The sequence below is a fragment of the Trachemys scripta genome, chromosome 14 (genome assembly GCF_013100865.1).
Source record: "Trachemys scripta elegans isolate TJP31775 chromosome 14, CAS_Tse_1.0, whole genome shotgun sequence".
Taxonomy (NCBI): domain Eukaryota; kingdom Metazoa; phylum Chordata; order Testudines; family Emydidae; genus Trachemys; species Trachemys scripta.
The window spans coordinates 18,671,789-18,789,142 of record NC_048311.1 but is presented as its reverse complement, the minus strand read 5'-3'; the positions used below and the strand labels follow the sequence as shown (position 1 = coordinate 18,789,142).

General features: G+C 49.1%; 2 protein-coding genes, 1 long non-coding RNA gene and 2 other non-coding genes across 7 annotated transcripts; 3 read left to right on the top strand and 2 right to left on the bottom strand.

Moving 5' to 3' along the window:
* Nucleotides 1-24,913: 24,913 nt before the first annotated feature.
* LOC117887783 lies at nt 24,914-34,443 on the top strand. 2 transcript variants are annotated; one of them, XR_004648203.1, is made up of 6 exons: nt 24,914-24,979; nt 25,340-25,397; nt 27,663-27,802; nt 29,433-29,518; nt 33,294-33,407; nt 34,376-34,443. It is a non-coding gene; the product is annotated as an uncharacterized LOC117887783 (long non-coding RNA). The 2 variants fall into 2 exon arrangements; XR_004648202.1 differs by having other exon boundaries at nt 24,928-25,021.
* Nucleotides 27,490-27,567, top strand: LOC117887828. The gene has a single exon (XR_004648211.1). It is a non-coding gene; the product is annotated as a small nucleolar RNA R38 (small nucleolar RNA).
* LOC117887827 lies at nt 29,255-29,334 on the top strand. The gene has a single exon (XR_004648210.1). It is a non-coding gene; the product is annotated as a small nucleolar RNA R38 (small nucleolar RNA).
* On the bottom strand, nt 33,567-59,770 carry ST6GALNAC2 (ST6 N-acetylgalactosaminide alpha-2,6-sialyltransferase 2). The gene is made up of 10 exons (XM_034790503.1): nt 59,526-59,770; nt 46,753-46,845; nt 44,462-44,519; nt 42,593-42,767; nt 40,356-40,521; nt 39,279-39,417; nt 38,745-38,848; nt 37,807-37,890; nt 37,284-37,383; nt 33,567-36,879 (listed from the first exon to the last, which is right to left on the bottom strand). The coding sequence occupies exons 1-10, from the start codon at nt 59,633-59,635 to the stop codon at nt 36,712-36,714; spliced, it is 1,197 nt and encodes a 398-aa protein (XP_034646394.1). The 5' UTR covers nt 59,636-59,770; the 3' UTR covers nt 33,567-36,711.
* A 15,225-nt stretch (nt 59,771-74,995) lies between these two features.
* ST6GALNAC1 (ST6 N-acetylgalactosaminide alpha-2,6-sialyltransferase 1) lies at nt 74,996-103,227 on the bottom strand. 2 transcript variants are annotated; one of them, XM_034790502.1, is made up of 9 exons: nt 103,062-103,227; nt 96,488-97,031; nt 87,469-87,637; nt 86,542-86,713; nt 85,210-85,345; nt 82,669-82,772; nt 81,336-81,425; nt 78,685-78,784; nt 74,996-77,665 (listed from the first exon to the last, which is right to left on the bottom strand). In XM_034790502.1, exons 1-9 carry the CDS (start codon nt 103,187-103,189, stop codon nt 77,495-77,497), a joined length of 1,614 nt encoding a protein of 537 aa, XP_034646393.1. In that variant the 5' UTR covers nt 103,190-103,227; the 3' UTR covers nt 74,996-77,494. The 2 variants fall into 2 exon arrangements, with proteins under 2 accessions (XP_034646393.1, XP_034646392.1); XM_034790501.1 differs by lacking the exons at nt 74,996-77,665; nt 78,685-78,784 and having other exon boundaries at nt 80,933-81,425.
* Between the last annotated feature and the right edge of the window lie 14,127 nt (nt 103,228-117,354).

Genomic DNA, 117,354 nt, shown 5'->3' with positions numbered 1-117,354 from the left:
CCAATCCTCTGGGAGCCTTCCAGGCCTGACACAGCCTCGCTGGCATTCTGCCATGTCTTGCCCTTTAACAACGACCAAGCCTCTTTGGAAATGAGATGCTGCATGGAATGGCCCAGCTGGGCACGGCCCCAGTCATAGTGCATTCCAGCCCGCAGCTCAGAGGTGGCCTGAGGTGGATGGACGAAGTCCTGAGCTGTACCGCAGCCTTGTCAGGGCATCCATGTTACACGGCCGTCGCCTTTAGAGAAGAAGCAAGTTTCTTTCCCGGCCCTAGCGCTGTCCTCCATCCTGGCCCCTCCCCTTGCTGGCTGCTCCTGGCTGACCCTTGTGAGTGCTGGGAGGAAGGAAGGGTTGTGACACACTTTCTCTTCTTCTTTCCTCTCACCACCTCTTTAAAATAGAGGTGCCCGGGGCCAAAGGGAAATGAAACGGGTGTGCAGCAAAGACGACTCCGTCTTGTTCTGAGTGGATCCAGGAGGAGGCAATGGGGTAGGCTGGGACAAACTTGCTTGTGCAGCTGGCAATGATGGTGGGAAGGCAGATCTTGGCACTTGCTCCCAGGAAGGAATTTTTGGCTTACTTCAGAACTAGTAGATGTGCCGCTGCTTTATCATCTCTCCCCATGTGCCTGTGAAGAGACAAAGGGACCATACATCAACACAAAGTCCAGGAAATCAGCAGGGAAGGCACCTATCTCCATGCAGGACTGGTCCACCTCTCCCCTGAATGCCCTCCAAGTCTCATCTCCTCCTCAGTCCTTAGGCTTCTCCCCCAATGTGCACCTGACCTCAGCCCCTTGCCATGCCCGTCATTGCTCCACCAGTTGACAGAGACCAAGTGTGTGTGGGACAGGGGTTTTGCTACAGAAACTTCTTACCCTTCAGAACCTCTGCTTAGAGGCTAAACGGTCCCTGTCTCTTTGGAGCCAGCTGGGATTTTCCCTTTATAATTCCTTCCCTCTCTTCACCACGTGGGGAGAAGAGCTGTGCAGAAGTGTTCCTCTGGGAAAGAGTAGCAGAGCCATCTCCAATATGCAGCAGATCTCATTAAAGAGATCTGTGATACTTTGGCCTGGAGGCCTCTGCCCTAGGCATTAAAGGAAGGGCAGAAATAGCAGAGCAGGAAAGAAGTGTTCATGATGAGATCTGGAACTGCACAAAACTTGCCTGCTCTGGGGTTTGAAACGCCAACCAGTTTCCCACGGCTTCAGGCTGAATTGCCTCCCTCTTTGGATCTGAACTGCCTCAGATCCCCGGGGCATGTGGATCCAGAGTTCAGCCCAGTCTAGACATGGGAATCCAGATTCCAAGGGGTTTTGGATAAGGCTCATTAGCAAGAACGGCTGGTGGCAAAGCTTGGGTTGGAGCCCAGAGTTCTAGGATGTTTAAGGTTGGATAGGCAGCGAGTTATATGGGCCTGTGGTGCCCGTGCTCCACCAATATTCAGGAACATGGGCCAGGCTCCACCAATGTTTAGGCTTATATTTAATCAGAGCCGTCCAGTCCATAGGACGGACCAGGGCAACTACCCTGGGCCCCATGCTTCAGGGAGACGCAGGGTCCAGGGCAGCCTGGGGGGATAGCGTGGGGCCTGGCACCCGCAGCAGTGAGCGGCCCAGCCCCAGCCCGCCCCGCCCCTTCCCGTCCTTGCTCCGCCCCCATTCCACCCTTTCCCCCAAGCCCCCGCCCCACCTCTTTCCGGCTTCTGCACCTCTCCCCCGAGCGACGCTGGGAGCCAGCATAGCCACCCTAGACCCTGTGTCCCCCTGAAGTGTGGAGCCCCCCCAAATCATGGGGCATGGGCGGTTGCCCCTGTCCGTCCTATGGACAGTGTTGACAGCTCTGCATGGATCCATTCGGGGCACCACCAAAAATTATACAAACCTGGTGCCCATGTTGGAGGGCTAGTTTGGACCCATCTCCACTCTAGGGTCGCTGGGCCCAGTGTGCCTGTGGGGGGGACCGTCACCTTAAAGCTGTTGCCGTCTCAGTGAGCTTCACAAAAGCAGGTGAAACTCTATGGTTGGAGTTCTCAGAGTTCTTTCAGCCCCCAAAGAGGGAATGAAAGTGGTGAGGTGCAAACCCCACACAAACTGAGCCTAAAGAAACACTCCCTGTGCGCGGTCCTGGGAAGAGCTGAGCTTCATGCAGCCCTGAGAGCTGCTATTACAAGGTCCTTTCTTAGCTTGCCAGCTAATTACGACACTATTAAGGCTGAATGCTGCTCTGCTACCTCATGACATCCCCCCTCCATCCTGCAGGTCAATGTAGGTTAAACAGATGCAAGTGAGAGTCGAATTTGGCCCTTAGTCTCCCTGGTTTCTTCCCCGGATCTTCTGATGCAGACTTTGGAGGGAGAGGGGGGTTGATCTTAGCAAGGAGGCTCCCTCACTTTAAGTCCTGCTTAGAGACACCTTTTCCTGCCCTAGCCAAGAGGGAAGTGCCAGTCCAGCCCACACACACTGAATGGCTCCTACTATAGTGTCGCATGTGGCTTGCTCTCTATGGCAAATCTGGTCCTGATCAGAGAACCTCCATCCAGACTACTATACAGGCTGCGTCCCCCTGCTCCAGTCAGAAGACTGCAGCCTGTGTTCTAGGCCCAGTGTTCTGGGGATACTGAAGGTAACGTGCCTCCTGTATGTTGCCTTAGGGCAGAAAAGCGGGTGGTGGGAGAGGGGTTGACTGCAAGTTTCCCAGTATTTCATGGAACAAAACATGCCCTTTCAGGCTGCTTTGGGGAGAGAGGGGGTTGCACATCACTAATTAATGCTGATTTATTAAGAGGGCCAGGCAGTAGGATCGGGAGATGTTCCAGCTGCCTGTCTCAGTAAATCTGGAGCCTGGATTTTGATTCACGCACATAGGATTCATGCACATTTGATTCCCTCCTGTCTGTTTGCAGTTGAGATGCCATAGACTGTAGCCAGAAGGGGCAGTTTTGCACAGGAATCAGAAAGTCTAAAAAGTAGGGCTGTATCATGACTATAATGAAGCAGGTTAGATCCAAAATTTGACCTACGTTACTATTGTAATAATTGGGGTGGTGGGGAAGATCTTCTGGATTTGTTTAACCAAAGCAAATAACTAGGGTATCACAATTTGGGTAGGACCGACTCAAAAAGAGCTCAATTCTCCCTGACGTGTATCCCGTGGACAGAATTTGGCTCAAGCTGTCTCACAGTCTTTCATTTCCTCTGCTGGCTTATAGCAGCAGTTACTTTAAAAACTTGGTGCCTGATTCTCAGTTATGCTAAGGCCCCTTTATGCCACTCTGGTACTATAAAGGAGCTGTAAAATGCACCCTGAAAACCCCCCTGTCCAGGCACCTCCTTGCCCAGCGCAGAGATGGCAGAAGGGTTCTACACCAGCCCGGCTCGCAGACTGGTCTGGGTTTGAACCACGTTGGAGGCACTGTCAGAGCACTCTGCATCGCAGCTCTTTTCTGCTTCCTGGGCCATAAGAAGCAGACTGTAAATCAGAGCAACCCTGAGGCTGTGAAAACTTTACTGGGAGCTGCATAGGCCCCTGCACAGCCTAGAATATGCTCTAGTGCAACCCCAAACATTTAAAGTCAAAACCGTGAGATTGGCTTAAAAAATCACAAAGGTTTTTTTTTTAATAATACATTTGGGGGTCTTTTTATTTGCCTTCTGGTTTCTGGGCCTTTTGGGGAGCACTTAGGCCAGGTAACCCAGGTTTTCCTCTACAACTATGAGTGCTAGAAACTTATGTTTCTTAAAATCAATAAATAAATGAAACTCTCTTCTGCTTGGCAGCCACTCACTGGAAAAAGAAAAATAGCCCAACCGTAGAGGAATGATTAAAAAAAAACCATAGGAAGTTGTGGTTATAGAAAAATTAATGTACCAATTACGCACCCAACGAAACAGATAAAGGACAGATAGATACTTAGATATTTGTTTATCTTTTATTCAGTACTCAGACACAGCCCATTCTCTGGCAAAAAAAACCCAGCATCCCTGTCCAATTTTTTTGAATATTAACATTTGACAGACACACCTGGTCTATTCAGTGATTTCACTCCATTTAATAAAATCATTAGAAACGACAGAGGTGTTGTAATGACACTCACTCTATAATTCAGTAACACCCTGTTAAATAGAAAGATCCGATGACTATATTGCTGTACAATGTCTCTTTAAACAAAAGCTAACTGTTGTGGTGATTGTTTTGTTTCTGATATTTACTTGGCAAGGATTTGTAAATTTGTTAAAACGTCCTAACGAAATAGTTTTTTAACAAAAAGGAAATCTGAGATTCTCCCATAATCACCTGCCTCCAAGGGCTGTGGCTTTGATAAACACAAAGTATTGCCCGACTCATGAGAGCATTGCAAGAGGTAGCAACGGGGACTATGGGGAGTGCAGCGATGACTTAAAGCCATCCCTGCTCCAAATGCAGGAAAGAAACACCTGAAAATCAGGCTCTTTGCACCTATTCTGGTCCATTGTATTCATCAGTGCCCCACACCTTGTTGGTAACATCTATGCAGCTTGGGTTTCCCCATGCTAGCTGTAATCTAGCTAGCCCAGTTAAAAATAGCAGTGAAGCCGCAGTCAGGGCCGGCTCCAGGCACCAGCTTAACAAGCAGGTGCTTGGGGCGGCCAAGGGAGAGGGGCGGCATGTGCAGCAATTTGGGGGCGGCAGGTCGCTCACTCCCTCTAGGAGCGAAGGACCTGCCACCGAACTGCCGCCGCCGATCGCAGCTTTTTTTTTTGGTTGGGGTAGCAGAAATGCTGGAGCCGGGCCAGGCCGCAGTAGAGCAGACTATACAAGCCTACCTGGCACCCTGGGTATGTCCTCGCGTTGCTAGCTTGCACAGGGGTCCATGCTGCCATGTCTTCCCTACTATTTGGAGTGGGGCCAGCTAAACTAAAGCGAACATGAGTATGCCTACCTGCGCTGCAGTCACAGCTCTGAAGGCAGTGTAGACATACTCGGTGTCATCATTTACACAGTACGTTGGTGGGGGGCATGGATCAGTGTTCACATTGCACTCCCTGTCAGTACCTGGCCCAAGCCAGGGAAGCTAATGATCCAACCAGCGGACCAAATTTGGTGATGAATCCCGCCTGGGCATGTGCTACCTGCGGTACGTTGCGCATACTCTGAGAACAACAACTTTGGTTGCATTTTGCACTCTCTGTGCACTGGTATAAATGACAACACAAGGGCCCATTGCGTCGAAGGTGTTTAGGCACCAACTGGAGCTAGCTGCCTTGAGCATCTGTGCCAAGGAGCATAGCAACGAGGAACCAGGCCCTTCATTTAGAGCTCTGTGCTCTTGCTTGCGCCAGCCACAGTGATGGTCCATAGACAAGGATGTTTACAAAAGGACGCTGCATTTAGTGTAAGCCCATTAGAAACAGGTCAGTGGCCAAGTTCTACTCTCAGTTAAATGCTCGCAGCCCCGTGAGATGCTGCTGAGACCAGAATTCTGTGAAGGCTCCTCAAGGCAGGCAGGAGGGGCATTCGCTAGCCTGTTTTGAAAAAAATACATTCTGATCTTCACCTTCTGCTGTAAACTGGTGCTGAGTTGACCTTTTCTGCCTCACTTTCACTCACGTGCTTTCAAATATCACCAGTCTCCACTGGCAAAATCTCTCCTTAAGTGCGGAGGGCAAAACGGATGGGGGGAGAAATGGTCTTTTCTTCATGATGACACTGCACACGGCAGTATTTCTAAGCGTGAAGGAGAGAAAAGCAAGGGGAAAAAATCCCAAAGATAATATTGGAATATATGAATGCTTCAGATCTGCACTGTATAACAGTGATAATTGGGGTCAATATCAGCCAAGTGACATGGAAATCAATAATATCTCTGAGCTCCGTAACAGCAAAGTGCTTTGCAAACGACAGTGTATATATAGGATCAATGCAGCCACCTCTGGGGTGGAAGGTAAGAGTGGTCTGACAGTGCACAGGAACCCTATGCAGGAATGTAGGCTAGGAAATGAAGAATAATATTTCACCAGGTCTTGAGCTGGTGTAAATCAGGATAGCTCATATGTGAGTTACACTGAATTACACCAGCTGAGGTTCTGGTCCATTGTATCCAATTAAAATGGCAGGAACTTATAGAGACGGAACGTAATGTACCCGCACTGGAATCCTAGTTTAGGAAGGGAGGTAGAGCTCAACGGATCAAATTCATCCCTGGCGTAACTCTACTGGAGTTACCCCCGGGCTATATTTGGCCTGAAACATTTAAACTATCTCATTTACTGTTATTCATGCTCTACTGGAGATGAAAATGTTTATACTAAATGAGAGTCTCTAATACTCCATGGAAATAATAGAGTGTGAGGTTTATATGGGCTCTCATTTGCGAGGGCAGCTAGGGAGGCCAACTTGTCACAGATGATGTGGCAGCCACAGATTCCATGGTTCTTTAAGCATGGTCCCTGCGCGGGGAGGCAGCTGCCCTTTCTCCTCCTTCCTCCTCCAGTGTTTCCACTTCTAGCAAGTGGCTCCTAGCCCAGCTCTGGCCCAGCAGGCTTGGATTCAGATCCACACCGGTACTTTGTTCCCCGGGGCTGGATGTGGAAGATCTGGGCCAAAGATATGGTTGGGAGCTGGTATTTTGAAATTGCTGGGAGTTAGTTTAGCAGCTCTTGCGGTGACTGATGGGCATGTGTGCAAAACCCAGGGTGGAGGAAGGGAGGGACACTAGAAGCTGGTAGCTAGGAAGCAGAAGTAGGTGATATAGGAGCCCGGGGAAGAGGAATGGAAACTGCTGAAGGGCAGCGTGGCCTCATGATGACTGTGGCTTTTTTCCATAAAGCCCCCATAAATCACCAGGGATCATAAGGCAAAAATCCCCCCCCCTTTTTTTTGCCATCCTAGTTATACCAAAAGAGGAAGAGGGAATTTGCCCCTGTGCTTATCCCTACGGAGGAGCTGCCTAGCTTGTCTCCATCGGCGTGACGAGCAGGAACAGCACATAAGAGAATTCCGAAGTGTGGGATCAGTGCCTAAGGAGTGAGCGCTCCATTTAACTTGGCACACGTGCACACTCCAGACAGTGCCAAGATGCAGCCCGGGTGTCCTCCTCGCTCAGTACTCCCAGCCATTAGCCGGAGGCTGTTTCACTTGGTTACAGACTCCATCTCAAGGTCATTCCAACTTGCCACCCAGGCGAGATTCGCATAATGGCTCCAGCTCGATCATGAGCAGAGAGCACCACACCCCTCCACAGACAGCTGGGTAGAGTTTGGACAGCCAGACTTCGGGGACCCATCTCCATTCCTCCCGGTTCAGTTGGGCCACCTTTGCCAGGTCTGGAAAAATGTGTATTCTGCAGGTCTCAAAAGCAAAACCAATGGGCTAAATGCTTCCCTAATGCATCGCCACTGCAGCCAATGGCATGATGCCAGCGATGAATTCAGCTCTGTGTTTTCTTTGTAAGTCCAACAGCCTCAAAATCCACTCCTAGAATTAACAGGTATTTCTTCTCTATGCAGGCATGCGGCCACATTGCTGCAGACCTTGCCATGCCCTTCGCTGGATTCTTGGAGGGCTGGTGCTACAGTTCCGTTCATTCTGTGTGCATTTCCATTCCAGAGGGGAATTTCCAAGCAGCTTTGTGGTCTGTCCCTTGACTCCCTTCCCACTGGGAGCCCCAGACTGTGCAGTCTTGTTTGTTCAAATGCAATTTCTAATGTCTCATGGCTTAATGGGAAATGAGATGTTCTCATCAATTCTGACTGTCACTCGCTCCTCGGGGGATTTCAGATCCTCCCCGGCCCTCTCGTGATACTTCCCCACTCGCTGTAGCTGTTTCTCTCATTTTCATTTCCAGACTTTTCCAAATGCTATTTAACAGAATCGGTCTTTGAAGCTACTTGCTTCAAACTTTCTCCTGCTACGTTTTCCCCAAGCATGAATAAGCTACAGCGTTGCCAGACGCCTAAACCTGGAGAAAGCGTGTCAGGTACCGGTTGGAACAGGGATTCCTGGGCTCTAGTTCCTGGCTTCACCACAAATTCCTGTGTAAAATGGGCCTGGTACTTAGCTCACAGCTGTGAAGCCATTGACAGCAGTAAGGCTGTGTCAGTGTAGAGCAGGTTGGACTTGGTCCTATTGTTGTGTGCCAGCCTTGTTCTGTACAGGTGCCCCGATAAGAGAGTAGTTCATTCTCTACATCCACTTGATCGTTGGCCTTTCTGCTGCGATCGCCAATGAAGGTGGCATTCTTTTTTGCAGTATTTCCACTGGGAACCAAACAGCGAGCGCTGGCTTATTTCACAGAGGCACCAGATGGTAAGGACGGTCGCTCATTACCAACCTGTGCTGGATCCCAGCCGGTGGCCTTGAAGAGAAAGGCTCTGTATTCCTCTGCCCATCCGCTGGGCTAGGCTACCCAGCCCCTAGCCAACAGAAGCAGTGTCAGGGGATACTCTACTTTGATCCAGGGCTGCCCTTGGCGTTTGTGTGTGTGTGTCACAGGATAAACAGAGACGCAGGAGTCTGGGGAGCAAGAACCATTTTGTATAATTTGCTGAACTCCTGCTAAACCTCGGCTGCCTCTCCTGACCCCAGCTGCCCTGCTATTCCCATATGCAAGCCATTGGGTTGCTATACACAGATTAAAACATATCCCCATTTCTGCTAGCAGAGACCCAGGCTGGACCCCAGTTTGCAGTAACTCCTGTTCCTCTCTGTCAGCCATTAATCTTCCCAGGAACACCCCAAATCCCCCATCCCACCCTCCTCTCCATGTCTCCTGCTGCCTCCCCCGACCCCTGGGTCCCCACCTGAGCATGGAATCCTTTCACTTCCACTTAACATTCTCGTATTTCGTATGCACAAAGATTGAGGAGTGTCTCTGGGCATCAGCATATAAATCAAACAGCTGCCGCTTCTGATCTGTGGAGGGGAGGGCGTGAAATACAGTGGGAAAGGGGAAAGGCAAGGAAGTGCAGAGGTGGTGCTAGCCCATTGGGGGCCCAATGCAGGAATATCCCCCCACCCCACCCAAAAAACCCCACAACACATACTAAAACAGCAAATAAAGAGGCCTTGAGCTGTTCAGGGCCCTAAGCAATTGCTCAATCTGCTTATGCCCAGCTCTGGCTCTGCGAGGAAGAGATCTTACAAGGGAGAGAAAGTAAAATAAAAGGAGGGAGGGAGGAAGAGAGAAAGTGTTCAGAAAAGGTTCAGTTCTAAAGGAATGAACTGAGACGAGGGGAGAATTTCCCACCTGGCAGCAGGGGCTGGGAGCGTAGCAGAGGACCTCAGGGCCCAATGCTCCTCTGCTGCTGGTCTCAATCAGGAGTGAGCTTAATGGAGTGAGACTGATGTAAATTTGAGAGCCAAATCAGGGGCACATTCCTGTGAGGGGACTAGAGTCACCCATGTGACTCTGCAGAGCATAGTTGGCCAGTTTCTCTCTTGCTCTCTCCCACTGCCCTCTTGCCTGTCCTTCCCTTGCTCCCACCAGGGATCTTTTATGTGGGGCAGGCTGTTAAGGACCCCCATCAGGGAGGGCAGGAAATGCTGAAGGAAGTCATCTTGGGGGCTTTGTGTCTGCCGACACAGAGCGCTGAGACCTGCCCCACTGTATCACCTGTGGATCTTGGGACCACTTCCACTTTTATTGTCCCTAACTAAACAGATGCCATTGCACATCATCAGCATTTGCATATGGCTCAGGAAGGAGCTGCAGGACTGAGTGGTGGGGAATGCACAGAGCTAAGCCCTAGAAAGGTGACAGTCAAATTTACCCTCCCCTCATATACACAGTGTCCTCTCCCGTTGGCTGGGACATTTAGCGACCCTGACACCCAGTCCCAGAAATAAACGGCCACAATCTAGCCACTGACCCAATGCTTACCAAGCCAGCCCTATTGAAGAGGAATACGATAGCGGGGAGGGAAGGGTCTGTGCCCAGAGTCGACTGGGGGAATGGAGAGAAGACTGCGGGGGAAACCAGAATGCTAAGCCGTCAACGAGAAATGTCAGCACACGGAGAGCACAACCAATTTTCTTTCAATAGAGTTCATGCCATTCCCGCAGTGCCTAGAATAACAAACTCTTTCCAGCACCATCCAAGCCTGAACGCTGGAGGAAGCTGCTGAGGAACTTAATTGATTAGCCGGATGCATGCGAGAATAGATTGCCCAGCATCAATGAAGTTACTGTCCTGAGAGCTAATGTGCGGGTCAGGATGATGCTGGAGGAACCAGCTGTATCTTCGTGTTGCACAGCCCCTTCTTTCAGTTCAGAAACAACGCAAGGTTTGTTTTTATTACATGGCCGTTTTGCAGCCTCCCTGATACTATTGCTGGAATGCAGAGGGATTTGAATCCAGGAGCAATAGCTCGATCCTGGCATCGCACCAGCATTTAAACAGGAAGGTGACAGCCGGTCAGTTGGACCCCAGAGCATGGGAGGGCACGCAGGTGACCAGACCAGTCAGTCATAGAGCCACTGCAAAGCAGTGTGGGAATAGCGGGAGCACTGCCAAACCAGTCTGAATGAGCAATGTGTGCACGCGAGCATCGGTGAGTACCCATGGCTCTTGCTACGCTGTCAACGCGTACTAGAGACTACGCTTTAACGGTGGAGCTAGTACACTTTTAAGGGTTTACAGCTTGGGTATGTAGGTCATTTCAGTGAGCACAATTCCAAATCGGTGCATAATAAACCTGCCTGTAAACAAGCCGTTAGGCAATATGGTGGTAAAAACGCCTGGTCCCTATCTGCGCTACAGACTTCACCATTGCTACCAGAGGCGGACCTGCACCCAGGTGAATTGTGTCTCTCATTGCTAATGTAGCCAAGGCCTGGTTCTGTTCTGTCTCCTCCCCCAGGGCCCATTCCTGGCTCACCCCAACCCCCAATGGAAGCCAGTGAGCATTTTAGATGCATCGGGAACGCAGGATTTGGGTCCCTGTGTCTCTGCCCCACTTGCCCACACTGTTCGGGCCCCACTGGCCCTTCCCGTGCATGCCACAGCTGAGGGAAAGCGCTCACTGTGCAGCAGAGGGCCTGAGCTAGGTAGCAGTCAGCGCTTAGCTGATGAGACACTCACGCAACAAGTGCCATCGCACGCATGATCTCGGGCTAGGGTGGAAGCTGTGCCACATTCTCCACCGCCCAGCACGAGAGTGGGCCTGGGGGGCAGAGTGTGAGTGCCCAACATGAGACACATCCCAAGGCCCTGGTTTTCAGAGCCCAGGTGCATGGCTCTTTGGAACATCAGGCCCCTTTTAGGTGTCTCAGGTTGAGCATCCAAAAATGGAGGCCCCGAAAATGATGAGCCACTTTTGAAAATGTTAGGCCCCTGCCTCCATCCACGCACCCCCACCCACTGAGTGGGTTTCTGAACGGGACCACTGCATTATTCACTCCGTGTCTCTAGCTCGGTCATCAGAGATGACTTCCGTCCTAGATCAGCCGAAGAAAACAAGAAGCCAAAAGTCTGGTAGGGCTGTGAACCTGCCTGTCATGTTTCCTGACAGCCGCAGCATGTTCCTTCGGTTTTGTTTTTACCAAACTGTCACCGTATGTCACAGCCCCGGCTCAGGCCATTGGTCTAAAAACTTCTCAAGCCAAAAGAAGAAAGTGTGTTGTTGTTTTTCTTGCTTGCTGACAGTGAGCGCAGTGCCAGTGAGAGGGGCCAGCCCCAGAGAATGAGCCCTCTGCCCACAGAACAGGAACAGGCAGGACAACCGTAACCCACTGGTCAGGGTGTGCTTCAGTATTGCCAACCCCAAATGTTCAGAAATCATGAGTTGGGCTCACCCTGGTTGGATCCTCAGGGTTGACTGGGATGGTGACTGTCACACAAGCTTCCCCGATGTTTTCCTCATCGATATTCGACCTGGAGGATGAGAAGGGAGTTTAGTCCCAGAGTCTTCCTGGGACAGGGTCTGTTTTCTGGAGGAAATGGGAACAGAGTCTCAACAGGGTCAGCTGGCAAAGTATAAATCCTTACCCAAGGCCTGGGGCATCCTGAGGTTCTTGTGGGCAGAGCCAGGGCTAGGCAGCGCTAGGCTAAGCAGACTAAGCAATTCCTTCAGGCCCCAAGCAGCTCAAAGGGGCCCCCTATGAATAACTAGTATGTGTCGTGTATGGTGGGGGGGCAAATATTCCTACTTAAGGCCCCCAATAGACTAACACCAGCACTGCTTGTGGGGTAACTGGGCCCTCATGAAACCCACTGGAAATGCAAGGGCTGGAGTCCAACATTTGGGACCCATCCCACTTCCCTGCAGGGAGGTCTGGGAACAGCAGGGGGATTGCTGCAGGCCAAGGAGATATGACAGTGGCTAATGACAGTGGTGACAGTGTCCAGGCAGTGCAGGTGAGAGCCGCCTAGAAATACTAATAAAAGGAGAAACTACAGAAAACAAAACAAAACTGTGAGGAGAAACCGAGACCCCCTGCTCTCTCCAGTGGGGATCAGAGGAAGAGGCAAAGCATTGTGGGATAGAGGGGGCACTCTGGCTGGATCCTGAGCCTGTCCAAATATCTTCCCATCGAGCTGTGCCTGGCCTCCAGCTACTTTTCGAGGGTCTGTTCCGCCAGTCGTGCTGAGATGACTGGCTGGGCTCCTTGCTGTCTGTAGTGTAACGGGATCTTGGGATGGTAAAGAGGCTAAATGGCACTCATCCCCCTGGTCTGGGGCAATGCCAAACTCCATTAACTCCCGAGGCCTTAACTCACTGCCACCGCTCGCACACCATTCCCACTGAAGATAGAGGGCGCTGTGTGTGCAGGGCTGATCACTTGGCTTTCAAAGGCTGCAGAGGGAACAGACAATGTACGTACGTGCCTGGGTGCAGACTGGTGGTCGGACCGGGGAGTTTGCGTGTGTGAGCCTGTTTTAGCTCTGCCGATTCAATACACAGTTTCACTTTCCCGTCCCCTTTATCCTGACAATTATCCATCATCTCAGGAGATTATCTGACTGCAAGACAGATCTTCAGTCGAGTTGGCATAGGCTTCTATACCAGGCCAATCCTTATGGCAGTGTATGTCTTCCCATAGCTCCTTGGGGCCGAATGAGCGGAGGTACAGAACGGGGATGGGCCAGTGCTAGTGAATCTTCTGGCTCATAGTGTCTGCGGGGAGGAGAGGAGCACATTGGACCAGCACTTAATTTTCCTGCCTCAGGAGTTTCTTTCCTCTCCCTCCCCATATTGACCACAGAGCTGTTTCTGTGAAGTGGATAAATTCCATAAAGGCTACCCTGAGAAAACTGAGACCCACAGACTCGCTTCACTTGTGACCTAAACCAGATTGGATGAAACCGAGTCTGAGTCTTTCAGAATTGCCAGCATGGAGGAGCCGGGTGGGGAGTCGACTAGCTCATCCTCAATTAATCCTGAGCCATCCCCACGGGGCAGTCGGATTCCTAGCGGAAATGCTTGTACCCAGCAGGGATTGTGCAGGCTGATCTACTGAAACCGGGAACTGCTGAAGCTTGGAGAACTAAGAGCTTAATTAAAGTGAAGGATTGAAGCCCCAAGAGGAAGGTGGGCAGGCAGGCACTGGGCAGTTCCTCCGCAGATGGGATCCATCTCCCACCTGTCAGTCCATACTAGGCCCGTGCTCGGCATCGCCTATTCTGACCTGCATGCTCCCCTCATTGTTCCAGCCATGGGGCTCCTCCTGAGGAAATAATGGTGACCAGATTTGCTGCGTAGCTGTGATCTTTCCAGCACAGGCTAGGCATTGAGACTGCTAAACACAGTTCATCCTGGGGCTTAATCAAGATTTGAACCCAGGTCCTTGAAAGTAAAAAGCCAAGTGTATTAAATTATGGTGCCTCCACCACCTCACATCCTGTGGTTTACTTATATTATTATTATGTGTATAATCACAGCACCTAGGAGCCTAGTCCTGGGCCAGGACCCCATTGTGCTAGGCACTGTACAAACACACAACAAAAGACAGTCCATGCCCCAAATTGTATCTGCTAGTAGCTCAGGTGTCCACAAATGTGCATTGGCAGTTCTGAGCCACTACCTGATGGCGCGTGCAGGCTGGAAACCAAAACCTGGTTTGGTGACATTGCAATGTTAATGTTGTTTTCCTTTCAAAGTGTTCAAAATGGCCTCTCTTTTGTTATATTTTGTGATTTTTTTTCTCTATTTTTAAAAAAAATAGCAAAAATGATCAAAATTGTTTAATATTTGAAAAATATTTTAAAACTGCACATTTCCCCCTCAAAATGAAAATAATTCAAAATTTTCATCAAAAATTTCAATTAAAAGAAGCCCACCTTTTTCCCTCACCAAAAAATCCTTGTTGTTGGGCTGGTGTTTCTTTGCAAGGGGCTCAGGCAGAGCTGTGATGATCACGGATGCAGAGATTATAACTAGAGGGAGTATGAAGTTCTGGGAGGTAAATTCCCATGCAGATCAGGTACACATAGCCACAAACGCTTGTCCCAGCTGAACCTTTTAGCTGGAGTCTCCCCCAGCGTATGGATTTTCTACATGCAATCTGGGCATTTACAAGCTTGTAATCCCTTCTTTATATTACTGTGGGGCACTCAAATCAATCTGCAGCTTCTCCACATTTTAATCACACCTTAACTCAGCAGCACTGTGGGCTTGTGGAAGTGCAAGGCAGCACAGTCAATGGCTAGGACACTGGACTAGCATGCAGGCTAGCTGTGGCCTATTCCTGACTCTGCTACTGAGTTATTGTGAGCCTTGGGCAAGTCCCTTAACTTCTCCCCAGCTCATTTTCCCTTATTGTAAAGTGGAGCCAGCAATTCTGACTTCCCTTAACAAAATGCTGTGAGATCTGCAGATGAAAAGTACTTAAGTGCTACTAATAAGAAATACTTTGTTCTTCTTTAGCTCCTTTCACCTGAGGATCTCAACATACTTTAAAACCATTAGCTAATGGTTCACAGCTCCCCAACCTACAAGGTACATAAAGTAGCATAATCCTCATTTTACTGATGGGGAAGCAGAAGTGAAGTGACTCCCATAAAGCCATGCAGCAAGTCAGCGGCAGCATCTGAAAGAGAGCAAGGGCTGAGAAACCCAGCATGAAGTGCACTGTCTACATCAAGAACACATGCTGAGCGATGATTGTTAGGGACATTATCTCCCTGAGTGAGGAGAGGAGGATGCCACTTCTGAGTTATCCCCTCTCTCCTCACAAGTAAACACGACTGCCATAAAAGATCAACCATCTCGCATTATATATGTGTTCCTCTCCTTCAGCAGCAAGACTGTTTTAGATGCCAGCTGGGCGGGGGCGGGGGGGGGGAAGTGCTTGCAATGTGCAAATACAAAGGCATCTGAAGACTGTTCAGCCTTTAGCAATGTCAGAGTTATTAGATCAACAAGAAAACAACAATAAATGTGTTTGTAGTTCAGTTGGAAAGAGAAGCACCTGAACTGTCCTGGGCAAACCTCCGTGGATTTGCAGCCCGGGTTTGGTTCGTACATTTTCAGCTGAAATCTGGAAAGAGACGGAGAGCTGTGAGGCATGGAGTCTGAGGAGGCCGTTTCAGATTGCAAAAGCTGCAGAGGAGAAGGCTCTTGCACAATTGCTAAGCCTGAGTGAAAGGACAGAGAGGAGACGGGTGAGGAGTGAGTGGTGGAAGCAGGAAGAGAGATAGAGACTCCATCTATGAGACAAGCTGTAGGTGAGTGCAGGGAAGTCTTTAAAGGCAAGGAGGGCGGTTTTGAATGGAGCCTTCCCAATGAATAGGAAACCAGCGGTGTATAAGGATGAGAATGGAGCACTTGGTTTGGTCTGCACATGACAGAGTCTGGAGAACTGGGACTTGGGGAGGCCAAAGAGGAGCAGTTTGAAGTAATGACCTGGAAAATCCGCCTCCGTGTTCCTTAGCAGGATAAAATAAACCACTCCAAATGCCCCCTGCCCGCTTTGGCAGAGGCTCTAGGGCAGCTGGGACAAGGGGTGGGTGGTTCAAGCTTGTGCAGCCATCCAGTCCAAGTGTATGTTTGCACTAAACCTGCCGACTCTTGACATCAGCACTGAATTTTAGTCTCTCTATTAATTCCAGGCTCCACCATCCCTGGGGCAAAATGGGTCATGGGTTCATTCTCACTGCCAGCCACTCTCACTGCAAACTAGGCCCAGTTACGGAGCCATGTGGCACCGGCTCATTGGGCAGAGCCCGTCACAGCCACAGCATGCTGGGGAGCAGAGAGGTGCTTTCCTGCAGTGCCGTCGCTGAGCGATTATGTAGGGGTGCGGGGGGAGGGCTCTCTGCCTCCCTTGATCACTGCTAGACCCAGCGTGTGGGAGAAGGTTTGTGAAAAGATGTCCCACATTCAGACCTGGTGTAACCAAGTGCAATATCTATGGAGTTTCCCTCATTTACACCTGGCCTGAGTTTGGGCCATTCAGACCGGGTTTAGGAGGCGGTGACAAACCCCATTCGTACACCTCAGAGATTAAACTGGAGCATGCCCCGGGGATAATATCGCTTTAGTGGCCATTTTGATTTATATAGGCCTGGGAAGGGGTGATATATAAGAAATACTCCGCAGGAAACATGCTTCGGAAACACCTCTGTCAATTACAATTCCTCCTTGCCCAAGGGGGAGGTGTGTGTGTGTGTGTGGGAGGTAGTATAATTATCACCTGCCCTATACCAGCAATAATGCCCCCTACCACAGTTGCACTGGCCATAAAGTTTGTGCATGGGGTGGGGGGAGGAGGGAGGGAGACAAGGGTCCATCCATTCCCTTCCCACCCGCCCCCAGAAAGGGGTAAACTGGCACGTCATCCCAGGTACTCCCAGGGGCCCATGGCCTGCATAGGTGTGTCAGGGTGTTTTTTACACCCTGACTCAGGCTCATAGTCCCACTCCCAGTGTAGCCCAGAATACGGGCCACATGAGCTGACTCTGGGCATCAGGCAGGCAAATGGACCTGAGCACCGAGCGCACCCCCTGGGAGGCTGCAGGAAGACAAAATAGAATTCAAACCGTTTAGGTTGGAAGGGGGATGGGGTGGAGAGAGCAGGCCGGCCTCCCCCACTGGCAGTCTCCTTTCTTGTTTTCCTCTTTTTAAATGTCTGCTTCGAGTACAAAGGGAATTAGAACTTGGCCAATTCACTTTAATTATCTGACTGGCTGCAAATCTCTGTTTGTTTGTTTGAAATCCCTTCCAGGCCCTGACAGGAAAGAATTCCTGCACATTTGAGATAAAGGATGCTGAGATGTAGAGGAGGCGTTTCAGGGTCAACAGAGGAAAAGCCAGCCAGTAAACTGAACTGCTGCTGCTTCTCTTTATTATCATTACGGCTATTATTCAGTGCCATTTACGTTGCTGTGGCCTGACACGAAACATGACATGGATGCTAATGACGGATAGCGTGAAATGGACAGAAAGCAGCCTGGGTTTCAAGGGCCGGCCCAGCCCTGAGCAGCACCTTCAGTTTGTGTGGCAAGATATATTATGCTCCCTACTTTTTTGTTACCCCCTTTCATTGCATCATGGCTAAAAGGAGATTGTAAGCACCTCTGGGCAGGTATTGAGCCATCTTGTTTGTTCTGCACAACACCTAGCACACTATGGGCTCCGTATTTGCGAACAAACTTAGGGTTAGGGTTTTGTAAGTATTTAGGTCCCTAATTCCCATTGAAATCAGTGGGAGTTAGGCACCTAAAGACCTTTAAAAATCTAGCCTTTAGCTTTTAGATAACACTTTCCATCTGTAGAGCTCAAAGCAATTGACAAAGAGAAGGGAAGTACACAGATGGGGAAACTGAGTCACGGAGCGGCACCATGACGTGGCCAAAGCTACACAGTGAGTCAATGGCAGAGATGGGGATAGAATGTGGGTCTCCTAACTCCCTTGTCCAGTGCCTTCTCCCGGCTGCTTCCCTCCTTGATGCTGTACAATACGCACACTTGAATGCCCTGGTCTAACAGACAGACGCTGAGGGTACATCTACACAGCAAGCCGCAGGCCAGGGCAGTGAGTCTCAGCGCCTGGGTCTAGAGCAGCAGGCTGCTGCTTGCCATGTAGATGTACCCTGAGATGACAGGGTGTACGGGGAAATCAGAGGAGAGAAGAACTTAGTGGTTTGGCGGGGGTTGTAGCATCCTTCTTGTGGAGAGCCTATCAACCGTGACTCTGCAGGAGGGATGGGGTGGGGAAGGTGTCAGATGCATTAGGCAGATGTGGGAGAAGGCGGTGCCTGGGCCACAGACGCTGGCCTGGATGTGATGGGATGTTATAAGCCACAAGGCCTGAAATGTCATCTGGCAAGGAGTCGTGTGACGGGTGGAAAGGCAAGAACATTTCCCTGATGGGCTATGTGTGTGTGCACCTTCATGTGTGTGCTGGTATATTGTGTGTCCAAGCGTGTATGTACTGCGCACACACATCTGCAGTGGGTCAGAGACGGCCTCAAGCAACTCCCTGATGTGATCACTCCCAAACACTAGGGAGGGTCAGGTCTGGATCTAAACTTCCAGGTCCTGGCCCATCTCGCCATGGCAGCCATTTAAAGTGATAGCCCTGAGTGTGTGGTATGTGTGCACCCATGCTGCGTGTCTGTATACTCTGTGTGCACATGGCTGTGTATCAGGTGAGGAATTTTCTTTGCGTCCCTTACCCGTGGAAAATCCAGATCCCTAGTGTTATTGTCCAACAAGTACACATGGGCATCCCCACTATGTGTATTTATTTTTTGTAATCGGAATGATTTATTTGGGGTACATGTGTCATAATTTACTCCTTCAAAGACAAGCTGCTGATACAATCTGACCGATATTGAAACCCTGGCTGCCTTGACTGACTGGAACATCTGACATGAAGCTGAAAATTCAAGTGGTTTCTGGCTTCAGGTTGTATCTCGATGCCTCTGTGTGAGCTAGATACACCCAACAGTGCATTCAGAGGAGACTGCATTCAGGGTGGGTGCACAAATGGCTGAGTGGAGGCGCAGCGGGAAGAAGTCAGCAAAATAATAGGCTGGCTGGGTGAATCATTCATTTCTTCTGCTATCTGGTGGCATTTACATGTGATGTGAGGCGGGAGGTCAGTTTCCAGTCTCAGGCCAGGTCTACACTACAGACCTATATTAATATAACGAATTGTGAAAAAAATCCACCCCCTTGAGCAACATAATCATACTGACCTAGCTCCCTGTGTAGACAGGGCTATGTTGGTGGGAGAGCTTCTCCCACCGGCATAGCTACTGCGTCTTGGGGAAGTGGACTAGCTATGCTGACAGGAGAAGCTCTCCTGTTGGTGTAGAAGCAGCTTTGCTACAGTGGTGCAGCTGCAATGGCGTAGCTGTAGCGCTGTACAAACCCTCAGTAGTGAAGGACCTAAATCGAACTCCTGAACCCACGCTGCTTTTTGAATCTGTATCTGAAGTTTGCAGCCCAGGCCCTTACTAATATTCCACCCTGAGACAAAGGGGTCCATCAGTCAGTGCACCCAGTTCTCAGCTGAATTCTACCCTCAGTTAGGCCCCAATTCACATACACACATGTTTAAAGTTTAACGTATGCTTACGTGACTTGATCAAAAGGGATGGATTTAAGTGTGCGCTTAAAGTTATTTGTATTTAAGGGCTTTGCTGAATTGGGGCCTGTCTGATTCCAGGGTGCAATCCAGACCAGTGAGAAGTTGAGTCACCACCTGCCCCGTAACCCTGGGTGCCTCAGAATGCTTTGCTGTTGTATCTCCCAACCTGGGCCACTCACAAACAACTTAAGAGCATGCAGGTCATACCCTGAGTATGTGTATATAGCCACAGCCCTGGCCCAACAGCTCTGATCCCAGCAGCCTGTCAGCAGCACTCCAGTCACACTCTGGCTTCCACCAGCCTGGCAGGGTGGCCCCAACATACTCCCAGTCCTGAATTTCCCCCAAAATGTGTGTTCTGCACTGACCCTCTCCTGGGCACTTCAGATATTAGCGGTCCGTTGCCCCTGTAAAGGGTCAATATGCAACAGTTTGCTACTTTAACTGGAGTTACCTAAACAGTTCTGTTGAAACACAACACTGAATTAGTTTAATTAAAAAAATAAAACAAGTTCATTTAACTGCAAAGAGAGAGATTTTAAGTGAGTACAAGTATAAGACATTAAAGTCAGAAATGGCTACAAGAGAAATAAAGATAAAACACTTTCTAGTAGCTAAAACTTAACAAGCTAGCAACGTTGCTGACCAAAATCTCAGATCAGGATCCCCCCCAAAGTGAAAGGGCTGATTCTTTTGATTTTGTGGGGGCAGGGGGTAGAGAGAGAAAGAGAGAGATGGGAAGAGAGAGATAGGGACAGAAATCAGGAGAGATCCCTGGAGGTGTTTTTTGTCTTTCACTTTTATAGTCCAGTCACCCTTTGAAGTGGATTCTTCTGAGGATTACCCCTCAAAGCAAAGTTTATACAAACAGTAACAAAGGCAACTTTATGGAGTCTGGTGGTGAAGGTGGCTCCTTACTCTTTCTTCTCCCCTGTGTATGCTGAAATGCAGATTTGCCTTGTCTCCTACCGGTTCCCCCCTTGATTTCTCAAGAACCCTGTTTACTACTTATATGTAAACTGAGGTAAACACACAGGCCTGTGTTTAGGACCGATCTGTTTAACAATCTTTGCTTAGTCGGGGTTGTGTGGGTTTGAACATGTGCTAACAACATCATACCAGAGAAATTCATAACTTTACATAGACTGTTGCTGCACACATTTCACCATGATATTATTGACCAGCAAGTTATTAGTTTTCAAATGAGACCTTACGAGGTATATTTTGCACAAAGGTTATTACAATGATGTGTAGGGTGTGAATATGGGAGTGCTTTCGGTCACAGGGCCTTACTTTGCAGTATGCCTTGTCCTGTGCAGGTGGGGTATAATTTCTGTCCATTGTGCTCTGTTTTTTTCTGGGGGGGGCACTTCTTTGTATCACCTTATTTGAACCTCTAGTGACTCCAGAGAATTAAATTTGAGTGACTCATCTTGCGCTTTCTTTAGTACAACTCGGTAACATAAAGGTCTTTCCTCCTCATGGTCTAATAATACCTGAATTACTGGGATCTGGCTCCCAGCCATATACCTAAGGCCAACTTGATATGCCCAGCAATAGGCTGAAATCTGAGAACACAAAGAGCAGAGGTAACAAACTAGACTTCCAGTCTGTTCAGCTACTCTGCTTCCCACTTTCTTTCATAGACTCCATTTGTAGATTGCTGCCCACAGGAAACATTGAGCAATGGGGGGCTTTTTTAAAATAAATTCCAATATCCTTTTTTCCTAGCCATATATTTAAGCAGGTAACCACAGTGGCCGGTCTCAAATCCAAAGCACGCTCTGCTTTTCCTAGCCTCACGTACCCATGGCGTTTGCTGCTAGGCAAGATTGTGATGGGCAGGGCTCCGAGATGGAAAGTGAGTGGCATCATTCAATTGATACATTTAGTAAGTAAGAAAATTTCCCCAGGTGGAAATGCTTGTTATGCTAGAAGAGTGAGATCAGGTAACAATATTGGAAAGACGACCTTCCCCTGCAATTCTGGGGGAATCCTGGACCCATTGAAATCAACAAAGGTTTTCCCCTTGATTTCAGTGGAGACAGGATTTTATTTTACCCCTGGGATCGATCGATCATCCCTCATACACCTTGCTCATCACCCTGGCATCTGAGCTGGGGATCAGCAGTAGCACAGAAATATTGTATCCCAAACTAGAGCTCAAACTGCTTTGTAAACAGCGATGACTGCCATTAATTTGTATGACTGATCCAGGAGAACCCATTACTTATCTGTTGAAATTGATTAATTTTTGTTTTTTCACAGCACCTAATTAACCTGAAGAACGCATTTGCACAAAATCTTCCAGTGGCCAAGAGCTTATTAGCATTCAGAATAGAGTTAGATATTTACAGTGATGATAACATCCACCGTTGCATGAGGCAGGATAGAAATATGTAACAGATATAAATCCCAATGCTCCAGGGCATAAACCGACTCCTGACTAACAGAGGTTAGGGAAAATCTTCCCCGATGCGCAGATTATTCCATAATTGTCCTTTATGAGGTGTCTTGCCCTTCCTATGCAACATCTGGTACTGGCTACTATAGAGTTTTTTAAGCAGGGATAGAATTCTCTATTCAGTTCTATAGAATGGTTCATAAAGCCTACAGACAGGCTATCATTTTCTATTGAATTCTTTGGGGCTTTTCCATACACTACAATTGTAAGGCAAAGTTCTGCCACTGGAGATTTGTTTGACATGAGCGCCCCCTAGAGTTGAAGGAAGCGTCAAGATTCTTAAGCAGAATTGCAGGTAAGCAATGAAACATGTAAGGTACCTAATGCATGATGTGCTTAGTGGAACCTCGTTAATTCTCACTTTGTTAAGCCACAAACTCCACCGCTCACACAAACAAAAAGCTTTCTCCGTCACCCAGCAAAGATTTAAGAGTGGAAGCATGGTTGTAACCAGAGACTTTCTCATTTCTACAAAATAGCCCCTGGAACATTTTTTGCTTCAATGTGAATGTAGAAGCTTAAATAATTACCGTGAATGACACTCATCTCAGATAAAGGGCCTAAGTACATATTGTGGCACTTATTTATTGTGTTGGTTTGCTTACTTGCTATTTAGCAAAATTAATTCATGTAGGCTTCTAGTTTTTTAGGCTTTGACAATTTTTTATTAATGCACCTTTATTGTTTTTTATGGTTGATTTATTAAGGGTTTTTGTTTGGTTGGCCGGTTTAGGGGTTTTGGGGTGTTTTAATAACTAGGATGACAAATGTACCCTCATTGTGCGAAAGTGGATAAAAGTTTACAGAATGTTTCAATCACCTATAATGATAAATGGTGATGGGAAAAGGGGAGACAGAGAGATTGAGTTGATGGGTTTCAGTCCAGCACCTAATAGGCTGGTGCCCACTTCGCACAGAAGCACCATTCAACTGGCACTAGCTGGCACCCTCTGCAGAGAGGCTGAGCACTGAATAGACATGGAGACTGAACTCCAGTCTCATCCCTGGAAATGGTTTCTCCGGGTCAGGTAATTGGTGGGGGCGGGGGGCATTGGTGGGTAAGGGTGAATGGCTGGTGCCCATGCTCTGTAAGGCCTCTGGTTAGACAGAGGGTGACATCCAGAGGCAGTACAGTCATGTGGTTAGTGAAATGGTCTGTGAGACCTGGGTTCTGTTCCCACATCTACCACTCACCGGCTGTGGGACCTCAGCTGACTTCACCTCCATTTCCCCTCCCACGCTTTATTTCTCTCAATCTCTTTGGAGCAGGGACTCTCCCTCAGGGTGTTTATACAGTCCCCAGCAAACTATTGTAACATTAGTAATAATTAGGAGGTCATTCGTTAGGGCTTCCACCAGCACTGTGCTTCCTGGGAGGATGGAGGAGAGGGAGGATTCCTAAGAAAGGGCGGGGGGCTCTGATTTCTAATGTAGGGAAGATGCTCAGGGTTTTTCCTGTGTTAAAGATTATACACCTGCAGGTTAAAGATAGCATCTATGCATGAGCAGATAAACCCCAGAGGTGTAGAAATGGATACTTTGTATACTTGCTACTTTTGCTTTTGTTCCATTTGATTCTTTTATAGCAGTATACATTTTGGCTATTTAAATTTTGTTACAATTCATGGGTTGAGTGGTGCCCTACTGATTTTACAGCATCTTTTAATAATAAATGATAATCAGACCACTTATAGCATGCATTACATATTCAAAGTATTATACACACACTTACTAATTAATCTCTAATTAATCCAAAACCTCTAGCTAATTAGCCATTTAAAATTAAGGCTGGTACTGCCTGTTGGAGATGCAGAGCTCTGTATCAATGCTAAGTATGATCATATTTTTATTATTAACTGTGAAGATTCAACAAACGCCATTAATAACCGGTAATGCTAATACTGTGTTCACAGAGGCACTAGTGCTTGATTCTGAACTCACATCGGTGTAAATCAGGAGAAACTCACTGACATCTAATCAGATCTGTCCATCTATCTATAGTGTACTATTGCTGTGGTTTCTGTGCAGCTGGCGTGGAGTTACACCAATGTGACAGCAGCATATGTGAGATCAGGACCAAGCCCGGGGTTTGAATTTGTTTCATTCTTTATTATTATTGTATTTCTTCTTTGTTAAGTGCCAACAGGAAGCATGGCTCTGTTCTAAATCCAAAATTAGACAATCCTTGTCACAGAAACTTACAGTGTAGAGAAGACAAGATGTAACAGGGAATTTAGAGACGGGCATCACAGAGAATTCTTTATTTGTTATTAGCTCCTTCACAAAGGGGGTGAGGCTTTGGGTCTTTCGTCATTTAGTCTCACCTTAGCTATCATCTTGTATATGGTATAGTGCTCCACCACTGATGCCAGCCTTTAATGCCCATTAGTCAAATTTCCAACAAGCACTGTTGTACTTTCTGCCACAGACTTTTATTCTGTGTGTGTACGATGCCTAATCCAGTGGCGCCTGTTCCCTCTGGCGCTGTGGCTGTACAAAGAGGAATAATAATACTTTTAGGAAGGGCCCAAATGGAGATATGGAGGCAGCTTTGTGAACTCTGCTAGGTAGAGCATTAGCATGGAAGAAAGCACCAAGACAGGAGTGGGAGAAAGAAATTAATCAAATTCTGATCTGATTTGCAGCCCCATTGCTTCTGACTGCCCAGGCAGGTGTAATCCTGGGCAGAATCTGGCTTTCCCATCAGGGAAGCTCATTGTTAACAAAGTTAGCAGCTTGCCCCATGGAGCAGCAGCGTGTAAAACACCCGGGAGACCAAGCGGGCTGTACGATGAAAATACCGCCACTCCCTCCAAAGACTCAGCCTCCCTCCAAAGAAGCCTCAGAGGCACTAGCGGGCCAGACGAGAAAACTACATTTCCCACAATCCCCTCTCAGCCTCGCGAGAGGTGAAACGAGACTTGCAGTGGATAGGGCGGGACACTTCCGGCTGTTGCGGTCTCTTCCGCTCGCAGCCGGCGGGTTGGTGGGTGAACTGGTGGTGACTAGATTCGGACTGTGGCAGGATCCGATGCCATCCTTGGTAACGGCGACTTGTAGGCAGACGCGGTCTCGTGATATGTGAGCGGGTGGCAATTGTGCATCGCCCCGCGGTGTATCAGTTGGGTTGGTGCCCGGTCAGCGTGTCGCTTTGGTGGTGTAAGTGCTGCCCCCTTCCCCGTCAGCCTGTGCGGAAGATCTTTGGCCGCAAGTCCCATGGCTGCCTCTAGCTTGTTCTCTCCTCCCCGATGGGGGAGTGACTAGGGCCCCTATTCCTCTGAAGCTATTGGCCCAGCTGGGTATGGGAAAGCGGCTGGTGATAAGATGCCCCAATTAATCCCTCTGGTTTCCCCTGTTGCAGGTCCCTGCCTAAAGCATGCGGGAGGAAGGAAAGCCCAGCAGCACCCTGCTGAGTCCTGGTAAGTGGGCAGCTTAAATGACAGTGCAGCACAGGGGAAAACTGCTCTACAGTCATCTGGCAGCTCCCCCTTCCCTGCCTCTGGAAAGCTTCATTCAAGAGCCTGGGCTGAGGCACCCGAAGTCTTGGTGTAATTCAAGTTTAAAACCCACCCCTACTAGGTCATGTGACTTGCTGGGCCATTGAGCTGTCCCTTAAACCAGGGGTTCGCAACCTTCTTTTGGAGGCACCCCAACATGCTATAAAAACTCCATGGCCCACCTGTGCCACAGCAACTGTTTTCCTGCATATAAAAGCCAGGGCTGGCCTGCAAGCAGGGCAACTGCCTGGGCCCCATGCCAGGGGGAGCATTGTGAAGATAAGTTGCTCAGGCTTTGACTTCAACTCTGGGCTGCAAACTTGTATGATGGGGCTTTGGCTTTCTGCACTGGGCCCTAGGGAGTCTAACACCAGCCATAAGCATGGTGGCTCTGAAACCTGCCTGGGGGCCCTCACTCCCTAGTTGAGGGACACTGCCTTAAACTACTCTAGGGTTCTCTGCGTAACTGTATATGCACTCCTAGTGGTTCCTGATTCTACCCAGTGGGCATTGCTAATGGCATCTGTGCTAAATGCGTCTGGGGGGGTGTATATGTCACAGGAATGTTAAGGTTTGTGGCTCAAAGGGACACCTCCTATTCAGATACTCTGTTCCAATGACTCCTGTATATTATTGCCTACTTTGAAGGGACAGCTTGAATCCTGCTATTGTTGCTGAAGTCATTTCCTTTTGGCTGTAAACTGAAAAGCACTTCTGGTCTTGGTAGCTCATGGGAAATGTCTGAGAATTTTTACTTCTAAAGGGAATGGTTTCCCCCAAGGAACAGAGACTGAGAGTCTGTTCCCTTCCTTGCTCAAACTTTAGCATTTTATGCACTTCCTTGACACCTTAACAGGAAGTCAAGGTAGGGGAAGTAATATCCTTTCGCTGGACCAACTACTGTTGGTGGAAGGGACAGGCTTTTGGGTTGCATGGTGTTCTTAAAGTCTCTTTTGGTTTCTCTTAACATGAAACAGTCAGTGTGAAATCCAGTCAATATAACAAAGCTAAGTTACGTCAGGTTCTGCTGATTGCCCTTGCTAAATATTGCTGTTCTGCAAAACATGAACATGTAATTGTATATGGTGTGTTTCTCTCCTGCTATGTGGGAGAACTGCACAAACAGGGAAAACCAAGAGATTTTGGAAGTGTTCTTTAAAGTCTATAGGGATCTTTTCATTCACTTCAGTAAGGTTTTAACCATTGCCTTAACTGATTATTTGGGTAAACAGTACAGCTAACAGTATAATATGCTGCATGTGTCTATGATGGACAGAGTAAGCTTTTTAAAAGGTACAGTCGAATCTGAGTTACGAACACCAGAGTGACTATTCAGTTCGTAAATCATACACCTCATTTGAAATGGGAAGGACACAGTCTGGCAGTAGCAAAGATATTGGCCGGGGGGTGGGTGGAAGCAAATGTAGTACAGTACTGTGTTAAACAAAGTTTCAAAGCTGTGTTAAATCAATGTTCAGTTGTAAACTTTTAAAAGAACGACCATAATGTTTTGTTCAGAGCTACGAACAGCCTCTATTCCCGAGGTGTTCGTAACGCTGAGTGTCTACTGTAAATAAATTTCTCCGTTACTCTTTTCATTCCGACTAATCTTAAGGGGTTCTGGTAGCGGTGACCGAACAAAGTGATTGATTTATTTTTAAGCTGACTTTCCCGTCAGTGTGAAGTGCTTCTCTGAGCAGTTCTGGTGTGAATTCTACTACAAAAGCAATACTCTGATACTAGAAAGATTTGTTTGTTTTTTGGAGTGGGTGATGAGTTTGGCTAACAAACAGCCTTCATGCTGAACATGCAATGCCTTTGCACAACACAACCTCTAACTGAAATGTCCAATAAAGAAAATGAATGCTATTGAAGGTGCATTCTGCTGATGCCACCAGGTGTCATCACATGGGGTGGAGAGCATGGCGATCAAAGGAACAGATACAGTTAGAGTAGAACCTTTGGCTTTGCACACACCGACTTTGCCTGGTACGGGTCTTAACTGTTTTGAAAGCTGAGCAGGTGATGATACAAAGTTATCCCTGTCTGAAAAAGATCTTTTCACTTGTGGAGTTGTGATTCTGAAGCTCAGCACTGCAAAGTTGATTTAAGGAAACCCAGAAATGAAAGCTTGTCTGATTGTATGTTGACTAACCCTAACCCTGTGACCTGTTCTTAAATTCCCAGGGTGCAGCACCTCTTTCTGTTTGGAAATCCAGAATGAGGCTTTTGGATGAGAGTATCCCTCCCACTAACCACCCATGAGTCTCTAACGAAGGTGAAAATTCCTTTGATCAGCCTGTGTTTGTCTGCTCATCTGCACAATGGTGAGGCATGTTAGCATCTGTCTTGTGCTGTCAAAAAAGTCCCTTTCATTGTTGTTGGGAAATGGAGGCAAGGCTGCTCTATTCAGTGGTTTTGGATGACACTGTTGTGATCCCTAGAGCTAATGAGTGCAATGCTTGATTATTGTAATTATTCTGTCTCTCCCTCCCACCTGTCCTGGCTGCTGGTTTGTTGCAGTAGACATTTGAGTGCAAACCCCTTTGCTATCAAAGACCACAAGTTGAAAGGTAGCGTTCCATGAATGGGCATTTAAGTCTGTCATTGTGCTAGGCTGGACAGCTGGGTGCTGTGACAGTCAAAGGTGAGTGGGAGAATGGAGTACGGAGGGATTAGGTGACGCTCTGCTATGGAGATGCAGCTCATCCCACAAATATATTTGTTAAAGGAATAGAGCTAGTGAAAGAATAAATAATTAGTCTGTGCATTGATCTGGACTTACGCTGAAGCCTTTTTAAGCTTTCTTTGGCTGGAGGGGAGGCATAGATCAGAATCACCAAGTGATGACTCAACAGGGAATATAAAAGCTAAAGGCACCTCCAAAGGATGTATTAATAGTTTATTTTCCATATGTCCAAATGTATTTCATGTAATAAGCCCTCAAATGTCTTACAGAAAGTGCTGGTGGATTCTTCCTGTATATGAGTTGGGGGGGGGAGGGGTGTTACAATATTTCCACATAACGTTTGTCAGAAGCTGGAAATGAGCGATGGGATGGATCACTTGATGATTACCTGCTCTGTTCATTCCCTCTGGGACACTGGCCACTGTTGGAAGACAGGATACTGGACTAGATGGACCTTTGGTCTGACCCAGTATAGCCGTTCTTATGATAAGTTCTTAACAAGGTGCAGGGTAGTCCAACTGGTGGCCCCCAAATATGTCCTCTACACAGCAGACCTGCTCTAGAAAATGGTGTCCTCTGTGCAGCTTGACCTTGCACGCGTTGTATGTGACAACATCGCATGGAGGACACCATTTTGTAGAGCATGTATTTCTGTATGTGGCTGGTGGAGGTGCCCCAAAACTAGCATCCGGCCATGAGCACTGAAAAGGTTGAGCCAAGAGGGATGCCGTTGGCTTGAAATACAGCGAATAAAAATGAATTTTAAAGTAGCTTCAGGTAATGGACCTTCCCCTTCTTGTCCCTGCCAGCGTGTAGTTTTACAGCCTTGTCTCGCATGCAGGGGAAACTGACACTAATCACCCAATTTTGATCATACAAAGGGCCCAAATTGAGAGGGGGTTGGGGAAGTGGTACTTTCCTTTTTTCATTTTAGTAACCATAGGTAACACTTTAAGTTGGTGTCCCTGTAAGCTAGGATTTAGAATGAGAAATCTTGGGGGTGTGGATGCCTACTCTTGAGTGGGTGACAAGTAAACAGCTGCAAAGAACGTCCTTTGGCCTCATGCTGGGCAGATCTCTAGTCTGAGTGCTGAGCTGGTGATGATGCTAAGTTATCCCTGTCTGAAAAAGAAAACTTCCTTTGTGGAATTCTGACTCTCTGAGGCTCAGCACTTTCACGTCTGCTTTAATGAAATTGAAGGATCAAAGTTTACTTTAAGGACTGGTATGATGAATCTTTAATATGTGGCTTGTACTTGCATTCACAGGATGCACTGTGTCTTCCACCCAGTGATCCAGTACTAAAGAAAGTGCCTGTCTCAAGCCAGGAACTGGTAACTTTGACTGCAAGCTGGTAAGGAATTGCTAGAGAAATGTTTGCCTCTGTGCCTTGTGAGAAATCAACAGGCTTTTTGGTCAGCAGAGGTGGGTCATGGCGTGCAGAGTGCTGATTCCTTGAACCTATTCCTTGCCAGTGAAGCATAGGAATGTAGTGGGTGATCGATCATTAGTGTGTTCAGCTGTTGCCCTCCTGAACAGATTGAATCCTGTCTCTTAGCAGGCTGTAACCTGATGTGTTGAATGACAAAGGGCCGAGGAAATTATGGTCCAAATGTTGCCGAAAGGAGCAGAACTCGACTTGATGTCCAGTTTTCCACACATTCCTCGTCCCTGCCAGTTGCTTAATCTCTGTGAACATATCTGGGTTATACCTGCATTGGGCAAGGCTGACAAACTCTGCAGAGCTCTTCAAATGTATCCTAACTCGGTTTTCAGTCTGCTTTTCTGTCCCTTGAAGTCTGTAAGCCAGTGATGTGATGTTATCCCTGTCTGAAAACTCAGCCGTGAGGGGAAAAACAAATATTCTGAGGCTTTTGAGCTTTGCCCCCGGCAGTTTATTTTCCTACCTTGGTGACCTTTGTAGAAGATTAAAATCTGAAAGACAAGATAAATGATAGGATGTCCTTTAAGTGTCCCATTTGTCTGTGCTGAATCCTATCCTGGGCAATCATCACAGCTTTGTCTTGGTGAAATCCTATAGAACTTGCACTTGGGGACATTTCCCAGGGGACATCCTTTTTCAACATAATGGATAAATGGAACCCTTCAAAATAGGCATTGCCCAGTTTGGTGCATTCTGTAAAATCTTTAGCAAACAAAAAATTGGTTGTGGATTTCATGTATGATAAAGGGTTTTTTAGAGACGCATGTTGCTTGCCCTGGTTAGTGGGAAAATTTGAGAGACGTTTGTGCTTAACTTGAGTGATCAACCTTCTGTTCACTTACAATCTGGTTTTTGTCTGTTACCTTGACACTGCAATAACACTGTCAGTGTTTCTGGTTGAACCAGCTTTGAAGCTTGTTCTGCTGGCAAATTGCTGATTTAACTGATTCTAACTGGTGGGAGACCTATAGGCAAAACATTGGCTATAATAACTTGATTGTGCCTTCTGCGGTGGCTCTTTTTATGGTGTCAACAAAATGTGACATCAGAGGAATATGCTCCTGGGAGCCAGGATTTGGACTGGTCCATAACTACTTGATCTATGTGCTGTACCACTAGCATGTCAGAGCAAAAGTAGTGTTCCACCTCCCCACTACACTGGTGACAATTGTTTCTTCCCATCCCAAAGTGATAGGCAGCAGCCAAATTTGAGATAGTGTTTGAGTTTCAAGTACATTGCATAATGCTCTGTTCAGTACGCTGCCCTGATCAGTGCAAGATGCAAAGACATAGTAAGAGATAAGAACATAAGAATGGCCGTACCAGGTCAGACCAAAGGTCCATCTAGCCCAGTATCCTGTCTACCGACAGTGGCCAATGCCAGGTGCCCCAGAGGGAGTGGACCAACAGGCAATGATCAAGTGATCTCTCTCCTGCCATCCATCTCCATCCTCTGACAAACAGAGGCTACGGACACCATTCCTTACCCATCCTGGCTAATAGCCATTAATGGACTTAACCTCCATGAATTTATCCAGTTCTCTTTTAAATGCTGTTATAGTCCTAGCCTTCACAACCTCCTCAGGTAAGGAGTTCCACAAGTTGACTGTGCGCTGCATGAAGAACTTCCTTGTATTTGTTTTAAACCTGCTGCCTATTAATTTCATTTGGTGACCCCTAGTTCTTGTATTATGGGAATAAGTAAATAACTTTTCCTTATCCACATCACTCATGATTTTATATACCTCTATCATATCCCCCCTTAGTCTCCTCTTTTCCAAGCTGAAGAGTCCTAGCCTCTTTAATCTCTCCGCATATGGGACCTGTTCCAAACCCCTAATCATTTTAGTTGCCCTTTTCTGAACCTTTTCTAGTGCCAGTATATCTTTTTTTAGATGAGACCAAATTGTACACAGTATTCGAGATATGGGCGTACCATCGATTTACATAAGGGCAATAATATATTCTCAGTCTTATTCTCTATTCCCTTTTTAATGATCCCTAACATCCTGTCTGCTTTTTTGACTGCCTCTGCACACTGCGCGGACATCTTCAGAGAACTATCCACGATGACTCCCAAGATATTTTTCCTGACTTGTTGTAGCTAAATTAGCCCCCATCATATTATATGTATAGTTGGGGTTATTTTTTCCAATGTGCATTACTTTACATTTATCCACATTACATTTCATTTGCCATTTTGTTGCCCAATCACTTAGTTTTGTGAGAACTTTTTGAAGTTCATTACAGTCTGCTTTGGTCTTAACGATCTTGAGCAGTTTAGTATCATCTGCAAACTTTGCCATCTCACTGTTTACCCCTTTCTCCAGATCATTTATAAATAAGTTGAATAGGATTGGTCCAAGCACTGACCCTTGGGGAACACCACTAGTTACCCCTCTCCATTCTGAGAATTTAGCATTAATTCCTACCCTTTGTTCCTGGTCTTTTAACCAATTCTCAGTCCACGAAAGGACCTTCCCTTTTATCCCATGACAACTTAATTTACTTAAGAGCCTTTGGTGAGGGACCTTGTCAAAGGCTTTCTGGAAATCTAAGTACACTATGCTCACTGGTACACATGTTTGTTGACCCCTTCAGAGAACTGTAATAGATTAGTAAGACACGATTTCCCTTTACAGAAACCATGTTGACTATTGCTCAACAGTTTGTTTTTCTATGTGCCTGACAACTTTATTCTTAACTATTGTTTCGATTAATTTGCCCGGTACCAATGTTAGACTTACCGGTCTGTAATTGCCGGGATCACCTCTAGAGCCCTTTTTAAATACTGGTGTTAAATTAGCTAACTTCCAGTCATTGGGTACAGAAGCCGATTTTAAAGGACAGGTTACAAACCTTAGTTAATAGTTCCGCAACTTCACATTTGAGTTCTTTCAGAACTCTTGGGTGAATGCCATCTGGTCCCGGTGACTTGTTAATGTTAAGTTTATCAATTAATTCCAAAACCTCCTCTCGTGACACTTCAATCTGTGCCAGTTCTTCAGATTTGTCACCTACAGAAGCCGGCTCAGGTTTGGGAATCTCCCTAACATCCTCAGCCGTGAAGACTGAAGCAAAGAATCCATTTAGTTTTTCCGCAATGACTTTATCGTCTTTAAGCGCTCCTTTTGTATCTCAATCATCAAGGGGCCCCACTGGTTGTTTAGCAGGCTTCCTGCTTCTGATATACTTAAAAAACATTTTATTACCTTTGGAGTTTTTGGCTAGCCGTTCTTCAAACTCCTCTTTGGCTTTTCTTATTATATTCTTGCACTTAATTTGGCAGTGTTTAAGCTCCTTTCTATTTGCCTCACTAGGATCATTGTTTTCTCCTCAGGGAACGCGAGAGCCCTACTGTCCTCTGTCATGCTCCACTTTATTTCTCCATCCCTGAATAACCCCTTGATTCTTTTATCAAAATAAGAGTAATAACATTTGAGAGCAAGAGGAGAGGCTACAGCAAGAGATTGGACATCCAATCAAAGATTTACGTTCTATTCCTGACCTGCAGTTTGACCTTGGGCAAGTCACTTAACTTCTGTACTCCATGTCACAAATGAGGAAAGAGAAGAATGCATACTTGCCTTTTTAAGCACTCTAATCTTGAATTTAAAAAGTTTCCAAATGACTGACCATTAACTGCATTATTTCTAGCAACTCACTGTAATTTAAACTCCAACAGGATTTGAAGGTGTGATCGATCTGCCAGAGGTCCTTGTAACATGTGCATGGTTTCCTGACCTGGAATGAATTGGACAATGGATCCAAAGATAACCGAACTCCTTTAGGCTTGGAGGTTGGTATGTGGGATGGGGAGGAATGTAGTAGAAAAGCAATGGATTTGTTTTAAGTGTTTGGTGTTTGATATGCGGTAGATTGGCAGTGAATTCCTGTACAAAACTTTGTTCTATCATGTGGATTTTTCATGTCACACTTGGTGCAATGTCAGGATTTGTTTAATTAGAAGGCATAATTTATTGAGTAAGAAACTGGAGCTGTCTGCTCCCAGGTTGCAAATAAAACAAAAGAGAGGCTAGAAATAGAAAATAAAAGTAAACAGTGTTCAGTACTTGTGGAGATTCAGGAATTGGTTCAACATAAATCTTATTTGCAATATCTAGATAGCAGCTGTTTTTTGCAGACTTTGCATGTCAGTTGACTTTGATAAGTCTCTAACTTCAGGATGCTGCTGCAAAAAAGGAAGAATGATCTGAAGCAAGGTCTCAGTCAGTCTGTCTCCTATATAGTCCTTATTTCTCAGTACTTCTCATTTGGTACCTGATACCCACAGGTGACGTCACCAACACATAACTGCAGGGTTTCCTCTTTGCTGTTAAGTTTGACACAGCTCCGTGGTGTCTGTTAAGGCAAGAATGGGTCTGAGACTCAAGTGCTGAAAAGGGACAATTGCTTGGAGTGCTAGGAACATGGCTCCAGTGAGACTAGCTGTGACATTGACAGGACCAGCCTTGCATCTGATAAAGTGCAGGTCTTTATCATGCCAGTCAGTAATAGAGCAAGAACTGGCCTGTCCATCATTTCAGTTAAGTCTTGCCAACCTCCTCAAACGATCTTCTTTGTATTCCTGGTAAAATAAAGATGGATGGCTCCTTTGTGTCCTTGGCGCTTGGCCACCTTCCCTACTCTTTTTTTTTTTTTTTGTTTGTTTGTTTGTTTAACAATAAATTTGACAGCACAGAAGAAAGGGGCTTGTTAATGTTTTCCTTTACTGACTAGATCCTGTTTTGTTTTTTCCTCCAACAGGGCTGGCTGGAGAAGAGAGCTGTTGACCAAGGAGGTTTTAGCTTTCAGAAATAAATCATCAAAAATGTCAGGTGTCTGAGTTTTAGTGATGTTCTAAACCCAAACTTAAGTGAGTCTAACCAGCCCTTTCACCTATGATACATCAGACTCTATGCTATATGACTGTAAGGAGAAGGGTGAGTCCCTCATTACTAAAAGAGGCTACATCACCAGGCTATAGAAAACGCTAGTAACATGCAGCACTTTACAGGGCTTTGAGAATGTAAGGCCCTCCACACAGGGGCTTATGGCTGGAACAGTTTTCAGATATGGTTACAGCCTTCCATGACTAACCTACCCCTATAGAAGGCAAGAGATCTGCTTGCACCAGGAGGGTATAGTAGAACTGTTCCCTAACTGAGCTAAAGTTCTAGATCATCCATGTTGGGCACTGATGTGGACTTGGACAATTCACATCCCCCATCTGTTAAAGGCAGATAATGTGTATGTGCTTTACAGATATGGAATGAGTCAGTCTGAACACTGCTAGTTTCTGTATCTTGCAATACATAAAATCAAACCTGAGAACAGACACAGTGGCACAGCGAGGTTGAGTTTCTGGGTCTCCCGATACCTAGTCTTGTATCCTAGCTGTTCCCCTGTTACAATCTGCAGCACTGAGTGCTGTTTTACAAGGATGACTAGGACAAATAAACTATTTATTTTTTAAAATGTTAATTCTTGGGCTTAGAGCAAAGCAAGTGGGGGCTGAGTCCCTGCCTGTGCGCGTTAGGATCACGTTCATCAGCCTTTGGCAGCACTTGTCGCTCATGGAGTTCAGAACTGTTCACACTCCCCTCCTGTGTAGAAATTCACTGCAGCCGTACCCCCAGATCAGACTCCTCTCGTGTCCAGCCACACACTGTATTGTTGCTCTGCTTTCAGTGCCAGCCTCTGCCAGTCATATTCTACCCCCTTCCCCCACCCCAACCCAAAACAACAAAAGAAAACATAAAAGATCATTCAACATTTATGCAATTATACAGAGTGGGAAAATGTTTCAAATTACACTCCTCCATTGTGCTTTAGCATCCATCCATCACTAGTCATTGCAACCTCCCTGTAGAACAAAACCAACCTGTTGCTGATCTACTCTTCCTAGTTACATGTAATTAACTTACAAAATGTAGCTTCATGGTTAAAGAATTTTCCCTCCTTACTGCTGGCTAGTTGGGTTTTTTATTTAGCTTGAGGGGGATTTAGTATTAAGTAATGGAGTGGTGGGTTCCATCCATCTGTACAAGGGCTGGGGCTCCTCCTCTGAATATACACAGTGCCCCTAGGTTTGCAATGCAAAATAATGCATAGTTCAACTCCTCCCATTTGACCAGGTCCACCTGCCCCAATTTCCTGTGGGGGGCCTAATTAAGTATGACAACCCCACCCTCACCTGTTGACATCAATGTGGAGTGAAAGCCCCAGGAGTGTGGCTGAAGCACACGTTGGAGAGGGCAGTCAGCCTCTGCTATATGCTGCGAGTGATGGGAGATCTGTCTGGAAAGTGGAGTGTATGTGCATATGTTGGCTTGGGGGGCCTTCATACAGTTAAGGCTGCCTGGCCACAATGCTCTTCACCTACCCACCCAATCTATTGAGGAGCAATGTCCACAAGCTCCATCCAGGTGGTCTCAGCTATAGGATTGTGGCTGTGATGTGTCCCTCCATGAAGGAGTTTGAACACAACAAATTAGGCTCTTCGGGGTTGTGGCAGACTGGCATCAGTGTGTGATGGAAAGGTGGGACGGGCAGGCTGGGTATTTTCCACAGCCACATTCTGTGCTCTGCATGTAATACTCAAAGGAAGGCAATGAGAAGCTGGAATGTGCTGGGGAGCGAGCGTCTTCTCTCAGGGCTATCACGCCCCTTTGGGAGACGCACATCGAACATTCAGGCTTATTGCTTCTGAAATCCCCTCTTCGTTTCCCAGTGTCAGAAGTTGCTCCTTGCAGGTGTCGTATTTGATGGGAGGAACCGGGGCATTTCTGGGACAAAGGCAGGGTCTGGGATTTGTTGGCTCGAGCCAATCAGCAGGTTCCTTGGAGAGAGACCTCACCCCACTTGCTTTGCCATCTGAGCAAAATCCTCCAGGCAGCACCCCTGGCTTGCAGAAGGCAGTCTTGCAATTCACGCACTCGCCCTCTGCTCCTGCTTGTAAGGCTGGCTTTGGGTGAGCTCTCAGTTTGCCACCTTTGCCCATGAATTCTGGACAGCCCCTGCCAGGGAGAATGGAGCCCTTGGGGAAGAGGAGAAAAACTACTTTTGTTACAGCAAGAGTCCAAGGGATGTGCCACCCAGCCTCACCGCTGATACAGCTTCATGATGCCTGCCCTGTGCAGGCTCTTCCACAGCTCCGCCTCCAGCAGCATGTCATGGTTGGCATAGAACACCAGAGGCTTCTTCTTTCGCTCATAGTAGTGGTCTGAAAACTCTCGGTAATTGTCCGTGATAAATCCATAGGCACTGACCTGCAGATGGGGGAAAGGGTAACAGAACAGACAGGAGGTAGGATCGGTGCCCAGCCTGTCCTAGGCAGACCTGACCCCAGGCTTCGGATAAGGAGTTACCCACTCAGTCAGACGTTGCTGGAGTAGTTGTGTGGAGTACAGTGCCCCATTGGTGCCGCCCCATGTACCTGGTACATCCTGGAATCCATGTGGCACACTGCAGCAGGCACCATGAGTGAAATGATTCATACCAGGTTGGGGCTCACGGAGCTCTACCCAAATATCTCTGGTTCCTATAACAGGAGGGTTAAGAACCAAGCCAAGGCCATGCTTTAACTCCACCCCACGCTAATTCCATCAGCCTTTATTCAGGCTGGCCAGCAGAGTACTAGGCACTGAAGAAAGGTAGCCCTGACGGCTCTTACCTGGTCACAGGTATGGAGGGCTGTCAGTAGCATGAGGGCACCAGTACTGGGCATGTAGAGATACCCATATTGAGTATTTATTATTTCAGATCTCAGAAATCTGTAAACAAACAGGGATTATAACAGGTGAGATCAGTGAAATGGAGAGATGGGCTGCACCAAATCCCAGTGAACAAGATGAGTTGCCAAGGAAAGGATGACACTGCATGGCAGTGAATGGACACACAGTGGCCTGCAAGAAACTGGATTGGCTTGCAATGAATGGGAGCACGTGGGTGTAAATCCAAGAGGGATCACAGTGGGTTGGGCTCCAGTGACTGGGATGTAATGCACTGAGTGGGACTGGACTACATTTCAGTGATGGGGGAAGACTGCAGTGAGCAGGTGCGATTGAGATGGAGGGGTTTGATTGCGGGGCAGGCTGCAGTGAACAGAACCAGAGCAGTTCCAGAGCGGTTTGCTCAGTGAGCTGGAGGGTTTTGAGACAATGTTTTCCCCAGAGGCAGTGCCTCGTTTTCCTTACCTCAGTGTTAGATAGTGTATGAAATCTGAGTGCAGCAGCTTGAACTTTTTTCCAGATGCCTCTGGTCCAAAATACGTCCGTGGGCTGTGGCAGGAAGATCAAAAGGACTAGTTTCATTTCAAGTCAGTATTTAGACAGCTCAGTGTTTATATTACGACCTGAAAAGAATCTGAATTTTTAGACTGAACAATGGTGCTGGTTGTCAGCAGCAGAGGGATCAGACTGAGAGAAAATATTAAACAGTGGAATAAAAATACAACTCCCTGGAGCCCAGAGTTAACACTTTTCCTCTGAGGCAGAAACTCAGAGAGACACTGAAGGGCTTTCATTTCTTATTATGGAGTTAAGGTTGCAGCCAGATGTACAATGTAAGCTTTGTTTTGATCCTGCTCCCTTCTAACTTTGCTTACAAATGAAAGGTGCTTGTGAAAAATGATTGTCATTAATAGAAGGGAGGAGAATAATTTCTGTGTGCAGAGATTTTCTGCATTAAATTACTTCTGGGTCGGTCGTTGGGGACGTCTGGGCGATGCTTTCAGAGCTGCTCCAATTGGGGTTGTGAAAATGAGGTGCTGCTGAGGCCCAAAGACAGGGCAGAGAGGAAAGATGGTCCAGTGTTTAGGGCACTAGCCTGGGATGTGGGAGTCCTATGTCTCTGCTCTGCCACAGCCTTCCCGTGGGACCATAGTCATGTCACTTAAGTCTCTGTATTCCAATCTGTATAATGGCCCTTCTCTCAAAGAGGTCCTGGAAGGATGAATACAGAGACTGTGGGCCACGTAAGTACCTTAGAGAGGGCTGAGACAGCTTTGCAGAAGGCACTGTGCACTAATGCTGTCTATGCTGTATCCACCCTGCAGTTGGAGTTCATCCATTGCCCAGTAGCATTATGCCTGAGATGGCTCAGGGTGGGCAGAAAGGTTGGAAGTGTTACTTACTCATCGCCTTTGTCATAACCCTCTTGGACACGGCTGCCCAGTATGGCTGACTTCAGCATGATGTAATCACGTATGTCCGAGGGGATGAAAATATACCGCAGGTCCTGCAACAGGGCGGGGGCACAAAATACATAATGCTTTGGTGTAGCAGGCACTACAGCACGACATCCTGTCACACCCTCAGCCCCACGTAGATGCAAGAGCCTCATTCACTAACGCAGGGCGACTAAACATACACACGCTCTTTGGCGGTAAGATTGAACATGGGGAGCCGTGGACACCCAGCGCGTCTCAAACACGGAGGAGGTTTCTGGTGGAGCTGAAAGGAACCAGGGCGACCTCACAGGAAGAGTCACAGATTGATGGTCTCAGGGCCTCCTGCACTTTACGCAGGTTCCAAGGTGGTGTGAGTCAATGGCCAGAAAGGCCAAGATGGTCAGCAAAGCTCCATCCCGCAGCGGGTGTTGCCACGGCCTGGATGACTCCAGTTCCAACCAAATATTTGCACAACCACCCCCAGCCCTGATGGCTTACCTTGGACTGGGGTATCTGGATGAAGCCATACTCTCTGTAGGCGATCAGGGAATTCTTCATTGTGTTCACCGTGAAACCATAGAATGATGTCTTGGTCCCGACGTCGTCTTCAAAGCCTTTGATCACAGCCCCATTTAGCCTGTGGGTGGAGAAGGGAGAAGACCAAGGCTCTGATTAAGGACCGGTCTTTCACCACAGAGCCCTAAGCACAATTCTCCCCCATCAATGCTGCTGCTAATTGGGATTGTGTGCCAGTTTATGGCTGTAGAGTTGTCACCTAAAGTCCCTCACACCTTATTACGCAGGGATGGCACAGAGGGCCACGCGTGCAGTTTGAAAGGCCTAGGGTCCTGGTTCAGTTCCCAGCAGGGGTGACTCATCCCTCATCCTTCTGAGGTAGCCGTGCTGGGTATCATGCACTTATTGTATGAGGAGGGACAGGAGCGTCACTCAGATGGGACGCTACAAACTGAGGCCTCTCTCACTTAGACAGTAAATATCTCAGCCCCTCTACAGCACCAGGGATTTGGTCTGGTGTCCTTGGCCTACATTTCCTCTCCCCACACTGGTGTGCAGAGCACTGCACTGATGCCTTCCCTTTGGCCGAAGTGCAGGTGCGGTCTTTGGCAGCGGTTACACCTTCCTCCTAATTGCACAAATGCTACCCTGGGGCCAGATAATCCCACAGGATGAGGCTGTGCTGGTACAAAGTGACTGGAACACACCTGACACTGGGGCATCCAGGAAAGGCCAAAGCAGCCTGAAAGGGGAACCGTGGGATAGGGATTTGCCATATGGTCTCTGTGAACGTTGTATAATCCTGCCCCTTTTGCTGGAGCATCTGGGCCACATGACAAGCTATCAAGCAGCATTGCCCACAATGGGCAGCAATCACAGCCATGGCTGCAAGAGGGCATGAAATGTACAGCCGGAGCTGCCCTACGAAGAATGCCCTGGGTTAATACACAAGATCTTTAAGCAGGATCCCCTGCTAGTTAACTGCTGATCATGGGTAAGTGCCCCTGGTTCCCTCAAACTACAGCTCCCAGGATGCGTGGGCTGCTGAGCTCTCCATACCTGAAAACAAAGTCATGGGCATCTATCTCCTTGCCTTGCCGGGATCCATTGAGAATCCCTCCGTTCCCGACCACGGCGCAGCGGACGCAGCCTTCAGGGAACCTGGCTTTGTCGAACAGCCAGCTGTTGGCAGAGTCATTGAGCAGATGCAAGGTGGAGGCAATGGCTGCAGATCAAGGCAAGAATCGGCTAGTCAGCACCAGCCCCGTACTGCATGAGCAGAGGCGCAGGTATCTACAACAACGTCTAAACTGGGCCCAGCTCAGAGCTCAGCAACCCCGACTGCTGCCGGCTCCCCGGCACTCCCCGGGTGTGTCTGGCTGGCTTGGGAGCAGTGTAAAGGCTACCGTCTGAGTCTGAAAGGAACGGCTCTTTGCAGTAGGGGCCTATGGAGCTCTCTGCTCTCATCGCCCTACTAGGGGTGGTGAGACAGAAGCAAGCCTGCCCTGGCCCTTTCAGGCATGACTCTTTGCAGCTGGTGCTGCCCACGCAACTGCCAAATGCCTCTGTCGTCATCGCACCATTGAGGGAGTCATGCTGCTGGCGGCTGGAGAGGTGCAGAGGGTGGGAAGGGAAACAATTCCCAGCAGCCAGTCGCCAGCAACAATGGAGCAGGTTGTTTGAGAGCCTTGTGGTTTGAGTTAATAATTGTGCAGACACTGGGACCTATTATTCAGGAAAATGTCACAAGATGTTGATTGCAGCATTTCCAAACCGTCCCCTCCCACCCCGCGGGCTCTGACTCCCCGGGGAGGAGGGGCTTTAGTCAAAAGGTATTTAATTCTCTGGTTACACAGCAGGCGTTTTAATCAAGGCCTGGGCTGTAGGATGACCTCTACCCAGCCATGCCCATACATGCCCCTCCAGCTAATCTCTCTGTCTGTGGCAAAGAAGTTTGTAGAGCAACCACCAGCATTTCCAACATGAAGTGAGCCTCTTGTCAGAGATCACCCTTTACCCTCAGAGGCGGTTTGCCCACCCTCCCCTGCCTCCCCTCAGGCACAGGATGAGATGGTTGCTCTACAGAGAAGCTGGGAGCAGGGGAAATCTTAGTGTAATCACTTGGTTTGTAAATCTGCTGCCACGGCCCCCCCTCCTATCCCACTCCCCCACCCCAGCTGCCCTATCCCCCTCCCCACATCCCGCTCACCCACCCCAACTCCCCTGTCCTCCCCACATCCTGCTCACCCACCCCAGCTGCCCTATCCCCCTCCCCACATCCCGCTCCCCCACCCCAGCTGCCCTGTCCTTCCCCATCCCATTCTCCACCCCAGCTCCCCTGTCCTCCCCACATCCTGCTCACCCACCCCAGCTGCCCTGTCCTCCCCCAATCCGCTCTCCATCCCAGCTGCCCTGCTTCCCCCTCCCATCCCACTCACCTACCCCAGCTGCCCCACCCCCTCCTCCCATCCCACATATCCGCCCCACTCAAAACAGGAAGCGAGTGCTGGTGGAAGGTGCCTGTCCCAATGCTGGAGGAGCAATCCTCCCAACAGCTGCAGCACGGGCAGCTTCCCTGCCACTGTCCTGCCCATGTGTCTCCACAGCCGGGGCCACTCCTCGAGGTGAGCAGGGAGCTCATGCTCCATGGCCTGTTCACTCCTTGGCCTCTCTGCCAGTCAGAGCTCATTAGTTTGGAGGCTTCTGTGATACGGGTGTCTGCTAGGAAGCTTGCAGGGGCAGCGCTGGGATATAGGGTTAGGCTGACACAGCTAGAGCGGAACCCTGGGAACCTATTCCTCTTACAGCTCAAACCCTTGTGTGAGACAGGCAGTGGTTCAAGCCCTAGACTGAGACCTTAGTTCTATTCCCAGCTCTGGCACGGAGCTGCTGGATCCCCTTAGGTAAGTCACTGCACCACTCCGTGCCTCAGTTTCCCTACCGGTACATGGGGATAATGATACAGACCTCTTATGTGAAGGGCTTTGAGATCTACCAATGAAAAGTGTTATATTGGAGCTAGGAATTATAAATGGAAAGCAGGGCCCGGCCAGCTAAGAGGATTGGCGATGGGATCCAAAATCTTCCATCCCTACGTCACTTTCCTTTTGTTCTTTTATCCAACCTATTGTATTTATAATGCATCCAACACAATGGAGGTACCAGTCCCAGCCTTGGTGGGCGGCAAGGGAATGTTGTCCCCATCAGATGGCTATTGGGTAGACTATTCCTGGGACCAGGAATGGGGCTTCTGGCATGTCACAAAGGGGTTTGCAGTGCACCATCACTTCCATTACCTGTGTTGGACAAGCCCTGCCAGCCATACGGGACGCTGCGCTCCTTCAGTCTGTCCCAGGTCTCCTGGGTGAAGTGCCGTGCCCACATCAGCACTGGGATGTGGAATCTAAAGAGCTTCCCGAACCTGGGGTCCGCCTTCACTATTGACGTCAGTGACTGGGGGCACGAGCTGGCCTGAAAGAAGAAGGAACCACATTTCGGTCTTGAAATCATCCCACACTTCTCCTTAACACCTCCATTCCTTACCAGATGCCAGGGAGGCGTGAAAGGGATGCACCCACCCATGGACTTCTGCTAACCCCAGCAGCAGCAGCTGTTTGAATTATTCATTATTATTATTACTATTTTTTTGGATTGTGGGAGCCTGTATGAGCCCTAATCATGGACCAGGAGGATCCCATTGTACTAGGTGCTGTACAAACACAGAACAAAAGGATGGACCCTGCCTCAAGGAGCTTCTATACATATTGGTCTGAGCATAGGACTGTGAGCTGAGAACTCCTAGATCCTGTCCATGGCTCTGCCACTGACCTGCTGTGTGACTACCGGCAAGCCACTTCCCTGCTCTCTGCCCTCAGTTTCCCCATTTGTAAAAGGAGCATGGTGATACCCAATTCACAAGGGGTGTTGGTAGAATCAGTTAATCAAAGCACACAAATCACTTAGAGATTAAGAGTGCTCAATAAACAGTAGCAGTATTGTCTCCTCTACAGACTTATTCTGTGTTAAGGGGCTTCCAATACCTTATTAATGATTCCTCATCACAGCTCAACTGTACTTTCCTTGGCTGGTCTTAAAGCTTGAAGTCACAGCCAGACCAAGCATGTCCATGGAAAGCATGAATACAGGGTGGGGGAGCTGAGCACTAGACAAACCCCACATACACTGGCCAGGCAAGCCAGTGTGAAAGCCATGCAAAAGCAGAGTTCTAAATGGGGTTCTGCCACAGCTTGGAAAGCCAGTGGAGATGGGTAGAACAGTGGGTCCGATGGTGACCAAGAGCTGCAGAACTAGGCACTGTGGACTGGATCCAACTCCCACGGATTTCAAATGGCACTGGAGCAAGCTCCTGCCTTGGTAGAACATTGATGTTCCACCATTGTTCTACCATAGTTTGGCTAGTGTGGACAGTACAGACCCGGGCTTAGCACTCCCACACATGCTGCTTAACACGTTCCTCCTCTTCCACCCACCAGCTATGACTTCTTGCTTATTTATTTACACTGGGAAGGTGCAGAGAAGGCCAGCCCCTTGCCAGTCACATCCTGGGCAAAACATAATACAGTTCACATTCAACTCCTGCACTAGTCCAGTGCCACCACACAGGCTATCACTGGTATAGCTGTTTGGATTAAAGAAGAGGTTCTCCCCACCTTCAACACATACTTCAGCTCTTCTGAGGTTCGGAAGGGTTTGGCTTGCTTTTCCATTAGTATCTTTCATGGTCTCGCTTCCTTGGGTTCCACCCAGAGCTGGGTGCTCAGGCACAAACATGCCGTGAGAAAAGTCACTGGCATCCAAAAGCAAATGCCTGTCCCTTGAGAGTCCCAATTCAGTTTGGCAGGCCCAGGAGATCTGGGGAGAGCTGATGAGTGGCTGAAACTCTGTCTGCTTCTCTGAACCAAACCTCCAACCTTTTCAGAATTGCTTATCCTTCCTGCAAATCTAGGATCACTCAGTCTCTTAGGAGAAGTGCCGTGGGAGGGTGTGTGTGTGTGTCAAACACCTTTCAAATAAACGGACCTTATTTTCAGAGAACATTTCCCCTTCCTCATCGGGTTCTTTTCCCAAAGCCCAAACTGACTACAAACTTTGGAAAGACAAGGACAAAGTGATGAGAATGACAGCACTAAGCATATGCTTATTACCTGTTCCTTGGTGGATTTAGCCTTGCCAGGCTCCGAAGAATATTTAGATGGCTTCTCTCTGGGGGGGAAGGGGGAGAAAAAGAGAAGAGCTAAATATTCCTTTTGCACTGAATTCCACTTGTGTGCATTTCTCTCTCATGTGCTGGTAAATCATAAGAAGATCCAATAGCTTCTGCTGTAGCTCTTCCTATCCTTCTTACTGGGATTCCTGATGGTCTGATGATTAGTGCCTGGGGGGCTGGGAGTCAGGACACCCGGGGTTTAGTCCCAATTCCGATACTGGGTCAGTGTGTGACCCTGAGCTAGTCACTTCGCTCTAAGCGTTCAAATCTGTGCACTAAGGTTGAGCGCCTTGGGTTTTGGGAGCCCAGTTTGAGAGGCCCAGCGATTCAGAGGTGCTGAGCCCTCGTGACTCCATTTGGAAGAAGTTTGGTCCTGTGGTTAAGGCAGCACTTAATTTGTAATGAAAGAGGTGCTGGGGCTCAAGCAATTTTTTCTTTTATTTTCATAACGGATGTGGCAAGCCCAGGCACAAATTAAGCACTAGGTTAAGGCACTAGACTGGCACTCTTATGGGGTCAGTCTGTCCCCTTAAAGGTAGTAGGCCCGAGGGGGCAGTCCACCTCTGTCCCAAGGCATGGCCCTTTAAACTTTTGGGCACCGGGCAGATGTATGCAGGGACCTAGGAAAATAGTAGTGTCTGGGGGGCAAACTTGTTATTGTTTCTTTAAGGGCCTGGGACCAGGAGCCTTGCAGAGTGGTTGAGACAAGGCTCCTCTCCCTCCCAGCCAATTGGGATGAGCTTTGGGAAGGGAACCAGCATATGTTCTGCCTCCTCCCGCAGAGCAGGGGATGTGAGGCATTAGCTGGAGCTGTTCCCCTCCTCCCACATAAAGGTGAAAGGGCAGATGAGGGGGGAAAGGGACAACTGGAGGAGAAGCCGGCTGAGGACCTGCAGCTGGCCTGAATGAGAACCTAGCTCTAGAAGAGCTAAGGGGAAAGCTAATGAGCAACAAAGTCATTAAATGCCTGAGGCATAACCGAGCTGCCAGGGAGTGCACTTGAGGGAGCCTCTCAGCAGCTGGCTGGGAAGAAGCCACGTGTGGAACCTGAACTACAGACAGAGCGGGGCAATGAAGCCTGCAGCCCTGTGAGAGAGGCTGACAAACAAGACAAAGGCAAGAGTAGCAGTGAGGGATTATAAGGAGCAGCATTTTAGCTGCCCCACGCAGGTCCCTCCACAAACGAGAGAGGGAAGTACAAGCTTCGGCACTAGGAGAATCAGATGGGGACTGAAGGCTGGGCATCATGGCCAGGAGACTCTGGGTTTGTTTTGTTTGGACTTTTCTCTTACCCCTGGAAGGGGCCGGAAATGGAAAGGGAACCTGGCTGGAAGGCTGAGCCATGGAAGCTGTCCAGCAACAAGGGGCAGGACAGTAAAGAACCCCTGCCACACCGTGTCCTGGCACGAAGGGGATAGTGAGCGTGCCCTGGCACAGGCACTCCGGAGTTATGGATTTTGTTATTGCCTCTGCCGACTGCCCCATGTCACTGTGGGCGAGTCCCTTGATTGCTCTCTGCCCCGGCTCCCGCTGTAAAATGGGGGTGACAGCCCCTGTCCATTTAGACTGTAAACTCTGTGGGACATTGGTGACATACAGGCCTGGTGTGGGCTCTCTCCTGGAGGTTAATGCCCCCTGGAGGGAAGGGCAGGGGAGTGAGATGGGCAGCACAGCCTGGGTGAAGAGGGGCCCTTCCCCTCTAACCAAGGAGTTAGATTAATGGAAATAAATAAACCACGCGGTGGCCAGTTCCAGTCCAGACAGCACTTTAGGCTGGCACCATCTGGCAGGTGCCTGGGGACCCTTGTGAGCTGAGGTGCTGGCCTTCTTCCAGTCCAATCACGAAAAACCAGTTGGGATAAGCGAGCCCCTGGCTGGCAGTCTCAGCGCAGAGGCAGGGGACTAAACTTCCATCCCATCCTACAGATGGGCCTTCCAGGGCTGGGTTGAGGGGCATTGGCAAGACAAGGTAAAAGCTGGTCCTGTTGCTGCCTGATCTGGGGATACCTAGAGGGCTTTGCTGTGCAGGGCTGTCAGTCAGCCCGGTGCCTTCCCCTTGCATAACCTTCATGTGGGAAGGAAAATAACAAAACCCAGTGATCTGATGCTGCTGGAACCATCCCCTGTCTAGGAGACCACAGTAACCCCCACCCTCCAATGAGAACAATTGGCAGGGGAAAAACCATGAGAGATGGCAACTAATTTCCTCCTTACCCCTGCACCACTCACCTGTCCATGCTGCTTTCTCTGCTCAGGCCATGGCTCCCGGCATTTCGGGACATCCCTCCAGGCACCAATGGCAGTGACTCTTGCTGCAGCAGGCTAGAACAGAGACCACAGAGAGAGAGTCTCAGGGGGAAGGTGCAGCCAAGCCATCACCTCCCGTGTCTATCAGGCCTCCCTTGTCCCCTTCAAGTGAGAACATGTGAGCACAGGAATACCAGCAGCAGCATAGACCGGTCGTGCATCAACTGGATTCATGAGACAACCTGAGATTTGATACATCTGAACGTGGCCTGGATGGGCCAAAAGGTAAGGGCCTTGAACCCAGCAGTGTCTGTTTCAGGTAGACTTGCAAAAGCTGGGGGGCCCTATGGAAAATTCAGGGGACACTGGATTGGAGAGGCTCCCTGTGACTTGGGTGCTACATCAAACCAGGGGTTTTCCCTCTTCAGTGCTGGGCCCTCAACAGTTTTGCCCATTGTGACACGTACATCTTCTAACATGAGGCATGCAGGGATGCAATCTATCCTATAGCACTATACAATACACCCAAGTGAGGAACTCCAGGCATGCCAGAGGAACATGAAAGGTGTATAGTATTTTATATGATTAGCCGAGCTCTTAGCACCTTTCATGTCTCCAGGACTTCACCAACATTAGCTAATACCAAGTTGATGAGATCAATGATGGAAGTTGGGGCAATCTGGGAAATTGAAGGGGTCTGATTGCATTGTTTTATTGGAAAAAGTGGGGACACTGGATCATCCTGCAGGTTCCTAAGGAGCCATTCACCTCTAGGTTTTTTTTGTCAAAATCTAGCCCAGGTTGGTCGGGAGTCAGTCATTAGTAGAGCTGGTTAAAATTTGGAATTTCCATCGTAGGGGAAACTCCAAGATTCCAAAACTTGGTTTTGTCCCGATCTGGGCCAAAATGTCTCTTGCAGAACTTTTTGCAAAATGAAATATGATCTTTGTCCAATCAGCATATTCCGACAAAACTGTTCTATTGGGCAATTTCCGACCAGCTGTAGTCATTGGCATCTGATGGTTATTTCACGGTCCACATGAAATGGGTAGGTGGGTCTCAGATGAGTTCCTAGTGGGCACGTGTCCACATCTGAGAAACTACCCATGCAATTTGCCCAAAGTGGGCATTCTCAGAAGAGAGGCCAAGCAGTCAATGGAAAGGCCAATGGAATCTGAACTCCCCTCCTTCCCCTAGTGGGGTCCCCCCAGCCAGAAGCACTGGCGTGGGGAGGCTTGTACTGCTGCTGCCCATGCTGTAACTGTCCTGTGTGCAAACAAGAAACCTCAACTTTCATGGCTGGCACCCTTCACAAGCAGAAATGCCCTCTTAAAAAGGGAGGCCACAATTGCAGAGAACAAGTCTAGGTTTTTCTGTCTTTTTAGGTAGCTGAGAACAGAGGCAAGTGGGCTGGGACAGTGTCCTGCCTTTGCCCATGGCTGTATCTGCTGGGGGTGAGTCTGAAGGAGGTGGTTCAGGAAGAGGAGGGCACGGTGTTTGGAGTCAGAGGCTGAGGAATGGAGAGGCGTTTTAGGTTGGAATTCAGCGAGCCAGCTTCGTGACTGGTATTTATCATTCAGCAAAAAAATGTTCCTGTTTAAACATTAACTGTTGCCCATCAAGGCAGTGATGCAGGGAATGAGAGACAACCCAGCCCCCAAAGGGCACACACCAGCCCAGCCCAGGGTGGGGGGGGTTAATCCAGCCTTAGCCAGTTCTAACCAGCAGAGAAGCACCTGGTGTTCCCTCAATATGCTCTGCCTGGTGCAGTGAGAGAAACGGGCCTTCTGGCCTTTCATTGACCCTCAAAGGCGCAGTAACGGACCTGAGTGCGGCTCAGATATGCAGCTTTGCTCTGGCCCTTCATCCCCGGCTGCACCTACACTGGCAAATTTAAGAGCCGTGATTACCACCAGTGCAGCTGTAGTGTAGACAGGGCTCCTGTGTTTTTAGCATCATGGCATTAACCTCACTCTGGACAGGTCTAGATTCTAGATGACAGAACGGTAAAGATGCCAGTTAGTGAGGCTTGTTTGTGGTCTCTGCACCAAGTTGCTTATGACCTGGGACCCTGATCCTGTGAGAGGCTGGGCCCCTTCCACTGAAGTGGTCATGCTAAACCCAGGGAGGTGCTGAGGACTCATGGCTCCTATTGAAGCCCATGGGAGTGGAGGGTGCTCTCGCCCGCTCAGGATTTAGCCCACCAGGAGTCTCTGTTATTCTGTGCAGGCACAAAGGGCAATGGGCTCACTGCCAGGTGGGTCGAGATGCCATCGCCCTGGAGTTCAAACAGCAGTGTCCAAAGTCAACAGTAAATGCAGATCCAAATCTGCCCCGTGCTCTGGAGAGATGCGTGGCAGTGAAATGGAAGCTCCATGCCAGCTGCTGGGTGCAGTGAACTGGAAGTCTGATTTTCCTAAGCCCTCCCTTCATTCTGTCCTCAGGCCTGAAAGGTGAGTGAGGGATTATCTCCCTGACTCTGCCCCATTGAGAAGGGACAGAAGCAACAGGTGGGAGTGGCACCGCCTACAGATTGGATATCCAGTCTCTTTGGAACCACACAGCTCACAGCAGTCACTTTCAGTCCAGGAGAACCACCCGGGGGAAATTGGGTTTATTCACATTTGCCGAAGGGAATCCCACCCCCTTCCAGAAACATAAGCTTCCTGGCGTGGCACCAGGAGATCCAAGCTCAGGTAGTTCTGGCCCTCCGTACCAGCTCCCTGACTTGACATGGCTCCCAAAGTCACCATGGTAACACGGCCCAGAGCAGAATGGGAGGTCACTGGGGGGGTGGGGGACGTGCAGCCTTAGGGTTCCTTTCTTTAAACTATCTGCTGTTCCCCTTGGGGTGAGAGGTCACCCGTCAGCAGAACACTTTACGGCAGGAAGCCAGTTGTCACCTGCTCACTGGGGCTGCCTTCTCTGAGCAAGGAGAATGTCTCTGCAAACAAGTCTCTTTTAGTCATCAGTTCCTGACCTACTGGATTATTTTCTTTACTCCTTTGCAATTTGAAAAAGACTCATGTTCCTGTTGGAGTTTTTTTAAAATAAAGAAAACCAAAGAAAGGCCCAGGCCAAATCCCTGGATAGAAACACACTCAAATGTGGGAAGAGTTCAGTCAGACCCAACACTGAAATCCATGGCTGGCTCCTACATCTATAATGGGCTGAAACTAGGCCTCAGTCTGGACACCCTGCAACTTGAACTTCTCAGCCTCTTTTTCTTCCTTAAGCCTGTCTTGGGAGTGATCAGAACAACTCAGGGTTAGCTATGACGTGTCTGCACATGAGCCCACGGAAGCCAGCAGCCAGTTCCCACCACTGGCCAATCCCTTATGTTTCCGATGGAGATAAAAAACACACTTGGGCAATTGGGCAATGCTGTGCTGTGTGGGAGGATTCCTACCCTGCAAGCATAAATGTTAACCATCTGTATCACGCGCTCAGTTTGCATATCTACTCATCAAGCCTCCCAGACCCTTTCGAAATGGAGAAAGGCTGAATCTAGGCTGCTGTTCTGCAGGCTCCAGCTAAATTGATTGCATGGGTCCTGCAGGGTCTTGATCCACAGCTGCCACTAAGAAAAAAAACACAGACCTTTGATAGGGGGAGTAAAGGGCCTATGTCCTCCCAACCACCCCATCTCTACCATTCTGTCCACGATGACAGCTCTCAGTATATCAGGATCACCTTCAAAATATACTAAGCCTCAAAGCTGATCAAGACTGTGCCATAGAGTTGGGGTCATGTGCCCAGACTGCTCTGAGCAACTGCTTTGACTTCCATGGAAAACTGCCCCGATCCTGAAAGCTCTCCGTAGGAAATCGGAGGGCTTACAGTACCAGGTGCTCAGCTTGTGTGTGTTGTGTGCAAGAGAGAGACAGCTCTAGTGGATGAGAGCGTGCCTTCCAGAGGCTGCAGGCCACCTGCATACTTCTACTTTCAGAGGCAGGAGAGATAAGTTTACAGCAGCTCCGCATCCCAGCCTGCCAGCTGGGCCCCCTCAGAAAGGGAAAAAAAGTTCCTATTCATCAGCAAACAGAAGGTTCACTTCAAAGCGACTCCTGTGGCAGTCTCTGTTCTGGATGAAGGGGGCCAGCTGGGGAGGGGATGCATATCATCAGGTGCCTGAATTAAAATGCCTTACTGTGGACGAGACAAGAAGCATGTTGTTAGAGACATTGTCTGAGGAGCCTGGAGCAGGTAGAGGCAGGCGGGTAATGGAGCCTGCCTCTTGGACCTTCTTCCCAGGTTTCTGTAAGAAAAATACCAGAGCTTGCTCCAGGATTGGATTTCCAGGTAGCTCCACCAGGTTCCCAGGATGTACGCCATTCCCCAGGGCCCTCTGCCTACTTAACATGAGACCTGGAGTGGTTTCTTATGTGCGAAACAGGGCTGAATGCACAGCTGCAACCACTGGGGAGCAAGGATATGTGATCCGCTCCTTTTGGCCTGCTGTGGGGTCCTCCTTAAACATTGTATGATAGGGCTGCCTGTAGTGTCATGAAGAATGTCACTTTCACAGTGGCCTCCTCCTCTGAGTGAAGTCCCTCTTTATTTTCTAATATACAGTACAGGTTGTCTATCTACTGTGAAACACCTCTACCTCGATATAATGCTGTCCTCAGGAGCCAAAAAATCTTACCGCGTTATAGGTGAAACCGCGTTATACTGTACTTGCTTTGATCCACCGGAGTGCACAACCCCGCCCCGCCCCCGGAGTGCTGCTTTACCACGTTATATCCGAATTCGTGTTCTATCGGGTCGCGTTATATCGAGGTAGTGGTGTATCTAGGCACTATTTCACACTGGGAAAACATTCTAATTTAACTGCCGATCAAAGCAAGTGCCTGTTTTCCTTTAACCAATGCTCCAGTTGGTGAGGAAGCAAAGATGCCAATTACTGAGCAGCACAAACATAGATGTTACTAGCATTGCCAACAGAGTCTTTTTCCCTGTCTCCCCCTTCAAAGAAATCTGCTTAGTCTGCAGTTTGTGTCTCTTTCTGGGCTGAATCTCAGTGAACCTGGTCTCAGCCAGCTGCTAGCAGCATGGCTAATTCTTTTCTTTTTACCAGTTTAGCTGCTCCCCCTGGCTCCCCCATTGCCACCTTCTGAAGTGCTGCTTTTCACTGATGTTCCAGTGGGCTCATGACAGATGGTTGTGCTCTAGGAATTTGGGGAAGTTCTCTGGCCTGTGCTATACAGGAGGTCAGACTATAGGATTACAATAGTCCCTTCTGGCCGTGGAATTGCTGATTGGGCTGGTACAGCTGGCCTGACTGGCTCTGACTTGGAGGGCAGGAGGCGTGAGTTTTAGTCCCAGCTCCACTGCTAACCTGCCGTTTGATCTTGGGCAACTTATTTTCTCTTTCTCCCTCTCCCTCTGCATTGTCTAATTACACTGTGAACTCTTCAGGGCATGGATGGTGCCTAACTGCGTATTTGTACAGCGAGGCCTGCAGACACTACTGTCATCTGAATAAACTAATGGTGGAGCTGTGTTTCGCTTGATACCTGGCAGTTCAGCAGGTGTTTTTGACCCCCTAACAATACAGTAATGGTGAGTTGCCTTTTTCCCAGTATGCCTGGCCAGGGTTGAAGACTGCAGCCTCCTTTTAGCTGAAGTACTCAGCACTTCTGCAGCCCTGAAGCAGCAATGAAATGATTGTGATGCTTTCAGGGAGGTGGAAGATGTCCATAGCTGGCAGAAGGGGGGTTGCAAAGTGGGCAGTAGAGAACAATCTTCTGCTTTGGGTGTTTAGGGAAGAGAAAATGACGCAGGGTGGAGGTTTGGATTTGAAAGGTAACCCTTGTACATGCACAGTAACCCCTTTTCATAAAGGTTTCTTGTCCCACATACAAGCATGCTCTAACTCCCTACATGCATATTTACACATACTGAAGGACTTTGGATTGCTGAACAGAGATTGGAGAGAATGGAAGTGGCTATGCAAACAGGCTGGTACAGGGTGGGAGGAAGGGAAAAAACAAGACTTCTGATAAGCTACAGGGGAGGCAAGGGTGGAGGAGAGATTGAGATGAGGCCCCACGTTGGGGTGCTCTAGCAGTGGCCTCTGAGGAGCTCTGGGTCTCTCGTTGCCCAGTGGTGAAGTTTGATTAGTTTATGACATTACAGGGCTTTGGTCTGCCCATTCCAGACCGACTATGGGCCCAGGATATTTTTGGCCAACCCAGCGCACGTTCACCCTTGTACAGAAGGAGATTCCTGAGAGAAAGTTTGCCACCTTCAGGCAAAAACTGAAGTAAACCTACCCTGAGGCCCCTGCCACCTTCTTCCTCAAGCCTCACCCCCTCAGAGACAGCTCAGCCCTGACTCTTCTGCTTGGCCTTTCCTGATGCACTCAGGCTCTCTGGCAAGGCCTCCGCTTCAGGCCAGGTGTAGACACTGCGACTACGTCCGCACTTCAAGCTGGGAGTGTAATTTTCAGCTCAAGGACACACTGGTACTAGCTCTGATCAAGCTAAAGATAGAGCACGGCCCTGGCAGGTAGGGCTAGCCAACCTGAGTACCTGTCCAAGAGCCTGGATACACACACAGAGCAGCTAGCCACTCTTGCTGCTGGTGCAGCCGTGGTTAAGCTCTATTTTTAGCACGCTGGCTTGATTGAAGCTAGAGTAGGTATGTATCCTTGAACTGAGAACAGCCCCCAAGTCGAAGGGCAGATATACCCTGGCACCTTTTGTGCGGCATGCACCAGGACTGACACTCGTGGTGCTGGACTCCTTCCAATTCAGCGATGTGGACCAGATGAGAAACAGGTGCCAAAGACGCTGCTGCCTAGCCAGCAACCCGATGTGGGGGATGCCATCAGCTCCCAGATGTCACCTGCTGGTGACCGCATCAAGATGGCAGCTGCTACTGGCAAGCACGGAGGGGCAGGGTCCCTCAGGACATATGGGAACAGGTCTGAACACTTAAAAGCTAGTTATCCTGGTTAGAAACTGTCACAACACGTAGCAGGGGTAAAGTGGCTCTATCCACTTCAAGCCCATGCCTGAATCAATGCCACGTAAAGTTAAGCATGAACTGAAAGGCCTTGCTCACGCAGAGCCTTCGGCTGATGCCATCCCCCTAGTGGCTGGAGTACAGAGAGGATAAGAGACCTGCTACTGGTAGCAGCTACAGGAGCTCGCTGTGAAGAGGCAGAGAGCTTTTGCAGCTAGAGGAGGCGTTTAAGGCTATGGCTACACTGGCACTTTACAGGTGTGAAAAAACACCCCCCTGAGCACAGCAAGTTACAGCGCTGTAAAGCGCCAGTGTAAACAGTGCCCCCCCGTGGAGGTGGAGTACCTGCAGCGCTGGGAGAGCTCTCTGGTCCTTCGCGCCTAGAGGGAGTGAGAGACCCGCCGCCCCCGAATTGCCGCAGGTGCCGCCCCTCTCCCTTGGCCGCCCCGAGCACCTGCTTGTTAAGCTGGTGCCTGGAGCCGGCCCTGGATTCAAGCTAAATAAATCTGCCCCTGCCCAAACAGGTTTGCTCTTTCCAAACTGTCTGGGAAGCCAAATTATACCAGAATCTTTTGTTCATAGTGAGGTGTCCATTGCAAACAGAGCTTAGAGGCTCAAGTGCAAGGCAGCTAGGTAGCGACTGCTGTCCCTACACAGCAAGCTGCTCACTGGTACCATTCCTCAAATTGCAAGCACTACGGACCCATCAACCAGGGCCGGCTCCAGGCACCAGCTTGGCAAGCAGGTGCTTGGGGCGGCCACTTCGGGGAGGGGCGGCAGGTCCAGCTATTCAGCGGCAATTCGGCGGACGGCCCCTCACTCCCACTCGGAGCGAAGGACCTTCCGCCAAATTGCCGCCGCAGATCACGATCGTGGCTTTTTTTTTTTGGCTGCTTGGGGGGGGCAGCCAAAACCCTGGAGCCGGCCCTGCCATCAACGCAGAGGTCATTGGTGGAATGAGCTTGGAAGTCAATACATTTTTTGTTTGCTGAATGGGATACACAGCAGCAAACCACAGGGGGGTCTTGGTTGTATTTTAATTAAGCACATGGGGCCCCCAGCTGCTGCAGCACCCATCGCTAGCCAATCGAAGGAGCGCCATCAATGGGTTCTGGAGGGAGCCCAGCTCTCCACTGTGACTCCAAGGGCGAAATGGAGAAATTCACAGTGCATGCTGGGGGTGATCTACAGCCGTATCCAATACCCAACATGATTTTTAAAAATTCCCCATGCTCTCTAGTAAGTGGCTGATAACCCCTGTCAGTCATCCCTGCCTGTGTAGCCAGAGCTCCTCTGCTCTGCTTTTAAGCTCTCATCCCTGAGCTGCTCCTGGGGCAATGCCCTGAGATCACAGAGAGGTCAGGCCCACCAGCAAGGCTTCGCTCAGGTTCTGTATAGTCAGCCAGTCCACTGGAGGTTATACGCTTACATTTAAGCATGTACTTAAGTCCCACTGAAGTCACAGAGATGCTTCTTTGAACTGCAGCCTAAGATCTGTCCCCTCCCAGTTTTTGAATGACCCGAGTCACCCATGTTTAGAAATAGTGTGTCTACTCCACCCCGCCAAACTGAGATCAGATATTGTCTGGGAGCTTGGCAAAGGGAATTTAGTTTATCTGAGACTCCCCACCATTCTTTCTCAGATACTTTGTTTGCAGAGATGATAAGATCTGAATCTCTGAGGCGTATGTCTGTGAAACAATTGAGTGGCACAGAATATTTTGTTCTTTCTCCAAGAAAGGCCCTGACTAAAAAGAAAGATCGTCCCCTCCCCTCTCCACCCCTCCCCAGACATTGCATTCCAGGGACCTTACAGTATGTGGAGTTATAAAAAGCTTTAAATCCTGTACAGACCACTCCTGCTAAAATAAGGCTTATGTACATCTGATTGGGACTCTACTGCAAAATGCAATCAGCTAAAAAGTAGAGTCAGAGGAGCAGACTCATGACATTCAGAGTGGAATCAGATCTACAGTCGACTGTTCTCAAAGCTGAAGAGGGGTTCGGCCCTGGGGCCCTGGGCTGGGCCTATCTCTGATCAAAAACTTACATGTTTCAAGAGAAAGGTTGGAAAAATCAAAACAGGTGGAAAAACTTGCAATCTGCCAGCAAACCAAGTAACAGAGGTGAGAGAACATCTCCCCATGGTGTTGAAATGCTGTAAGATGTCTCTCTCCCCCTACTTACCTAGTGTAGGATTTTCACAAGCACTCAGCATTGGCCTGGATGTCAATGGCAGCAGAGTTAGGCCAATCGTTTTTGGAAATCCCATCCCTATGATTTTTCTAAGGTTGGGAGATCTAAGCACTCCCATTGGTGATTAAGCACTATTATGGTGTCAAACCAGCAGTTTAAACTCACTGGGCCCAATTCATCCCTTGGCTTGCACAGGCACCAAGGGAGAGAGAATTTGCACCTGCCCTTTTAGGGGATCACAAGGGCATGTACAGGCCCCAGTGCTATTTAGAACAACCCTTTACCGGCTGCCCTACTTTGCATGCCCCTGCCCTTCCATAATGGTCACTATGGCCCATGGCAGGGGTGCAGAAGTGCAGGCCTGCCCCAGTCATACCCGTTCATGCTCCAAGACACTCCAGCACCCAGGGCTGGTGCAGATGCTCTCTGCAGCAGCAGGGAATTCCCTGGAATGTAGGGGAATTTACACCTGGCCTGCAGCCCCTCTGCCACAAGGAGCTGTGGCCCAATATTAACTGGGGCCCACTCCCTGCAGAAAGTTATTTTTCCTTTAATGGACTTTCTCCCCGCCCCTCCCCCCCCCGCCCCCCCCCCCCCGCCCCCCCCCCCACAGGCTGGTCCTTCCATAGGTAACTGCTGTCATGACTGTCAAAGTGCTTTGCAGACAGGAGTCGCTCCAGCTTCAAGCTGACTTGTGAGTGATTTCTCTGTCCAGATTGTTTGCCCATTTCTCAGTGCTCTACTGCATCCCGAGGGGCCCGCACCCAGCTTTGCAAGGGACATCCACCCAGACAGAGGAAGGTAGTTCCCATCTGTTCTGCCTTCCAGATGTGTGGCATTTTACATCCACTTTGCACAAGTGTGATTGGCTGTGCAAATGCACTGGAGAATCAGACTCACAGAGTGGAAGTGGGCATGTACATAGGAACAGCTTGCATGTACGTAGCACCTCTTATATGGAAGGGTTTCAAAATACGCACTAAATATCAGTCACCAGTGAAATTCAGCTACCTATACAACGAAGCAGGGTAGCTGCTCATCTCCCAATCTTGTAGCAGGAACAGCATGCTTGCTTTAAACTGGGATTGAGCTCTGTGAGCCGGGCGCTTGGCTATACAGACTAAACAAACACAACCCAGCCCTTGAGTTATAGAAATGGCCTTGAGGTTATCAATTCGGATACAGACTGGTTTAGCTTTATGATTCGAGGGAAGTAATTAAAATTCAATGGAGTGCATAGAGATAAGGAATTTAGTTTCGGGTCTGTGATTGTATAGTTTAGGTTTAGAATTAGGGGTTTTAATTTAATGTGGGGTGGAAGGTGTTGCTGTTTTGTTTAGAAAGTAGAGGGGCTAATGATCCAGGTTGGCACTTTTAACCTTGTTTTGGGATTAGGATTTTGATTTTACAAATATATTCCTCCTTTTTAGCATCCCCACTGGCCCCAGGAAGCAGCGTTGTCCAGTGGCTATGGCACTGAACTGGGGGGTCAGGGGTCTTGATTTCTGTTCCCTACTCTGACACTGTCCTGCTGTATGGGATCTTGGGCAAATCGCTTCACCTCGCTATGCCTCTGTTTCCCCATCCATAAAATGGGGACAATAACACTTTCTACAGCACTCTGTAGGATGAAAAGCTCTGTATGAGAGCCAAGTCTTCTCCTTCTTCTCTCCTGATTACTAGATGTTGTTGTTCAGTGCAGACACAGGGGTGCAGAAGTGTGGCTGCCCTACAACTTCTCCACTGCTGCTTGACCTTTAAACAGGGCTGCAGAGGTAAAGACTGAGGTTTCCAGTTGTGCCACTTCCCAGCAGGAGAAGGAATCACAGGATTAGAAATGCATATTAGGGACAGGGAGAATTTAGCAGAGCTTTTCTAGACAGCGGCTAGAAGGGAGGGAGGGTGTGGATCATGTCTGAGATCCAGATTTAAAACTTTTGTTAAGATGATGTTAAAAAAAGTGAACAGAGTTTGAGCATAGACGTTTCTGGTTCTCAGAAACGTCTATGCTCAAACCCAAATGGATCCCCAATCCCCACAGCTGGGTGATTCCCACTGTATTTACATATAGCACAGAGAGGTGCCAGTACCAGTCACTGACTCACTTGCAGGCTGATACAGTAAAAACCATCACCCTGAGTCGCTTGTTACATCTACTCTCTTTACATCCATTTACTTGTCCCAAGGCTGCGTGACATAGAGGTGAGCAATGCTCCTAGAGGTAAATGCAGGTGCAAATACGGCACAAGCTACTTGATCCTCCCAGCAAAGCAGGATGGATTATGCCCCTGGAAGCAAAATGCCCTGCAGTGAAACTCGCCTCCCACATGCATGGCTGCTACGTTGCAAGCTACTTCAACATTTTCACCATCTGGGTTGGCAGTGGATGGAACCCTCCTGGGGTCCCTTCAGGGCCTGGCAGCTGAGCAGGGCTGAGCCTAGGAGATTAGGAAATAGTGTCCATGAAGTTTTGCAAGTGCTGGGAATCTCTCCAGGTCTGAGATGACAAGGTGCCATAGGTATGTTCAACGTGCTGGGGCCAGGCCTCCAGCGGATGGACATCAGCACTGCTCTGTTGAATTCAGAGGGCTGCATCTCCAGCTGGGATGAATCAGCCTCGGCCCATTGAAGTCCAGGGTCCAGATCTGCTGCTGGGGTAAGTAAATCCGTGTAGATCTAGTCTAGGTCACTGGAGCTATGCTGATTTACGCCAGCTGGAGCTCTAGCACTGGGGGGGAGGCCCTCAATCACGTAAACCAATGTAAACGGAGGGCTCGCCGCACCATGCAGGATTGGGCCCAGAGAGAGACCTCTGCGTAGCACGTTACACAGCCCTTGGCTTGACAGAAAGCTAAGGGCAGCCAGAAGCCTGGCTTATCCCTATGCACTTAACATTCCCGGTCTTCTTTTACTACCAGCCCCTTGAGGCCCAGATTAAAAATGCCCCTCTTCTCTCCTGCGCTTTGCTGCCTGCCTCACGCTCCAGGGTGGTTTTTTCCACTCGGTTGTCTTCATGTCTGTCCTTTGCTCTCTGTGTGTGTCCATCCTTCACTGTGTGTGCCTGCCTGTCCATCCTTTGCTCCATATATGTGTCCTTGGCTCTGTGTATGTGTCTGTCTTTCTCTCCGTGTGTGTGTCTGTCCGTCCTTCGCTCCGTTTCTATGTGTGTCTGTCCTTCACTGTGTGTGTCTGTCCTTCACTATATGTATGTCTGTCCTCCCTTCACTCCATGTGTGTGTTCTTTGCTGTGTGTGTCTGTCTGTCCGTTCTTTGCTGTGCCTGTCTGTCCTTCACTGTCTGTCTGTCCTTCGCTCAATGTGTGTGTTCTTTGCTGTGTGTGTCTGTCTGTCCGTCCTTCACTATATGTCTGTCTGTCTGTCTGTCCGTCCTTCGCTCCGTGGGTGTGTTCTTTGCTCTGTGTGTCTGTCTGTCCCTCCTTCGCTCTGTGTGCAAGTCCGCTGCTCCGGCCCCACCGCAGAGCATGTGTTGCGCTGCTGCCTACCGCAGGACACTGCTGTAGCCAGAAGTTCTCAGGAACTGTCTCTTCCCGGCCGCTGTGAGCTCCAACCCGCCCGCCGCCCCCTTACCTGGGCTTCGGGGAAGCCTGCGCGTCTCGGTCGTGCCCACACAGGAGCACCCAGAGCGTCACCGCCGCCAGGAGCAGGAGGCAGAGCCGCGCCCAGCGCGGAGCCCCCATCCCGGGGCGTCGCGCCGCCGAGCCCCCGGAGCGCAAACTCCGGCCGCCAGCGGGCGTGGAGCGAGCCAGGCACCCGAACGCGCCCCGCTCCGCTCCCGGGCGGCTCCTTCTCCCGGTGCGCGCCCCGCCCCGGCCCCTCCTGCCCTGCCGCTCTCGGGGTCCCTCCGGCGGGGGAGGCGGCACAGCGCGGGCGGGCGGGGTCCTCGCTGAGCGATGAAAGCGCTTTGAACTGGGAGCCAGGCGTTCAGTGGTTCCTCCGGGAGGGAGATGCCATTTTCGGTTCCCCCTCCCCTGCTTCTTACAACTCTGCAGCAAATCCAGCAGCCGCTCGAACCGGCCCCTGCGCCAACGCACAACAGGTTTGCACTCTCGGGCACAGGCCCACGCGCAGTGGCCAGCGTGCCCAGGCCCAGGGCCAGCCGGATCTCTGGGACACCCAGTAACTCCGAGGCCCCCAGCTCTGCTAGCCAATCCTTGGAAGTGGGCGCTGGGGTCAGTGAGCTCAGAATCTGGCCCGCAGGACCAGGGAGGCGCACAGTGTCACATACCCAGGCTGACACACCTGTTCCACAAATACTGACCTGTAAAAACACCCCCTCCCCCCGAAATAAACAATGGACACGACCTCAGATACAGTTCCTAGCTTGGCCACAAGACCAGCAAGGCTGCCTCTGCGTAGTTGCCTTGTGTACATTAAGGCCATGTCTACACTACCACTTATGTCAGCAAACCTTATGGCGCTCAGGGGTGTTTCTAGTGTAGACATAGACAGAGAGAGACAAGGTGGGTGAGGTAAGATCTTTTCTTGGACCGATTTCTGTTGGTGAGAGAGAAGCTTTGGAGCTACACAGAGCTCGTCTTCTGGTTTGGGGAAGGTACTAAGCCCTGGTCTACACTGCAGACTTATGTTGGTAAGCGTTCACATCACACTCCCCATCAGTAGCCGGGCCGAGCTGGTCTGGAGAAGCAGACCAAATTCAGTGATGAATCCCGGTGACGTGCCAGCTCAGGCTGTTGCACATATGCTAAGAAGAAGGAGTGCAGAAAATCCACACCCTTGAGCGACATAGTTAGACCAGCCTAACCCCCAGTGTAGACAGCACTATGTCGATCAGGGGCTTCTCCTGCAGACATAGCTACCGCCTCTCAAGGAGGTGGCGTACCTACACCGACAGGAGAAGTTCTCCCATTGGCACAGGTAGCGTCTTCACTAAGCACTACAGCTGCACCGGTGCAGCATTGTAAGTGTTGACAAGCCCTAAGAGCATCACAGAGAAATACAAGATTGAACAGATTGTTTAAAGTAGTTAGCACATACTGACAGGTTTCAGAGTAGCAGCCGTTAGTCTGTATCCGCAAAAAGAACAGGAGTACTTATGGCACCTTAGACACTAACAAATTTATGAGAGCATAAGCTTTCGTGGGCTACTGTCCATATAGAGTGGCTCTATATGCATCCGAAGAAGTGGGCAGTAGCCCACGGAAGCTTATGCTCTAATAAATTTGTTAGTGTCTAAGGTGCCACAAGTACTCCTGTTCTTTTAGCACATACTGTATTCTAAGGGACCATTTGAGGTGAAGTGGCCCCTTAACACCCCTGTAGTCATAGGACAAAAGGAGTTAGTGGATTACAGATTGTTGTAATAAACCATAAATCCAGTGTTTTTAAAACCATGATTTTTAGTGTCTAGCAAAGTTATGGATTTAAGCTCCCAGGCTCATAGGTTCCAGCACCCACAAAGAAAAATTAGCGGGTGCTAAGCACCCACTGGCAGCCAAGCTCCCCCTGCCCCCCACCGCCTCTCACCTGCCCAAGGCCTGTTGACCAACTCCGCCCCCTCCCTCCCAGCAACCTTCTTGCTCCCCCAGCCCCCGCAAACAGGAACTGCTGTTTCATGGCTTGTAGGAAGCTCTGGGAGGAAGGGGGAGGAGCGGGGATGGGGCGCGCTCGGGGAAGGAGACGGGAAGAGGCAGGACAGGGGCGGGGCTTGGAGGAAGGGGTGGGGTGGGGGCGGGGCCTGAGGTGAAGCAAGGGTCGAGCACCCCCCAGCTAGAGGGGAAGTTGGTGCCTACACCCAGGCTGATCTTTTGAAAGAGTTGTGCAGGTTTCCTTTGAGGAAGAGGTGTAACAGGGGAGATACAGAGATTGCTTTGTGAAAAAACATGTGACAGGGTGTTTTTGTCTTCTATCATTTTCCTCTGGGAGTTCATTTGAAAGTGTTGTGATTGTCTTGTTTCACCTACACAGTTGTTATTGGGGCATTTAGTGCACTGGAAAAGGTACACCCCATGTTGTGAGAGGCAGGTATAGGACCTGGGGATGAGGGATCTTGTAAGATATGCTGTGGGGGGTGTTGATCATTGTAACAGTGGAGATGTCTGCAGGTTTTGCATCTGTTGTTCTGGCAGAGTCTGGTGCTGCTTTGAGTTGGTGTGTCCTGGTCTGTGGGGAGACTGCTTCTGATGATAAGATTGGGGGGTTATTTGAAGGCCATAAGAGGGGGTTCAGGAAAGATTTCTTTCAGGATGGGGTACCCATTGAGTATGGGCTGTAGTTGTTTGATAATACTCCATATGGGTTCAGTGTGGTAGGTGACAAGTAGGGCTGAGGTCAGATGGGGTTTTATTTCTGTATTGAAGCAGGTTCTCTTGGGGTATTTGGGTGGCCTGTTCCATGATGTGATGTACTCCTCTGGTGGAGTGTCCTTGTTTGGTGAAGGCACTTTTGAGTGCACTAAGGTGTATATCCCACACTTTCTCCTCGGAGCATATTCTGTAGTATCTGAGTGCCTGGCTGTAGATAACAGATTTCTTGGTGTGTTTAGGGTGGTTACTGCATCCATTAATATCATTGTCTGTAGGGTTCCTTTGTTGAAGCTGATTATGGTGTCCAGGAAGTTGATGCTAGTTTGGGAGTTTTCCAGAGAGAGTTAAATGGATGAGTGGTGGTTGTTTAAGTTGTGGTGGAAATTTATGAGGGAGTTGAAGTCATCTGTCCAGAGGATGAAAATATCATCAGTGTATCTCAGGTATATCATTTGTTTCGTTGTGCATTTGTCCAGAAATTCTTCTTCAGGGGGGCCTATGAAGAAGTTGGCATGTGGGGGAGCCATCCTAGCACCCATGGCTGGTCCCATGGTTTGGACAAGGTGTTTGTTGTTTGAATGTAAAATTGTAATGGGGGCGGATGAAGTTATGTAGAGCTTGAGTTTGCTAATGTTTTTGAATTTATGAGAGAGAGTTCATACAGAGCAACGAGAAAGCAGCAAACCATTGAAGGCAGAATGCATCACTCTGAAACGTGAAGGAAAATTACAGGGATTAAAGAATACCTTGCATAGTTAATTATATATTTTCTAGATAGAAATATGATCTGATTCTCCTTTCCGTTATGCAAGAATAAATCAGAGCCAATGGAGTTACATGAGTATAAAGCAGGTGTGACAGGAGAATCAGGCCCGTCGTATAAGAAGTACATTTTTGATAGAGTTTCTAGCAATCCCTGACTGCCTTTCATGATCCCCATAACTGTGATCAGTTCTCTCAGTGAATAGTATCATTTTACTGATACTTCCCGGCAGGCGCTCCAGGCTGGAAAAGTGGAGCAGGGGTCACGGACTCCAGCTCCCACTTGAATGCACAGGAAGAGGGCGATTCTAAATTGTTGCACAGTAAATCCTGATATTCTTTGAAAATAAGTTTGGGTTAATTGAATATTGGAGACTGTTACATTTTTAAACAATTACAATGTACCTTGAAGCAGTTTGGAACCCCCAGTTTTCAGGTGTCTGCAAATGGGAGATTTATTCCCTGAGCCCTACTGGCTCTCGTCAGATTGTCAATCTGGCAGCTCCCTGTTTGTTAACAGCGCTTGGTTTCTGCAGACTATTCCAAGTAATTGTGTGTACTTTATTAGGACTTTAGATCTAGGAAATGACATAGCCTTGGGTAAAAACAATACTCACTGTTTTTCCTCTGGATTACTACTTCTTTTGGGCTAGGATGCATTTAGCCAGTGTCCAGAAATTAAGTGATGTCGATCTAGAAGCTGAATAAGTGTAAAATTTTGAGCACTAGTCTCTTAATACTGAAGTTGCCACATAAAAATAAATCCAAGAAGAAAAAATCAAGATAAAAATAGAGAGTCTCATTTTTATCCATGACTTTTTATTGGAAACAAAGCTAGTGACATTGCTAGAGAGAGAAAAACAAGAACATTTTGCATCTTATGGCTGTTGGTAGCAAATTGCTGCTGAAAAGCTCTGAAGTCACGCTCTGCACTGTGAAGTGCCATCATGCTGGGGGAAGGCGATCTCCATAGATCACACAGAGGACTGTGTATAGACCCAGTTTGTTCAGCAGAGGCCAAAGGTGCATTCAGCCAACTGCAGAAAATTTGGCCTAAGGAAATCTCCCTCCAGATCAAAATCTGGAGCGATGAAGCTTGTGTTCTGTCAACCTTGCTGTAGAAAGCAGAGCATATGGTGCTCATGAAGGCAATGCTGCAGCATACTGACAGATTCGATAGCAGATGTCTCAGGAGGCTTATGCAAGGCCCCTCAATAGCAAACATGAGGAGCACAGAGAGAAGATGTGTCTAACAGCCCCTTGCCAGCTCACCCACCGGAAAAGGGGCATGCATTTATGGGAAGGAGCAGCCTGCAAAATGCCAGCCGGAACTGAAGGCTAGTTGGTAGGGAGTGGATTCCAGGGCTCCATTCCATCTCAGCTGGGGCTTTCGGTGCTACTGCAATAGGAATAATAATGAAGGAGATGATGATGGGTCACAGAAATCTGGCAGTCATCCGCACACATAAAATGCTGATTGCTAATAAGAGCTCTCATATGTTCCAAGGACCTGAACTGATTGCTGGCCTTTGGGCTGGATGAAACATCAAGGCTGTGTTTGGGTTGGTTCCCCAACTTTCTAGGCTGGTTTTTTGCCGAAGTGACCAGACATTATGGATTCAGGGACATATTGAGCATGAAGATCGTTAGTCCCAAGTGACACTATTATGGTGACAGTGGACATAAAGGGGAGCAAGACCTAATATGCGAGATCTGAGATGCTCAGGACAGTGCTGGACTGCTCACAGGCTGCATTAAAAGCATAAGAGCAATAATAATACTTTGCATTTCAACAGTGACTTTCATCTGAAGATCTCAAAATACCATAATGGCATTAATGAAAAACCCCTCCTGAGGGGTAGGTATATTTATATTATCCCATGTTATAGATGGAGAAAAAGGCTTGGAGCAGTAAACCTGGTGAGTCAGTGGCAGAATGGGAATAGAACCCAGGAGTCCTGACCCCCGGCTTCTAATCTTCCGTCTGACCTCCAGTCTAGACAAAACACCCTCCACACCTAAAGAAGAGGGCTGGTCCGGTAGTGTAGACCCGGGGCTGGGAAGTCCTAAGCTAGTCCTGGGTCTTATACTGACTTCTTGGTAAAGTCATTTAACATTTCTGCCTTAGTTTCCCTATCTATCAAATGAAGCTAATATTACCCTACCACGCTGAGGGGTTGGGAGGCTTAGTTAATCCTATGATCATATACTGAGTGCACCAGCTGTACTAGGAATGTTTTCTCTCTCTGACTGTTCAGCCAGTGTCAGAGCCCATGATTCAAAGGTGTTTTGTAGTATGGCTGTCACACAGAGAATGTTATTCACTTCAAAACAGCCCCAGCGGATTGTTAGATACAATTGACACTTCCGGTGCACAAGGCCTGAGGCAAGGCAACGGACCTCAATGGAGGTAGCTCTTTGTGAGGAGGCTGGAGCCTATGGAATTTCTGTCTGAGAGTCTGCTAATAGCACCCATTACCATAGCATCTGAGCATCTCTCAGTCCATTTGTCCTCTACACCCATGTGAGGGAGGGTAGGGCACTCAGGCCCAGAGAGTCTGTGTGTCTTGCCCAACATCGCACACCAAGTCTGTGGCAGAGGAGGAACTGGAACCCAGATCTTCTGGCGCCTAGGCTAGGGCCCCCACCACTGGAACATCCTTCCTCTCTCCTGGGTGTCTAATTTCCATTGAATTTCAGTGGGGTTTGGGCACCTCACCCCTTAGACTGAACATCCCAGCCTTGTTAGTTAAATAGAGGTTGTTGGGGCTTTTTTGCTTCCTAGGTGGTTCGTGTCTCTGGGACATTTGGGTAAGAAACATCCATTAACCCTTTCCCTGCTGAATTATCCAGGAACTGCTGGGCAGTAGTGGGCTGCGGTGATGTTGTTCTGAAGCACAGACGTTCCAGAGATGCATGGTGTCCAGGAGATATGGGGGCACCTGCATGAGGCTCCTGCATCCCTACTGTGCTTGGCAGCACACAAGTGGTTAACAACTGTGTCAAACTACATGTACATATGCTGTGCCCTTAGCTCAAACCGGTGTGAAATGCTCACAGAGCCATGGGGGGTTAAGGATAGTGGGCAGCTGGGGGTCTTAATGCTGAATTTCCTGTCTTTTGTTGGCTTGTGTCACAGGCTGCCCAGAGAATCCCTCCAAACACTCCCATCCCAGATGCTACTGGGCACAATGAGGAATTACTATAACACAGCCCCAGGGCCACCCCTCAGGCAGAGACATCAGGGAAGAGATGGTCTGTGCCCTAGAGGGCAGGAGGCTCGGGATGTCTCCATCAACAGCGTCTTGGCTGACCTGCACTGCAGAGCGATAGATCCACTGGGGGATCCCTGCTCTGGCCCCAGGTCACAGCAAGGACTCAGGAGGACATGACAGGGCTCTTTTATGGAGCCCATCTGCCCTGCTCACTGCTTCCAACGGTAGTTGCCCTTGACCCCCACGAGGCGCTTTGCTCCTGGCCCAAGAGGGGCTGGGAATACTGGCTCAGCACCACCTGGGGGTGGGGAGTGCAGCACAGCTGGAACTGAGTGTGCTGGCTGGTTGGTTTCACCCCAATCCTCCCAACCCAACCCTCTCCCCCCGCCCCCCAGCAGATATGTCCTATTCCATGCTGCCTCAGCCTCCCCCACCACATCCCCCCTGGACATGTGTCTTTAATTCTGCGAACTAGACCTGGAACAGCTTTGGACACGTGCCTCTCCCTCCCACCCGATTCCCTGTGGGTTGGCAGCCCATGGCCTGGGACGAATGCTAACACCTCGGCGAGCAAGAGACAGCAGGGTGCTATTTAAAAGCCTGACAGGGAGGAATGCAGATTCTTCCCCGTGGCTGTGAGAAATGCTGCCAGCAGGGAGTAGAAGGCTGTGCACTGTGGTTTGCGTGGCACCCATGCCAAGGGGCAGGCGCAAAGCCAGGGCTGCCCACTAGGCATGGCAGAGCAGTGGGGGTCTTCACTTTCCTAGCCAGGTTTTAGTGCATGGCAGCAGGGAGCTTTCAGCACTGACCTAGCCCCCACCGGGAACCAACCAAGGGCCTCCTCCAAAGCTGCTGCCTACAATAGGCTCTTGTCTTCCCAAGTGCAGTGATACCCGCCCGACAGCAGAAAGCAGCTTTCTCTGGCAGCCATAGTGCAATGGGACGTCTCAGGGCCAGGACACAGAGGGAGCTTATCTGTCTAAGGCCTCTATTGCCGTGGTATCTGAGCACCTCCCAACCTCTGGGGTATTTATCCTCACAGCACCTCTGTGGGGGAGCGCAGGGCTGTTCCTCTCTATTAACAGCACTGGTGGGGAACTGAGGCACAGGGGGGCTAAGTGACTTGCCCAAGGTCACACAGGAAGTCCGTGGCAGAGCAGGGCATCGAACGTAGGTCTCTCATGCCCCAGGTTAGAGCCCTAACCACCAGGCCATCCGTCCTCTCTGGGAGTTTAGCAGTCCAGGCCCTGGGTGGTTCTGCAGCAGAGGATGGGGATTTCCACAGTGGGCTTGCAACCTGTTGTGCGTCTCAGGTGCAAAAATAGCTCATGTCACCTGCCCCAACTCCCATTGTTACCTGCCCTTCATACCCCATAGAGGCATTTTCAGGAGGGTATTAACTCAGTGAGCCAAATTAATCCCCAGTGGATTTATTCTAGAGATTAATTTTGCCCAGTATGTGGAACTTCAGAGTGGTAGATGCATAGTTACAGCCCGGTTAGCTAGCTAGGTATGAAGCTCCCATTTTACAGAAGGCACAGAGGCTTAAGCCAAGGTCACACAGCAAGTGAGCGGTACAGCTGGGAACTGAACCCAGGAATCCTGGATGCCTGGTCTCCTGAGCTAGCACTAAAATATTAGACATAGACCATTTGGATTGGAAGCTCTTTGGGGCAGGGACCATCTGCCTGTCCTGTGTTTGTACAGTGCCTGGTGCAATGCACATACTAAATATTATTTAACATGTATTAATTATTTGTGGTGTGTGTTGCAGCAGAACCTTGGAGCCCTACAACTGGCCCAGGGCCCCACTGCGTTAGGTGCTGGATAAACATAGACCAAACAGCTGGGCCCTGCCCTGGTTCCCATCCTCCCCCTGTCCCACCCCCCACAGATCCCGTGTGCTGTCACTGGAAATTTCACCTTTTCTGGTTTTCACTGCAATTTAGAACAAAACCTTTTTGAACTGTCAGAATTTCCTGTGGAACAGAAGTCCTGGCTGCGGCCAGCTCCCACATCGGTTCCATTGTTTCCTCCCCTGTGCGGTCCATGCCCTGTGTCTCGTAAAGGAGGCTGGCAGGTAGGGCTGGGAAGAGGGCACTGTACACACACCGACACTGCTCTGTGTGGAAATGTGACGGAATGGCTCCTTGGGGACGGTAATGGGATGGCCTTGTCTAACCTCGAGGATCTGTGTGCACGTGGACAACATGCTCCGCCGACCACCCCAGGGATTGCCAGCAGGGGGAGGAGGTTTGGGGCTGGCCCTGTGATGTCAGTGGGGCCGTGCCTAGTGACACCGGCTGGGCGTCTGGCCCTGTGATGTCAGTGGGGCCGTGCCCGGTGACACCGGCTGGGGGTCTGGCCCTGTGATGTCAGTGGGGCCGTGCCCGGTGACACCAGCTGGGCGTCTGGCCCTGTGATGTCAGTGAGGCCGTGCCCGGTGACATCGGCTGGGGGTCTGGCCCTGTGATGTCAGTGGGGCTGTGCCCAGTGACACGTGTTATCCAAAACTGGGCCAGCTAGTAAGCTTAGGGAGGACTAATGACCCACCAGAGTTTGGCAGAAAGCAACACTTTTATTATACTGATAGCTAAGCTCAAAGGGGGGGTGGGGGCAGGTCACACTCACACTTGCATACTCACGCTCCCAGGACAGGCATGGCATTGGAGATGTCAGGATTCTTCAAGGTAAGTGTCCCACAGCACAGCGATGGATGGTGCAATAAAGGTAAGTCTTCCCGAAGCATGATGGACTGCAACACGGCGAACCACTGGCCAGGCGGTCCGGGCGAAGGGCCTTCGCGGGAGGTACAATCTTGCTTCGACTGGAGATGACTTGGCCACGTCTGGTTGGTCACACTCCACCTCCGGCAGTGTCAATGCAGTGTCCATGCATTGGGTGTGTGAGCGCTGCCTAATTAGAGTCCCAGACACCTTGTCTACCTGGGAGCTCTTCTGATCTTCCATCTGTTCAAGCAGCCCATTCATCCCACAAGCATTCCAGGAGGGATGGGGAGAGGGAAAGCCACTTCACAGGTATTCAGAGAGGGAGAGGAGACAAAAGGTGTGTGTGTGGGGGGGAAAGTGTAACAGACCTTTTGAGCATACAGGTTATACATAGCATACAGACCACTGGTGCTCCTACAACAATACCAGCTGCTGGGGATCAGGCCTTATGTTCTCATTTTGGGCAATTTCCTTTTATTCTTTGAGAGTTCTTCATCAATGAGAGTTGGCATCACTGTGTTGAGTTGGTTGAATTTCCTCTTTAGGGAAGACACTCAGGCTGTGATATTTTTCACACACTCACTTCCCGTTGGATTGCATGGGAACCGGGTCTCCAAACTAAAATCCCAGCTTTAAAACCCAGGGAATAAGGCAAACTCATTTGGCCTCTTCAGTGTTACAAATTCCGAAAGGGCACTAGCAGGCTGGGTCGATGGAGGGAGATTTTCAGTGCTGATAGCCCTTCCTCCTGATACAGAGTAGCATTATACAGTGCCCTGGGAGAGCATGTGTTGTTGAGAGAAAAGATGGCTCTGGACTCTTGTATCTCTGCTAGTGAGTGATGCAAGTCAATTCCCGCAAGAGACAAAATCCAAGGTCCTTCAGCCCCCTCCCCCAGAATGTGAGTAACTGCTCTTGACATCAGTGGGAGTCACTGGTCTCCTGCAGCAGGGGAGCCTACAGAAATCTGCACTGGGATCTGACTGGTGCAGGGAATAGTTACAGGCTGTTAATTCCCTGGGCATATGAGGAGGAGCCTCTGAACTGAACCTAAAACATGCACTCTGGACACTCATAAAGAGGTGCTTCCATTGCACAGTGCTGTTGCATTGCCTGGTGCTGCAGTGTACTACCATAGAATCATGGACATGTAGGGCTGGATGGGAACGCATGAGGTCCTCTAGCTCAGTGGTCCCCAATGTGGTGCCCGCGGGCGCCATGGCACCCGCTGGGGCATTTATGTGTGCCTGCCTAGTGCCCAGCAGGGGAGAGAAGCCGCAGCCCCGTGCCTGACGGGGACAGAGAACTCAGGCTGCGGGCGCAGTGTTCTCTGTTCCCGGCAGGCGCGGGGCCTGCCTAGTGCCCAGCATGGGAGAGACGCTGCGGCCCCGCACCTGCCGGGGAAAGAGAACTCCGGGGCTGCAGGCTGCGGGCGCCGGTGTTCTCGGTCCTTGGCAGGCGGGGGGCCTGCCTAGTGCCCAGCAGGGGAGAGAAGCCGTGGCCCCGCGCCTGCTGGTGACAGAGAACTCCAGGGCTGCGGGCACCGATGTTCTCTGTCCTCGTGGCTTCTGTCCAGCTTCTCTCTGGATTAATATATTATGGAATATTAAATATGATTTTTTTTGTATTATTTAATGTACAAATACAAAATAAGCCTTGAAAAATTGTTGGCGCCCGCCACACTCTTCTGAAAACATGAATGTGCTACTGGCCACAAAAAGGTTGGGGACCACTGCTCTAGTTTCTGGTCCATTCCACCCTCCCCCCCCCATCACACTGAGGCAGGACCTCGTCCATCCCTGACAACTGTTTGTCTAACCAGATCTTAAAAAAAAACCCACTGACGGGGCTTATCTGGCCGTGGGGTGCAGTACTGTGTGGTATCTCGGGGTATCACATTGCACTGTAGTACTGACTGATAGGATCATCAGTAATATTACTACAGTGCCGTTGAGAGCTGCTGCCACGGATTGTCTCACCATATTACCTCAGCCCTGTCAACCCTGCGTGGAGACAGACCTGATGAGGTTTTTCTGACTGGAGTTCATGCCTACTGCACTGAGTAAGGCCATGTCTACACTAGCAAGCTTACAGTGGCACGGCTATACCGATGCAGCTCGCTCATGTAGCCGTGCTATGCCAACGGGACAGAGAGCACTCCCAGCGACATAATTAAACCACCCCCAACAAGCAGCGAGAGCTACGTCGCGCTGGCCACACTGACATGTCTGTCGGTGGAACGTACGTCACTCAGAGGGGTGTTTTTTCACACTCCTGAGTGACATATGTTCTATTGACAGAAGTGCTAATGTAGACATAGCCTTAGCTTGTGTTACAGCGTGACGCATTGTGTTGCACTGTGCTAGACAGTCCACCACAATAGAACAGCATGCTGCATAACATCAGACCAGGTTGGCCCACACGTGCTAGCTGGTGGACCTGATCCCTGGCTGCCTGGCACCGTGTTACCATATGGGCCGTGCCAAGTAGGTGTAGGTGTGCAGTGCAACCTGCCCATTCTCACACTGGTAGGGTTACCATACATCTGGATTTTCCCGGACATGTCCGGCTTTTTGGTCCTCAAATCCCCGTCTGGGAGGAATTTCCAAAAAGCCGAACATGTCCGGGAAAATAGGGAGGCATGGTAAGGGGACCCCGAGTGCGAGTGGCTGCAGCAAAACCTACAACTCCCGCGATCTGCCGGGGCACAGAGGTGGCGGCAGCATCTGAATGCGCAGCTGCCTCCTCCCCGGGCTCCAACTTTCCCGGCTCCCGCTGCTCTGTACCGCGCCCCGGGGCAGAAGCAACTTCCCCAGCACAGCAGCAGCCAGAGCCCGGGGGGCGGGAGGGAGGAGGGGGAATGCGGAGTGCTCAGGGGAGGGGGCGGAGTTGGGGTGGGGACTTTGGGGAAGGGGTTGGAATGGGGGCGGGGAAGGGGCAGAGTTGGGGTGCGGCCGGGGAAGGGGCGGAGTTGGGGGCGGGGCCCCCGTGGACTGTCCTCTTTTTTCAGTGTTGAAATATGGTAACCCTACACATTGGTGGCCATGTTTGACGCTCACTTTATGCAGGGGTGCATGGTGAGTAATGGCGGAGCGTGCTTGGTATTTATTGCTAATTTAGCCTCTTTGTTGCATAGTGAATCATTCACAAGTGGATCCTGCAGCCTTTCAAACGGGTTTGTAACCAGTCGCTGAATCGTTTGGACAAATCAGTGCTGCTTGGCCTATTGTGTGGTTGAGAAATGGTCACTTCATATAGTCTCTGCTGCCCTTCTCCCACCCTGCTCCCCAGCTCTGCTCCTCCTGCCTGCTGGACTCTGCCCCTTTCCAGCCCTGAGGAAAGGGTAGCTGATGGTCTCCAAGGAGATGGCAGATTCTAGCATTTGACCTGAGTGATTTTTTTCAGAGGAGGTCAGGCGCATGACTTCAGTGGCCTGTGGTGCTAGCCTCAGACACACAGCTTCATCCCTGCACAACCCAGGACTGGAGTAGCAGGTGGGGCTGCAGAACAGGCGTGGGATGCCTCAGCAGAGCTGTGTGGGGTTTCAGGACTGGACTAGCTGGGGTCACTGCAGGTGAGAATCGGGGGGTGCGTTGGCAGAGCTGTGTGGGGTTTCAGGACTAGACTAGCTGGGGTCACTGCAGGTGAGGATCGGGGGGTGCGTTGGCAGAGCTGTACGGGGTTTCAGGACTGGAATAGCTGGGGTCACTGCAGGTGAGAATCGGGGGTGCGTTGGCAGAGCTGTACGGGGTTTCAGGACTGGAATAGCTGGGGTCACTGCAGGTGAGGATCGGGGGTGCGTTGGCAGAGTTGTGTGGGGTTTCAGGACTAGACTAGCTGGGGTCACTGCAGGTGAGGATCGGGGGTGCGTTGGCAGAGCTGTGTGGGGTTTCAGGACTGGAATAACTGGGGGTCACTGCAGGTGAGGATTCAGGGTGCGTTGGCAGAGCTGTGTGGGGTTTCAGGACTGGACTAGCTGGGGTCACTGCAGGTGAGAATCGGGGGTGCGTTGGCAGAGCTGTGCGGGGTTTCAGGACTGGACTAGCTGGGGTCACTGCAGGTGAGGATCGGGGGTGCGTTGGCAGAGCTGTGTGGGGTTTCAGGACTGGAATAACTGGGGGTCACTGCAGGTGAGGATTCAGGGTGCGTTGGCAGAGCTGTATGGGGTTTCAGGACTGGACTAGCTGGGGTCACTGCAGGTGAGGATCGGGGGTGCGTTGGCAGAGCTGTGTGGGGTTTCAGGACTGGAATAACTGGGGGTCACTGCAGGTGAGGATTCAGGGTGCGTTGGCAGAGCTGTGTGGGGTTTCAGGACTGGACTAGCTGGGGTCACTGCAGGTGAGGATCGGGGGTGCGTTGGCAGAGCTGTGTGGGGTTTCAGGACTGGAATAACTGGGGGTCACTGCAGGTGAGGATTCAGGGTGCGTTGGCAGAGCTGTGTGGGGTTTCAGGACTGGACTAGCTGGGGTCACTGCAGGTGAGGATCGGGGGTGCGTTGGCAGAGCTGTGTGGGGTTTCAGGACTGGAATAACTGGGGGTCACTGCAGGTGAGGATTCAGGGTGCGTTGGCAGAGCTGTGTGGGGTTTCAGGACTGGACTGTCACCTTAGAGCTGCATTGTGTGGCCAGAGCTGCGTGGGGTCCAGATCAGGAGGAGTGCAGGTCGGAGCCTGTATTGGCAGAGCCTTGTGGGCTGGCTCACGGGGAGCTTGAATTTATGTCCTTCCCCAGCCAGCACTGTCCATCTCTCATGTGCTAAGGCCCCTTCGTGCTTCTCCAGCTTCTCCCTCCCACAGCCACAGTGTACCCCACGTTAGCTACGGCGAGGAGACACTGGCTGACGTGAGCCTTATTGGGGAGGACGGGGGTCAGGTGGTGAGCTGTAAAAAGGGAGCTTTCCTGCCTGGGGCCTGCTGAAAATGGCACTCGAGGCCCAGCGTGGAAAAGGCCCCTGGGCACCAGCCATTTGCAACCTTCCTAGTCCGGTGCCCTGGATTGCCCGTTGACTCAGGCTGGGCCTTGTGGCTAATGCTTTTCTGGCCCTCATTGGTGGCCGCACCCCCGTGTACCCACACGCACATACCCTAATCCCCTCTTGCCAGCCCAGCAGCGAAAAGAAAGGAGGGAAGAGAAGAGGAGGAGGGGATGGGGGGAAGGGCAGGCGACAGAGAAACTTCTTCCAACTTCTTGGGAATAAAAAGGCCCTATTCACTTTGAAGAATAGCAGTGCAGAGACGGTCACCTAGCAACCTGGAGCGATTCAGCATGGCCCAGACGCTGCCGGTAAGGAACAATGATTCCTTGCTACCCTCCTGAGAGCTCAAAGCCTGGGGGCCTTCCCAAGAAGAGTGGGGCGGGCAGCGGGGCTGGGAAAGCCAGGCGTGTTCAGCATGAGAATGGGCTTCCTTTGAGACTGGAAGATGAGCTTGTCCCAGTGACTGTGCAGGGGAGGGGGGCGGGGTCAGGCCGGATTCTGATGCTGACGTAAATCGGGGACAATTCCACTGGAGCTATACCGGGTATAAGAGAGGAGAGTCAGACCTGCGGGTCTACTGGTATGCTGGCATCCTTGGCAGGATCCTCACCTGCGCCCTACACAGCCCTATTTCAGCCTCCTCTACAGTGGGGAACACCCTGATTCCTGCCATCGGCACATGGCAAAGTCCTGCGGGGTACAAGCAAAGCCTTGATTGGCACTGGTGGAACTTACCCCTTGGCCGGAGGGTGGGCAATCCCCATGTAGACAAGGCCAGTACATTTCTCCCACGCTCAGGATGGATCCAGACAACTGAGGGGTTACTGACAAACAGGACCCAGTCACAATACCCTAGAAGGGCTAAAGGCATGATCCAAAGCGTATTGAAATCAATAGGAGTCTTTCCATTAACTCCAGTGGGCTCTGGGTCAGACCGGTAAAGGGTCAGTCTGGGTAGGCGCAGATTTGGTTTGCTGGGAATTGCCTCCTTAGAGCAGCTTTGGGGGCTGTGCAAAATATTCACAACAGGTGACACTGCACGTTTCAGCTCAGCTCCAGTGGGGAGATGCAGCAGAGGCCACACCCAGCCGCCATAAACACGTTTTGATGACCCCAGCGTCAGAGTTTTTTTCTCCCAGCAGTAAATAAATGGACTAACAGACATGTGTGAATCTGGTCACCCTTTGTAAAGCACCTGTATAAAAATAATAAAACAACACTGGTCCGAGCTGGCCAGATGATGGTTACAATTCGCGTTGCCAAACAGATCTGAAATTCCTCCCCTTAGAACTCAGGTGGCGTTTCCATGGCTTTGCAGAACGGCCTGGCAAAGGGAAGTTGTGTCATTCGCAGCCAGAGAAACTCCACCCATGCACCCAGGCTGAATTCACAATTGGGTTCGGATCCAAAGCCCAGTGAGGTCTGTGGGAAGACTCCCATCTGCTCTTCGGGGCAGGCCCTTGGTTTGCAGTTGGCTGCCACTCGGGAGAAAGGTTTCTGCCCTTCGTAAATGTCTGAGTCATGTTAATAGGAATGTCTCCACATCCCTGCCCCTCACCCTCTATCCCAGTTTCTGCAGAGCATTAAAGGGGGTGGGACGGGCTTGCTGGAGCATGTGTATGTGTGAGTGAAATAAACATGCTTCTCTTGAGGTTGCAGTGAGCAAAAGCCTCCCTAGGCAAAACACGGCTGTGTAGTTCGGCAGCAAACCCCGTCTAGTGCTAGCAGGTCCCAGATTTGCCATCTCTATATGACACTCAGCGATGAGCGGTGGTGCAAGGAATTACCACAATTGTTCGCCTTGAAATATCTGGGAGGTGCTAACTGCTGCGAGTGCCTGATCCTATGAGATCCTGAGCGTGTCTGACAAGGTGCTGAGCACCTTAACCGCCCATTAGGACAGGACGGGGCCGCAAACGAGTGAGGATGATTAATCAGATGGGGGAAACTGACAGCAATGAGAACAGATCAGCTTACCCCACGCAGTATTCATCGGCATCAATGACCGGCTATAGCTATCCCGGAAGAAGAGTGTCTCCTGCCAACATAGCGCTGTGCAAAAGCAATGTTGCTCACCGGGGGGTGCCTTTTTCACAGCTCTGAGCAACCAAAGTTTTTTTGACATAAGTGCTAATGTAGATGTGGCCTAAATGTCTAGAGATAAGAGTATTATACTCTAGCTTCTTCTGCCAGAGGGGCTCCCAGAGCTACTCTGCTAGGTCAACCTTGTAAGTAGAGCTGGGCAAAATCTTTTGGCTGAAACTTTTCTTCGTTAAAAACTGCAGATTTAGGTCAACCGAAACATTTCGCAAATTCATGTCAAATTCACCAGATTGTTTTGGTCTAAAATAGCAAAAAACAAACAAAAAGAAAATCCAAAAAACCAGAAACAGATTTTTTTCAGTTCAAAATGTTTCATTGAGAATTTGACTTCATTTGTTTGAAAGGTTAAACTCAAAAATGAAACAAAATATTTATTGCTGGGTTGATGTGAACATTTTTTCAACCTGAACTAAAAAATAAAAAAAAAAATTAACTTTTTTCAGTTTGTTGAAAGAAATATTTTTGTTTCAGGTCGAACCAAAACAATTTTTGGCCAGCAAACCAAAAAGCCAGTTATTGACCCAGCCCGAGTCACTTGAGAGAGAAAGCCTTTTTATGCCCATTTTACTGAGTATAAACCAAGGCACAGAGAGAATATGTGACTTACTCGAGATCATCTGGCAAGTCAGTGGCAGAATCAGGAATGGAACCCCGGAGTCCTGGTGCCAAATCCCGAGCACTAACCCTTGGACCATATTGGTAACTGCCTGGAGAAAAACTAGCCCCATCTTAATGGGCGCAGTCTCTAATTGCACCCAGGCAAAAAGGAGCTAAACCAGAGTGGGACAATCAGTGCTGGATCGGCTCGGATTGAGCTCAGGCACAAACCTCCCTCCCCAAAACAATCACCGCCAATTACACGGGGGGACGGATGGTGACACATGAGCTGCAGCGGAGGAGTGGGGAGCAGGGCAACGGTTAGTCTGTGGGCTCAAGCGGGGGGTGTTAAATGGGACTCCTAGTGCTCCATGCAATTGGGACTCACCACAGCAGTCCAAGCAGACTCCCTGTCCCCAACGACTGCTGCACCTCTCCCAAGAAACCCAGCTGAATGCCAGTTCAGATCCTCCACAGACATGTCTGCTGCTAGCAGAAGGCTTCCAAATGGAATCATTCAAGATCCCTCCAGCTTGGAATCCTCTCTCCCAATGACAGCACTGCAAACCAAAGAACCTACAATGGCTTTTGTAGCCCCTAGAGTAATGATCAGTCCTGCACTGGCTGCATGTGCGCTCTGAGCTGGGAAGGTCCATGCTGTTTGCTTAGTGCTTCCTTCCTGCCCTGTTGCTGAGGTGCATGGGGTGCATATTCCTGGAACCAATGCCCTGAGACAGAAGATTTCTGGTGCCAAAGAATTAACGTACCTTCATGAAAATAAGTAGAAGAGGACTTGAAGTCAGGACGCACCCCTGCCTTTCAAGTTTCTTTCCCACATGACCCTTTTACCAGAGAGGGTCAAACTCTCCAGCCAGTGTCCCTTCGGCCCCAGGTCAGGATCGCTGGTAGAGTTTCATGACATTTGCATCGTGCAGTTTTTTCCACACCCTTCGCTCCAGATCGAAGTCGTGATTGGTGTAGAAGATCAGACGTTTCCGCTCCTTGTCATAATAGTGATCCGAATACTTCTGGTAGCCATCTGTGATGAAGCCATAGGCACTCACCTGGAAAAACCAGAAGGGTCCAGTGGGTTAGAGGGCTTCAGAAATGGGGAAGTCAAGGGCTGGAGGGGTGGCAGGGAAAGAGAGCTGAATGGGCATGGCTATCACAGAGGGGAGCTGCTTCCAAATGGAAAGGTGAGTCTGGGGTCCCTGCAGCTGGGGCAAGGGGCCTTTTGCCTCCCACATTGCTATATGTAGGATTCTAGCCAGACCGAGCTAGGAACTTTCACTCCAAAGAATGTCCTTCTGCTTTCACACCAACTCCTTGGAAGTCAGGGGAATTATACTCCCAGCCACACAAGAGGAGGACCAGGTCAGGTCTTCTTAACCCGCAGGGGCGTTTTTGCCATTTGTCTTATCCCCAAGTCACTGGGACACTTAGACTGTCTGCCCCAGGTCAGTCTGCACTGTAGTTCCAACTGGCCAACACAGGTGCTGATGCATAACTTGTACCAGGCCTCTTCATCCCATTCCTTCCCCCCTCCTCCTGCATACCCAGAGGCTGAGTGCCCTTCCCATGAGTCTGCCAGGAATATGCTCTTCCTGAGACAATATAATCAGGAGACTTAGACCTGTCTGTCAAACCTAGGATTTTACTCCTTGAAGATTTACGTTTTGCAAGAAGCACCTATCCCATACATTGTTATTATTAGGCCCCATTGTGAGTTTTCACTGAGTCCAAACTCCCATTGTTTATGGATACCCATAATACCCATTTTCCAGATGGGGAAATGGCAAAGTTAAGGGCCCCTGATTTTCCTTAGTGCTGAGCACTCACAACTCCAAAGGAAGCCCACAGGAGCTGCAAGTGCTCAGTGCTTTTGAAAATCAGGCCCTAAATGACTCACCCAAGCCCAGAGAGGAATTCGGTGGCAGAGCTGGATTAGAACAGAGTTCCTGGCTACTAGCCCCGTGCTCAATCCCCCAAACATGCTCCCTCTCACTAGCTAGGGGCTACGGGACACTGCCTTTTGCCCATCCCAGGCAGTGTGGTGGGATCAGCAGCCCCATGGAGTCCTTACCCGGTCACAGAGATGGAGGGCAGTCAGCAGTAAGAAGGCCCCTGTGGTGGGTCTGTACATTGCCCAGTAGGACTTATCCAGACTTTGGGATCTTAGAAACCTGCAGCAGGACATAAGAAGGAGGAGCATGGTCTCCAGGTGTGATGGCTTGATTGTGGGGCAGCCCGTCCATCCCCATGTATCTGATGCATGATGCACACATTCTGAAGCCTCGTGCTTCCCACAGTACGTTGGGCATTTCAACATTGAGATAAGGGTCAGCCAACCTTTGATTCGGGTTTGGTCCGGTGCTTAATTTGTGCCAGGGCTTGCCAGGGCTGAGCCTTGGCACCTCTAGGCTTGGCAGTTCATAGCTCCAGTACCTCTGGGGGCTTGGCAGTTCATAGCCCCGGCACCTCTGAGCTTGCCGCGTCAGTTATGAAAGTAAAAAAATTGCTTGAGCCCCAGAACCTCTTTCATTGCAAATTAAGCACTGATTTGGTCCAAGCACAAAATCAGGCCAGACAGCTAGAAAATTGGGGGGTCTCTATCACCCACATGCACCTCCACCCCTCTGAGATGCTACACTCCCAGATGCAGATTTGGTTTCCTAGGGCCCTGGGGCAGAGTAAGTGGGTGGCCCCCTCCACACCCCTTCCGCCTACAGTCCCGCCCCCATTCTGCCTGAAGCCCTGCCCCTGGCCCCCACCCCTTTGTGCCTCTTCCCCCGTGCCCCGTCCCTGTCCCACCCAGGGTCTTTCTGCCTCCCCCACTGTGGCCCCCAACCCGTTTGCTCCTTTTTACCCCCATCTCCACTGTGGCCCCAAGACTAGAGAAGCTCTGTCCCTGTGCCACACCAGGGCCGCAGCAGGGAGAGTGAGAGCTCCTCCAATTCCAGGGCCGCAGCGGGGATCCGAGTGCTGGGGCTTCCCCTGCCACTCCCCGTGCTTCTGCAGGGGACCAGGGTCGGGGCCCTGGGGCTTCTCCTGCCCCACCTGCTCGGCGCTTCTGCTGGAGTGTGGGTCGGACACAGGAACTTCCCCTGCCGCCCTGTGGCTTCTGCCAGGGACAAGGTCAGGGGCAGTGCTGGGTCTTTCCCTGCCGCCCCGCGGCTTCTGACAGGGATGGGGTTGCGGGGGGGGGGGGTGCGCTGGGTCTTCCCGCATCCCACGGCTTCTGCTGGGGAGCAGGGTTGGGGTGCAGGGGCTTCCCCACCCGTCCGGAGGCTGGATTTTTTCTGGGGGCCCCCAGTTGGCCAGTGCCCCTGAGCATGGGGCCCTGTGACTAATCTGCCGCTGTACACTCCAACGTCTTGACTCATCCTGACCCTGGGCTCACTCTGTGCTTCTACACAGCTCAGAATTACTCCCCCAGGTGCCTAACAGGACTCACCCTCCTTCCCCTGCACAGAGGGGTGGGGTGTTTGTCCTGAAGATTGGGTGAATGAATAGCTCCATGATGCATGGAGTCCCATCAGGAAGTACCACCTCTGAAAACAACATGGGACTGCCACGCATGGCTGATTGGCTGCCATAATGGTGCCCCATCCAGAAATGCTGGTTTTGTAGGGCTGGTCTCTAACGTTGGTCTCATCCATGACGGTGTGATGCGCACACGCATAGGGAGTCCCCTGGATAGCATTTACAGGGCGTTGCACTGGTCAGGTATCCCATGATCCCATCCACTTGTAGGACGCAAAGAGCAGTTGTAGAAGAGGCTCAGAGAAGGGGAATGAAAGCTGTTGGGGGCCTGTGTGTTTTGTGTAATGATGCATTGATGAGAGACACAAGGTAGGACACAAAAAAGCCCTTGCACTCATTAGCTTGGAGGGAGCAGAGTCAGAGGAGCTATGGCTGATGTCTGCAAAATAAAGGATGGTCCATTTGGGCTCCAGTTTGCCTTCCCAGGATCTAAGCACAGGTGGGCACCCAAAGGAATTGAAAGGCATGTTTTAAAGCGGGGGGGGGGGGGGGGAAAAGGAAGTAGTTTTTCCCTACGCACGGAACCTGGTACAGGTGGACATTACCACGGCAAATCACTTTGTAGGTGTCTAAAAAAGATTAGACAATTATAAAAGACTAGCAGTGGGAATCACACTAGTTAGAGTAGTAAAAAATTATTCACCCTCATCCTTCAGGACATAGAATGCTGGCGGGGTCAGGAAGAAAGTTCATTTTAGGGGGTTTATGATTTCCACTGAAATATCTAGCACTGGCCCCTGACAAAGGCAGGACACTGGACAATTTGGCCCTTATCCTGCAACTTGACCTCAGAGGAACTCTGTGGGTGGAACCCCTGCACCCACGCACTGATCCATTGGCAGGATTGGGGCCTTAATTTGTTCTGATGGGGCAAATTCAATACTCTTTTCTCTTGTATGTTGAAAAACAAACTGCCCTGCAGTCATTCCCTCTCCACCTCTCAGCTTCTTGTGGGGGAAATCCACCCCTTGGCAGAAGGCCAGTATGAGGGCTAGATGCCACTGAAGTTCTGCATAAGCATTGCTTGTGTTTGCTCTCTGCATGGGGGTGAATTTCACCCCCCTGTATGATTGGGGTTGTGAGGAAGAGGGCGGGGATGAAAGAATGAAGACGACGAAATCCGGCAAGCGGCCTTTCAGAGACAGCCTGACAGATGGCGCTCGCCATGGCAAATAACCCCCTGCTACTGACCTGTTTTTCATGTATCTGAGGAAATCAGGATGAATGACCAGATAATTGTCCAGACTGAAATCCTTACTGAATCTGTCCCGTGGTCTGGGCCTAGGGAAGGGAACGGAAATAGATTCAGGATAGGTGAGTGCTTGAACCACTCATTTCACTTTGTGAAAATAATCAGGCCCCATCATGCATGCTGCTAAGCAGGGCCGGTTCCAGACACCAGCTTGTCAAGCAGGTGCTTGGGGCGACCGCTCCGGAGAGGGGCGGCATGTCCAGGTATTCGGCGGCAATTCGGCGGACGGTCCCTCACTCCACCTGGGAGCGAAGGACCTCCCGCCGAATTGCTGCCACAGATCGCGATCGCGGCTTTTTTTTTATTTTGTTTTGGCTGCTTGGGGCAGCCAAAACCCTGGAGCCGGCCCTGCTGCTAAGAGCTGAAACAGACAGAAATGATGCCAACTGATACTGGAGCATTTCCCAGAACAGCACAAAAACTTCACCTTCTTGTAGCTTTATAATATAAGCAATTTGGGGCAGGGACCATCTTTTTATGGTATGTGTGTACAGGAATTAAAACAATGGGGCTCTGATCCCTCAATGGGGGATAAAGGACCAAATTACAATAAAGATGTGCCCATAATGGGTTTTTTGTTTCAACGGCAGCTCTGAAAAGCTCAAAGAAAAAATGGAAACTGAATTTTTTTAGAATTTTCAATGCATCGAAAAGTTTATAAAAATACTAGTTTGGGGTTGAATAAAATGTTTAGTTCGACCCAAAAGGAAACGGTTCATGTTGATGTTGAGATATTTTTCCCCTTTAAGTTCAAATAAATAAATGAATATGGTTAAAGGTTAATTCAAATCAAAAAGTCAAAACGTTTCATTTTGAAAACGTCAAAAAACATGAAACAAAATGTTTCCATGTGTTCAGATTTTTCCTTTTTGGGTTTTTCCTCAACCAAAACAATTTGCCCAAATCTGCACAAACTTGGGAAATATTTTGGTTGGCCCAAATCTGCGGGGTTTTTGCTGGAAAAAATTCTCAGTTGAAAAATGTCACCCAGCTCTAAACAGCACATTTCATTCAGGAGAATCACAAAGTATTTGACAAGCTACTGATGTACAGGCTGTAGCATTCAGACACCCATCACTGAAATGCAGCCACTTCTAGGGCAGCACACGACAGCCATTCCTCCAGCAATGCACAAAGGAGCAGATGGGAAGTCTGACTTCTCCAAATGAAATGACAAGGGGAATTTTTTACGTAGCTCTGCACAAAGGGAGGTGAGACTGCAGCAAGCTTCAATGTTCAAAGACAGGGTCTATGGATGGCAGTCTGTTTTACCCGTACTGGTCCAAAAATCCCTTCCTGACATTCTTGTTCAGCAGGAGAGCCTTCAGCCACTCAAAATCCCTCGCGCCCTCCAGGAAGTGAAGGTACTTGATCTCCTAGAAAACCCACCAAGGAAGAGTTAGTGGCCAACATCAGAGGGAGATGGGCATTAAAAATTAATAGCAAACAAAAGCCCGAATTCGCTGGATTTCTTGGGCACAGAGCCAAGGTTGGTTGTTGCTAATTATACCCCCTGGAAACAAAACAGGAATGTAACTGAGCAGCAAATGGTTAGGTAGTTTGAGTGCATTTACTTGTAAAGAACAGCAAAAGACACACCCATTAGTTTCAGGGCAAAAATGATTGACACAGGTCTGAGCTCTGATAGCACAGTGATGAGCAAGACATAGGTTCATAGGTAGAGAGACAGGTGAGAGAGAGGGAAAAGACAGATTAGATCCGATCTATAACTACAGACAGAGAATCATTAACTCAGTAGTTCACACCCTTTTCAATACTGGACGCTCCCACCACCCCCAGATTTCCCCTCCCATTTAGCCACGTAGATAGGGCAGGGTTGTCATGCTGACAACTGGCAGACATTTGTTGGATAAATAGTTTATTTGTTGAAGAATGAAGTCTGGGGCCATCCAAAATTATTCAAGAACTTGACTCAAATTCACAAATAGTTTTGGCCAAAAACAAACAAACAAAATTAGAAAAGTTTGAATCACTTTGTTTCAACATTTTCAAAATGAAACATTTCAAATTTTCATTTTAAAACAATGTTTCATTTAGAAATGTCGCTAGATTTATTATAAAGAACAAACAAACAAAAACCAGTAAAAACCACCCCAAGAGAAAATGAACAAAAATTGTTTCGGGTCGACCAGAAACTAGTTTTTTGGGGGGATTTTTCGATTTGGCCCCAGAACTGAAAAATCAATTGTTTGCTCAGCTTTAGTCATGACCCCGATGTCTGTTCCCAACCCCCAGCTGACAACCTCTCAAATCAGTTAGATACAATTAGATTCGATTGAACTGAAAAGTGATCCGAGGCCAACTTCTACCCCACAGCTTCCCCTGGATTTTCCCCAATAACCCAGCCATCGGAGCAGAATTCAGTGCACCAGAGTAACCTGATCTCACACCTCTACGGCAAATTTCATCTCAAAGGTGCCCATACCACTTTACAATGACTCAGCTATGAACACAGATCACGTCATCCACCTCTGGGATGAATTACAGTAGCTGATTAGCAGCCTACAACAACACTGCATAGTGCTTTAGAACAAGACGTGAAGAACACTATTTCAAACTGAAATTGCAGGGGGGGCGGATAGGTAAATGACACATAATCCGGCCATGACACTGGGATTAGTGCCTAGCTCTTGCCAAAATAAATGTAAAGGGATGTTTAATAACCATAAATGGTCAGGGCCTCAGTATGACGTCTCCTCCCAAAGGAGGAACATCCAGCATCGCACGGCACTCTACCACCAGGCCACGTCAGGGCTGACTGAGAGGAAGAGCGACCCAACATAGCTTCTCTACAGCACTTGGGTGTTCCATGAAGACTTTCCATCCAAGTATTGACCCAACCCATCTCTGCTCAGCTAGGAGAGCTGACAAAAATCACAGCACAAGGTGGCTGCAGCCCAAAAGCCTCTACCTTGGAGTGATATAGGGCAGAACGGAGTTGCATTAATGCCAACTGCCTGAACAGGTCATGTTTTTGAGTTGGATCCATGCCTTGCTACTGGCTGGGACGGAGGCCACGGAAGCAAGGAGCGTAGCAAGCCAGAAATGCTTTACTTTACTGTGTTGGCTGGCTCAGAGCACTTCCACAGCACACTGCAAAACAACTCCTAGAGTGACACAGATTAGTGCAGTGCTCAGAACCAGGGCCGCCCAGAGGATTCAGGGGGCCTGGGGTCTTCCCGCCGCCGAATTGCCGCCGAAGACCCGGCACTTCGGCGGTGGGTCCCGGGGCGGAAGGATCCCCCCACCGCCAAATTGCTGCCAAAGACCCGGAGCGGAAGAAGCTCCGGGGGCCCGGGCCCCGCGACAGTTTTCCGGGGCCCCCGGAGCGAGTGAAGGACCCTGCTCCAGGGGCCCCGAAAAACTCTCATGGGGGCCCCTGCGGGGCCTGGGGCAAATTGCCCCACTTGCTCCCCCTCGGCGGCCCTGCTCAGAACCCTGGGCTACACCCCCAGCACTCCTAAGCCCAGCTCCTCCAAGGTGCCTCACTCAGTGGGAGTTAGGGGCCTAAATACCTTTGGGGATCTGGACCCTAGCATCTAAGTTGGGCTAGTGCAGCACCAGTTTGGCCACACCTACTTGGAATGACTCAAGTGTGCCTTGTCAGTGTGGATGCTTGACTGGGCTAACTCGGGCTCCCAGACCCAGGCGTTCAGACCTGGGCTAACTCTGCTGTGACCTGAGATGCCTCTGCCCTGCTGCCCTTCACATGGGTCAGGATCAGAAACGCAGGCCATAGGCAAAGCAGAACCTTGCCAAGGGCATGTTACACAAGTCATCTGCCTGACTTACTTTTCCCATTGGGATCTTGCTGAATTTGCTCCCCAGCACCACAATAGAGGCCACCAAGGAGTAGGCTGTGAATCCATAGAAGGACGTTTTTGTTCCCACGTCTTTTTCGTAACCTTTGATCACGGCACCACTCACCCTGGGCCAGAAAATCAAACAGAATTGCAAAGTCAGCAGCATATTGGTTTAATCACTGGGCTGGCATTCACAGCAGGGCTGGGGGAACTGGTTTGGCCAAAATAACCTTGAACCAAAACAAGCGTTGAACCTGAGCCTCCTAGGAACTGCCTCACACTCTGGGCTGGACAGCCACAGCGGGAAATGAATCCAGATGGAACCTTCCCTGAGGCTCAGAAACATGTTGTTCGCAGGGCCGTCCCTACCCATACGCAAAGTACGCAGCTGCGTAGGGCACCACATTTCCTGGTGCCCTGCATAGCTGTGTGCTGCTGCAGCCCTTGCTCCGGCTCTTCCCCTGGGCCCCTGCCCCGCCCCCACTCCACCCCTTCCCCAAAGCCCCCACCCCTGCTCCGCCCCAGCCCCGCCTCTTCCCACCCCTGCTCTGCCCCAGACCCGCCCCCCCCACTCCCCTGAGGACTGCTGCCTGGGTCGGGCCTGCACTCACTGGCGGCGGTAAGTGCAGCGACCTGGCCCCAGCCCGCTCCGCTCCGCCGGCTCCCAGCTGTGCCGCTGGTGAGTGCTGGGGGGCGGTTCCCCCTGCCTCCCAAGGCTGGGAGCCAAGGGAGCACAGCGGGCTGGGGCCAGGGCCAGCCCCCCCATGGAGGCCTGGGGCCCCACACAGCCCTCCTGCAGGGGGGTGCGTAGGGCACCAAAATAGCTAGGGACGGCCCTGCCTGTTCACACTGTTTTGGATTCCCATCCCCATTTTCACTTGCAATCTCCGCACCTCTGGATCCCAGTGTGTCACTAGAAGTGACAAAATACCACAGCCACAGCTATAGTTTTTTGTCCCAGCCAGAAATAAGATGACCTGGGAATAGCATTAGAAAGCCCGTCCCTCTGAGATTTCCAGTCTGAACTGCAGACCAGGGAGGTTTAAATAAGGTTGAGCACATAGGTTATTTAGCCTTGGACTTCGCAGGCCAGTAGCAATGACTTGGAAATATGGTTAAAACATAAAAAGAACGAGGAGTACTTGTGGCACCTTAGAGACTAACAAATTGATTTGAGTATAAGCTCCTGGTTAAAACATGGCTCTGGAGTTTTTTGTGGGATCATCTCTGTAGAGGGAGTAGAAGGGTGTAGAGGGGAGTGGGGGGATAGAGAAAAGTGCATGATGGAGAAAGGAAAGTAACAGGAAGCTGCGCCTCTTACCGGAACACGTAGTCATGGGAGTCGATCTCCTGGCCCATTCCAGAGTTGTTTAATATCCCCCCATTCCCCACCACAGCACAGCTGATGCAGGTCGGCCTCTGCTTGCTGTTGTTGGCCAGGAGGACCTGCTGGTAGGGGTTGGGTGGCAGCATTGTTATGACCTCCTTCACCACTGAAACACAGACAGGTGGTTTCCATCAAGGAGGATGAGTGAATGGTGCATTTTTGGAGAGCTTTCGGGCTGGGAAGGGAACACCCGGAAAGTGCCATATGTGAACTACCCTGTGGGCCATCTAGTTTGTTACCCCATCTCTGACAGCAGCCACACGGGATGCGTCGGAGGCAATACCTTCACATCTTTGGAATGCAACAATACACCATGGAGGGAAATTCCTTCCTGATCCCAACTGGCAATCAGTTTATGGCCTGGAGCATGAGGGCTGACAGCGCACCTAACTGTTATCCTAACTAGTGTGGCTGCTGCTGCTGCCTTGCCTATTGGTATACTTGCCCATACCTTCTTGGATACTTAATACACTACTTGCTTCAAGAGTCCACCAAATAAAGGAGCCATCAAAAAAACACCGTAGTCTTTGCAATGAAAAGAAACCATGGGCCCGATTCACCACGGCATTACTCTTGTTTGCCTTCAGTGAAACGCCATGACTTCAGTGGGGTTTTATGGGAGTAATGCAGTGGTAAATTAGGGCCCATGCCTCAGGGTCAGCACAAAATTGGGAGCTGATGGAGGGACTGGCCTGCTCTGGGAACTGACAAAGAAGTGGAAGACACCTCCCTGAGGAACCATTGAGGGCGTGTCCCAGCTTGGGAGTTCTGTCCCGGCACTTCGAGTGGGGAGAGGGCACCCTGTGAGCGTCAGGGAGGGAGCAGGCCCAGCCCAGCCCACCATCCCTTTGCTGGACTCACATGAGTAATTCAGCTCCATAAAGCCGAACGGTGGTTTGAAATGCTCCAGGCGTTCCCACTCGCTGTGGTTGAAGTGTCTCCTGTCTATGAAGAGTGTGATGTTGGGCAGCAAAAGGTCCCTCAGCCAGGCAGACTTGGCGGCTTTGGCCCTCACCGCATCAGGGCAGCGCTGGAAGCACAGAAGATAGGGTTGTAAGGAAGCAGACAAGGGTTACGTGATGGCCGCCATCTTAGCTGCTACACCAGGGACTGAGCCAGGGCCTTCACCCTGCAGCAGCTAAGTGCCAAGCCCTCCCAGACGCAGGCTGCGCTAGAATACCCACCCAGGGGCACTTGCTCTTGCCTCAGAAAAATGCCATTATGGTTTTATGATGCAGAGGCTGACCAGGCCTTGCTGAATGCGCTTGCTGCTCCCTGCCCTGAACGAGGCCTCCATGGCCTTATGCTCCTGGACACAGAGCTCATGCCATGCACAGCAGGACATCCCCTTGCACCAGCTCTCAATGTGCATATCTGCCCAGGCCCCAACCACGCCTCCTTTCCTTGGAGCCACACCCCCTTCAGCCTCCGGGTCAGTCACTGTGGTGCTCATCCCCTTACAGCTGCTTCCACTGGGTTACACGCCTCCCTGCTTTCTGCATCTCCTCCCACAGTGCAGGCGGCATGCTGCCAGCTCTGAATTAACCCATTTTAAAAATCAAAGGTAAAAGCATCACTCCTTTCAGTGTGCTTCTACTTGCAATGATCAGGAGTCGACTGTTTGCGTGCAGGAGCAACAGAAACCTGCGCTTGATCAGTTCGATCCTCCACCTGCGGGTACAGGCAGAGAGCAGCTCTGGCCTGGCTGATCTTGAGCACAAGCTAACTATATGGCTGTTTGCGGCACTGTTCTTTCAGAAGCCTGGAACTCGCAGGCCAGCCCTTTTTTATGTAACCCACACACCTCCTGAGTGTGGTGTTCGGTCCCCTTAGTGGCACCGAGACCCCTTAGAGATTAATGAGTCTGGTCTACAGCCTTAGCTAAGGGCCAGGTGGCTTTTAGCTCATGCAGTAGAGGCTCATGCATGTAGTTTCAGCAGTGCCCTGGTTCGATCCTGTTACACTATTATTATTATTATTGATTTGTGTTGCGATAGCACCTGGGAACCCCAGTCTTAGACCAGGACCCTATTGGGCTGGGCCTGGTACAAACCCAGAACTGAAAGACACGTCCTGCCCCAAAGAATTTACAATCCCGCTCTAGCTGTGCTACCAGAAATAGAGGTAACAATAGGACTCACTGCAGCACGAGCTGGCTACGCCCAGCTCAAGTACTCCTTTGCAGGAAGTTAGGGCCCTGAGCTTATCTGGGTTTAAGAGACTGCCTTAGGCCAGCATTGTAGCAAATCTCACAAGCCGCATCAGCCCTTCAGGCTGCACTTTGGGCAGCTCAGCAAAGTGAGCGCTGATTGACAGGAAGAAACTTCCCAAAATCTAGTTACTTCCTGCAGCAAGTTGGTTTTAAGCCCCAAGCTTCTGTCTGCGGCTCCAACTCCCTGAAGCTTTAAGGCCTAGTCAAGGATTATTGCAGTACAAAATGGGTTGATTTCTGAGCTATAGCATTGACTGGAAGATTAACTAAACTCTGCTCAAGGCCGTGCGCTAGTTAAAGGCACCTTAATGACTTGTAGGACAGCTGCACCAGCCCTGCCTGCATTCATACTCATCAGCACTCTTCAGATACACAGGGAAATCATTGGTTTCAGAGTAGCAGCCGTGTTAGTCTGTATCCGCAAAAAGAACAGGAGTACTTGTGGCACCTTAGAGACTAACAAATGTATTTGAGCATAAGCTTTCATGGGCTAAAACCCACTTCATCGGATGCATGCAGTGGAAAATACAGTAGGAAGATTACATATATATATATATATATATATATATATATACACACACACACACACAGAACATGAAACAATGGATGTTACCATACACACTGTAACGAGAGTGATCAGTTAAGGTGAGCTATTACCTTAATAAATGGACACAAATCAGACATCAAGAATTATAACATTCAAAAACCAGTTGGAGAACACTTCAATCTCCCTGGTCACTCGATTACAGACCTAAAAGTCACAATATTACAACAAAAAAAACTTCAAGAACAGACTCCAACGAGAGACTGCTGAATTGGAATTAATTTGCAAACTTGACACCATTAAATTAGGCTTGAATAAAGACTGGGAGTGGATGGATCATTACACGAAGTAAAACTATTTCCCCATGTTTATTTCTCCCCCTCCCCCCTTACAGTTCCTCACACCTTCTTATCAGCTGCTGGAAATGGGCCATTTTGATTACCACTACAAAAAATTTTTATTTTTTTTTCCTCTCCTGCTGATAATAGCTCACCTTAACTGATCACTCTCATTACAGTGTGTATGGTAACACCCATTGTTTCATGTTCTCCGTGTGTATATATGTAAGGGTGCGGTCTCACCCCTGCAGCACCCCCTACTGGTTGCTTGGGGGAATCAGCTCATCCAGCAGCTGGAGTGCCCTCTGCAGGCCAGTGATCTGCCTTGTCCCGACTTCTGGCCCCTGTGTCCCTCCCAGGACCCAGTACCCCTATTACTGGGATGCTGCCCGCTGGCAGTACCCCACAGATCGGGTCTCCCCTCCCTGGGGAACCCCCACCCACTATCCCCACCTTGCCGCAGCACTAGGCCACTGCCAGTCACCAACTAGCCCCCACTCCCTCGGGCAGACTGCAGTATAGGCCACTCATCACTAGCAAGGAGGGTTTAGACCTGCTGCCTTGGACTAGCCCTGGGCTGCTCTCTGCAACCCCCAGTACCTCTTGGCCTAATACTAGGCCACAGCCTGGGGCTTTCCAGGCTGGAGCTCCCCAGCCCTGCTCCACTACAGGTACCCTATGTCTAGCTCTCTGCAGCCAGGCCCTTCTCTCCCTGAGCACAGAGAGAAACTCTGACTTAAGTGCTTGGCTCCCTGCCTTTATAGGGCCTGCCGAGTCTGTTTGGGGCGTGGCCCCAGCTGCAGCCACTTCCCCCAATCAGCTCAGCCTTCACAATGCCTGCTCCCTAGGCTATCTCAGGCCCTTCCAGGCCGGAGCAGGTGTCCACCCTGCTACTATATATATATATATATATATATATATATATATCCTCCTACTGTATTTTCCACTGCATGCATCCGATGAAGTGGGTTTTAGCCCACGAAAGCTTATGCTCAAATACATTTGTTAGTCTCTAAGGTGCCACAAGTACTTCTGTTCTTTTTAGGGAAATCATTGTGACATATTCTTGATTGTGAATGCTGCAGGCGTTATTTGGAAAGCTCACAGATGCTCACAGCCAGTTGCCTTAGAATCCCTGAGACTCCCACCGCTGCCACGCAGTGGTAGGTCAACAAACCACAAAGGGGATGTGTTCAGTCTAATCCATGGGTTGGCTGGAGTTACCCGTTCCCTTCTGTGGCCTGTCCACACAGAATGTGAGTCTGTTACTCAAGCATCACATCATTGGGCGCTGGCCGGATAGTTCTGTGTCTGTGAGATTTTCATCCCTGCTTCTGCACACTGACAGCATCTACTGTCCAAGGCTCCTCAGACAATTTCACTAGCCCTGTGGCCTCACCCCACTGATGTGAGTTATTGTTATTTGTATTAAGCTAGTGTAACCCACACACCTCTTGAGTGTGGGGTTCTGTCCCATCTAGTAGCACCAAGACCACTTAGAGAGAGAGAGAAAATGAATCTGCTCTACAGCCTTAGCTAACAGGCAGTTGGCTTTTAGCTCATGCACTATGTTCCCGAAGTCCTCGGTTCAATCCTGCCTGGCGACGACCAGGGTCAGTTGGCATTACAGTAGTACCTAGAGATCAGTGCTGCTAATACACAGTCAGGCAACCCCTGCCCCCAAAGAGCTTACAATTAACTAGTCAAGATAGCCAAGAGCAGGAGAAAGGAAGAATTATTATCCCCATTTTACAGATGAGAAAGAGAGGTGAAGTGACTTGCCCAAGGTCACACCAAAAGTCTGTGGCAAAGCTAGGTATAGAACCCAGGCTATAGAACCCTACCCCCATTTGACTGCTATAATCACACGAGCCTTCTTCTTCTTGAGCTAGGTGAGTATTAAGCCATGTTACAGGTGGGGGAAACAGAGGCATTGGACCAGTATGGGCTGGACTTTCAGTGGTGCTAAGCACCCACAGCTCCCATTGATTTCAGCTGTACATTCTGAGAAACACCACTGCCTTCCACTGAGATCAGAATCCAGCCTGGTGCATACCAAAGGCAATGGGGACAGCTACGGTGTGTGCCAGCGTAACACCGACAGACCCCGCTCGTCGGTGGCGGGATCGAACCTGGGGCTTCGGGGAGCTTAAAGCACTGGCCTCTACTGCATGAGCTAAAAGCCAACTGGCTCTTAGCAAAGGCTCTAGAGCAGAGTCATTTTATCTCTCTCGCTAAATAGTCTCGGTGCCACTAGAGGGGACACAACACCAACTGCAGAAGGTGCGTGGATTACACCAGGTTCCAGCTACTAGCTGCCTTTGGGCACAGGTGGATTTCCTGAATAGCTTTGAAAGCTGCAAATGAAGATGAATGGTCTGGCAGAGGCCTGGAAGGCATCTACAACTCTCTGAGCCCAGCAGTGGCGAAGCAGGAAGGACGGAGGGCAAAGCCCCACACAACGCTGCTTCGCCAACAGAGGAAACTGCGCTGTGCATGCAAGTGCTGCCAGTCTCCTCTTTTGCAGTTATTGTGTGACACTCGTCTATTACACTAATGGGAACACACCTAATTCTATTTGCCTTTTTTTTTTTAAATGAGTGCAGTGTAGAGAGCAGTGCAGGATGTTCCTGCATGTCTATTGTTATCCATGCAAATACCGTATCAACAGCAAAGCGTTATTTAACTTGGGCGGTTCGGTCTCTAGTGACTCAGGTCATTCCTTCTCTGCCGGCAGCTGCATGACACTGCTCTAGGCTTAGAGCTTGTCACAAGTTCCTAAATTCACACAGGGCCAGCGTGGCACAATAGGTGGGTGGATGATTTCTAGGGGAAAACCCAGTGAAGCAAGATGTGCAGGAGATGGTGAATCAGTAACAAGCGCTGCTTCTCCCCTGAGACTCACTATCAGAACCTCTGCACCCTTAGGGGCTGAATGATGGGTCATATTTTGGGTGAAATCTAAAACATGAGGTCCTGGCATATGTGTTCATTAAATATCCCCTGCCACTTTTTGTAAGACTCTGGGAGCCTCATCCCCCATGTGCTGGCCAAAATCCAACACGAGCAATTAAGTTCTGCCTAGTGAAATTTTGTGTAGTTTTAGCTGAATAAGGTGTCCTTAACTTCCTGTCTTAAACTGACACCCAGTGTCACTTTGTGCTGGTCTGCCAGCCACTGCTCTCCACCCCAGAGATAGCTGCATTGGAGCAGTGGGCAACATGATTTCTATGGGGACAAAGTTAATACATTCATTTGGGGATCCATTTGTGACCCAAAAACCCCTTAATGACAACTGGCAAGGCGGGTTACAGGAATATCGTGATTCTGGGTGTGTACATTCTGGGTCACCAAAGAATGTCATGGGAGTTCTTACTGGTCATTCATAGCATTGTGAAATGTATATACAGATACTATTGGAGTTATGTACATATACTGAAAATATGTTTTAAAGTCTGGATCAAGGCACAGCTGACAAATAGGCTTTTTGTCAGACAAGGGATGTTTACTGACTGGGTGCGCTGTGGAAAAGTAAATTAAGTATTGTCTCATTCACAGTGGGGCTCCTGTCACCTGTTTATGCTGAATGCCGATGAAAGATTGTAAGAATTTCAGAAAGAAACTAACAGGTAGAAAATACAGTGGGAGAAGAGAACCTTATATGGAGATACACTTCAAAGGTTTGCTGGACTATATTTGGGGAACAAAAAAAGACACCCCAGCATCCTGCACCTAGGAAGTAAATGGGCAGTGCATTTACATTCATGAAAATGGGATCACAAGCAGATTTGGTTGGAAACACAGCAGGAGACTTTGGGCGAGATAAGACTTCTTTAGACAGGAGATTAGCCTGTTAAGTTTAGTCTCTATGACTTTATGTGTAACCTTTTGTTTCTCTCACCCTTACTCCTAGGTGCCGACTTTCTTAAACACACCCCTGACTGACAAAAGTTTTACCAACGAAAGTGCAGTGTAGACATGGCTGTGTCGACACTGCCACTTTCAGCGCAAAAAGTTTAGTCATTCGGGGGGGGGGGGTGTTTTTTCACACCCCTGACCAACAATAGGTTTACTGATGAAAAGCGCCGGTGTGGACAGCACTGTGTTGGCGTGAGACACTCTCCCGCTGACAAAGCTACCATCCCTCATTGGGGGTGGCTTTATTTTGTCAGCAGGAGAGCGCTCTCCATCCTGCCGACAAAGAGAGGCTACACTGCATACCTTACAGCAGCACAGCTGTAGCAGCACAGTTGTGTTGCTGTAAGGTGCACAGTGTAGACATAGCATGAGTTAACACTGACATAATAACTGAGGGTACGTCTACATTACCCGCCGGATCGGCGGGTAGTGATCGATCTCCGAACGTGCTCCCCATCGACTCCAGAACTCCACCGCTGCGAGAGGCGGAAGCGGAGTCAACGGGGGAGCGGCGGCCGTCGATCCTGCACCGCGAGGATGCGAAGTAAGTCAATCTAAGGCTACATCTACACTACAGGGGGGAGTCGATTTAAGATACGCAAATTCAGCTACGTGAATAGCGTAGCTGAATTCGACGTATCGCAGCCAACTTACCCTGCTGTGAGGACGGCGGCAAAATCGACCTCCGCGGCTTCCCGTCGACGGCACTTACTCCCACCTCCGCTGGTGGAGTAAGAGCGTTGATTCAGGGATCGATTGTCGCGTCCCAATGGGACGCGATAAATCGATCCCCGAGAGGTCGATTTCTACCCGCCGATTCAGGCGGGTAGTGTAGACCCAGCCTAAGATACGTTGACTTCAGCTATGCTATTCTCATAGCTGAAGTTGTGTATCTTAGATTGATCACACACACACCCCCTCCCGCCCCCAGTGTAGACCAGGCCTTAGCTTCACATTTAGCACCCCTTCAAGATGAATTGGAAGAGTTCTCACATCCTCGGGTGGTGCTGTTTCTTTCTTTGTGACTCAATACACAGACATCTTATTTGTATTGTGATGGCTATCACCACTTCATTGCTAGAAGGGACTGAACTGAAATGGGATCATATAATATAATAGTATCTGGAGTAGTTATGAATCACTGTTGCTCTTTAAACCACAAGGTAAATATGTAAGTGCTAAAACCCAGCCATTCTCTTACCTCTCCTGTTTGGCACGGTCACTGACTTCACTGCAAGAAAAAGTACAGATGGATACAACACATGGTTCTAATAGGGGTGTCCAACTGAACAAAACATAGTTCCAGGTGGCACAAAAACTGAAATTTCTGTTTTCTTTCCAAAACAAAATTCAGCCCAAAATGATTTTTTCCCCCAGTTTTTCATTTAGTTAGGGTTTGGGTTGTTCTTTTTACCTCCTTTCAAAAATTTTAAAACAAAACTCCCTAAATTTCAAAACAAAAACCATTTTGACTTTTTTTTTTAAATTCGTTTCATTATTTATTTAGATGAAACTGGTTGCTGCATTTCACCGGACTTGGGGAATGGTTTCAGTCACCCTGAAATTGCATTTTTGGGGGGAAGGGGGAAATGAACTCAGCTCTACATGACACCCCATCCCACTCTTGTGGTCATTAATATTTCCATTCTTCTCACCACAATCATCAATAATTCCAAGTGTGGATGATAAAAGTTCATCTCCGCCTTCTACAAAGTAATTACGGCCCTGGGGAGGGAGACATCTGATGAGATACCAGAGAGTGACAGTCACGGCTCCTTTAAGTGCTTTCTCTGCCAGGGCACTGAGCTTGGCGAGGATTGGCAGGGGAAAGGTTCTGAATTCAACTCCCTCATGGTTCACCCTGTGAGAGTTCTCTGCATATTTGTTATGAGCTGGCAGGAGCTGCAGAAAACATGAGTGTGACCGGGGAAGGGAGGGGGTGGAGAAGCAGAAATTAAAGGTAAAAAGTCTTTGATGTTGCCAGTCTGGATATGGGAGAAACACCTAGCTGCCTTCACGTTCTGTAGACTCCAGAATAAACCCTGAAAACTTGGCATTTGGGTTTATGTTTCTCATGGGCTTTATTGGTTTGCCTCAGGAAGCCATTTATGGGGCTGAAATGACAAGATCTGATCTTCTCATGATCTTTCCACACACCAAGATCTGAAATGTGGCAAGAAGACCAGGTGAGCTAGTGTTTGAGCCCAATAATTACTTGCTGGGGAAAAAACTATACACAAATACAAATAGGCTCTGAGTCTACCTCATCCCATATTCCTTCTAAAAATGCAAATATTCCCTTTCATTCCCTGCTGGGAGACCTACCCGATGCTCCTTCATGATTTGGACTATGCCCCCAGACACAAAGATGCCACTATTTCAAGCTTATTAATGGGTGGTCAAACAGGGATCCACCAGGCAGTACACTGGGGCAGAGGGATTTATTTCTGGTGGGATAGAAGAGGGAGGGGGGGAAGGATTTTTTTTTTTTTTTTTTTTTTTTTGCAGAAAAATAAGGACTGTCCCTCCTAAATATGTACAATTGGCCTGTGTTAGAGGCTAATCCCAGGGTTGGGCTGGACAAGGTGTATTAAGGTGAACTCTGCTTCCTCTCAGTAGTTATATATTAAACTCTATTGTTTTGAATGAAAGGCCAAATTCTGCCCTGCCTTACAATCCACACATGCCTCCTTCATTTGAGCTCAGGGCATCTCCTGTGCATGCAGCTACCTGTCCATGCCAGAGGCTAATCAAGAAATCCCTGAAAATATGTGACTTGGAAAAACTAATGTGGAGGCTAACAAGGAGGTAGATTTATAGGAGACTGTCCAGCTGTATACATGGCCAGAACACATAGTAATCACTTACTGACTGAGAGGATGAACTGTCCAAGAGATAGCGGTCCTCAAAATCCCACTGAGGCTCGGACTTGAAGTCGGCAATCCTCAGCTTTCTCTTTTCTGTCACTGGAGGAGCCTGAGTCGTGGCATTCTGCATTGTGGGAGCGGCCACATTCCGCACCGGGAGGCTGGGATGAACCTTGCCTTTTGTAGAGGGTCTCAGAGCACTGAGCTTAGTTGACACAGGGGCCTTCTTTGGTTTTGGTTTTGGTTTTGCTTGGTCTTGGTATATGGTCTTTGCATTGGCTTCCTTCCCCTTGGGTGCTGGTAAGGCACTCTTAGCCTGGGTTTGCATCTTGTTGGATGCTATTACATTCTTATCCTCTGCTTGCTCCTTCATGGCCTCTCCTTCATCTGCTGCCATTCTCTTAACCATATCTTGCGCCAGCCTATTGCTGTCTGTGTCCAGTATCACATTTAGCTGGCTCGAGGAATCCCCTTCAACGGGCACAGTGTGGAGCTTGTTCTGTCGGATGACCATTTCTTTGGTATCTTGCAAATAAATGACTGGCCTAAATGTAATCAAAAGAAAGGCAAATACACCACATGTACTTCAGCCGAATGACACCCCCTCCATCCCCTTTACCACATTAACGGCTCTTACCCTCCAAACGTTTTATGACACTACTGAGTACAGCAGTTACCCTCTCTAGGGCTCCACTTTTGTAACCTTCACTGAGTTTCTGCAGGGAATTGTCATTATGCGTTGCTCAAAGGAGACCTGCCTGAACTGGTTTATGATTTAGCCATAAAATGGATATTCAGCACCTTGGACCCATCAGACATGAATCATGTGATTTGCCCCCCTCCACCCATGTAATAAATCAGACGTAATTCAGACTATTATACAGATGGTTTTTGAAATATTAATGACCAGCGGTAGCTGGAAATCAATGTAGGGGCAGGGAGGAACCTATTTGCAGCTAGGCACAATCCATAGCAATCATCCCAGGACAGTGCCGCATCCCACATGAAAGAGACAGGACTATGGTGTAGTAAACAGAGCAGAACCTTTATTCAGGATACTGGACAAACACTCTACCTGTAGCCCCCTTGCTCTCCAGCTTGCATTCTCGCTGAATAATGTTGATGCACTTCACAGTTCCCAGCCAGAATGGGTCTGACACCTGGTCCAGATTTGGCATTCATGGAGTATACTGCGGGCACCGCTGCTTTTCAACAGTTAGAATAACAAGCATGATGTTGGGAAGAGTCATCTGATGTCTAGAAAAACTTCTGTGCAGGCTGCAGGGATACCAGCTACATACCGCTTAACCTAACAAGGTGCAAATGGGGGAAACTAGGGCACAATTCTGAGATGCTGGGTGTTGCCTACTCATACTGAAGTCAATAGAAGGGGATTGTGCTCAACACCTGGCAGGATCAAGCCCCATGTGGGACCCAGAGCCGAAATCAGGGACACCAGGAAGTGATTAGAGCAAGGTAAGGTCGGAATGAGGTAGGATTTGTTCCTGTAGCGGAAATGGCACTTTCTATGCAGTCTGCATTTCCAAAGTATGGAACGTACAGCAGTCCGAGTCAGAGAACACTGACTGCCCTTTCCTTGCAGTGACTAGGGACCTCTACTGAGCTGGTACAGAGCACTGACAAATGCTTGTTTTAAGGAGAATCATCAGTAGAGCCCTGCATGGTTCCAAAATTTATATTCGCATGCGATCCACAAACAAGGTACTTGGAAGTGGATATCCACAGATATGAAGCGGATATCCGCAGATTTGCAGGGCTCTAACGATCAGTCCCAATGTGACCAGGTACATCCCAGCCTTCCAGTGAGCTCAATGGAGCATTCGTGGGCAACAGCAGCACAGCAGAAGGCCAATAAAAGGGGTAAAGACACAGCACCAAATCCTGCCCTTTGGGGATTACATGTGAAAATCCATCGTGCATGTGTACTGTAAATGCTGCGCTAGCCCAGGGCAGGGAATGGCAGCAGCTGGATGGACCTGCCATACAAGGGGCCTAAAACCACCTGCAAGCAATGGGGCAAAGCAGCCTGAAAGTCACAAAGCTTCATCTTTCACATAAATGGGCTTCAAGGCTGCTGGCTCAACAGAATAGTTCTGCCTCTTCCCACAGTTCCAGTTTCACTCCAGGCTGACTGTCACAGCTGGCTCGTGGGCAGCCAGACCTAGTGGTCAGAGCCAGGCTCCACAGTCACGAGACAGGAGTCAACAGTTGGTCAGGTCAGGATACTGAGATATCAGAAGCAGGAGACAAAGTTGAGAGCAGAACCAGGAATCTGTAACCAAAGTCAGGCCGGGTCAGGATACCAGGGGGTCAGAGGCAGGAGGCAAACTGTGATCGGAAGCACAAGTCGGACACCAGGAGTCAAGTCATGTCAGAATGCCACGAAGCCAAGCCAGGGAAGCAGGAGCGAGAGGCACCCATTCCAGAACAGGGTGACTCTCAGCTGCATGGACAACTTCCTGTTTCTGTGCTGGACAAACACTCTACCTGTAGCCCCCTGTGGACCAATCAGGACCTCCAGCATTCTGCCAATCAAGTTCCAGGACTGGAGTCCTCTGTCAGGGTTCAGCTTTTGCCCTAGGTCCTGTTAGCAAGTCCCTGGGTGGCAGGTTGGAACTTACTAGCTCCTAAGAGTCCTGTGGCGCAGAGTTCAAGACCTACAGTTCCTGATGCTGATTAACGAAGGGCATAAAGTCCTACTGACTTAGCAGCATGGAGGCAGTTGAGCTGGTTGATGTAAAGTTAGCAGGCCATGTTTTCAGCTTGTGTGAACTGGCAAAGCGCCACTGACTTCATGGGGGAAGCCCAATGTACCTCGGAGATGAAACGCCTCCTGTAGCTACCCACCGTGCAGAGGAGCTTGCCAGTGCACCCTCCTGTAGGAAGGCAGCCAGAGTGCAGGGTGTGCTCATTTGTCATTTACCAGTACACACTGGAACTGCAGTATGCAATAAAAAAAACCATAGCAGTTAGCTACAGACACCACACATTACAGTACCCTGCAACAGGGCAAATGGCTGGCATCCTGAGAGGAAGGCAAAGATAGACTCTAACAAGGTCACCTTGTCACAACCGGCAGTGGGCAGAGGTGCTGGAACAATTGTATAGTGGGGTGCTGTAAATCCTGTCTGTGATGGAAACCACTTCAAGTTGGGGGTGCTTTTGTGTTTTTGAAGAAAAATGATCAAAATGAAAATTTGTGGGTTTTAAAAAATTCTTAACAATTGTTGTTGTTATTTTTGGAGGGTCACTGTTACAGAAACAACAAGGAGTCTGGTGGCACCTTAAAGACTAACAGATTTATTTGGGCATAAGCTTTCGTGAGTAAAAACCTCACTTCTTCGGACGCATAGAGTGAAAGTTACAGATGCAGGCATTATATACTGACACATGGAGAGCAGGGAGTTACTTCGCAAGTGGAGAACCAGTGTTGACAGGGCCAATTCAATCAGGGTGGATGTAGTCCACTCCCAATAATAGATCAGGAGGTGTCAATTCCAGGAGAGGAAAAGCTGCAAATGCAAATTCAACACCATTAATCTGGGCTTGAATAGGGACTGGGAGTGGCTGGCTCATTACAGAAGCAGCTTTTCCTCTCCTGGAATTGACACCTCCTGATCTATTATTGGGAGTGGACTACATCCACCCTGATTGAATTGGCCCTGTCAACACTGGTTCTCCACTTGCGAAATAACTCCCTGCTAGGGTGACCAGATGTCCCAATTTTATAGGGACAGTCCCGATTTTTGGGTCTTTTTCTTATATAGGCTCCTATTACCCACCACCCCCTGTCCCGATTTTTCACACTTGCTGTCTGGTCACCCTACTCCTTTTTGTAGATACAGACTAACACAGCTACCCCCTGATACTTGTCACTGTTACAGTGTTACTTTCTCACATATTTTTAGTCCCCATCCCCTTTTAAGTGGAAAAAAAAGGGAGGGTCCTCCCCCCCTCACACACGTTCTCTAAAACCCCCTCCTCCCCGGAGATCCTTAAAAACCCTTGAAAAGCCAAAACATTTTTGTTGTTGTTGGACAAATGAAAAGTAAACATGAAAACCAACAAACGAAACAAAAACTACATTCTGTTTTTTGACCATCCCAGATTTTTGCAACATGTTTGCAAAGTGCTTTGCGCTCCTGAAATGGAAGATAAAATGGGGCTAATCCTGCCCCCCACCCCCACCCAACCCTAACCCCAAATGCAGGACTACCAGGCTCAGAAAGCTAAATTACCATGGTAGTGGTCCATGTGGGGTGTCGTGTCATGGAGAGGCTATGCAGGAAGCCTCCACAACATCTGTGCAGGGCCCTGATCCATTGATCTCTGCACTGGTGCAAGACAGGGGATTTGACTACGGACTTGGGATTTGCAAACTATACACTGACACTTGCTTTTAAAAATATATTGGTTTTAAGGAAACATTGTTCCATGCGTCTCTACTGTATAGAGGTAATAACTACCTGGGTCGTATGTCACATACTAGTGCAGAGTGCTTCTGTCTTTTGGCTCGTCAATCCAATGGCTTCATACATGCGTCACTTGACATGTAACAGGCAAAGGGACACATCAGCAAGTCCCCGGGAATTTTAGAGCGGTTACATTTTTTAGAGCTGTTACATTTTGAAATACACTGTATAAAATGCCAACATTTTCAGAAATAGCCTCCAATACAGTGTGAGCGTAATTACATCCGTTTGGAAGTCCCATTGCCTGATTTACAGATACAACCAGGTAATTAGGTCTTTAAATGGATGCAGCTGGAAGTGCCATTATTTCCACCTGCAGTAATGGAGGCTGGGGTGATCCCCAGCCAAAAAAACAGAGCCAAAATGTTTAGGTTTTTCTTGAGAAAATTCACTGTTGTCTGCATGCTTTCGAAAGGACAGACAGGCCTTGTCCCCATAGGAAAGTTCTTTGGTATAAACTAAGGTGTGAACTGAAATCGATATAATTTTACCAGTATAACCCCCATGAGGATACTGTTGTTCCAACATAAACCATCTGTTTGATAGGGGCGTTGGAGAAGGCTGAGGGTTTGCTTCCTATAAGGATGCAGGGGTGGAAAGGAGTTTCAGGTGGTAGCTGTGGGGTTGAGTTCCTGTTGGGATGATTATTTTATTGCTGCTAAGATTTCATTGGGCAGGTGGAGCCCTTGGACAGGTGTCTTTTTATCATCTGAAATCTAAAGAAAAGAAACTAAACCAACCCCCTGCACACACTTTTATTTATATTGCTTATGGGGTTTAAGCTAAACCAGGGGTCGGCAACCTCTGGCACACAGCTCGCCAGGGTAAGCACCCTGGCGGGCCAGGCCAGTTTGTTTACCTGCCACGTCGGCAGGTTCGGCCGATCACGGCTCCCACTAGCCGTGGTTTGCCGTCCCAAGCCAATGGGGGCGGCGGGAAGCCGCGGCCAGCACATACCTCGCCCGCACCGCTTCCCGCAGCCCCCATTGGCCTGGGACGGCGAACCGCGGTCAGTGGGAGCCGTGATCGGCCGAACCTGCCGACGTGGCAGGTAAACAAACTAGCCCGGCCCGCCAGGGTGCTTACCCTGGTGAGCTGCGTGCCAGAGGTTGCCGACCCCTGAGCTAAACCAAAAAAAGCCACACCTACTCTGGAATAAGAGTGTCCACATGGAGGTCAGTTTAAATTCACACCTTAGGTTATACTGAACAAACGTCCTGGCCCCAGTCATTGAACTCAACCCAATACCTCTTCACTTCCTCAGTGAGGACAGATCTTGGTGGGTTAAACTGCATGGAACAGTTCCTTTGGGAAGGATCCCACGACTGTACTGCTGGGTTGCTTTCTATAATGTTATTATCTGCATTATATGAATGCCCTGATTCCGAGTCCGACTTTCCTTTGTTTGTTTGTTTGAGATTACCAGTATAATTTTGGCTCAAACTCCAAATCAACTCAGATTGCCGAGCAAGCGTGATGATTCAGCTGCCCCACACCTGAAGGGGCTCTTTGTATCTCATTCTGCTCAGAGGTAGGTTTCTTTCCCTGGCTCCCTAAAATAATTGAATTTGGAGCGTGGCAGAGTTGGCTTGGATGGTATTTTAGCCCTTGAAATGTAGTCTGAGTGCTTATTTCGGTTAAGGAAATTTGCACTACCTGTATATTGATTTCCCACTTCGCACTAGTGCAAAGTGTTTGCATTAAGGGTTTGCTTTGATGCAAATTTCCCTAAATTAGACAAGCCCTGAATTAGAGGTTTTAGAAAACTTTAAATATATTTTATGCATACATAAGAATTGTATTAATGGAATATCTGCAGTATTGTTTATATAAATAATGTTTTAATTTAATATTTAGTCAAGAGATGTGATGATATACATAATGTACCATCTTTCTTGTACCGATATTACCCAGCTCTTGCTTCTTGCTTTCTAGCGCAAGGTTTTGGGTGTGGGTACACACACACACACACACACACACACACACACATCAGTATATAAAAAGTTTCACACTTAGAGCTAGAGAGATTAGAGAGAGTACACTACATGGATAGTTTGTTTTAGAAGGAGCTGGATCTCTTACCTGAGAAGACATTTTTCTGCAAAGCCGAAGAAGGAACTAAAAGAGACAATGAGGAACAGAAAGACTGTCACAAAAATGGGCCAGAAGATCAACCGGGGCACCTTAGCAAATCTCCGGAGAGATCGCATGGTCTCGCTTTAGCCAGAACTGGAGGTGTTCTCCTTCCCTGCTACAGGTGTATTGCACAATGAACAAGCTGGCCGTGTCACTCCTCAGATATCCCTGGCCAGTAGGTGCACACCCTCTGTCCCAAGACTCAGGGATAGTAATAAATTCTGTATGCTGAGCTTTCTCTGCCAAAACAAAGGTTGGGTGTTGGTTTTTTGTTTTTTTTCTCCATGCCAATATTGCAGCAGCTTTGTGAGGATTCTGTGGGCTTGGCAGGTCCGTGGGCAAACACCTATTGTTTAAACTTGCTTTGCAAATGTTTCTTGATGGTTGATGTAAAATAAATACCCCTCTTGTATCTGTTTCAGGCAAAAACAGGAGCAAATAAAAGCCTGTATGAATGATGAGGTTTATGTTAGCTACACTTACAGACTAGTTTTCAGAACAGCATCTAGGTGTGCGTTCAAGTCAGTTCTAGCGATATCTACATTATTACACTAGTGCTTGGAAGCTCCAACCACGATCAGGCCCCTGTTGTGCCAAGCACTGTATAGACACATAGGGAGAGACCGTCCCTGCCCCCAAAAGCTCAACAGCTAGATACATAGATGCCCAGGCCACCAGTCTGACCTCTTTATAACACAGGCCATACTTTTAAACATGATCCAAGATGACCCATAAGCAAGTCCAAAGTTAAATCCATTATAAAGCATCAGAAATTTGTTTTTTTAAAGTGAATTTAGTACTTGGGTGAAGTGCCACATTAACGGGCCTGGAGCTGGAAATTTTCTCTTCCTTTCGCGAGCAAGCACAATATCAGTAGTGGCAATGCAAGCTTTCCCCAGCCTCTGCTGCCTATTTAAAATTGGTCAGGAAAATCCCCCACCCCACCCCAATTTTTTTTAATTGGAGTTTACCAGTTTGTCGACACTGAACGTTCTACAGAGACGGAGTGCCTTTGATCATGTTCCAGTGGAACCCAGGCAAATTTCAAACCCTGCCTGGTTTCCTGCCAGCTCGTCTGGCTGGCTCCTGGGAGCCTAGCTACCTGACAGCCACGGAGTCAGGAACCCCTGGGCTACCGAGTCTGCAGCTCCTTAGCAGTCCACCAGGTGGACACCAGTGGAGCCAGCATGCCATTCCTTTTTGTGGAACATTTCAAAATGGATGCAGTTTGTTCCAAAACGTACTGAAACTTTGGAAATATCAAAATCCTCCATGCAATGGCATGACCTTTATCTGCCCAGCTCTACTGCCTCCATGCTTCAACTTAGAAAGCTATGAGGCCAGTACATTCTCCATGGCCTGTGATCTCTCTGCTGGGCCTACCAGTCAGACTGCTAATTCATTAGGTCCAGGTGTGGGACTGGTTTTTGAGCCACGGGCTTCTGTCCCGCTAGGTATTGTGTTGAATGTCTCCATTTCATAGAGGCCACCGCCGAACAACAACTTTTGATCACATCTGAGTTAGGCTACAGCTGGATTCGAACCTGGGTGGCCTATGGCAGAAGTGAAAAAGTCTAGACTGTGCTAGCACTCCCATAAATCACCCAGTTGGACATGTTCAAGCCATGAAAGTCCAGGTCCCTGAATGGCCGGATCCAGCCTTGCACATTTTTGTTGTGAAGTGTCAGATTTTGATTGGTCCCCTGTTCAAATGTGCCAAGGAACAATAGACTGAATAGAATTTCTCCCTGTCGGGCCCCAGTGATAGCAACAGTCTAGAGGGTGAGGGGCTGGGGGAAGGGATTTATTCTCCCATTATAACAAAAAATACTTCTTCCTAGCTACGGCCAAAGAGCAAAGTCATGAAACAGGGCCAGCGGGAAGAGGGAGGGTTTGTCTCCTGGTCCTGAAGATACAAGGATGTTTGGATAGGACAACAGTATTCATCCTGTGAAATTCGAAATGGGAGGAATACCTGAGACAGATACAATGGGCCCCATTTCAAAGGTAAAATTATCTGCTCTTTGGAATGAAGAGCCACACAGAGAATTATTATCTCTGGCAGGGGTAATTTAGCAGCTTGGAAAGGGAGAGTAGTGAACTACTCCTCCCGAGGTAGGGAAATCACTCCAAGGCTGTTTACAGTTTCACACTGGCATTTTAACAAGAGGCCCTCCCCGGTGCAACCCTGCAATTAATCTAGGTTTCATGACTATACTGCCGAACACGTGGCATGCCTAGCATATCTTACAAACTTTAGGAGGACAACGCTGCACCACGAGGCATCTCCAACACTTTTCTAAGACACTAAAGTGACAAAAGCCCTGTGTAATTATTGGGCTTTTTTGTGTGCCCAGATCAGGTAATTGCCCATGCAAACACTCATTTGTGCATGCAGCCACCTAATTTTCATATGCAAGCAAGATGTTTTGCTATTGTAAACAAGCATTACCAGAGTTTGCGAATTTCACTTGGCTTGCACAGTCCTTTCAACGTCTTGTCCAGAGAATCTTGTGTATTTGCACTGGTGTTAATGACCCTATCAGCTGCAAGGAAATAGAAAATCAGGTCCATTGTGTGACAGACCTTTCTAATGATATCTCACAAGACCGATCTTGCATAAAATACATCTTAGCTATAATCATGTTATAACAATATTTCCATGAAGAACATGGGGCGTAGCGTCACACATTGTTCCTTTCAAACTCATGCACAAGTCAACCTAGTCGCAGCTCTCCATTTACACAGCATTAACTCTTTGCCTATAAAAACTGCTCAAAATGGTATTGATCCAAAAGACTGTTACCCATCCTTCAGCTCCACTGACTCCACTGTGAGTTCCATGTGCGTAGAACCTCTAGAAAACTAGAATAGGCATGAAAGCTTGTTGTGTTATCATAATACTCCTAACCCTGTAAAGGTCTAACACAAAGATCCTTGGAATAGCACTGACAAGCAGACCTTTATTCCACTGATTCCCTGCCATGCAGTGCACAGCATTTAACATTCCCACCTCCCAGCCTCCACCATGGGGAGGAGAATCGACCCCAAAGAACATTTGTGACGGGTTGGATCACAGAACCCCCCTTGGGAGCTGTCACCTGATATGCCAAGACTACCTTTACCCCTGCTTTCCCTGCCAGCTCAGGACTCCAGCACCGTGTCTTGCTGAGCCAGACACTCCCGTCTGCTCCAACAAAGACCCAGGGTCTGAATTACTTGCCCCAAAGCTGCAGATTTACCTGAAAGCAGCTCACAGAAGTGTGCTTGTCTTTAACACTCAGATGCCCAACTCCCAATGGGGTCTAAACACAAATAAATCCGTTTTACCCTGCATAAAGCTTATACAGGGCAAACTCATAAATGGTTCGCCCTCTATAACACTGATAGAGAGATATGCATAGCTGTTTGCTCCCCCAGGTATTAATACATACTCTGAGTAAATAATAAAAGTGATTTTATTAAATACAGAAAGTGGGATTTAAGTGGTTCCAGGTAGTAACAGACAGAACAAAGTAAGTCACCAAGCAAAATAAAATAAAATGCAAATCTGTCTAATCAAACTGAATACAGTAGACAATAAGCTTTGTAATGATACCTTACAAGAGACCTTTTGCATGAAGCATATTCCAGTTACATTATATTCACAGTATCAGAGGGATAGCCGTGTTAGTCTGAATCTGTAAAAAGCAACAGAGGGTCCTGTGACACCTTAGAGACTAACAGAAGTACTGGGATGCATCTGAAGAAGTGAGGTTCTTACCCACGAAAGCTTATGCTCCCAGTACTTCTGTTAGTCTCTAAGGTGCCACAGGACCCTCTGTTGCATTATATTCAAACATTATCATATTTTTATAAAATCATATAGACTGCAACATCACACCATTCATTTGCTTTTTAAAAGAATGACTTACTGTATATTCTCACATGTGAGACACTCTCCTAATTATTCATCAGTCCCCCAAGAGTCGATTTAGGTCTCGATTCCATACAGTGTGATACGTGGGAAGACTATGGCACCTGTGCTCAGTGTGGCTTCATTCCCACCCAGCCACTATGCAATGCAGCATCCGGGCCTGAATGATTAAATACAAAATACAGCTTCAGTTATGAAATATAGTCATTAAACTCTCAGGGCTAAATTAATCCCTGATGTAACTCCACCAACTTCAATGGAGTTACACCAGAGACCAATGGAGCACATGATCACAGAGTCAGATTCAGAATGAATTCAGCTTCTGATTCATTTTTGCCATGTGATGCTCTCGCTGGCCACAGATTCCATTATATATCTCTCATCCCCTGTATGATAACCATGTTACCCTAGTTAACCTCCTGTGACAGTCTGTACCCTTATGTTCACCCCTTTTACAGGACTATAATACATAGTATATGTATTATACATAGCATATGTATTATACATAATACATAGCATAATAAAGTATGCCTTGTGAGGTATCATTTGAAAACTCATACCTTGCTGATCGTTATTGTCCTGATAAAATGTGTGTGATGGCCTTGCATGTAAAGTTATATGATTCTTCTGTACAGTATTACTAGACATGTTCCGAGTCTGGGGAGAAGCAGGTACAGACCAGTTCCCCAGAGACAAAAGGCTAGCCAATGCCTCAGCCAGGTGTCGGCAAAATCAAATGGACCATCACCTGGTTAAGTGGCCATTCTTTGGCAGGAAAGAGGATGTGGGTGAAAAGCTACATCTTCACAAAGAAACAGCTAGGGGTTCCTATCCACACAGACTTTCTGTCTCCTGAAGCTCAGCTGGAAATGATTCTTGAAGAAGAGAAAGGACTATAAGAGAAGAAAGGAGGTGCCCCATATTATTCCTTCCTTTCTCTCTACCTAGGACAGGGGTGGGCAAACTACAACCTGGGGGCCGCATCCGGCCCTTCAGACATTTTAATCCGGCCCTCAAGCTCCTGATGGGGAGTGGGGTCCAGGGCTTGCCCTGCTCTGGCGCTCCAGCCAGGGGCTTGCCCTGCTCCGCACATGCTGTGGCTCCTATGCGTAGGGGCCACCAGGGGGCTCTGAACGCAGCCCCTGCCCCAAACGCCACCCTGCAGCTCCCATTGGCCAGGAACTATGGCCAATGGGAGCTGCAGGGGCAATGTCCGCGGATGGGGCAGTGCACTAAACCGCCTGGCTGCGCCTCTGTGTAGGACCCAGAGTGGGGACATGCCGCTGCTTCCGGGAGCTGCTTGAGGTAAGCACCGCCTGGAGCCTGCACCCCTGATCCCACCCTGATCCCCCTCCTGCCCTCCGAACCCCTTGGTCCCAGCCCGGAGCTCTCTCCTGCACCCCAGAGCCCGCACTCCCAGCCAGAGCTCTCACGCCCCTCCTCCCATCACCCCAACCCCCAATTTCGTGAGCATTCATGGCCTGCCATACAATTTCCATACTCAGATGTGGCCCTCAGGCCAAAAAGTTTGCCCACCCCTGACCTAGGACATCCACATCTGAAGAACAAAGGAAGGAGCTTTGGAGTTGGAAAGGGATCCGGTCTGAGATTCAGCCAGTAAGACTGTTAAAACATGTGATGCGAGATTCATTTAGCTTGTTAAGTTAGACATTAGTTGCATTTTATTTTTATTTTCTTGTAACCATTTCTGACGTTTATGCCTCATTACTTATAGTCACTTAAAACCTCTCTTTTGGAGTTAATAAACATGTTTTAGCCAAACCAGCGTGTTTGGATTGAAGTGTTTGGGAAACTCCATTTGGGATAACAAGATTTGTGCATAGCATTTTCTATTAACAAAATGACACACTTTGTATGCGCTTGTCCAGGAGAGAGCTGGACAGTACATGACGTACATTTCTGGGGAAAAGTCTGGGACTGGGAATTCGCCGGTGTTGCTCTGCAGTGTAATTCATGCGTGGCTGGGTATGGCACTCATACACAGGGCCGGCGCTTCCACTTAGGCGACCTAAGCAGTCGCCTAGGGCACCAAGATTTGGTGGGGCGGCATTTTGCCACCCTCGGCGGCAATTTGGCAGCGGTGGGTCCTTCACTCTCTCCGGGACCCGCTGCTGAAGTGCCCCGAAGACCGGGAGCGCAGAAGGACCCCCCCGCCGCAGAATTGCCGACGACGACCAGGAGTGCGGAAGGACTCCCGCCTAGGGCGCCAAAAACCCTGGCGCCGCTCCTGCTCATACAGTATAAATGGGAGTAACTTATATGCTGGAGGCTGTGTTTGAGGAGACCAGGAGTGGTAACTCTCACGGTGAAGCAGTGTAAAAGACACTGCAGCTTGGAGAACTGAGGGGACACAGCTGGTCATCAGTCCAGATTTTCATTGTACCCTGGGTAACGTCACACCTACCCAAGTTGATCGGTGTATAAAATGACTACCTGCACCTGAACAAAGGAACCTTAACATTTCAGAATAAATCTCTCAACACAGTCATGCATTTATTTTATTCCAACAAGCAGCCTGTTCTAACCTGCTTTATTCTGACAACAACAAAAAACCCTCACCCCCAAAGCCTAGGCAGTTTTGCATGTTATTAAGTGTCATTATATGTATTATTCCAGGGAATAGTTAAATTTTAACCCTGTTGATTTGAGGGAAGGGGCTCATAGTGTTGTTTCAGTTGAAAGATTGCTGTCTGCTGAATTCTTATCAGTCATTAAGCACAACTATCAATCAATCAGCCAAATGTTTATGTACATTGTGAGGATAAAGTAGGCCTGCCCAGGTAACATTCAGGATAAGTGTTTGGGTAAGAACCAGTCTGGTCACTACAGGGAAATAGGGTTTCATGGAGTTACACCTATGTTGCACTCATTCAGATGTCACTTCCTACTCCAAGTGGAATGACTGGGCCCGGCAGGGGCTCAGCCCCTCTGAAAATCAGGACCTAAGAACCTAATTTACATAATTGCAATGGAGACAATGGTGTTAAGCCAAGGCTGAATTTGACCCTCAGAGTCTCAAACTTTCTAAAAAAGAAGTTCTAGTTCAACCACAAGTTATTGGGCTCAATCCATGAATCAATGGGTGAAGTTCTGTGGCCTGCGCTACGCAGGATGTCAGACTAGCTGTTCATAATGGTTCCCTTCTGGCCTTAAAATCTTTGCAGCTGTGAAAACTCAGCACCCAAAAAAATGAGGTATCAAAGTCAGCGGTTTGTGCAAACCTTTTGGCTTTTGCATCTCTACCAGCATGAATTTCTTAACACACGCAAATAGTGTATGACTGCAGGCACCAAATCATCTGGGAATTTTTCCCTAGTAATTAAGAGTGGGCATCTAATTACTGAAGAAATTGGAATGTAGACACAGTATAACAGATATCAAAGAAATCCCATGTTAACCCTGCACCTTGTCATTACACAGACAGCAGCCACCTTAGCACTAGCGAGGTTCGTGGGGGATCAGAAAGGAAATATTTTCTTTGTTCTGTTAAGGAATTTTGCCAGAGATGGCAGCGATAAGACTCTTTAGATAGGGTAGAATGGGACTATAAAGTATCTGAATCTGCTGCAGGTACACCAGTCTGGAGCTGGGGGAATTTTTGTATTTTTCAGGGCACCAAAACTATTGGTGAAGTGGAGGTTGAATTCAATGAATAGTTTCAGATGAAAAACAAATTGATTAAACAAAAAAAAAAAAAGTCAAAATGCTTTGCGTTGGCCATTTCAAAACTAAATACCTTTTGGCGTTTCATTTAGAAATGGGGTTTATTTTTAAAAATATAGCTATATTTATTAAAAAAAAAAAAAAAAAAAAAAAAAAGATGAAAAACACCTGAAAATCTAAACCCAAAACAAAGCTCCCAAACTTGTGTTTGATTTTTTCATTTGGTTTTGGGTGTCTTTAATCGAAAACAAAAATTTATTTTTGGCGTGAAAACCAAAAAGATTCAGCTTCAGTTCAAAATGAAACCGTTTTTCTTTTTTAGTTCAGATCCTCCCTTCCCCCAAACCAAAAAAACAATTATTTGCTAAGCTCTACACGAGCCAAAGACAAGTTTCTCAAACAAACCATAAACTTCTATGCGGCGATGAAAGTGGATTTAGAAAGACAAACTTCTTGTAGATATTAATTTCCTTGTTGAATTAGTTCAAGGTCAACTGCCTTGCGGTTTCTGGCAACAGTGTCCAATCCACTGCTGGAAATGACCCACTATAGAATAGATCTTAGCCAGCCAGCCTATTTAGATCATCATGCTCAGCAGTGAAATAGGCCCAGGTTAATGTTCCAACCTCATATTACTGATCATAAATGACATAAAATCTACTAAAAGAAGAACAGGAGTACTTGTGGCACCTTAGAGACTAACAAATTGATTAGAGCATAAGCTTTCGTGGACTACAGCCCACTTACAAAAGGCTATTCAGAATTTCAGTTAAAATCTATTATTAGTTCATCCTGTATATGCTTCATCTGTGGACAGTTTTTCTTTTGAAGGTGAATGAGTCAATGATTTGGTGGAACTTTTCCATCTAACATCTGTGATCCAATACATTTCATTACATACACTGGATGTGCAAAATATATATACACCTCTACTTCGTTATAACGCGACCCGACAGAACACGAATTCGGATATAACGCGGTAAAGCAGTGCTCCGGGGTGGGGGCGGGGCTGCACGCTCCGGTGGATCAAAGCAAGTTCAATATAACGCGGTTTCACCTATAACACGGTAAGATTTTTTGGCTCCCAAGGACAGCGTTATATCAAGGGAGAGGTGTATTTGCTCCTTCACCGAGTAAACAAACTGGATTCTGGAAAGCGCTGCAACAGAAGTTGATTTTGCATCAGATTGCAGAAAAACAAAGCTGGCTATGAAAGCCCTAGTCCCATTGTTAAGAAAGGTTTGTTGTTTTTTTGGGGGGGGAGGAGGAAGGGGGTCAGTAGCTAACATAAGCTTTCTGTGTGGGTCACTGAAGGATGCGCAAGGAGTTATACCTATGAGCACTTCCTCTGGATAGCACCACTGCACAGTTATCCAGCCAGCTGTGAACTTAGCCATTCCTGGATCATTTCAAAGGAAAAAAAGAAGCCATCTGCAACCAGAATGTAGGAAACTGTTCACATCACTCACCAAACTCAAACCACTGATGCCTGGCCAATGGCACTGTGGGTTGTGGGTGCAGCTCTGCACGTTGACTGAAGACTCATCACAATGACCCAACAACACTGGGATAAGGCTGAGTCCTGCCGCTGAGTAAATACTGTGACAGGTATTGCAACCATCTGCACTGTTTTGGGGGACGTATTGTCTTTAATGTTTAAAGCATGAAAACCTCAAAATACCATTATATTGAGATGGGCCAAACAGCATGAGCTACAGAACATGCATAGCCCGTGCTACCAACACTGGACACTTGTGTTTGTATGTTCGTGGCCCATGGGGAGGTGGAGGCGGGGGGAGGGCCTGTGAAATCTGGAATCACAGATACCCAGCCTTTGAAGCCTGACCACCCAGCGAACATGAGAAGGGACGGGTTTTACCTGTGGGAGGAAAAGGTTTGGGGATTTGGAGGCTGAGTTAAACAAACTCAGACCTGTTCTACATGAACCAGGGGCACCGGAACGGGGGTGGGGGACTCCCGCTTTTGAAAGTGGATGGGCCTGGCCCAGCCACTTTTTGCCATGGGCCTGGTCCCTCAATTTTCCCACAAGACCCTACCCCTGACCAGGCTGGAAGCTGGAGCCCAGCCCAGGCAGCTGTGGGGAGACACAGACCCTCCACCTGCCCGGCATGGGGGGCCCGAGAGCAGCCCCTGGGCCTGCCCCAGATGGAGAGTCTGCAGCTCCCCACAACTGTCCAGGCGGCTCTTCGGCCCCGAGGCCCTGCCCCCAGGCTGGAAGCCAGAGCTGGGTCAGGGTAAGAGCAGCGCAGGCAGCTGTGGGGAGCCGCAGACCCTCCACCTGCCTTTGGCAGGGGGTCTGGGCGCTGGGGACATGGGCTGGGGGCTGCTCTCAGGCCCCGCCCCCCTCCAGACAGGTGGAGGGGCTCAGACTCCCCAGCCCAGCTATGGCTTTGCCAAGGGGGGCTGGGCCTCGTGGGGAAGAGGGGCCTCATGGCCCCTCCCCATTTTTAGGAAGGCTCCGTTGCCCCTGAAACATGTAAGTCGATCTAAGTTATGCTAGTTACGTTACATAAGTAACAGAACTTAAGTCGACGTAACTTAGATCGACTTACAGCGGAGTCCACACTATGCTACGTTGACGGGGGACACACTCCTGGCAACATAGGTTCCGCCTCTCATTGCAGTGGATTATAGATGTCGCCGGGCCAACGCTCACCCGTCGACTTTGCGTGTCTTCACCAGACCTGCTGCAAGAGCGCCGATTTAGCTGTGTAGTGTAGACAAGGCCTCAGACCTTCTTTCTAATCCAGCAAACAGACATTATCTTTTGTCCGGAGCAGAGATAGGAGCAGCCCTTGCTGAAAGGTTGGAAGACTTTAGCCTGCCAAGGCCCCATAAGACTGACGGACACTTTCTGATACATTTAAATCCTTGTATTTGTTTTCAATCCTGGATGAATGTGCCGCTTGGAAAGAGCGGTGTGGTGATTTGTAACTGCTGGCACACCAGGGCCTGGCACAGAATCAGACTTGTCTACAGGAGGGCTTTTAGCCTTTGGCATAGTATACCAAGGTGTGACGCGTGGCTAGAAAGGGTTAAATATCCTGCAAAATAAATACCCTCAAAAGACATGTGGGGAAATAACGTTCGTGTTTTTGTGTATTTGCACATGTATGAGTAGGGTGGACAATGTAATCAACAGTCCCTGTCTATGCTGTATTCTGATAATTCAGAGGGTACCTGGATGGAGGCCTGAAGCTGGATCACTTTAAGGGAACTATGGACTTCTGAGTAACCAGTGAGGTAATAAAGGGCATGGCTACACTTGCGAGTTAGAGCGCATTAAAGCAGCCCAGTGCGCTCTAACTCACGATGTGTCCACACTGGCAAGGCACGTAGAGCGCTCTGACTCCACGGCTAGAGCATTCCTGGTACTCCACCTCGGCAAGTGGAATAACATTTGATGCGCCCCCGGTGGAGCGCTGCAGCGCCAATGTGGTCGCCCTGGTCTGTTAATGCACTCTGCTTGGCCTCCAGAAGTGTCCCACAATGCCTGTTCTAGCCACTCTGGTCATCAGTTCGAACTCTACTGCCCTGCCCTCAGGTGACCAACCATCAGACCCGCCCTTTAAATTATCTGGGAATTTTGAAAATCCCCTTCCTGTTTGGTAGCCGCGTTAGTCTGTATCTACAAAAACAACAAGGAGTCTGGTGGCACCTTAAAGACTAACAGATTTATTTGGGCATAAGCTTTCGTGGGTAAAAACCTCACTTCTTCAGATGCTCATCCAGGCGTGAAGTGCTCTCAGCGAGTCTTTCCAGGTGACCATACCTCCACGCGCCAGGCGATCCCCAGTATGGCGCAATGGCGAGGTGCTGGACCTCACCAGTGTTGTGGGGAGGAAGCTGTCCAGTCCCAGCTCCGCTCCAGCCATAAGAATTACAATACCTTCAGGCAGATATCAAGGGACATGATGGAAAGGGGCCATGACCGGGACGCACTGCAGTGCAGGGTTAAAGTGAAGGAGCTGTGGGATGCCCACCGCAAAGCCCGCGAGGCAAACCGCCGCTCTGGTACTGCCCCCACGACCTGTCGTTTCTACAAAGAACTGGACGCGATACTTGGGGGTGACCCCACCTCCACTCCGAGTACCACCATGGACACTTCAGAGCCCAGTTCAGCAAGGCAGGAGGAGGAGCAAAGCAGGAGCGAGGGTGATGCGGCAGAGGAAGACACCCCGGAATCCCTAGATGCATGCAGCCCAGAGCTGTTCTCAAGCCAGGAGTAAGGTAGCCAGTCGCGGCGGCCAGTGCTTGGGGAAGGACAAACACCAGAGGAGGTTCCCGGTAAGTGGTTTTTATTTTGGGAAGGAAGTTATTCGGTGCGGGCTGTGGGGGTGAGAAGGGTTAGAGCTGCATGCATGCCTAGATGCAGAATAGGGCATTGATGTGCTCTCTCACACCGCAGTAATCGGCCCCAGTGATCTCTTCAAAGATCTCAGCCAGAACTTGGGCAATGCACTTGCACAGGTTTCTTGGGAGAACCACTGTGGTCTTTGTCCCAGTCAGGCTAAAATATCTGTGCCAGTGTGCCGTGAGGGGGACCATTGCTGCACACAGGCAAGCTGCACAGGGGCCAGGGCGGAAGCTGCATTGTGGTAGAAGACCCTCCCTTGTTTCCCAGGTCACCCTCAGCAGCGAGATATCTTCCAGGACCAACTCCTGTGGAAAATGTGGGGACAGTGTTCAGTATAAGGGCCCGCTGCAGCTGTTGGCTCTCCCCAGTGCACAGAAACCAAGAGGATAGTACAGCCATGAAACAATCAGTCCCCCTTGACCCTGTGCTTATTCACCATTTTGGGGCTCCCGTGGGTTATGTGCGCTCACTTTGGGATGGGCAAATTATGCTATTGTGTAGACTGTGCTTGCCCTCCTTAAGTACGGGTTCTTATTGCCACCAACTGCCTCCAACACCTGTAGCTTCACCACCCAGCCCTGAAAACTATGACCCTTACCCACTGCACTCAACCCCCGTCACCATGCAGTATAGCCATCCTGAAGTGCAGCACTCATTGCACAGCACTCCAGACAGGAAGGCTGAGTATAAACAGGACATACACAAATCTGTGATTGTACCGTTCCCCACCTCACCCCACCCTCCTTGCCCTTTCTGTTTCCCAAGCAGTTGTATTTCTTTTCAATAAATGGATTGTTTGGCTTTGAAAACATTCTTTATTATTGCATAAAGTAAAAGATACCTTAGCCCAGGAAAGTAACAGGCACTGCAAGTCAGTGTAGCAAACACAGACTCCTACTAACATTGGAACTACTGCACTTCATGCCCGTGCAGAGCATCAGACATTACTGGTGGCTTTCAGCCTCAAATTGTTCCCTCAAGGCAACCCTAATCCTTGCAGCCCCGCGCTGGGCCCCTCTAATAGCCCTGCTCTCTGGCTGTTCAAATTCAGCCTCCAGGTGTTGAACCTCTGAGGTCCATACCTGAGTGAAGCTTTCACCTTTCCCTTCACAAATGTTATGGAGGGTACAGCACACAGACATAATTGCGGGGATGCTGTCATGGGCCAGGTCCAGCTTCCCATACAGAGAGCACCAGCGGCCCTTTAAACGGCCAAAAGCACACTCTACAGTCATTCTGCACCGGCTCAGCCTGTTGTTGAACCGCTCCTTGCTGCTGTCAAGGCTCCCTCTGTAGGGTTTCATGAGCCACGGCATTAAAGGGTAAGCGGGGTCTCCAAGGATCACAATGGGCATTTCGACTTCACCTACTGTGATCTTCTGGTCTGGGGGAAAAACGTCCCGGTTTGCAGCTTCCTGAACAGGCCAGTATTCCGAAAGATGTGTGCGTCATGCACCTTTCCGGGCCAGCCTGCGTTAATGTCAATGAAATGCCCACAGTGATCCACAAGCACCTGGAGAACCACAGAGAAATAGCCCTTCCGATTACTGTACTCGGATGCTAGGTAGGCTGGTGCCAGAATTGGAATATGCGTCCCATCTATCGTCCCTCCGCAGTTAGGGAAACCCATTTGTGCAAAGCCAGCCACAATGTCATGCACGATACCCAGAGTCATGGTTCTTCTGAGCAGGATGCGATTAATGGCCCTGCAAACTTGCATCAACACGATTCCAACGATAGACTTTCCCACTCCAAACTGGTTAGCAACCGATTGGTAGCTGTCTGGAGTTCCCAGCTTCCAGATTGCAATAGCCACCTGCTTCTCTACCGTCAGGGCACCTCTCAATCTCGTGTCCTTGTGCCGCAGGGTGGGGGCGAGCTCCTCACACAGTCCCATGAAAGTGGCTTTTCTCATCCGAAAGTTCTGCAGCCACTGCTTGTCATCCCAGACTTGCATGACGATGTGATCCCACCACTCAGAGCTTGTTTCCCGAGCCCAGAAGCGGCGTTCCAAGGTGGTGAGCATGTCTGTGAATGCCACAAGCAATCTCATGTCGTATGCGTTATTCGAGTCGATATCGTCGGAGTCTTCACTGTCAGTTTGGATCGTAAGGAATAACTTGACTGCCAAACGTGACGTGGTGGCAAGACTCGTCAGCATATTCCTCAGCAGTTCGGGCTCCATTCCCACAGACCGAAAGGGAAGACAGAGCAAGCAGCACAAAAAACGTTGAAAGATTGCGCCAAATGTGGACGGAAGC

Coding starts and splice junctions, on each gene's coding strand:
- ST6GALNAC2 (XM_034790503.1), bottom strand. CDS start 59,635: ATGGGGGCTCCGCGCTGGGCGCGGCTCTGCCTCCTGCTCCTGGCGGCG. Junction 40,522..42,592: donor GCAGGGCTTGTCCAACACAG/GTAATGGAAGTG, acceptor CTTGATCTGCAG/CCATTGCCTCCACCTTGCAT. Junction 38,849..39,278: donor TCCAGATACCCCAGTCCAAG/GTAAGCCATCAG, acceptor GCCCTGTTGCAG/GACCTGCGGTATATTTTCAT.
- ST6GALNAC1 (XM_034790501.1), bottom strand. CDS start 103,189: ATGCGATCTCTCCGGAGATTTGCTAAGGTGCCCCGGTTGATCTTCTGG. Junction 85,346..86,541: donor TCCCATGACTACGTGTTCCG/GTAAGAGGCGCA, acceptor TTTCTGGCCCAG/GGTGAGTGGTGCCGTGATCA. Junction 82,773..85,209: donor GCAAGATCCCAATGGGAAAA/GTAAGTCAGGCA, acceptor TGGGTTTTCTAG/GAGATCAAGTACCTTCACTT.